Raw genomic sequence first — 141,363 nt, forward strand, 5'->3', positions numbered from 1 at the left:
GTGGTATGACTTGCCAAGCTAGAAAGGCGCTCCTCTTCTTGAAACCTGAATTGAAAGTTTGATGCATTCTTAATGGCCTTCAAGCATTCAAATGACATTGGCTCAATAAGACAAGAGTCAAGTGTTTTCACCCTACTGATTGCAACATATGTCATGCCTGCTGTTCGTTCTCGTGAACCAATATCGATCCAAGCTTTTTCTAGAGTAAGTCCCTGGCTTTTGTGTATTGTGATAGCCCAGGAAAGCTTTAATGGTAGTTGCTGTCTTTCATGACTTGAGGCCTTATGTGCCACGAGGCACAAAGAAGCTAAGTGAAGTGAAGTGTCTTTCATGACTTTCTTTTTTCCATGAGTTTCTTTATTTTCCTTTCTTTTATGTGTAAATTGATACCTGGATCGGTATGCTGCTAGCCTCTCTTTGCAGTGAGCATCTGTTTCAGATAATTTGAATTTGAGATATTTAAGAGCATTTTTATTTGTATAGTGTGGCTCTGTAGAAACGTAATGTAAATCCTCTATGTACCCAACAAACAATACTTTTGTTATTTCCTGGCCACCAGATGGAGTAATTGTTGATCCTTCTGGGCATGAAAGCCGTGATTCAATTATATGAATGACAGAATGAAGTTGATTGGCTACAGCCTGAATAATTATATGATCACACCATGTCCCAGGAGTGCGCATTCTTTGCAAATACACTTTCCATGAATTTTCAGATACACTTTCTACAAACAACTCAGGATGCTGTTCAAGATATTTTACACCTGCTTGCCTTATTTCAATGTGAAATTTGAATGTGAAATGAGAACCATAATACTGATGGGAGACTGATCGGAAAAAGCAATCACCACAGCCTCCAACATCAACTGGCTGTAAACCCTTCTGTAATAGTCTATCAACCAGACGATCATAGGAGCTCGCTGCAGCATCAATCTGATTTGACTGGTTATTTGTAGAATTCATACCACCAGAAAGAAATGGAAGTACACATTGTTTTCTTACGAATATACTTTTATTTCTGAAACCTTTTTTGTTGGAGTTAATTTTTTGAGCATTTTTTCTTTAAATAGTACTGACCAAAACAGCTTTCACCAGAATATATGGCAATCCAAAATGTAACCTCACTTTTTTTGCAGAAGTAATGCAGTTCTGAAGACCTTGGAACCTTTGTTTTAAAAGACGTTTTAATTGTTTTCTCTTCTTTCTATGATTAAACAAACTAACGAGTTTCCGTTTAGGAATTCTAGAAGGTTCTCTGTCTCTCTCCCTGCGATGGGATTGCTTAGAATGAACAAAACACATGCTTCTACAACGGTATTCCTTAGTAGGCTGAGCAACCAACATACTTTCAAACACTCTCTTCTTCTGGGTGGCATAATTAAATGGAAGCACAAATTCACTTTCCAACGGAGCAGAACAAAACTTTCTCGGCAGTACCGGCAATGCTAAGAAAATAACTGGACTCCATTTTGTTAGCCGTGATAGTTCTAGTTTAGGCTCTGCCATTGTTTGAATTATTCTGGCTGATTTGATGAGTGGTGACCAAACTGGGTCAAATACTGGCAAAACTGTGCCGTCTTTTGATTCGACTTGTGGGCTAACACAACCAGGTGACCAAACTGGGTCATCGCTTTTTGACAAAACCGAGGCTTTACTCTTTTGTATGCATACTTGTTGAAAACGCAAAAAAATCGGTATGCATTCAACCCTTTGAGATAAAGACTGGAACATCTGTGGCATAAGACTTGGAAAAATTCGCCATGTTTTCTGTACAGACAGTGTTCTGTAGTAGATTTCCGTAAATCGAAACATGTCAAACTGCTCCTTCAAAAAGTAAAAGTGGTTTACCAGAAAAATTAACCGCCCAGAAAGTTAATAGTATAAAATATAACACGACTCACCTTATCTTCACGGCAATATGAATTCAAATAGATCGTGAAACTTGTCTGACAATGCTGAAAGTCACAGCAAATCCCCAGAAAATCGCCTCAACAAGTTCACCAAAACGTCCTTCGATTTCCAAGTGATAGGTCGAGCCACGTGTGAAGAGCTTCAAAGATCAAAACAACAGAGATGCCCCTTGAAATATTGAATTGATTGGGCTCTACCAGAATAATTAACCACCGAGAAAACTGTAAAATATAACTATAACTTAACTCACCTTATTTTCAGAGCAATAAATCAAAAGATTGTGACAACTTCTGAGACAACGTCAATATCACAGCTCACAGCAAACCTTCTCGAAAGCAAAGCAATGCTTGTACGAATGCGAACGTCAGACAACGCATGAACAACATTGGAAAAGCCTTTTCATGTGACAGAAGCCTCGATCTCAGGTGACAAACTTTAGTGATTGACAAACTGTAGCGATTGACACATTTTTCGCATTCCAATCGTTCTTAGTGGAAGAAGAAAATTTTCAACTTCCGCTTTCTGTTTGCTCTTTATTAACGTGGTGTGCACGCGTAAAACGCAATCCGCTGGTCATTGTCAAGATTAGGGTTGCGGGCCTCTCTTGGGTTCGCAATTATTGTATGTGTAGGTGGTTTTATTTTGCAAATGAAATTAACATTTTTTCTGATGCATCAGAAACATTCTCTCACTTGAAAAAAATTTTGTCTTTTTGACAAATGCTTTTGATTTCTTTGATATTATTTTTGAAAAACAAAGAGATGCATCAGAATACATTAACTCATTGTATTCTTGTATTAAATCATAGAGATTGATTAAGAAATACGCATGTGACTGTTTGTAATTTGTCATCTTCAAGAATGACCTGATCTTCTTTCCAGTGATTTCTTTCAACCTCTTCAGAACTTGGCCTTTTAATGCAGAAAAGTAAACAATTTGCTTTCTTGCATCAGACTCTGGTTTATCAAGGTATCTCAACGTCTCAATGCAATAGTTTTCATTTTCCATTCTCAACTTGAGTGTTTCATGTGTGTAATCTACAAAACATTCTTGACTCAAGCTGTCTCTCAATTTCTTCTCTATTGCTACTAAGTCTTTGGGTTTCTTCTTACGTTTAGGTTCTACGTCTTCTTCTATCCCTTCATCCATGACTTCATCAACATTTGCATCTGCTCTCAAATATAATTCTGGTAGTTTACAGTTTTCATCCAATTCTGGGTAAGACAACACCATATTGTGGTGAAGTTCCTCAATTTTGGATTCACCTGGAATCTTTCTGACTAAAGCCTCAAAGTCCGAATATATCACGTAGGGCATCTTCATCTGTTTTTGATTTTGGAAGGAAAGGGTGTTTTTCCCCTCCTCTGGCATCTCGATCCTTGTCGGCATGCCGTTCACACCATTGCAATATTTTTTGTGACTTTCCAGCAAGTCTGCTCTTGAGAAACCAGTTAAGCACAACATACAATAGTGCTTTGCATTTCTGTTCTTGCTCTGATCAAAGAGCAAAGCGCTCTCTCTTTTTACGTAACAATAGTGCTGAGTTCCCCTGACTCAATTAACATCAGGTTTATCCGCGGCACATTCGCTTCTTTTTTGCTTATCTGGTGCACAGTCACACAATTGTTTTCCCAGGCAAATACGATTATTGCAAGGTATGCGTTTTGTGCCTCGAGCTTGTATATCTGTTTTACCGGTGTCGGGAAGTCAATTCCTTCGTAGTTTATACCGTCGTTAACTGGATAGCTGCTTGGCCTATTTGGGTTCTTGCCTTTCGGTACAGTAAATAGAGCGGCTCTGAGCACCCACTTCAGGCATTCGTTATCCCTGTTTTTCACGTTGATTATTGCCTTCTTTTTTGCCAGATTGGCTGGAAGAGGTAAATAGGTTCCTCCACGCAGTTCCTGATAGCGTGCTACATTCACGTACGCAATCTTTATCCTTTCAACTTCCCATCCTGATCCCTTCTCAGACCAGTGTTCTATTTCTCCTTTTGCTTTTTGAATGAATTCGTCCAATTTTTGTTTTATCTGGTCCTCCTCATTTCTGTTGAAAACGTGCGGTTACTTTTCAAAAAAATAATGCTCCATGTCTTGCTTTCCACCGTTTCTTTCTATTGAAAACTTTACTTGTAACCCAAAACTTACTTTTACGCTTTTTAACTTTAGGATTTCTTGTTCAACCAAATCAGTGATCTTTTCTTTATTTTCTCTTGCAAACATTAAAAGATCTTTATTGTTTGGATTTCTTTCGGATACATCCATTCTCCACACACGAAGCCATTCTTGGAAATTATTTTGCGATATTTGAAACCCGTCATATAGTACGGTTATATCTGGTTCTAACGGTTCAGGTAGGTTTATGTTTTCCTCCCTTGGTATTGGGCCGTAAAACATTTGCAGAACATCTGATGAATATCTTGCGGCAGCCATCTCGGCGTATATACTTGTGCAGATACTTCTTCAATTGGAAAAAAATCTGTGAAACCTCCTTGTATATACCAGTGAAGACAATTCTTTGATAAAAATATTCTGTCACTTCTGTGCATATTGATTACTGACATTACAGCTTTGCTGACCTCAAAGATACTTTTATTCTTTTTATGTTTACATTTCACACCCACAAGGAGGATGAGGGTTCTGTGTACACCTTGTAAACAGAAACTGTTAAAAGCAGATGAAACAACTCCCACCTGAAGCTTGCTTACTGATGGTTTGGTCACAAGACATTTAGCCCAGTCATACAGACACTTCATAATACCACGCTTTACTGACCGAGGGTGGTGTGAATCATACGCTAGGTACTGATCAGTATGTGTTGGTTTCCTGTAGCACTGGTGGTAAGGTGGCCATCAGGTTCTCTATAAACTGACCTGTCAATGAGTAACAGCAAACAACTACTATTATAATTAAACAGAAAAAGTTTGATACCATGCATTCTTGGGAATTTATCAATTCCTGATCAGGCAAAAGGGTAATAATAATAACAATAATAATAATAATAATAACAATGACAATGACAATGACAATAACAATGACAATAACAATAATGATAATAATAACAATAACAGTAATAATAATAGATGTTATTTGACCACACAACTCTATGACAAATATTTTGTTGTTTAACGTGTTGCCACCAGTAGAGTACAAAAGTGGGCCCAGCTGTGTAAGAATTGTTTAACTAAAAAAGTTGTTGCAGAAAGCCATCAGTCTAAACAAGGAAGATGTAAAGACAAATAAAAAATAATGCCATTATTTACTTATTAACATTTTGCAGAAAAAACTATTTAATAATCAAAATGGCCTGTTGTGGCTTGCCATTATGTTAATATCTATTTTCAGTTCTGCCAGTGTTTTATCTATTAATGTAAATTATGTTCAACTGATTTCTTTTGGTGTATTTGTGGTATTTACAGCATCAGGAAAGATTGAGGAGGAGCCACAGGAAGAAACAGCCCTTCAAATGAATCATATAAATGTTGCAAGTCCTGAAGTTTCAGAGGAAGATAGATCAGCTTTGGCTGATATGGAAAAGACGATTAATTTGGCAATTAAAGGTAAGTTCTGTTTAAAAATTTTTAGTTACTAAAAAATTGTGTATAGAATCATGGCTTTCATTCCAGTATGCATTCCATGGGTTGTCTTTTCCAGCAAAAAGCCATTTGAGAGAATTTTTTTTAAAATTTAATGTGCTAACCTGATCGAGACTGATTGTGAGAAAGTACAGGTAGGGCCCAGCAGACCAAATCCACCTGGAGTAGTTGATGTTGATGTATCAAAGGTAAGTGAATGAAACTGATAAAATAATCAAGGGCAGTCTTTTTTTAGAATGACTTTGTATGGAAGTTTCAATCCTGAATTTTGGAAAAAAAAATCAATCAATTAAGAAAGCACAAAAATAGTACAGTACAGTAAGTGAGTGTGTGATTGACGGAAGGAGGTAGCGAGCGAACGATTGAGCGAGTAAGTAAATGAATAAATATTAAGAACTAAAAAATGAAGGAAAAAAAGAATGAACAAATAAATAAATAAATAACTAAATTAGTCAGGGTGACCCTTTTCTGGATGGGGTGCTACTCTACTGCCAACTATTTATGATAATACTAAAGCACATTATTATATGGCTAGCTCGGTGAGCGGGCAAGATGAATCAAATCCTGCACTGTGAGCAGGATCCTACCCAAGCAGCCAAGATGGAGCTATCTTGCCTGCTCGGGACTACCCACCTTGTCCTGCAAGAAAAATTTCCCTGAAAGCCATATAATAAGTCCTTTATTGACCAAGCTTGTTTGGTCAAGATGGCTTGACATTGGCCTCTTTTTTTTGCAAGTTTATGGGCCTCAACTCCATCTTGGTCCATAAACATGTAAAAAAAAAGAACTTGGCCAATATCCAGCCATCTTGACCTCGCACTTGGTCAATAACCCATCTATATTGCCAGCATCATGGTTGGAGAGATACAATGTGCATTTTATAAGTTTCTTGTCTTAAAGCTGGCTCTTACCAGCAACGAGTAATCACAAGTGCAAATTGTTACAATCAGAAGTGCAAAGTGTTATGGTGCAGTTTAAATCAAACTGAAGGAGTTGTAAGTACTTAGTGTTCTGATTCCACTAACGATCTAGGGAAATTAGATTGTCGGAGTCACAAGTGGAAACCTGACTAAAATATTTACAGGTAAAATTGTATGTCAGTGTCACGTTTTTGGGAATTAACCCCTAAAACCAAGAAACGCTACTTGTCCATGACGCCAAAGAAAAGAAAGGCATTTGATATGGTATGAAACCTTAAGTTAACAGTTAACATGTAAGTTCAACTAAATATTACCCAGGCGTTACAATAACAGGGCATGTTGTTTTGAAATTGTATTGAGAATGAACAATATAACAGTGCTGTCAACAAAGTCCATAACATCTGCTCAGGATGAATTAATTAAAAGTATTAAGATGCTTGCCGCAGAACAGTCAAGCAATAATGGCAAAAAAAAAGTTGCTAAAAAAACATAATAGCATGGTAATGTTTTGAGTGAAAGTAAAAAGAAGTTATCGAGATTTAAGCTCTCAAGCTGACCCCGTGAGATAAAATTGAACTTGAAGTTATCCTTTCATGTTAGTTGAAAACACAATAACACACGCATTAAGCATTCTTACGAGGTTTGACATTTACTTTTTCGAGAATGCTTGATAATTTACCTGTGGGGTCACTCAGAGAATTTAATTCAAGTGAGATGTTTTAAATAGTATTCAAAGTTACCACATGCTGTGAGTAGATTTTTAGTCAATAATTTTACACTTGTTGCTTGAACTTTGAGCGGAGCCCATCTTAAGTGCTGGCAGGATGATGCAGAGTGTAAGTGTGTCATTTAGGTAAGTAGCACATGCGGAAAAAGCATTCTGAAATCCTTTTTAAAGCATCAATAGCATCTGAAGAAATAAAAGTACATATAATATGATGTCTGAGATTAATTATTTTAAATTGAAAGTTGATTTGAAACATGAACTCTTGATGGTTTGTCCCTTTTTTTCAAAAAAAGTTTACAAGAAAAAGTTTACAACAAAAAGTTTACAAGAATGAGGGTGCACTGACAGTTTACTTTCTGTTGCCCCAACTAACTGCCCCCTGGGTCTCAGAGGATAGTTTAATGTAAGACTTACTACTCCTCTTTTTCCACAAATAACTATAGGGGCTTGAGTTTGGCAAAAGGAAGCTTACACAAACAGGTATTCAGTGTAAACAGAATGTGTATGTCATTACATTTCACAGCATTTTTTTGTACACCTGTATAACTACCACTTACAATACATTTTTAGCTCATGGAGAGCTATCGGGATGGTTGGGAAACCAGGATATCAGGCATAAACAATAGAAAATTTGTATTCGATTTCCGATCGTCTCAAGTTCGGCAGGCGCATTCATGCATTCGTTAAATGGTCGTTAAGAATGCTCTTATTTGGCTACCAATGAAAGACGTTCAATATGTCATGTGATATTTGGGTGTTCGATACATGTCTTTGGCAAATCAGCACATGTGGTTGATCACATGTATTGTGTAGGAGTAGCCATTTTCTGAGGAGTTCTATTGACCTGGAGTTCGATTGATTTACGGAGTGGAGGTGAGTTCGTCGTCATTTATTGTCTTTTACTGTGTCATTATTTCTCTGAATACTACTTTTTGTCGTTGGATTGAAAGACACAATCCGAAATCACTGGTTTGTAAGACACAGCCAACAACCGTAGGGCCAAAAGACTTGGTCCACAATCCATTAAAGCAAACATGAAAACCAAAGCAGAAATCCAAGTTAATTATTCCTGGTACCTATTTTGTCACTTTAGGTTACCAGGAGAAAGCGGGAGAAAGCCATTTACATCTCTCCTAAGGTGAGAAGCAAAATAAATATAAACTTATCTACTTATGAGGACACATCGCTTTGTTATACGTTACACATCGCTTTGTTATGTACGCTAGTGCTCGGTTGCATCCTTTGTTGTTATGCTGGCGTACTTTGTAGTGCTTTGCAGCATTGTGGCATTTGTTTTGATTACTATATTATTTTTGTACCATTCAGTCAAGATACATGTATATAAGCAGATAGAAACTTTGAGGATTGAAATACATGCGCACGTGTTTGAATTGCCATGTCAAAGCAAACTTGACAAAGCGCCAGTCACAGATAGTCGATCTCGATACGACAAGTTTATCACGGGTAAAGCTAGGCCATGTAGGTATCGAATTCATTGTCACACGTTTGACTGTGAACCAAGCAGATTACCTGTTAAGAGAATTAATCGTTTATTAAACAAGTCAAGAAAAACAAGATGAATTATTTGTAAACATATAGCTAAGGAATTTCCTAAATTGTCCAGAATCCATGAATGGACACGAAAAAGCAAAAAGGGAGACGACTTAAAATATCCCAGGCAAACATTCAAAACCAGAAAATTTTACTTCAAACACACACATTGTTTCGTTTCTCGCAAAAAGAAAAGTACCAATAGTTTTACAAACAGAAAAAAGAAAAAAAGATTATCCAATCTGGCTGATGTTTGTGTAAGAGAAAAAACTATGAAACAACAATTACCCATAGAAAGAACAACTAAATTAAAAGTCTTTGGCAAGTCTTACCTATTTTACCCATTAAGTCCCCTTTCATGCAAAGTAGGACACAATGAGAGGTTTTGTCCATCTAGGGAAATTTTAATCATGTCTGGAGATATTGAGCTTAACCCTGGACCAAAAGAAATAGGAAACACCAGGAATTCTCCACTTGAAACGCTACAAATCAGGTTAGCTGAAAATGGATTGAGATACTTAGATTGTGGAGGCGAAGGAGATTGCTTTTTTCAAGTTATCTCTACAAAGTTATATGGATCACCTGACAATCATATGATCGTGCACCGTAGTGGTGTCAGCTTTTTAATGAACAACCCAGAAAGGTTTATTGAAAGTAATACAGACATTCCGTGGGCATCCTATCTTAGTAACATGTCGTCCCAGGGTACCTGGGCTGATCACTTAATTATACAAGCAGTTGCTGATGCTATGAATCTGATAATACAGATAATTGAATCAAATGAGACCTTTTCTCCAGTGACTATTATCAGACCACTGAATAATCAAGGTAATCCACCACTGGCTCTTACCATTGGTCACCTAGGTGAAACGCATTGTTTCTACTGTTCCAATTTGTGATGACATGAACAATGTAAGAGGTTCATCTTCTGTCAACGTGAAAAGCACTTATGAAACAGATACTATTACAAACAACCAAGTCCAGTGTAAAAATTTACACAAAACTGATGACAAATGTACGAAGAATACAGAAAGAAAAACCTATATTCGAGACTATATGAGAAAAAGAAGATCAAATGAGAAATTAAAAAGTCATGATAATCAAATAAGGTCTCACAGAATGACTAATATTGAAAAGACCAGAGAGAATAACAGAATTTATCAAAGAAAATCCAGAGAACAGAACAGATCAACTAAAATGGGAAATGAATTGAAAAGAAAATCATGCCAGAATGTTCTTCCTGTTGAGCCAAATATGGTACAAAACATCTCTTAAGAAATTCAATGTTCATAATTATAAATCATGTAACCAAAATGTGTTGTCTAAGTGCAATTTAATTGATGATAAGGTCACACTTGACAATCACTGGATTTGCTTCACATGCAATTCATGTCTTAGGTGTGGAAAAATCCCTCCTTGTTCAAAAGCAAAAATGGAATTTCCTAATAAACCTGCCTGCCTGAATCTTACATCTCTTGAAGAAAGATTAATTTCACCCAGAATTCCATTCATGCAAATACGTAAGTTACCAAGGGGTGGACAGTTGTCTATTCGTGGTGGTGTTGTCAATGTACCAGCTGATGTGGGCTCCACTGTTAACACTTTACCTCGATCTCTCAATGATTCACAGACAATTCCAATAAACCTGAAGTGACGCCTTAGCTATAAACATCACTACCAATTTCAACACATTCGGCCTCGCAAAGTGCTAGAAGCAATCAGATACCTTGTGCAAACAAGTGAATTATTTAAAAAAGGGATTAAAGTGCAAGAAAGTTGGATTAACAATATATGTTCTGAAAATACTGATGAATGGCATGAATTTTTGAGAGATCCTAAAGCAAACAGACTGTTCTTCTGATGAGTCTCAAGAAACTCTCAGTGAAACCCAAGAGATTTTGTCTAAAAACAGTCCTAGTGATGTAAATGTTAATGGAGACAGCCTTGAAAGTGCAAATACATGTAGTACTGACTCTGTTGGTGACAATGTTGACTGGTGTGAAGTTGAAGAGCGTTTCTCAGGTTCATTGGACACTTTGCTACAACCCCAAGAAATGATTAATGGTGTTGACAAAATTATAAGCTTTGCACCAGGAAAAGGGAATAGACCTCTTGGAATATTCATGGACACAGAGTGTGAATATTTGTCATTCCCTGCTATTTTTGTGTGGAAAACAAAGAGCTTCTTCCAAAGAGAGAGAAGTGCCTGTCCCCTATAGCACTATATGTAAATGGGAATTGAGAAGCAAAGACAGGAGTTGCAGAGTCTGTGCCAAATATATTTTACAAACTGAAAAAATTGCAAATAAAGCAAATTCAGGATACCGCAAGAATATCATTAAGAAAATGTAAGACAAAGGGAAAAATATACACAGCTGGTGAACTTAAATCTGATGATTATCTTTCTAAACTTATAAATCTCGATGAGGGCTATAGAGTTTTAAGAAATTTAAGAGGTTCACCCCCATACTTTGAAAAGTCCAAAAAAGATTTGTTTGCAATGATAGGTCAACTAGGTAATCCAACTTGGTTCTGCTCATTTTCTGCGGCCAAAACAAGGTGGTCTCACATAATATAAAGGGGAATACATTGCATTCTGCATTCAAAACACCAGTAAACAGAGGTTTTACATGTAGTTACTGCACATTGGACAGAGATCAACTGAATACCATTAGAACACAATTGAGAAAGTTGCAAGTTATATTTATTGATGAAATCTCAATGGTAGGAAGTGGTATGTTTAATTTTCTCAATCTGAGACTCCAACAAATAACAGATACCAACAGACCATTTGGTGGCTTAAGTATAATTGCTGTAGGAGACTTATATCAACTGCAACCAGTTTTTGACAAGTGGATTTTTGAAAGAAGTAATGATGTTTACAGTGCATTTGCTACCAACATATGGAAAGAATATTTTTCCATGTTTGAGCTAACAGGAATAATGCGCCAAAAGGATGATAAAGATTTTGCAGAACTGTTAAATCATTTAAGAGAAGGGAAGCAGACCCAAGATGATATCACAGTACTTAAATTAAGACTTCTGAAATCAAAACCAGGTGAACCAAATTATCCAGCCTCCCTGAGACATGTATTTTCAAGCAATGCATTAGTAAACGCCTACAATGAAGCTGTGTTCAATTTGTCCCAAAGTGCAAAAGCTCAGAGAAATGCTATAGACATTGTTATTGGTGATATATCCGATGAATTGAAAGATGAAGTAAAGAAAAAAATCCCTGATGATCCTTCAAAAACAATGGGCTTATACAAAAAACTTAATATTACAGTAGGATCAAAGTATGACTTGACTATAAATGTTGACATACATTGTAAGTGATAAACTAACCAATGGAGCAGAATGTGTAGTGCAAGATATTGACTATAGAGTTGCAGAATCTCAGAGACCAAGCATTATTTGGGTAACATTCTCAGATGGAAGTATAGGCAATAAGCAACGTAAAGAATATTCTTTTTTATTAAGAGATAAAATGGAAAAGATGACACCAATTTTCGAAATAACGAGACAATTCAAAATATCCAACAGAAATCAACTTCAAGTTCTAAGAAGGCAATTTCCTTTAAGACCAGCTGCAGTAAAGACTATCCATCGTTGCCAGGGTGATACACTTAATGAATTAGTTGCTGACCTCCCCTCAACAAGTAGGGATCACATGCATTATGTTGCGCTTAGTAGAGCTTGTAATATTTAATTTCCGTCCAGTCAGTAATCTTCCATTCATTTCCAAGGTAGTGGAAAAGGCAGCACTTCAACAACTTCTCGCCCACTGTGAGAAAAATGCCCCTCTTCCTAAATTCCAGTCCGGCTTCCGTAAGTATCACTTGACAGAGACTGCTCTATTGAAGGTTCAAAACAACATCTTAATCAGTATGGATAATAAGCAAGTGACACTTCTCGTACTTCTGGACCTAAGTGCTGCTTTTTGATACCATTGAACATTGCATTCTTCTCAATATTTTGCAACAGGATTTTGGAGTCGTTGGAACTGCTTTAAATTGGTTCGACTCATTTCTGTCTGGTCGCAAACAACGTATACTTGTCGGTGATAAGACTTCTGACGACTTCAATCTGAACTGTGGAGTCCCCCAGGGCAGTTGTATGGGCCCTATTTTATTTACTCTCTACGTCTCCCGTCTCTTTAACATTATTTCACAGCACCTCCCTTCTGTCCATGGTTATGCTGACGACACCCAGATTTACCTTTCCTTCCGACCTTGTTCTATCCATTCTGAATTTAACGCTGTCTCTGTCATTGAAAAGTGCATCGCTGATGTCTGCTCTTGGTTTATTGGTAATCGTCTAATGATCAATGACACGAAAACTGAATGTCTAATTATTGGCTCCCGTCAACAACTTGAAAAAACATCTATTGATTCTATTATCATTGGCGACACTGTCATTAAACCGTTAGAAAGCGTCCGGAACCTTGGGGCCTGGTTCGATGCTCATATGCGAATGAATGTTCACATTGGCAAGATTTGTAGCAAGGCTTTTCGCGGACTATACAACATAAGACAGATCAGAAAATTCCTTACCGCGCAATCCACAAAGACACTGATCCACGCCTTTGTATCTTCGCACCTTGATTACTGCAATGCACTTCTATTTGGTCTACCTAAATACCAGATTGATCGTTTACAGAAAGTTCAGAATGCCGCGGCTAGTGATTTTTCGGATTGCAAAATTTGATCATATCACACCCGCTCTTATCGACTTACATTGGCTCCCAGTATCGTTTAGAGTTCAGTTTAAATTGTTTCTTCTTGTTTACAAGGCACTACACAACCAAAGTCCTTCCTACATAAATGATCTTTTATCCCTGAAACCAGCTACTAATTACGCTCTTCGTTCGTCTGCAAAATCTCTTCTGGTTGTTCCAAAAGTCAACTGCTCTACACTTGGGGATCGGGCCTTTGCTCATGCTGCACCTGTTTTATGGAACTCGCTGCCATTAACTATAAGAACAAGTAGCAGCCTCGCCATTTTCAAAAAGCAACTGAAAACATTTCTTTTAAAGAAAGCTTTTGACTTGTGGAAATAGTTTTAAAGTTTAGCATAGTTGTTGTAATAGTTTTAAAGTTTAGTGATTTCCATTTATTCATTTATTTTAACTTAATGTAAAGCGCTTTTGAGTATGTTTGTCTAGTTCTAGCACTATACAAGTCTATTATTATTGTTATTTCAGGATTACATATACTTAAGTTGAATGAAAAGAAAGTCTCTGTCTCCCTTAAAGTCAGTCAAGAAATGCACAGACTAAGAACACAACCATTAGAACCTTGTATTCCATCATTATATAAACAAACCTAGACAAATACCTTTAAAATCATTTTTCACAATGTAAGGTCTCTCCATTTGCATCATGAGGATTTTGCATCTGACTTTAATGTTCAGGAAGCGGATATAAATATTTGTGTTGAGACCTCTCTTTGTTCCTTAGACTCGTCTTTCCATTACCAAATTGATGGTTTCAAGTTCAGGAATGACTACTGCCCAAACAGCAATATTAGAACTTGTTATGGGACTGCAGTTTATGTAAAAGACACATTAACGTGTCTGACCACACCAACTAGGTTTAACATGAATGATGTAGAAATAACTGTTACAGTACTAAAACACCCAATTCCAAATTTACACATAATTGGGATATATCGTTCAAAAAATAAAGTTTCACTGCAAGTCTTAATTAACACACTAAATCTGTTGTTGGATGCATTGCTACCAGAATCTTCCAGCACTACTCCAGTAGTAATACTTGGTGACTTCAATGTCAATCTTCTAGAGGAATCATTAAGCAAGAAGAAGTTGCAGAATACACAAATTACACAAATTATTTCTCAGTGCACAACAGATTACCATTCCCTCCTTGATCATATTTATACTAGTATACCAGCTCAGGTAGAACACTCGGGTACTCTAGAATCCTATGTTAGTGATCACAAGCCAATATTCATTTGTTTGTCCCATGGCAAATAAAACATCATGTGATTACTTTTCCTTTACAGTTGCAGCAATGGCTTCCTCAAGCCCTGCATCTTCACCCTCCAGTGACACAACAAGTAAGAACCTCTGATTAATTTCCATTTTCTTTCCCTTTGAAAAATGCAGTTTCCACTCTTGTAACCCTTTAGCTCATATACCAAGTGTACAAAAGTAATAAACTGAAAAAAACTTTGACAAAAATATTTACACAATATTCAAAAACTAACAGCACCACATGAAAGTAATTCTCACTAGCTTTCTAACAAGTGATAATTTCGCATGGTTTTGTTCAAAGATGATGAAGTTAGAACCACCTCGTTCAATGAAAATTTACTTCACTAGTTAAAGAGATAAAAAGAAGTTGAAATCCAGATAATACTACTACTAATAATAGTAATAACAACAAAAAAAACAATATTCTTGTTAATATTTATACACTCTCTGGTGATCTGTTGTTATAGGGCAGAGCATAGGACTGCCCACTGGCCTTTTGAGCCCAAAACGTATGAAATTTGGAGGATCACCACCTTGCTCAGCCAGCAAGATGACCGGTAAGATTTGATTTTCTATGTATTCAAGCATCTCTATGTATTTGACAAATAGATTCCATTTTGCAGTACTCTTATAATGCAGGGATGACATCAAAACGTGGTAAGAACAAAGAAGTACAGGGTGTGTATGCAATTACCCACATCCAAGTACCGTGACTCACATTCTTTCCACATTTTGATGTCCTCTGTGCATTATAAGAGTACACATGCACTGCCAAATGGAATCAATTTGTCTTATACAATGATTTTAAAAGCAAAATATTTTGAGATGAAAACCTTTCTGAGTGCAATTCATGATTTCAATCCTGCATCCATACTCTGATCAAAAACTCCCATAGGCCAATCAAAATGCACTCTACCATTTGCTACTACATGTATAATCAACACAGGTAAACAAGACTGGTCTAAAAGAGATTAAACAATGTTAATGTTGTAGGACAAGCCCTAACCATATATGATACAAACTATTTTTAACATGTATGTTTTACCTTGCAGATTTGGTAGGGTATGTGCAAGTCTGTACTGAAATACAGAAGAGTAGTCAGTCATCCAACACCTTCTTTGATGTCCATTTGCAAGGAGCACAAGAACAAAAACGGTCTTCAAAGTAATAGTGAAGGCACACGAGTTTTCAAAACGTCAACTGTTTCTTGATGCCATGGTTGCACAAAAACCAATTATGGTAAAGCACTTACAAGTTTCAAGCACTGGAACTCTTTTCTTCAATTACAGCAGTGCAGTATTTGATGCACCTCCACATGATGTGGACTTCAAATTTTCTCCACCAACAAAGGAAGTAACAAAGATTGACTCTTTGCTCACAAGCCTGACATCTGGTATATTTACAGTCAGTGGAATGATTAAATGGAGCGGCCCTGAAACTACTACAGAAAAAAAATGGGGCTGTGGTGAGAAATGTGCTTCTCTATGATAGCACTGGCACAATCGAATTGTCTGTATGGCAAGATCATATCAAGCAACTGGATGAAAATAAATTTTACACCATAACAGACACCAAACTGAGATATTATTATGGCAAGTGTCTCTCTACAACCAAGACAACACAGATTATGAATGCTGAGCCACAAGACTTGTCTCAGGGTGCCATAACCAAAGACAACACCCAATGGCTGTGCTACCCAAGCATAATGAATGTAGCCATAAATGCCTACCCAGTTTGCAACAACAAAGATTGTTCAAAAAAGATCACTCTCAACACAACAGGATCACGGGTAATCCACTGTCGAAGCTGCAACAGGGCAATGCTGTTGAAGCAATGTTACTATGAAATGACCATAAACTTCCACTTAGAGAAAGATGACAATATACAAGGTTACTGCTTTTCCCAAAATAATCAGCGCCTTCCTATCCGAAGATATATACAGTTATAAACAAGACACCGACACCCTGATTGAAAAAATGCTGCTGATCGAAAATGTAGACTTCCAACTTTTGCCTAACCAAAGGCTTGTAACTAACATGAGACAGCACCCTCAGGAGGAAGTAACAGATGAACAGCTACTGAAATCCATACCCAATGTCAGCAGCCAGGAGCAATCACAGGAATCTCAGCAAGGACAAAGAAAAAACAAACTACACCAAGACAAAAGGACAGAAACGCAACAGAGAAACAAAGGACAAACCACTAAAATCCAACAAAGTTAACTAAAAACAAAGATCAACAAGCAGTGGAACATTTAAAGGACAAACAAACTTTAATCTTTTCTGGTACAGTTCCCATTGATAGTGTTTCAGCAGTAAAATTGAAATGTTCACTGTTGTTGTATTTAAAACAACCGCAAAATAGGATCAATTACATTTTAAGGACAAACAAACTTTGATCTTTCCTGTTGCAGTTCCCATCGATAGTGTGTCACCAATATAATTGAAATTTTCACTGCTATTGTGTTTAAAACAACTAGAAAAGAAGACCAATCATGTTTAAAGGACAAGCAGACTTTGATCTTTCCTGTTACAGTTCAATTGATTGAATACCAACATTGAGTTTAACATATACAGTGCATGTAACGTGAAGAAAGAGGATCAAGCATGTTCAAGGGACAAACAAACTTTATTCTGTCCTGTTTCCATCGATACTTCAAAGTACAATAGTATGTATGCACTGGCATTCAGTTGTGCAGTACAGTTGCGTTTACGAATAAATGTACCTTTACAGTTATTGCTAATAAACTGTTACTTGCTATTACAGTATTTCTTGAATAAACTACTCTTCTACTAGAGTGGTTTCAAAACTCCCATTCAAGATACAACAACTACAACAAACGAATGAAATCATGCGACAGAAAAATGTATTACACTGCATTTGCAGCCACTCTATAGGCTTGATAATCCGCTATATCAGCTCCCTGACACAGTATCCTATTTACTCCACGAGCTTACCACAGGATGCCTTTGATTTCATTTGTTACTCATACATGTATTTTGGTGAATTCCTGTGAGGTCAGATAACATTCATATGTGCAGTGTTTGTATTTTGTAGTTATTTGTATATAGTAGGTCCATATCAGCCTATGGCTGCCTTATTGTTAACCTACTCATCAAATAAAGTATGTATGTACCAAACTTTCATGAGAAAGCAGTTGAATCCTTCTAAGATTTAGTCAAAATAGCTTTAATTGTATCAATATGTTGTGTGTGTCTTTTCATTAATTGTGCAGATGTTCTTGAAGCTGGTCCTAGGGAAGAGGGTGAGAATATTATCAGTACTCCTGGGACTGCCACAGGTATATGTACGGTGGCTTAGAAGGGTCATCGAAAGCGTCTCTATTTTTTCTTACAACACTTAATAACTGTCCATCGACACTTATTAACTGACCATCGACACTTATAACTGTTGAAAAGGATAACTGTCAATTGCCACTTATAACTCTCGATCTCCACTTATAACAGGCGATCGCCACTTATAACTGTTGATCGACACTTACAACTGTTGATCAACACTTATAACTGTCAAGTGTTGATCGACAGTTATAAGTGTTGAAGTGGGCAGAACCCAGAGGCATCAAAGTCCTCCCAACATCAGGTCCTGAGTTTTCCTTGTACTTAGTGCATTTGTTGCAGACAACTGAATCATTGGCTTCCATCCAAGCAGCAGCCTTTGGGGTAGCTTGGGCACATCAGAAAGCCTGCTTACCATCCCCCTCTCATCACACTCTGATGAAACAACTGCTTGAGGCATGCACTAGAATACTAGGAACTTGTCCCATAAACAGGAAAATGCCCATCACAGCAGATCAAGTCAAGGAAGTGGTACGCAAGTTTGGTGGCGGCAACCTCAGTGAGCTCCAGATAACATGCCTGATTTCCATTGTTTTTGCGGCCTTTGGTGGGATGATCTTAAAGATTTGAGGGGTTGCGATCTGCTTATAACGGGCAACCACATGTCCATCTCCTTGGCAAAAAGAAAGAACGACCAGTTCGGGGAAGGTTCTTCTATCCTGGTCGCACGCAACTGTTCTTCTTCCTGCCCAGTAGCAGTGATGGAAAGGTTCTTGCTTGCTGGCCTATCTGTCTATTTGTTCAGGAAGGTATGCCATACCAAACATGGTTTTTCCCTCTGCCTGCAACCGCTGACTTATTCAAGAGCCAGTGAGCTCGTTAGGAAGCAGTTGAAAGCCATAGGGCTTAATCCTAAGCAGTATGGGCTACACAGCCTCAGATCCGATGGGGCTTCCGCAGCAGCTGCAGCAGCAATCCCCGACAGACTGCTTATGCGCCATGGTGGCTGGCATTCGGAGTCTGCCAAGAACATGTACATTCAGGAAACAGAAGAAACCCTCCTCAGGGTTTCCCGGGCACTCCGAGTTTAGGATGCATTTGGATCACTTTCTCAGCTTCAGTAATGTGAACTTTGGGAACTTGAACTTTTTATTGTTTTTTAACTGTGTTTTATAGGGGAGACCTTTAAGAGGCCCTGCGCCTAAGAAACGACCGATGATTTCCGGCTAAAAAATAAAATCAGCCGATTTTTATCTCCCAAGCAGAGGTTACCGAATACTATTTAAAAATGAATTTCTTTTGTTTCAGTTTCACCTTAAACCAAAAATATGGAGCTGCAAACTTTTTCCGTCTGATAGCAGCAAAATCAGGCCGAAAATAAGCCCCCGCAAAAAACTGTTCAGAAATTACTATCGCAACGCAAAATAATAAGAAAACTACAGTGTTGAAGAAAAAGGCCTTTTTATGCAATATCATTCAATAAACATCAAAAAACTGCCGAAGCGATTAACAAATAAAGTTTCAAATATTGCATACTAAATTAGATGGAGTGTTGGTGCTGATTTTAAAATAATTATTTCTCAAAAGTTCAACGCTTTTGAAAGCAATCACAGTGATGAATTAGACATTGGAGCGATATACATCACGTTTCTGGAAAAACATTTTTCGGCCAAAGTATATTGACTTTGTACAAAACGTTCAAAGTTACTGTGTTTACCGTTATCCTGCTACTTCGGCGAAACACTTCTTTTTTGCCAATACGGCCGTGGATAGCAATCGATAACAATTAATCGATTGATATCGGAAATCGATGACCAATCGATGGCCAAAAAATTTGTGTTTTTTAATTGCCATCGGTTGTCATCGATTGTCATCGATTACCATATCTTTTGGGGAGGTAAAAAAATGATTTGACAGGAGAAATATGGTAACATGTAATTGTGAAGATCATCGTTACCATCAACAACAGTAACAATAACTTTATTGATCTCTCTAAATGCGGGTATAATGCAAGAAAATTAACATTGTTAACACAAACTAAACTGGGATGAAAATGTTCGTACTCTTTCAAGTTACAACAGAAACGTACGGTTTAAAGTTTTCTGGTTACTGGCCGTCCATGGGAAGAAATTGCTCATTGCCATCGTACAAAAATGAAACAAGATTAATACTTGCGAACATGAAGCTTGCAAATAACAATCTCAAGACGCGAGTCAGAACAAGTAAGAAATAGACTGACCCTACCAGACACATTATGGCCCGTATTGATGTGACTACATAAAGATAGGTTAAAATATCAAGATACAAGCCAAGTATTTCTAGTAAGGACTCGAGCTTGTGATTATCAATTGGTCATCGATTGGCCGATAGCAATCGATAACAATTAACTAATTGTTATCGATTGATATCAATTGATCAATTGGTTTCCGATGATTGATTGTCATCGATTGATCACGCCGGGATACATTTGATGAAAATAAATGGTCTATACGCGGCCTTAATATTTTACGCTTCGTAATAGGTTCAAATAATAGGTACTGACCTGTTGATTTGGGCATATTTCCGGCTTCAATTATTTTTTACAGTTTGCCTACAAGCCTATTGAAACCAAGTTATACCAGTCAAATATTTCAATGAAAACTTATATTCTTGTTTACACAGTATAGGCGTAAACATCATTAAGAGCTGCTTGATAGCGCTGTTAATGCAATTTTTCAGTTTTCGAATATGAAACAAATATTCCACTAGCGCTTGCCAAATATGAGACGTTTAAAGCTAACCTGGAGCTACGAGCCTCATTGTCTATCTACCTCTATCCAACATACACTCATTGAATAATTGTTGATTTTCTTACCTTATCTATACTGTCACTGGGTTTGCTGCTGACACAAGTTGCAGGAACAAATCCATGTCCGGTGTCAGCAGTGCCCTCCAACTGTCTTTTTTGTTTCTGCATATGATGCTGGTGATTGGCTCTTGTCTCATCTTCATTAGATCCATATTGTTGGGGAACTCTTCTATTTCCCATTTAAAAGAGAAAACCCTTTCCACTTTAAGCTCTTTTTTCTCTGCATTGCACTCCTGTAAGTTGGATGCATTAACAGTTTGTTGATGAGTATGCCATTTCTGGATAATCCACAGTCATTTAAAAATGCAAATGTTTGCTTCTGCCCCATAAATAGGGAAGAGGCGGTGACTTTCGATTTAATTATAAATCCAATTCTGAACAGGAAGTTTGCATTTTGGATGTAGAAGCAAAAGTTTTAGATACTGTTATAAAAAATAATATATTTTGAAGCTAACTACCTTTGTGTCCTTTTCACTGACTTGAAATAAACAACCAAGCTTGTATAATGTAGTCATAAATATAGTGTTAAATCTCGATATTTTTTACCTCTTTGTTTATTATCCTATTGAGTCGTTGGATTTCCCCATCTTGTAGGCGGTAATGACTTTGAGCAGCCTCCACTACATGCTGCTGATAGTCCTTCCTTGCCACAAGTCTTTTGCAGCCAGGAACCTTGCACTCGATAGCTTTGTTGCTGCAAAGCTCCAAATGCAGGTTAACGTGATTCCTGAAATTGAGATGGGTTATTATGTCAAGTTTCAATATAACAAAGAATTGTAACAAGGTAGTCGAAGACTGGTAACGGTTTTATCCACAAATACCTTACAGAGACGTTTTTAATTGACATAAATTATTGACTTTTCAAGATTGTTGATAACGTAATTGACTTGCTTTGTAACTGTAAAAATTTCGTGCTTTTAAAATTTTGGACACTTTTTTGTCCAAGAGTAAAGTCGTCTGAATGTTTTTTGCAAGTAATTCAATTAAAATGTTCAACAGTATAAAGACTAGATAGCCTCTCTCTTTGTACGCAGATTCCCTGATGTTCCCCCACCCACCACTAAATGTCCTGGAGATATCGTGACCCACCCCTTAGTTTTGCAAGCCCAGCCTTGGCATAAAAAATGAATGGTCCCTTATCTTCACATAATTGAAACAGACATATCAGAGGACTTGAAATCTGTAAATCGTTTAAGTCATTTTTCTGATTAGCTTCAAATTGAAGGAAACCTCAAAATAATAGTTAGAGAAACACCAACGGAAATTAATCAAGGATGGTTTCAACTGACGAAGATTAAGATGGATTATGAGCAACAAACTTGAAAAAATTTGCCAATTTTTTCAAGTTTAGTTGTCCGTGACGTAGCTCCTTTAATTCTCACCAAAAAATATTTTAAATATCCAACAGTTAGTATATTTTAGAAGCTTCTAAATTTACGTGTTTTCTCAAGTCCCTCGAAAATACGTCATAATCCGCGCACATCCTACTTATGTCATGACCTTATAAAACTGGTTTAATTATTGAGAAATTGATTGTTCAAGAAATTGTGAAAAATCAACATACCGTGGTAAGACTGTTCTGCAATCTAACGGGCATTGCACCAGTGAATTTACGCACGTCGATTGACGGTGGTGTTGTATGCCATCTCGAGGTATCATCAATTTGCAGTCACTGCATGGGAGAAGAAGTTTTGGACAGACGTCCTCATGTGCAGGTATGGTTTCTTGGGTTGCCACGTGCTTGCAGTTTGCGTTTTTGCACGTTTCCTCTAGTTTAGGGCATTCATTGTAGTGGTCCTCCGCTCTGGGATATATACCACTCCACGTGCAGCCTTCACTTAAACATTTCACCTTCAGCTCTCTTGTTATGGTGTCCAAGATGTAGTTGACTGTAAGGCCGTTCCCTGTAAATGGCGTACGGCATCTATGGCACTTTGGGGAAATTCTAGCCAGAGTAACGATGCATTTTTGACAGGCCGAATGTCCACAATTCAGGGTAACCGGCTTCAGGAAAACATTTAAACTGAAAAGCAACATGCAACATGGTATAAATCCCAATATAAATACATTGAACCATTATCATAAGAAACTCACCAGATTCGGCATTGCAAACTCAGGTCCACCTTCTCCAAAAAGGAACAGTTGAAAGCAGCTTCGCTTGACATCTTTGGGACGATACTTTTTTTCAAATACTCTGTGTAGCTTGGTGAAAAGCGATTGTCGACCACGAACGCGCTAGCACAAACAGGCGGGATGTAAAAAGAGTTGCAAGGAATCTGATATCATTCTGTAAATCATCAATGGAAATATTTTGACAACTTCATTGTTTCTGGCACACCATAAAAACTGCTCTTGGCTTCCGGTTTTGACCATTAGCAGTTTTTGGCTCTCTTATTTTTTCTTTCCTTTTTTACCAAAATGTCCTTTTCTAATTGGTATCCAAAAACATATTTTAAAAGATTGATACATATCTGAGTTCTTTTAGCATTTGATGCTTGACGTGACTGATGTGGTGACAAGCTGTATGTTTCTCGTAAGAAATTTTGCAGGTACTTGAGTCAGAGCTTTATAAGGCTATGCGGCTTTTACACAATTATGGCAGCCATTTCAATCACATATTAAAAGGTTTTTTACAGGGACATTTTGTCCCTTTAATTTTTCAGAATTTCTAGGCTTTGTCCGCTTTGTGTGAAGTTGGCACCCTAGGTGTGACGCAATTCACCACCATCAATTGTTCTGATGTCACTTTATATTTCCTTATTTCAAGAAAGTTAAACTGGTTTATTATGGGCACTTAAAAATAAACTTAGTGGGTTTCAGAAAACCGCAAAAATAACTTTGTCCATTTATAAACAAATAACACGAATAAAATAACTAATGGGGAAGTTCACAGTCACTTTCCGCAAGTTTTCCTTGTTCTCTGAACCTTTTTGTGGATTCGGCTTTTGCATCATTTCTTTCTTTAGTAGCTTCCCATTAAGCTTTATTGCACTTGTCAGTTTAACCTTATGATAATTATATCCGGGCGTGGTTTTCTAGCACTTTACAGTGTATGTACACGCAAGAGATTAGACTGTTCACAGCCCTCTAGTTTTTCGTATTTTTGCAATCGAATGAGCGTGGGGAAAGAACAGCGAGAGAACTAGGCGCCAACTGAAAAATAGAGAGGTTGTGGACAGTCTAGCGAGAGATAATCAAATTAGCTTACTTCTAACCCGGGCTTCTAACCTCGTAAATTGTCGCTGTTCCAAGCCTAATTTTGCTTTCGCTTTGAATGTTTTCGAGGTCTGTATGCGAAAGCTCAATATTTGTGAGATAGGTTTTTAGGTACATACACTTAGGAACCAGTCATTATTTATTGTCTGGGGGAGCGAAGGATTTTAGGATAAAAATAGTAAAATATTGGCGATCGCAAAATGTTATTCCATCAAACATGTAGCTCTTTACACATCCCTCAGTGACGACAAGTTTTGTTGAATTTCAGCAAGTTTAATTAACTCACAACTGTGTGAAATATTTTTACAACTTTTGATAGAGATATAGCACATTTGTCGACATCCACCTCAAACCAGCGTGTCCCCCATCCCACCCACCCCCCTCTTATTAACTTGGCATTTAAAGAATATAGGTAACCAAATATTTGTTGAGAGCCATTCCTCTTTTTTAAAAAAAAATAGATCAAACTCTGAATGTAGGTGTGCACAGTGAACAGCAATGTCCAAAATAATTGACTGTTAAAATCTTAAATCAAACAAGATATTCCTCTCCCTCAACTTTCCAAATTAATCAAAAGCTGCATTATAAATAAATCGCACAGCAGAAATGGTACATTCTATTGAAAAATCCTAAATCCTTAATCCTTAATCTGCATTTTGTATCTGCACACTTTGAGTCCACTTTTTCATAATGTAACAAGATAAATTAATTTATTCGTGTTTTGAGGCATTTGAGGCCTTTTGTATGAATAAAATTTAGCATGCGCTAGTTAATTCCTATTAGACTTTTGACTTTTTTCTATGACAACCTTACTGCAATTAGGTGTATGCTCGAAATTAGGTTTCTGTGAAAAAGGTAAGGTATTCACAGATATAGTGCGAAATCTCAATTGATCTGCTTGATCTAGCTTGATCTGTTTCAGCTACAACTAAACTCTGGGATTTTTCAACATTTAATTTCTAGTCAAAACAGTGTTTTATTATACAAACTGCAATGGTTCAGCAAGTGGTAGCAAATCGAGAAAAATGGTATCACACATGTGTGGATAAAAATGATATCCACACATGTGACCAATCATCTCACAGAGTTTGGAATGTTTCGATGCTCAGTGAGCCAAAGTAAATCAATATAATATCGAAACATCTTCAGATCTTCCTTTGAAATCTTCAGAAAACTTCGGAAATTTTTTTTAAAGTTTGGAAAGTGTTTGGAATCATTCGTACAACCTTCGGACAACATTTTGAAAATTTACGGAAATCTTCGGAAAATCGTCAAAAACATCCTAATTAGTAGGTTTATATAGTAAACAGAATAATACATGGTTGCTTGGATATATAAAATTTATCTTCTCGTGTTCAAATCCGATATCTCATTTGTTCGATAAATTTCATATCCCCGCGCAACCATGTATTATCCTCTATATATCCCGGTATATACAGTAACACAGACTATTTCCGCGGTTGAAATTGTAGTCCTAACAAATAAGGATAAAGAAAGAGAATAATTGCATGAAAACAGTTCGCCTAATAAAGGGCTAGTGGTTCCAGCACTTGATGTTTTCAGTTGTTCGGTATATAAGAGTGTGCTCAAATATTTGAAAATTTTTTGTCTACATTCGAGTGATAAGTACGATGTTATCTATGGCGTGGTTTAACCACGAAACATTGTTGCAGGAAAATGTTCCTTGACATCTTTCGTAGTAGGCTACATCGGCGTGAAGCATGAAATAGAGCAGTGGAACAAGACCTTCATGTTAGTGGGGTGGGCCCTCGAATAACAGTGGTGCCCACTCTGGAGAATAAGTTTGGTCCGGGCACCTTTGGCCCCTCCCCTAGATCCACCACTGGGCCAGTTACTTCAAGATTAGTAAGGGAGTATGATTTGGAACAGCAAGGGGTTTACAATTGTGAAAGAAAGTGCCAATGCGGCTACAAATACAAAGTAACAATTTAATTGCTCAAATAACCTTTAATCCATAACAATAAACGGTTCACAAAATTATTTGTTACAACGCACTTCAGCTTTGTAATATAATGTCCTCAACGGTACAAATTTTCCCTCTTATCGCTGATTTCAAGGTCTGAAACCTCAATAACTTTAAAAGTAACCTTCTTCATGCGTTATATTCATCAAGGTAAACTTTCAAGAGTTAAACTGGATTAAGCCAAAAAAGGAATACTAAATTCTGAAAAAAATACTTCAATCTTCTGCATGAGAAAGCTAACTTCCATTCATATAATAGACTTAAGGTCGCTTTTGTATAAGAATCATTTGCATACACAGGGCCGTACCTCGGACTTTTTTGTCAGTGGGGGCAAACTCCGCTAAACTCCACTGCAGGGGCAAACTCCAATATACCTACAAGAAATAGCCCAGCAAAATCAAACACTATGTTAGAAATTTACTTTTCCTGGCGGAGGCAACTGCGAATGTGCTGCTAGTGCTGATCTTTATTGAACTTTGTGCATTATAAGTAAGCGGTAGGGAAGTAATTAACTTTATTTAACGAAGAAACACTTCTTACAGTCGTAGACTGGTAACCCTGTGGACCTCAACTATATAGTTAAAAAATAAATTACAATAATTTAAAAAGATCTAGCTAAGAATAATAACAAGTACAAAATTGGTAAAATTTGTAAAATTTGATAAAAATCAATAAAAAAAGACTACTTTCTCGCTGGTAAATGCAAAAAAGGGTAAAAAACACTGAGAAATTAAAAATGGTCAACATTTGCGTATCTCTTCTTTATATGTTGACTGTATTTCAATGCTTTCACTGAGTGGGTAGAGAGTTGAGAGTGGGGCATCATATGGCGTGATGTGACTATAACGCGTGGATCTAACCTATCTGTCACTCGCTTAACCATTTTTCCACTCAATTATTGTATTGCTTGGTCAAAGTCATGCAATTATTAGGATTTTGCTGGCATACTGATACACTATAGGTGTGGAAAAAGGGTCAAAATATCAAGCTTCAACAGCATAGCAGAGAAATACGAGTAGGAATATTAAACAAGTGCAAGGGTATCTAGGAAGGTTATCTGGAGTAGAAATAGCATATTTTTTTATACCATGCCATACAAAAAACTGCCGATCAGAACAGAGAAAAGCCGTTGTATTTTCGACGGTATTCAACTCAACCTTCCCATTGGGCACTGCGATCTTATGTCCCGGCGAGATTTAGTTAGTGTATTTTCTATGGCATGGTATAAAATAGTTAAAGGCAAGTGTGTATATGAAGAAAATACAAGTGACAGGTGGGGTATTCCATGGTCTACCACGAGAAAGTGTTACATAACTAGTATACATAAAGCTCATTAAAGATCAGTGCTAGACACTCTGTACACACTGCAGACCTAATTTTTTTAAAATTTCAGCCAGGGTTTTAGCTTTAATCAATAATTAGTTTATTCTCAAACGGTCGTTAGCATTTTGAAAGTCATAATTCATTGAGTATTTACAAAAACAACGTATTCGCCGCAGTGTCGATGGCTACTTGATGGATATTTAGCTCGCCGCTTCATGGCTCGGTAAATATCACCGCTAGCCACAGACATTGATGTGAATACAGCTGAATCCCGATAACTCGAACCTTCAAGGGAAATCGAAAAAAGTTTGAGATATCGGGAGTTTGAGTTATCGAGGGTAAAATTAGTAAGAAAATGACCTGAAGGGGAATCGAAAAAGGTTCAAGTTGGCGGGAGTTCCAGTTATTGAGGGTTAGAGTTACCGGGATTCAACTGTAGTTGGTAACTGTTACACAGGAAAGAATATCGCTACTTCGTGTACGCTGTCGGGGATGGGAAAACTCAATGGATCTTTGTTAGTATGATGCAATAGTTTGCTGTATATCAGCATTTAATGAAATTTTTAACATTGTAGCATTGTGTCTGTGCATCTCTACACTGAGCCAACATAACTTTCTTTAAACATACAGAAGGTGCAGGAGTGTAGCCAGGAAAAGAGAATACAGGGATTTTTTATACAACAGGGACCAAATGTCGTATTGCCAGCAACAAATGAGCGCAGTTTGATCAGTAAAAATGATCAGTGGTCAAAACAAATAAAAAATCTCTGAGTGGCTTTGTTTCTACTGAAAAGTGTTACCTTTATTCTCTATTTCAAAACAATTGTTAACACACATATCGTTCAGTCCTAGTTGACAAGTTTAGACTGCTAAACCTGAGTCAACTATAAAAATGCACACTCTATAAGCGACTTGGTAATTACTATGTGAGAAGATTTTAACGATACACTTAAAAAACACATTCTTTGAGTTGGGCTCAACAAAAACGACATATTTTTAGAATGAAAAATAATCCCACTTTGTCTTCTTGTAACAATAGTAATCCTTTATGCGACAATCAGACTGATTAACATGCTTATTTTCTTTGAACTCCATTTTATCTCAACACAATTGTCATTAAAAAAAACATTTTCCATTTCATTGATAATGGAATATCACATGCAAGTTCAAAGTCACAGAGCTGGCTGGTTAGTCGAGAATTGGAGGGGTATAATGGCGATAAAGTTTGCAATGATTTGAGTATGATCTCCTCCTTGCCACTGCCGCCACATTCTTTCATTGAGATAGGATTTCTTTGTTTTTGCCTAAGTTTAAGCTGATTCCAGCAAGACTCCACCTCCTGTGTGTACACTCCAGTGCGTGGATCGACAAAATTGTGGGCGTGTACAACAACTCTATGTCTGCGGACATTTGCCAGTTGTAGAAGTCGTCTGTATGCGCCCCAGTCATCTGTATAGATTTTACTACCAGGCAAGATGCATCTGTTGATGATGGGCAGAAGGGTGGCCGCATTTCTTCTATCGACAACCTTGAAGTAACCCCGCACGGGACTATATTCTGTGGTTACGATGCCAAACACCCACGCATCACGGGTTGCTCTCCTCCCCCTGTTGTACTGGAATAAACAGTGGAGTTAGGCTTAGACTAGTCCCTGAACTCATCCGCGTGTTAACGCATTAAATGTTTTTAAAATTTGAGGTGGCCCTGAACCCACAGTACAGAATTTTTTTTAAACTTTGCCAAAGGTTATAGCAACAGTAGAACATGTTAAAACACCCTTAATTTTCTTTAAGCGAGTTGACTGTATACACAGCACTGAAGACATCACATTTTTTGATGTGAAGTTTATATGAAATAATTCATATATGAACTGCCGTTGTAGATGAAAGTGGAGAATGATCATCGCAGTAAATTTTCCAATTTAAGCAATTGGAAAGAAGAAGCCAGAAAAAAAAATCAGGGCTTCAATGGGATTTGAACCCGTGACCTCCGCAATACCGGTGCGATGCTCTACCAACTGAGCTATGAAACCACACATTGGGGGCGAGGCCACTTAATTGAGTTCATATCTTGATATATGGCCCTGAACCCACAGTACAGAGTTTTTTTTAAACTTTGCCAAAGGTTATAGCAACAGTAGAACATGTTAAAACACCCTTAATTTTCTTTAAGCGAGTTGACTGTATACACAGCACTGAAGACATCACATTTTTTGATGTGAAGTTTATATGAAATAATTCATATATGAACTGCCGTTGTAGATGAAAGTGGAGAATGATCATCGCAGTAAATTTTCCAATTTAAGCAATTGGAAAGAAGAAGCCAGAAAAAAAAATCAGGGCTTCAATGGGATTCGAACCCGTGACCTCTGCGATACCGGTGCGATGCTCTACCAACTGAGCTATGAAGCCACACACTGGGAGTGAGGCCACTTAATTGAGTTGATATCTCATATTAAGATATGAACATATATCAAGATATGAACTCAATTAAGTGGCCTCGCTCCCAATGTGTGGTTTCATAGCTCAGTTGGTAGAGCATCGCACCGGTATTGCGGAGGTCACGGGTTCAAATCCCATTGAAGTCCTGATTTTTTCAGGCTTCTTCTTTCCAATTGCTTAAATTGGAAAATTTACTGCGATGATCATTCTCCACTTTCATCTACAACCGCAGTTCATATAGGAATTATTTCATATAAACTTCACATCATTTCACTCCTCACAGGAAGACATGAACTCAATTAAGTGGCCTTGCTCCCAATGTGTGGCTTCATAGCTCAGTTGGTAGAACATCGCACCGGTATCGCGGAGGTCACAGGTTCGAATCCTGTTGAAGCCCTGATTTTTTTCAGGCTTCTTCTTTCCAATTGCTTAAATTGGAAAATTTACTACGATGATCATTCTCCACTTTCATCTACAACCGCAGTTCATATATGAATTATTTCATATAAACTTCACATCATTTCACTCCTCATGGGAAGATATGAACTCAATTAAGTGGCCTCGCTCCCAATGTGTGGCTTCATAGCTCAGTTGGTAGAGCATCGCACCGGTATCGCGGAGGTCACGGGTTCGAATCCCGTTGAAGCCCTGATTTTTTTCAAGCTTCTTTCCAGTTGCTTAAATTGGAAAATTTACTGCGATGATCATTCTCCACTTACATCACATTTTCTTGGAGCGATTTCATAGCCACCGTAAACGTTCCAACATTTCAAAAGAAAGTATACCTGACAATCCCAAAAGATGCCTTTGGCATTCTGATGGTTTTAGGCATAAAGGGGACAATAGACGCCAGGATCGTATGTTTACAGGTGTTTAATGATCCTCTTTCAAGGCTTGGTCTGAGCTTCCACTAACGATACTACATTTAGAAAATAACACACTAGCTGTGGGTAAAATTTGGGTGGCAGGGAAGGACGACTGGGGAGTAGAGGCCCAGGAAGGGGGCCCTCCTGGGGGAGTACAGATCAGGTGGTACCGGGGGTAGCCACCCTGGAATAAAAGTTCCAGACCTGCCTCCAGGGATGAGGCCCATATCCCACAGTCTCAGGGGACTGAGGGAACCAGGAGGGGGAGCCCCTCCTGGGGGGAGTACAGATCAGGTGGTACCGGGGGTAGCCACCTTGGAATAGGTAATTTCTCCGGACCTCTCTCCAGTGGGCTAGAGCCTTACTGTGGGGTAAAGTATACTTCCCTGCCACCGTCCTTTAATAGCAAACAACAGAAAGTCACCAAAATAGTCTCTGTTCATTGCACCCTGAATGATAAGGTCTAAGGCTTGCTAGGAGACAGATAACCCTAGCCTATAGCCATTAATGGTATAATTATTATTATTATTATTGTTTTATACTAAGCAAATGATATCATAAGTTTATATGGATAAATGTTTTTCTAAAAGTAGCGGAATAGTAATGTTCAGTATCTATACACGACATTCTGAATTGTAGTATCAAAGCTTGCCCCCATTTTTTTTTTTTTGGGAAAGACAGATTATTAGCCTTATTCATGGTGAACATTTCTATAGATCTAAATAATTTGTTTATTTGCTTGAAGATGATCCTAAAGTGTAGTATCAGGGGTTCAGATGTGTAAAGCAAGGGTCCCAGTCATGGGAGGGTGAGAGGGTAAAAGAAAAATCAGTGGCGAAGGATCGGCACAAACGAGAAGACTGAATACAACGAGGAGCGTGTGCTTGACTAGAGGTCAGGGGCATGAGGTGGACATGTGAGAGACATGACTGGAACCATTGATACACTGTCTTTTAAAGGTGTAGATAACAGTGGCTTTACTTAGGAAATGAAAGGTTTGTTGTGATATCCAAAGGGGGTGATTGTTTTCAACTGGGAATCCCTGATGGACTTTGAGATCAGGAATTGGTGTCATGTTACCTATGTTACTGGGATTTATGAGCATGACACGAGGTTCATAGTGTTACATGTCTCTGAAATTAAGTGTTACAATGCAGAATGTGTGTGCCTGACTTTGAGATATTGTCTCTCAGGTCTCATTAACATCAGTTTATGGCTGCCATAAACTTAAACTTAATGATTCTCTTTCGAGGCTTGGTCTGAGCTTCCACTAACGACACTACATTTAGAAAATAACACACTGGCTGTGGGTAAAATTTGGGTGGCAGGGAAGGACGACTGGGGAGTAGGGGCCCAGGAAGGGGGCCCTCCTGGGGGGAGTACAGATCAGGTGGTACCGGGGCTAGCCACCTTGGAATAGGTAATTTCTCCGGACCTGTCTCCAGTGGGCTAGAACCTTACTGTGGGGTAAAGTGCAGGTAATGGGTGCACTTCCCTGCCACGAATTGCGGAACTTGTTTAACTGAGGGACGCAATACCCCCATAAAGTGGGGGCAGGACTCTTGAGCAAAGGTCAGATGCCATGTTCATAAAATATTACTTAAGATTACTTACAAGCTAAAGATAAGGAATGAGAGCTTCTGTGGCTTACTAACAGTTTAGGTACAGTTAAAATAGTAGATTGTGGAGTTTGGATGTATCGTTTGTAGCAGTCTGAGCTCCACCGTCCTAGGACTTTAATTAGCCACGCAGGGATGCCTGCTGCGGCTGCAGATGTGGCGGCCCCGATGCGGAAGCTGTGGGAGTAGAAGTTGTTGGACGGGAAGCCGCATTGCTGTAGAATAAACTGGAGCTCCTTGGTGAGGCTTGAGCGGGTTAGCCATGAGCCAGATTGAGAGAACATAAATAAAGGACGGCTTGCTGGAGGCTGGGCTTGGAGGATGTAGTCTTTCATCGCCATCACAGAACAGATGGGTGAGGTGGACTTTGCTATGGTGAGGGTGCATCCTTGGCGGAAGGGGTCGGTTTTGGATTGTTTTATCCTAACCCACATAAGGGGAGGGGATAGCAAATCGGGGTGGAAGGTTATATCTTGGGAAGTGAGATGAACCTCAGGGTTGAAGGGGCCATTACAGGTGAACTCACTAGCACGTAAAAAGGCGAAGAATGCTAGGGTGAAGGCTACCCAAAGCATAATATGGTCTAAATTAGTGCTCAGTGCAGGGCGGAGATAGGTGTGGATTGCAGTGAGGATTTAGGTAGTGATCGGGAAGCGATTGCGTCTTGTTGAGGGGGCTAGGCGTTTTATACCTGTCAGGACTTTTTGAAGACGATGCATTTTGTTGATATGAAGGGGGAAGTTGCGCTCACGATGGAGGTCTTGAACAGCAACCAAATAGAGTTTGACTGTGTCATATGAAACGGTTTTCGCTACGTGAGAGGCAAAATAAATGAGAGTCATTTCTGATGCTGGCAATAGGGGGTTAGAGGGGCCCACCAATCCATGCATGAGGTTGAAGGTTAAGAAATGTTTTTGACCTGCCTGGTAGGTTCACCTTTGGAGGGGGCGAGAGAGGCATGGAAGTATTGCTGTACAGAGGCTGTCAGATGAGCATCGCTGATGAAGGGATGATGCAGGGAGTGAGAGAGGCTGTGGGAGCCAGGGCCCGGAAACGATCCATCTGAAAACGGGAAAGGGAGTCAGCAATAGCATTATCCAGCCCAGGGATGTGGGTAGCGCTAATAGTGAAGTTATTACTGAGGATAAGGAGGGTGATGCTGCGGACAAGGTCCATTATCCGGGGAGACTTGGAGTGTTTGGAGTTGAGGATGGCTACCACTGACTGATTGTCGCACCACATCAGGATACGCTTCCCCGACCAGGTGGGGCCCCACAGGACACATGCCAGGTAAATGGGGAATAACTCCTGCCATTCGATACTCATGCCCTGGTTTTTGTTAAGGGTGTGTTCTGGTAGCCAGTGACCCTGGAACCATAGCCCGTCTAAGAACCCTCCATAGCCTATGGACCCAGAGGCATCTGTGGAAAGTTGGAGGTCGGGGGGTTTGGAGACATGGGAATCAAGAAAAATGCTTACCCCATTCCAGTGTTCTAGGAAATCAACCCACATCTTGATGTTCTTATGGAAACCAGCATTGAGTTTGATGTGCCAGTGGGGGAGATGGGTACCCTTAGTAAGGTGGATGATACGTTGGAGGAAGGGGCGACCAGGGGCAATCACCCGGCATGCGAATTGGAGAGTGCCTATTAGGGATTGAAGTTCTCGCAGGGTTGCTGATTTTTTAAGGGACCACTGATGGAGGGCCTGTTTGGTACGAGCGAGCTTGTCTTGTGGGAGGCCGGCCTCCATCGTATGGGAGTCTAGGAGGATACCCATGAATTCCAGAAAGGTAGAGGGAGGAAAGGTTTTGCCAGGGGCAATGGGGATGTCTAGCTCAGTGAACAGGTGGAGGACATTGCAGAGAGCTGTTGCACAGTGGGTCCAGGGTGGGGCTGCTGCGATAAAAAAGTCATCGAGAATGTGAATAACCTTGGGAATGTGGAACTTGTTTTGAATGATCCACTCGAGGGCCGAGGAGAACTGGTCGAAGAGAAAGGGGGCACTACGCAGACCGAAGGGAAGGACCATATCAAAGAAATACAGCCCTTGCCACTTCATCCCTAGCAGTTCCCAATCAGAGGGGTGGACTGGGATGTTCTGGAAGGCAGCTTTAATGTCCAGTTTGGACATAAAGCAGTTCTGACCAAGATCTTGGAGAATGGTGATTGTGTTATCTACTTTAATGTACTGGAGAGAATAGTCTTCGGGGGGGATGTGGGCATTGACGCTAGTGAGGCGGTGTTTGGGGTAGGAGAGGTGGAATATTGTCTGCCATTCTGAGGAATGTTTTTTAGGAATAGCCCCAATTGGGTAAACTTGAAGATTAGGAAAGGGGGGAAAGAAAGGGCCCTGCAGTGTGGCCTAGTGAGACTTCTTTTAACACGTTGCTGTCAATAACAGAAGGGTTTTCCTTAGCAGAGGGCAAATTGGGGAATTCTTGTGCAACCTGGGGGCCAGTATGACCGATTTTAAAACCTTCGGAAAGGCCAGAGAGGAGGTGGTGCACAAAGGGTTGATGAGGGTGATCCTGGAGATAGGATGCCAGTCTGGGGATATTAATGGGGGTGGGGGGTGAGAGATGAGCTAGGTATTCAGGAGTGGCTGCGGGAGGAGTTGCTAGAGCCTGTAGATGATTTAAGGTGGTCCTCTTTGCTGCGGGAGAGTTTGGAGTGGTCCTGGCCTGAGTGGGTGGCACTACATCCTGGCTGGTTGCATCTGTGCTTGTAGGGGCATGGGGAGCGGCCACAGGGACGACCATTGTTGAAATTGTAGCAGAGGTCTGACCGGGTCGGGGAGTCCCTGGACCTAGGGGGAGACAGGGGGCAGGAGTCAGCCTGGTGATCAGAGCTACTACAGGCTCGGCAGCCAGAGTTGGGGAGGCCTGTAAATGTGTCTAGATATAATTGGACGTCCCATTCCCCCCAGTTGAGGGAGAGGTTGTGGGAGGCACGACGCCGAAACTCAACGTCGTAGACGTACCATGCCATCCCGGGAAATTTCCTCGCTGCGTCCCTGATTAACTGCTGGTAGGCAATTAACGCGGTGGTGCGGGAGAGATAAATGGAAACCAGGACCGAGGAGAAAATGGCAAAGGCATCCAGCCATTTTTCAATGGAGGTGATTTTGGGACATTTGGAGGTGGCAGGGAGGGGAATAGTCACCCCTTGAGCCCCAACTTGAAGGTGGAGCTGGGAGTTCGAGCCTCTTCAAGGAGGGAAGAGATGGGGAGGAGGGTTGCAAAGTCCACGTAGTCACTGTTCGTGATGGCAGTCGTCGTAGTCTTCGTCAAGTGGCTAGCCAGTGAGGGTTGGCGAAAGTCCAGGTGGAGAGCGGCGACGGTGGCTGGATCCGCTGGGTTGAAGGCAGGGGAGGCGGACAGCGGTGTAGCAACGCTCTGGTGTTGTTGGCCACCATCCGATGGGTTGAAGGCATGAAAGGCTGGCGGCAATGTAGTAACGCTCTGTTGTTGTGGTTGGCCGCCATCTTGGGTGGGACTTGGCATAGGAGGACTGGGGACCGTTAAATGGGATCCCGTGTGGGGAGTGGGAACTAGCCGGTTGTGTTGTTGGCCGCCATCTTTCCGTGCGGCTAGTTTTTCGTCGATTAATGAGGAGATAATCTGCGCTAGCTCTTCTTGTGGTAGCGTGTTGGTAGAAGTGTCAGTGATGGTAACCACACCAGACAGAGAGTTGTTGAGGTGGGTTTCAAGGCGTGTGACGAGTTGTTGACGAGTGCCCGTCTGAACAAGATTATGTTGGGCCAGCAGGAGGCGAAGGGCTTCAGTGGCCACTGATCGGTAGTTGGTCTGTTCGTTGTTTAGGGGATTTGCAGCAAGACCTTGGCAGGTCCGAGAGAGTTTTTGAGGATTACGTCGTCCATGGTTGGGTATGGTCACAGGATTGTGGGAGAATGTTTCACCCGGAGCTTCGTACAGCACGCCGAGCAGAAAATTAGTGGCCGCAAAAGAAAAATCAGTGGTGAAGGATCGGCTAAACGAGAAGACTGAATACAACGAGGAGCGTGTGCTTGACTAGAGGTCAGGGGCATGAGGTGGACATGTGAGAGACATGACTGGAACCATTGATACACTGTCTTTTACAGATGTAGATAACAGTGGCTTTACTTAGGAAATGAAAGGTTTGTTGTGATATCCAAAGGGGGTGATTGTTTTCAACTGGGAATCCCTGATGGACTTTGAGATCAGGAATTGGTGTCATGTTACCTATGTTACTGGGATTTACTTATGAGCATGACACGAGGTTCATAGTGTTACATGTCTCTGAAATAAAGTGTTACAATGCAGAATGTGTGTGCCTGACTTTGAGATATTGTCTCTCAGGTCTCATTAACATCAGTTTATGGCTGCCATAAACTTAAACTTAAAGCGATAAAAAGCGGTTAATTGATCCCTAATTTCCTTTCTTTATTGTGTGTTTTCTTTGAATACGGCAGCTATATCACTCCGGTAAATTTGTTTAGTACCTTGGCTTTATGATTGAACTTGCTTTCATCGCACTTTATAATAGCTCTGGGTCCTCCAAACAGTAGGAATGATCTGTTTTCTAGATCCACTGAGCACAGATCTTGTAGTTGTCTATAAATGCGAGAAACTAAACTTCACCTTAAGTTTAGCATTGCTGCAATTCTACGTCGTGACTCTTCGTGCACGAAGGAAAACATGACGCAAAGTAGAGTTCCTAAAGGGATCTTCAGGAATTCAGTGAAAAAGCTGTTCGTTCGCAAGCTTTGTTTTTTGCGACACCCAGTACATCTCCTGATAAAACAAAAGAAAAACACACTATTAAGAATTGAGCTACAATGCGCCAAAAATATAACATAAGAGAAATACCGACAAGATTTTGTGTGCATAAAAAAAAAACAGGATTTGATTTTTGACCGATTTATTTGCAGCTCGCAAGGTCGACCGTAGTATTTTCATTTTCGGTGAGCATCGTGCGGTAATGGATCAATGGATAATGGTTACAAGTTGCGTGCACGTGTGGCCAAAAACCCTAGCTGTGACCCCGATTTTGTTTTCATTTCTGACATGATAATTTCTTAAACTAGCCAGCACTGGTGAAATTTTAAGAAAAATCACACTGTTAGAAGTTTAACTTGTGAACGACCATTAAGTTAAGATATCGATTGTATTTTTCGTGCAGTTCCCTTTTGGAAAGAAAATAAGCACATTTTAGTCGTTTCTGTGCTCAGTTTTTTACGGCTCCCTTTCCTTTCGCTCCCTCTAGCTGCATCTAAATGTTAGCCCTAGGCTTGAAAGCCTAGGGCTAACGTCTGAAAAATTAGAAAAAATTGGCATTTTTCAAGCCGCTGTCAAATATAATTCATTCGCATCAAACACCAACAGTTTTTATATCGGTTTGTTTATAAACATTTCTAGTTTTTTTAGAAAGTAGCAACTTTCCCCTCGATTTATCTGGAAATGCGAATCAAGGATATACTGATCACTACTGATCAGCATCGAACAAAGGTTGAAAAATGGCCTTGATTTAGAAGTGATAACTCTACTCTACACAGCCGAAAAGTGTAGTCCTTGAAAGCGGCTCGAAAATGCCTTTCAGACCTATCTTGGGTCGAACGCAGTCTCCTAGTCTGTTTATTACTAGTTTTAGAAAACATTAGAAAGCAATTGATTGCTACACACCAACACGACTAAACCTGTAAACTGCACGAACTATGATTGGTAATATTAGCACACGGCTTATGTCATGCGTGTGATTTCCCGCGTTTTATTATATGATTGTTTCTCATAAGGACTAGGAAAAAATTCTCTTATTTGATTGGCTATAACCGCAGACGTCTGGATTCTCCCGCCAAAAAAAATCTTTCGACTAACGATTGGTTCCCTAGAAATCGCGCCTTTCTCGTAGGACAATAAAACGCCCGATCGCATATTTTTGATCAACTGTGCACACAAAGAATTTAAATTCTGCTCTCTCTCAGCATTGAATCTAAAGAGCGTACGGAAACTGTATTCAGCCAGACGAAAAAGCCAAAAATTTCAATGAGAAAAAAAGTAAAAGAACACATGCAGTCAAAATATATAGCTAGAGATCAGAGAGATGAAATTGCAAGGCCATAATTTAATGGCAGTCGAAATCTTGTAAAAATAGTGTTAGTTTAAGAGAAGAGAGAAATAGCAAACATTCTTATACCAGGGGCAAATTTAAATTTTATTTATTTATTTTTTGATTGATTGACCATATAATAAGCATCTTACTAACAAGCTAATTCAGTCTGTTTCTCCCATACAGACCTCCTTCTCTCGTCACGAGTTTGAACGCACGTACCAGTTCAAAATTAATATATTCTTCCTCCTGTATTGCTGAGTTAGATATGAGGATGCGGGAATTTTAGAGAATACTCGAGAAGTGTGAGAAGCACTCGGATGCGCCTCGTGTTTCACTGTTGTTTCTCTATGCACTTCTTTCGTTTTTATAAAAATTCCCGCCAGCTTTTATTACTCAACAATGCACTCGGGTGTGATTTTATTTCTTTAATAGAACATGGAAAACCATCTTCGCTTAGGTAATTACAAAAAGGGTTGGATCAGACAAACACTGATGCAGTAGTCTGTACTCACCAGAGAAATCCATCCACATGGTCATTCCTCTCGGTTAGTTCCATCGTGATATTACATTGTGCACACCAAAGAGGATCTGCTATCAAACGCCGCCTTTGGAGCCATTGAACCAAAGCTGAACGTGGTCCCCTTTCCAAATCGATAAATAAATTTAAATTCATGTTGTATTGGTAAGCATGAATTTCCACCGCTTAACAAAAGCGGATTTTGCGACTTTTAGGTTCATGTGTCCAGTAGGTTTATCGAGCTACAACCGTTATCCGAATCACTGTCTCACCTCAACTCTTTTGTGATGCATATTTCACTCCCATTCAAAGAAGTTGGAAAGTTTTATTTGATATTGCCGAATTGATTACCCTTTTGGGCGTACAAGAATAGACAAAAGTCATTGTTTGCCTTCGATTTTTTTGATTTATTTACACTAACTAATGGTATTGTTATGGCCTTATATTGTCCAGAATTTAAAAAGTAAATAACGCTCCATGCGCCTAGAAATAACTTTTTAAAATACTCGCCCAATACATTCATGCTTCATCTTGTGATTTCCGTTCTGTTTATTTTGGGTACATTAAACAAACTCTCCGTATACCTCCCAATTAACCCATTGTGATAGTAGAAAACTGTCATAGTGCCCGAGAATATACTGCTAGCCTGCAGAACTAATTATTTTCCCCTCGCGCTTCGCGCGACCTCGCAATTACCCCAACAAAAATAAACCGCCTGTTCTGCAGGCTAATATACTGCTATCAAGGACCATCAAGCGGTCTTTTTTTCTTCTTTCCTATTACTACGAAAATAGACAAAAAAGTGCCTTGCTAACACCTTCCTTTCATTAAAAATTAGCCACCTGCCAGTTTTATTCTATTTCGCTCCGTTTGTCAGAAAAATAATGGTTGTATATGATCTCAGGTTGTGCTAGTCTACCCGTAGTAAGATCTAGTAAAATAATCGCTGAAAGTCATGAAAATTATACCATTTTTGCCACCTTTCTTAACACGTAGTATACAATAGAATCTGCAATAGAATCATTGTCAGTGTCTTAAAAGGGTACCGCCCCCAACAAGAGTATCAATTTACTTTGTGTCACCGTGACTTAGCGTCCTTTGTCAGTCTGTTACTACTGTTTAGCGTCGTTGCATTCAAGCAAGACACACAAGCCTTTCATAACGCTTAAATCGGTCCCATTACGAGTTCTTCAAGTTTTTCAAGTTCAAGTGGAAGCGATTCGGACGCCCCGAATGACTTCGATCATCTACATGCCGGTTGAGTGATATTTCGCATGTTTATTCATCTACCCAAAAGGAGGAAGACTGTTCGAAGAAAGTCAGCATATAAAAAACTTGTAGACGCTGGCTGGGTGAAAGAAATCCGGTTTAGAAGGAGCCATTTGGCCGACGTGGTCAAGCAAAGCTTGATCGCGGCCTTTCCAAGCCTGGAGAACTTGGACTTGTCTTGGTGAGTGATCACTTTGAATTGAAAATCCACTGCAACCATAACTGTTACACATCAGGCCTAGATCGTTCAAAGTACGGATGATTATCCACCTAATAAATCTCTTTCTAGTGATCACTATTCAACAGTTCGCTGAATAGCAATATATGCTTGACTAACCAGGACATTTTGCTTATTCACTTTCAACAGTTTGCGATTCATTTCGTCTTACTCTAAAGGGACAGCAATGAAGGTCGTGCACGTCGGGGTGCCCAATGGCGACCAGATAATGGAGCTTTTTGGCGGCAGCCAGAAGAAAAAAGTGTTCATGTACTGGAAACGAAAGAAAGGTGAGTAACTTAGCCTGCAACATGTGCAAGAATGGGAACAAAACGCGCGTGTGGTGCGGCATCCAGAACCGCGTCTCTCCCGGCCTTGCCACATGCGTTTTTTGTACCAGAATAAAGCATGCTCGCGACAGTTTCCTTAATAAAGTCAAATTAAAAAGTTACTCGCTCGTTACCTGCCACCTAAGACCAAATTGTAGTCAATCGGACTCACCAAGATGTTTCATTTATAATTTCTGAACATTCTCCATCATTTTTGCAAAGTCGCATATTTTCTTTTTATGATGCATTCAACAGATTTCTTCAAAAGGGGTCATGTTTGAATGACAGACTTTGTCATTAATTTCAGAAGTAAGGAGGTTGATTTGTTTCATTACCTTGGTTAGCCCAAAATCGAGTTAAGTTCTTGATTTAAATCCTCATAAACACTGCCATTATTTCAATAATATTCCATCCATAACTTTCTTGAAGGAATTATTCCATTTCAACAACATTCCATCTACCATACACTGTACAATACAAATTCGAACTTTATTGACATCTTACTGAAAAAGGCTTTTTAGTGACAAATACGTGTAGACAATACTAAATTTTTCCCCTTTCCTCATACCTGATATTACTTCACAATGCAATATCCAGTTCTACAATCAATCTAAAGGAAGATGGCCACCTCTTGAAGTGACATTACCAGAGGTTTTGAAATACTTTTTGACCTGGCTGGACAGTAAAAACAAATCCTACTGCACTGCAGCTAGCTGACGGACTGACTGACTGTGGAAAATGTAGTACAATGAAATATAGGTTTATGTATGAAACACAAATAAACTTGCACACATAATTTGGAGCTGGTTTGACAATGTCTAATGTAGCCAAAAAATTAAAATGTTTGTTTGAGGTTTGTAGGTCTAGTAGCCTTCCACAAAATTTCATATATGATGTGTTTTCCAGTAATAATATTCAGCTTCCTTCTTGTATCTTAAAAACAAGGCAACAATGTGACGTTGACACAGGGCCAAAGGGCCATCGTCACTGTCACCGCAACTGATGCCCAGGGCACCAATTCCGTCCCTGTCGTCACAACTTCTGTCCAGGCCACCAATCTGAATTTCATCCCTGTTGTTACAACTGCTCCCCAGGCAACCAATGTCACCGTTGTCACCGCAACTTCTACCTAGGGCACCAATTTCGTCCCTGTAGTCACAAGTACTGTCCAGGCTACCAATCTGAATTTCATCCCTGTTGTTACAACTGCTCCCCAGGCAACCAATGTCACCGTTGTCACCGCAACTTCTACCCAGGCAGCCAATGTCCCCTCTGTCGCCACAACATCTGCCCAGGTGACTAATGTCGTAACTGTTGTCACAACTTCTGCCCAGGCCACCAATTCAACGCTTACATCAGCCTCTACATCAACTACTGCAGTATCAGTTCTTGCCCCTTTGGCCAGCACACCTGCCCAGGTTGACTCAACACCTAGAAGAAGTAAGTGTAATGCTTTAAAACAAAATAATACTAAGACACTTGGAACACAAACAACAAAGATTAATAAAAAGAGAATTGAATCACTACTAACTATAGTCCCTGTGTATCCAATCGAACGTTCGGTAATCGAACATAATTGAACTCACAATAAACTTTGGTCAATCAAAAAAAATCGAACGTTCGATTACCAAACAATAGAGAATCGAACAAAAAATGAACGTCGATTACCGAACAGTCGACAATCGAATGTTCAATTACTGAACTCCTGTTTGTTTATATTGCCGACATTTTGTACGGTGCACTGTCCCTAAGGGTTAGTCCTGCATGATTTACTTATCAAAAGACGGATTCCAAACAAAATCGAATCAGATTAAATTGGACTGCGATCGATTGTGTTCGATTGTTTCGATTGGTTCGGAAATCGAACTCAAAGCAAAATAAATGTGCGATTTTGTTCGATTGGATACGCCAGGCTATAGTGGAATCATTAATGTGACACGTAGCAGTTAACAACTATTCACCAAAGTGAAGGTGGCTAGTGGTTGATATTTACTGAGCCAAATATCCACCACTAGTCACCGACATTTCGTTTCCTTTGGATAGTATCTTATAATTTGTAATTTTAACCCCAAATTCTCAATACTTCTTAAGTCACTACAATGCAAACTTTTCAGTGATCATATGTTTAAAATGTGCCATCCTAAAAATTTTGTCTATTTTTTTAGTGTAAAATTTGCTAGAACTCTTTCCACGATTTTGTTTACCATGTCAATAATTTAAGACTTTAGAATGTTAGGAGACCTTATAATATCACTTAGCATTTATTATGCACTGTGCAGACATTTTATAATGCACTATGTAATTAGGCAACAATTGTAATTATAGAACTTTTATGTCTCGATTTGGTGTATTAAATCATTATATAATAGTTTTTTCCTTGTGATATAGTCAGGAATTCTTTTAAGTTTGATTTTTTACCAAATTAATGTACATAACACAAATAATTCAGCTTATAGCTGCTAGTTGTGATTTTGAATAAACAATTCATCTATTTAAGTGCCAATACGAAGACCATTCATCAGACGTGCAAGGCAACCATCATCTACCTGTACTACCTCAGGTAAAATTCTAAAGATCTTAAAATTAATTTTTTAATTAGTTATTGGCTTTGTTTTCACTCATACATTAGATTTAACACAGTAAAGCCTTTGTAATCTCAATAATTAATTTTCTGTTTCACACACAGGGTTAAGTGGTGAACCTTTTCATGGAGATGGTATAAATGGTAAGTATATCTTTAATATTTTCTTCAATCAGTTAAGACCAGGTAATTTTTCTGTGATTTAAATCTGTTTCATTGAGTTCTCTCTAATGTCAGTAATATCTTGGGTCAAGTCATGTTAATATTATGTCTTTCTTCTTTCCTTCTACAGTTGGACATTTACAATGGACATGTCTCCACATGGCTTAGGAGGTACTTAACATAGCAACAACAGCAAACCTTAATAAAATCTTTGCAGACACAAGAGATTTTTTTTCAAAAAACAATTAAAATACATGTAATGTAAGAGTACTTACACTTGTTACCTGGAATAACCACTGGGGTTTGTGGAACCAGGCAGTCAGTTGGCATTAGGGATGTGTTGTAATTCTTTCTGAATGCTCAAAAGGCATACAGTCTGTGAGTATAAAAGAAATAATTATTATAGCAATACAACTGCAGAAAATTTACTTTTGAAGTTTTGAACAGTTGGCTAAGTTCACAATATGTAATACAATGTTAGCTTTTTTAAAATTTGATGTACTTCCATCAATGTTCTTACTTTCTTTGACATAATTAAAATTATCGTATGACCATTTCAAGGCGGCCGCTGTGGCTAATTAGTCAACTCCATTTCATTGTTTCTTTTGGGTTTTAAATATGCGACGCTCAACTCTTATGGCCATTTACGCATGTGGAACACACTCGGCAGCAAAGTCCACGTCGCATGACATCAACTGAATGAGGTTGCAATCTGTAAATCATTCTTGGGAACAAGATTGCACCAGTATATTTAAAATGTAGGGCAATTGATAACCTCAATCATCATAAATGTGACCTTCCAAATAATACAAAATAATAATAATAATTCATAAAAAGTTGTATTTAAAGATGAATCAAATTCATATCATTTAATCATTAATAATTAACAGCAAAAGAAATTGGCTTTCTATACTATAATAATTATTGTTTTGTATCACCTTTTTCAATAATATACATTGTAATGTATAGTTGCAGGGGTATCCAGCAGAGAGTGTCGAGTGACTGAAGTGTGCAGATGCGAATCTGCTGTTCAGGCATCCTGTGTCAATGTGCAGGAACCGATTCTGCCATTTTTAAATCACACTTTTGAAGAGGTCAGGAGCAATGTTAGCACCGATACTGTATTTAACAAATACCATTTTTAACTTGTTCTTGTTCTGGGTTTACAAACAGCTATGCTGGCAGGCTCGCAAGGAGAAAAAACCATTAGTGGTACTTTTACTGTGTCCCAATGCAAGTTTACACGGAAAATTAAACGAAGCTACATTGAGGTTTGCATGTACATTGTATAGTATTATAGTATTTGCTATTTTAATCAGATTTTTTATTGCAAACTAATACACCTTAGTTTAATTTTAAATCAATGTCATGATTTGTCCAAATTTTTCCATGCCACTTTCTAATAAATTTGCAGTTGGGGAGGGGAGGAAAGATGTTTTTGGAGGACTGCTAAAGGAAACAGAAATTCACTTTATTTCACTTTATCCAAGTCACCATACCACTTAACATAAATCCACAAGTTAGCTGTTACAAGTCCATTATCTGGACTATATTCGGACTGTTATTAGACATTAAACTATATCCTGTTTGGATACTTGGATGAAGATGTAAATTTTGGTCTAATAGACTATCATGTGCATCAATATGAATTGAAGAAGATTTTCCTCGAGAAAAAAATATTTGGCTATGACTTCATGAGGAAGATTTAAAGAAAGTTATGTACTGTTTATAATGTACCTTTTAACACTAACTCAGATGTTATTAATTTCTAAAGGGTTTTTCAGAGGGTACTTGAACAATGCAAAGAAGGTTGGCTCTTTTGGACTGCTGAAACAACTTCTAAAGATGGCCAAAAAGGTTGGTTAAACTTAAACATGCATGGTTTTCATGAAATTTCCTAAAACCCTTTTAACAGTTCCATAGTAAGTTCTGTTTGTTACACTACCTTTTACCCTGCCCTACTAATTTCACTTTGTTTTTTTAAATAAACAGCACTCAAATTATATGGAAACCAAGCAAATGATGTGGACCAGTTGATATTTTTAACTCCATCAGCTGGACAAAATCGAAAGGTGACAGCATTTTTGACATTGAAATCACCATCATTTTGTTACCTGATAAATAATTCTCTTCATTTTTTAAAGAATAACAGCTTCATCTGTAACCCTATTGTTTATTTCTTAATCAATTCCAGCATCAGATATCGAGGATGATGAGTGGCCATCCCACTCAACAACCAGCATATGTGAGCGAGCAACCTTTCTCATTGAATTGCTTGCATTAGAAAGGTACACAGATTGTTTTCTCGATTTGATACAACACTTAACAGTATTCAACAAACACTCCATATCTTAACAACACTTATTTCACTTATAATTTAAAAGAAAAATTTGGTGTAAATTTTTCTATGAAGAGTAAAACTTGCAAGATGGCGAGCAGAGAGGCAGGAACAAGAGAGCCAGCTTGCCAAGTGTGTGATAACTAACTGGCCATTGGATAGAGTGAGTATTCAGACGACAGATGATACCAGACAATTAAGACAAACATTAATTTTTATGTAGTGGAGTTAAAACACATTGAAATATATAATATATCAAGTATGCTATACTTTAAAAAATAATATAAACTCAAATACTGACTGCTTGAATCAACACTGTATGTAACAGGTGCGATCACCTGGACTCATTAAAGTATCTTTCAATGGAATGTAAGTGATGCCTTCAAATAAGCAATGTTCTTTTCCGGCAGAACTTGATTCTCTCTGGTTTTATTCACACGTCCAACTTCTTCAAATTACCACAGTGTTAACCTATCCAAACTCCGCCATGACATTTTTATTCTACGAGGGGCTCTGGGAGCAAGAGTACCAGTCTTTCTCGGTTTCTTGGTTGTCGTCCGACTCTGTACCAGTCCTTTAAGTTTTGGGTGATACAAGCTCAATGTATTTTTTTGTTACTTTTAAAGTTTATGTTCGATTAGATTAAACAACTGTTTTCAAGCTCGATGAAAAGCAATCAAGTCGATAAAAAGTAAATGAGTCGACAAAAAGTATTCGAGCTGGATGTAAAAGTAATTGAGCTGGATGTAATTGCATCGTGCACTAATTAGGTTTTCATACTCAACCTGATTTTATCGTGGTCGGTTGCCCAGAAAAGAAAAATTGATCCGCGGAGGCTGGTGGAAAATTGATAGAAGCTTTTCTACTCTTCCTGAAATTGATGAGGATAGGAGTGCATCTATTGGAATCTGCTCTATTTTTGAGGATGACATTATTAGCCTTGATATTATTGTGCAGGAAACCTCTTGAATGGACATGCTTTAATGCAGAGCAAATCTCAACAAAGATATCAAGGCATTCTGAAGATGTGATAACATTTGAGATCGCAGCATGATGAAGGGTGCCACTTATGCCATTTATACCATGGAACTGTGTGACGAGACAAAGTGGCTCTTGTGTAGTGACGACACCTACAATCACAGGTGGTCTTTCATGGTCACCAAGTGCAGTAATCACCTCTGCCTCGTGCATTAAATCAATCCCTTTTTGCCCTCAGCTTGTCCTCTGCAGTACTGCTGTAAATCATCCTCTTTACGACTACGTCAATTCCCCTGTAACGGGCATGATAGCACTGACCGTAGCTTCCACTGCCAATACTTTCTTGATTCAGATAATTAATATGTTCAGGATTTAGTTCTTTTAGTTCTCATTTCATCTCCTTCACAACAAGCCGTTTCTTGACTTTAGGTATTGAGGGCCTTGACAGACCAGGCAATAGTTGTTGTGTTTGAACGTGTGATACACCCTTGTCAGCCTTGTGTGGACTGTGTCGGGTTTCGGGTCGTTTGAACTGAGAGATACTATTCACCGATTTTTTCTGGGACTTTCCTTGAGCCAGGTGCAACATCAACACACTTCTCGAGTGCCAGGATTCCGTTTTTCCTGGAACTTTTTTCGTATTATTCAGTTCCGTGTTGACCATGGGTGAAATAATTCGATTCAGTACAATTCGAGAGGATGAAGCTGCCTTCGACTGAGCAACTACAGGCGTTTCCTCGTTGTCATTTGGAATCACATGATCACCTTGAGTCGAAGGTGATTTAACCTTTGCCTTTCACCTCACGCTTTCTCTTTTTCCACTCCCTTTGGTTTTTTTGTTTCTCTTCTGTTGTATGCTCATGCGATTTAACTATTTGATTTTCCGTTGACCAGTGTCTGTAGTGTCCATTGCTAAACAACTGCTAGCTACCGCTGAGTAATTTCCACGGCATGCTAACTTGAAACCTGTGACACCTTCAGATATGGTATTCATAAGTAATTCGTAAGTCACATTTCTAAACAAATGCATATTTTCACAGGATGTTCATTGTGTCGAATGTCTGCTGTTCTGCGCCATTTACTTGCGGGAGATTACAGATCTAGACATGAGAACAGATGAGTGTTTGTTGTTGCTGCTCCGAGATACGCGCTGAAATATCTAAAGTAACCCTGTCTTTTGCTCAGGCGCCTCAAATGATAAGAGTTGTTCATCGTTGCTGCAAGATACACACCAAAAAACGTTTTGCAATCTCACGCAAATGATAAGAGAGTTGTTAATTGTTGCTGTGAAACTTTTGCGAGCACACGAGAAATGAAAACACAGTTACTTGGTGTTACCGCCAAATACATGCACTGTGTGTTTTGTTGCTTGTCACTTTGTTACTGGGGAGTAGCAGAACGAGTCCCAATGCGAAAGTTAAGCCGACTCAACAAACCACCATTACACAGAATCTAGGTTTAAAAACTCTCAAGGGAAATGAAGAATAGTTCGAAATTGGAGGAATCCGAAATAGCTGATATTAAATGACTGAAGAACAAATCCAATGGATATGGTTTTGAGTTGTGGCTACCTGATAATTGGGGAATTCGAAATGGGGTCTGACAGTAGAAACGTGCGGTGCACTATATTAATACTGGAAATCAACAATGATTGAAAATTTGAAGGTGAATTAATCAATGTGACGCGAGCGTGGGACAAAGAAAAATTCTGAGTCCCCGACAGGAATCGAACCCATGACCTCCCGAACACCAGGTGGGTGCTCTATCCACTGAGCTACGAGAACTCATGGAGAGCAAGGTCATTTAACTGAGTTCATATATGATAGGTGTCCTGCATACTGCTAGGATCAACGCTATCGAATTCATCGTGAGTAGTGATAAGTTAATAAAGATGGTGAATTTTAAGCTCGGTAATGAAATGTGCAGGTGAATTAATCAACATGACGCGAGCATGGGAAAAAGAAAAATTCTGAGTCCCCGACAGGAATCGAACCCATGACCTCCCGAACACCGGGTATAGAGCGCCCGCCCGGTGTTCAGGAGGTCATGGGTTCGATTCCTGTCGGGGACTCAGAATTTTTCTTTCTCCCACGCTCGCGTCATGTTGATTAATTCACCTTCACATTTCATTACCGAGCTTAAAATTCACCATCTTTATTAACTTATCACAATTAAAAATCTGTTTTGACTCTTATTTCTAAAAAGTGTCAATTTTAAAAATCTGATAGCAGGCTGAAACCAGACAGTGTCTTACCAATGGTGAAATAGGCAAGGCAATCAACAAAAATAGGATTATTTTTTTAAATTAAAAGAGAGGACTTTATGCTTTGGACTGCCTTTAGACTCAACACGTATTGCACACTGCGGGAGTCGGAAACGTACATGCATATTTAGTTAATTACCTTTCACACATTTTTAAATTAATGAAAGAATATTAATAAAGCGTCTGTAGCAACCAAGGCTTCCAACAGTGTCCAAAAAACCCTCTATGAGGGCTCCTCATGAGGGGATAATTTGAGCATCACCTGGATTTATGGTCACCGGACCATCAATTGGTTGGTGTGTAAAAGACGGGTTGGCCACAGTTACGTCGAAAGGAAAGAGGACATCCCCAAGTCGGCCATTGTACTGTTCGATTTCCAGTTGACCCCAACTAGAAAACTGCGCGGTGCAAAAGTACAGGAGTTCAAACAAGTTTATGGGCTTGTGGGAAACACAGACGCTGAGGAGAATGAGTAGTCTGCCTGATCTTCCTGGTTTGTTCACTTCAGCTGCAAACTTGATCAGCTAAAATCTTAGTGGAGACATTTTCCCCACCAAAATTCAAGTTTATGTTGGCAGCAGGGCATTGACACTTTAAAATATAATTAGTTTCTACAATGAAATATTCAACTTCAACAATTCAACACTACCCATTCACTAATTGATGTCCATATTTCAAATTCAATCATGTGGTTCGCCTGCATGCAATATTCATATTTCAAAGTACCATGCTTTCAAGCGAACAGGAATTGCTTTTCCACATGCGTACATGGCTAATCATAACGCGATATATCTCAACATTAAGAATCTAGTTGTTGACCATTGCACTTTTATTTAAGTGATGGCTCCTAAAGGAGCTGTTAGTAAGTCTTTTTGTCAAGATTTTTCTTTCGCATCTTCTCTCATCTACAACAAGGCCTGGAAACTTGATTTTCATGGATGGACACATTGCATGGAACTGCTGCTAAATGTAACATAAAATATTAGATATTGAGCTTTGCTACTTTCAGGGAACCCACCTGATGGTGCAAAAGTAAATCAACAAACCTTACCATCAAGCATGTACAAATTGTAGCTCTAATTTTGTTTGGTCTTTTCAGTTTATTTTAGGACCGTTGTGTACAGTTTACTGTTTCCTATTTTTGAATGATTCATTTGTTCATTTTTTAATGCATTTGATCACGCTATTGAGTGAGGCTACTTAAAGTAAACAATGCCATACGTTGTTTAAGTACATCACCTTAATTTTTTAAGTAGCTCTAAGGCTTGGCCTTAGATCTTTAGATAGAAAAGTATTTAATAGGTGTATCTGATTTAAGATTTCTTTGAAGAACTAGTTGTCTTTCATAAAATTTAATTACTTGTTTGTCGATGGAAGGGATTTCATCAATTTAATAGCGACTTGTTTGTGGAGTTAAAGGATTTTATAAATTTAAGAGCCACCCTCCTAATGATCAACTATGATCATCTGGACGAGAAAAAATCAAATTCTTCAAACTTTCTCAGATGAATTGTCCACATAAGTGATTCACAAAAACTTTCAGTTCAATTCGATCGGTGTTTTAGCACTAGGGCGACAATCTTGGTTTTGCCCCTCTGAGAGGGCTTTCAGTGGCCATTTTAGGGCACATTTTTAACAATTTGCCACACAAAGAAAATGTTCTCAATCCGTGCAAAATTCCTTTATTCGAGACAAGCAAATATTTCTTGTTACGTTGAGAGGCTGTTTTGGCAGTTTCATCAACATCTGATTTTTTTACAGAATTTTAAATTTCTTTGCCTTCGAACTACTCATGAAGTGCCATAAAAAAGGCAAAATTTAGACAAAAATATCGCCAAAAGTACATCACTTGAGATCCGAAAACCACCCTCCACTTAAAGAGCACTGTCTCCCCTGTAAAAATATGCAATAAAATTTTGGGGCAGTTGAAACTGTAAAATGTTAGAAGAAGTTTAAACTGTACTTTTGTCAACAAATACCGCCGTCCTAATTAGGATAATGACGTGAAAATAACGATGCACAAAGAAAAAAAAATGATATATTCCACCTTGCGACATGTTGACAACTGGGTGTTCCATGATACCTCATGTTATATTATCAGTAGGTTTCAGCTGCATTTTCGATGATTAACACTGTATGAAATCACTCTGAGACATCACAACGGTAAAGCAGATTTCAACTCTTCGAAGCCCACGTCATAACATCTATCTATATCAATGGGCACTTCTAACAGGACAAGAAATTGAAAAAAATGACCATTAAAAAAGATAAAAAATGGACATTAATAAGACAGTGATTTTTTCTTAAGTGACGAAATAAATGTTTCAAAAGTGAACCTTTCTAAAATACAAACATATTTAATTTAACATTGACTACTGTGTAATCGGTAAATTTTAATTTTTTTCTATGCATATTTGCCTAACTTTGGGGAAATAGGAGTGAACTTCTTATACTGCAAAAATGTATTTTTACATTTATACTTGTTTTGTAATTGTTGTAATTGTTGTAATCGCTTGAGCGAATAAAAAAAGTAACATTTAATATCATAAGATTGTTAGAAGTCCTATTTTTGTTGTGTTCTTGAACATACTAGTGGAAAAGTGAAACAGTCCAAACAGGTGTGAGAATGCCGTTGTGACAGAGTTTATAACTGTCATAAGCCTGTTTTACAATTGGCAAGGAAACCGATCCTGCATATTTGGGTTGTGTTGAAGCGTAATCAGTGATATCATTGTGCTTATCACTGCATCTTTGCGGGTATACAAGATCAAGTCATGTCCACATCAAAATGGCTGTGACTAAAAGGACGGGGACTTGGGGACTGGGACATGGGACTTGGGACTTGGGACTCAGGGATGTGGGGACTGGGGAATGCGGAGATGTGGGGAGGTGGGGACGTGGGGACGTCAGGACTCGGGAACGTGCGGGGATTTGAGGACGTGGGACATAGGGACTGGAGGACGTGATAAACAAACAACACCTGAGTTTTGCGCTGAATTTGTAAAATACAATTCTCAGCAGTAGAGTGAAAGGAAATATATGCTGGAGAGTTTGTCAGCAGACTAGCAGCTAATGATTTCCAGTGTCCATGGTGCAGCCTTGCCCATTTTACTGTGAGAGCTCTGGGTACAGAATAGTTTCAACACAGGGGGTCTTAATCGTGGTGGGCAGCCATGGAGGACTTTCCTGGTAAGTAACTGTGTTTTCTTGTCAATCCTTGGACATCCGTACCATATCCTTCCTAATTTTGATGGTAATGAATACTTCAGGAAAACCCTTCTTCAAAAAATGTATATTTCTTCCATTTTCATTCCTAAAATCTGAAGGTGCAGATACTTCTTGTAATGATGTCGACCTGGAAAGTGAGTGAGAACCGAAGGAAAGTACATGTCAAGAACCTGAAGAAAGGTACAAATATTACTCATTTAGATTTCGATAGGAAGTGAAATGGATCATTGTTACAAGTAATTTAAGCATTATTGAGTATGATGTGCACTATTTGTTTACGAATGTAATTAATCTATGATCTCAACACAGAAGTTATTTGTTTATTCTTGCTTGAATCGAAACCAACATGTATGTTTTTCAGGGTACTAATCTCAAAAGTTTTAAAACAACAACATTTAATCCCTAAGATAAGTTGTGCATGCCAGGTAAAAACATATACCAATTTTCAACTTAAACCTGAATTTTTACTAAGAATGTTGAGTTCTGTCTATTTACCTAAACACTATTTGTAACCTTAATTCGGAGTGAATAGAGCTAGAAATTAAGCATGACGTTATTCATTTTCCGCCAACGGTAAAAATTCCACTTTTGCCGTCTGGCGTTTGTAAACGAAAATCAGTAGCTTGGTCCTTGTCGTGAAAGTTTCATTTTCTCCCTACTTTTCAGAGAGAGTTAATGAAGAATTTAACAACAAAGTAACAAAATCATCGTGAAACATCGTGCTTGATTCCTAATATCGGTCACTGTTGGCAATGCGTGAATCAACAGGAAAAAGTCACATGATGTGATATAGAAATGATAAATGTAACCAAAATGGCATTTATACCACTTTCGTATCAGTAACGATAGTAGTCCTAAATTTTAGGTGGCCGAGCAAGGACCATTTGACTAGGTAGTCCCGTGTCTTTAAAGCTAGCTAGGGTCCAGACCCACTACATAATAAGACTACCTTTCTTATTATATAGAGGGGTGTTGTTCAAGACACAACGAAAATAAAAGGTGTTTCGCCATTAACATATCAAGAGCGCGGCCCAAACCTGTGAGTGCCACACCCAAAGTTAATACCGTTTAAATGCGGCTTAAAACATAACTTACAACTTAACTACAACATATGACATAAACTGAACATGAAGGTTAAATTTCAGAACAAGTGAAAGAAACATTTCACTAGCTTGCCATATTTAGAAATGTCAACAAATATACTATTAGTGACTGGTGTTTGATCTTGAGCTGCGACCAAGGTGATGGCGTTGTTGTATAGGACGCCACGGATGGAGCACGCAGCACCTAAATGATAATAATTCAGCCTATATAGCAATGTAGAGGTAATAGGATGTCTTGAACGTCTAATATTACAGAATCTCTCATTGTTCACCTCAGTGGATAATATAGCAAATAACAAATGCACAATTAGTGTATAGTTATGAAAACGGATTATCAGACCTGGCAGAAGATGGGTAATTTGGTTGTGGGGAGTGGCCTTCATTGCCAGTGGTTTACCTTGACAGGTTCAAAAGATATCAAGAGGACCCCAAGTGAATGCGAACATATAGCTTGTGCTGGAGACCTAACTGCAATTATTCCTTGTGTGTTATTTTCAGGTAATGTCTCTATGTTATCAATGATTTAGCTTATTTCACCATACAGACATGGAATACACTGGATATTAATTTTCTGCCGAAATGTTCAGCTGGTGATACAGAAAATCTTTGTGCACATTGGTGAGGCATTCCCTGACAATGGGATTGATTTGTGATTAGGAACCGTTAAAACTAACGCTATCGGCACTGTTTCCCTTTCTGACACAAGCTAAATTTACATGAAAATAAACACCCTGTTCCTTCCCTATTCTCAGAATTCCTGTTTTGTCTTTCCATGGACGACACTTTCTGTGTGTAATAGCAATATCATCTGGGAAAGGAAAAAGGCCACCATCTGCCATGCGTGGGAACTGTCTGCCACATCCAGTGCAAGTTGTTACGCAGGAATGATCGGAAAGAAAGACGAGAGAATGGATTGACACTTTTGCCACTAACTTCATGTTGTCCATTTCTTCGAACAATTGTCAGTTTCACGGGTTGTTGGACTTCCACGGTACTTTGCAGCCTGTCCACGTGTTCAGTTACAAAGCTTTCTGCCCTCCTTGCCTTTTCCTTTCTTCCGTTGGTGAGGCTTTTTTCCAGCATTGCCAACGTCAAGACTGTAAGTGGACATTTTGATTACATTTGTCTCCATAGCATTTTCTTGTGCCACTGTAGAAGACTGCAAAGCTTACCCTTGTGTTCCGTGGCTGCCAAAATATGAGCACAGAGACTTGAGTGGTTGTAAGCTGGACACATAGCATCACAACTGAATTTACCATTCTTGTATTCCGTCACCACATGTGGTTTTGGCGATGTTTCCGATGCTACCAGTACGGTGTTGTCGTGTTGGAAGCCTTCTGTAACTCTTTTCCTTTGCAGCAGCCTCCATGGTTTGGCAAACTGATTGGACAAAATGCTCTTTGGGATGCCAGTAATGCCAGACTGTTTATATGATATTGACAATGTAGATGGCGTTTGCGACACTGGGCCACTCTCCTTGGACTTGTTGGTGTAAGCCCTCCTCTCGGTGGGGTTCATTTTTCTCCACCTTTCTGGCAATATCTTGAGGTGGCTGTACTCATTTGTCAGTCTGCATTCACCCTGATCTAGAATTGCTCCTTCCAACAGTGCATCCTCTTCCTTCACGAGCTTGTGGCTTTTGCAAATGAAGGTTACCAAACTGACATGCTTGTGCTCAGTCTTCAGCTTTAAAAGGTGGTTTTCTGCTTCGTCAGTAATGAAATACAAATAGTCTCCTAGTCCAGCCTTCTGGCAGAGGGGTTTGAGCATAGAGGTTATGGTTGTGTCAGAGACATTTCCCACAAACCAGTCATAGAATGCTGATTCTCCATTGGTGATTCCCCTTTTGCGGTCATTCCAAACTTTTTCCAGAGAGCATAATTTGGCGTAAAAATCATCTGTGTCATTGGAATCTACAAATCCATGATATGACGTGGCAGCGACACTTTATCCAAATATGTCACACAGGAATTCATTTTGATCCCTTCTAAGAATACCCAGACCAGACATTTTCATTTCGATGTTCTTGCGAAGATGGATGAAGCATCTATGATGGTCAGCCTCGGGAAACTCTTCTCTAAATGTTTTTGACAGGGCACGTTCGCCATCTGTCCCAAATGCTGAGTTGCCCAGTGTGTGGATTGAATTGCTTCATTGCTGAACCTAGATACCTGTAATTCTGCTCAGTTTTGCTTTGATGAACAAACAAGGGTCCAAGGAAAAGAGGAGGCTTACCAGTTTGTCACATTGTAGATCTTGAGTGGTCTATATGTTGTTGGAGTTACACTGACATCTCCCAGATTAAACGTAGCATCCAAGCCAAGAATGGAAAATGAACCCACTTGGGCACAGTACAACTTGATGTCTTTCAATTGCCGGTCAGTGGCAAGAAAAGCCATAGGTTCTGGTGCACCAACAACTTCTCTAACGAAGCCATCTTTGCTCTTGCACTTCTCCATCGCCTCTAGCAAGATATCTCTACTTTGGTTGGTGGAAGGCTTAAAGGAGGTTGTAGACGAAGCTAATGCGTTAGTGACTTGTTTTGCATTTTGCGGCAGCTCACTTTCGGAACGACAGAATTCCAACTCCACTTGTCGACAAACTGGTTTGAAAAAGACCTCCCTGGGTTGCCATTTCCTTGATGATACAGTTTCCTTCAGTTCTTGAATGGCACTTGGTCTTGTTTGCACATAGGGCTCATTGCTGTTTTTAGAGTTTCCATGCTGTTTAAGTTTCAGTTGCACTTCCTCCTCTTCATAAAAGTACTGAAGCAAGACAAGTTGGTGCCTTTGCCACTTGCTGTGGTACAAGAACCTCTTGCCGTATTTAACTTCTTTGTCATGATGAAGACAGTGTTTGACAACCAGTATGAAGTCGGCGTCATTTCTCTTTTGCCTTGTTATCTTCAGATCCAAGATGTCCCCCTCGCATTGCAGTCAACAGAAATGTAGCTTTTTGGAGAACCAGTACGAGTCCACTTGCCAAGATTGTCAGCTTTACAATCATCTGAATGGACAAGGGTGTCTAAGTCAACCAAAAAGGAGGTGTTTTCCATAACCTGAAGTGGCGCTTCGGTACAGACGGGCTCTTTCACTCATTAAAATGTCGACAGCCTCTTAACTTGGATATGCTTCTTCCTTTCTAGTAGTATGGGATACACTTGTCGTCTTCATAATATTTGTTAGATTCCTATGAAGAGAACATCGACATATCACATCTTGCAGAGGAAAGGTTCAAGTGTCGCACATAGTAACAGAAAGCCCACAAATTTATAAAAGCAAAACAAAAAAAGATGTATACCACTGTTTCAGTCAGACAATACGCATGGAAGTTATAAATAGTGCTGAAGAAACTGATGGAAATTGACAGTCCGTTATTCAATTTATTGGATGATAGTGAGTTCTTAACGCACCTTTTTGGTCATTTCCGATGGCTACTATATTCTAAAATTTAGTACAACGTTTTATTATGAAGCATGTGTGGCGAAAAATTGTACAAAAACTATTGAGCCTTCAAAAAGCGCTCAAAATGGAAATATTTAAATTTCCCAAATATCATGAGGGGACCGATCATAAGTAAAGATCCAATTCTTGGAAAAGCAATTAATGAAGTAATCAACCAAAACTTTCTGGACACCAAGAAAAAGCTAAATACACTACTTGGTGTTATGTTGCCTCAATATTCCATCAAGAAAGGAGAGTTCTGCTTTCAATAGAAATACATTTGGACACACCTGCTCAGAATCCTCCTGCCCTTCTTTGATGTCACTTTCATCACCACTGGTTATTTCGCTTTCATTGCTACTGATACTTTCATCATTACTGTCAACTATCTCCACAAAGTCTACTTTACATTCTGTTGCTACGGTGCCCTCGTTGCTTTCAAAACATTTTGCCCTATGCAGAAAGCCAAATTCCCCCACTTTTCTCTGTAACAAGAATAAAAGGTTTGTCTAGTAAAGTGAACCCCTGTTAAAAGATTCCAACAACCAGCCATCAAGTAGCTACTGTAGTGAGGTTTTACAACATTGGGTGAGGCAACTGTAGAACAAGTTGTACACAAACAATACACCTTGTCATGAAAGCCAACTGCAGCTGCCACAGCTTGCGACAATTGTACAAACGCTTTCAAGAGTTGTTACGCTACTTAGAAAACTGATGAACTAAGGCTAGAAACATTGTTTCAGTGTCAGCAGCTCTGGTCTAGCTTCCTCCACGGGTATCTCCGAAGGCTTGGTTTTCCTGTTGTTATGTGTAAAGGTTTTCAGTCATGCATGTTACTCCTAACATCGCATGTTTTGGTGAATAGTCATAACATTTCAGTGTACTATATATTCTAGTTTTCGAGCATACCCCTTACGTCTTTTAGCATCTGGTGACTTAACTGGGCTGCTATCGACCTATTAAAGTAAAGTAAAATAAAATATAAATCCATGAACAAATGTATCAGCAATAAACTGTTGTTACATGCATGCACAAAACAAACTCTTACAACATTTCAATTTCATCTGACTATGACTGCAATATTGTGAGGAAAAAATGTAATGGTTAAGAAATAGCAATAAACATTCGTGATATTTCAATTGTTTATAAAAACACACCTGTTGAAAAATGGATAAAGTTGATTTTGGTGATAAATCACCTTCACTTTCCCTGATAACACTGGAGAAAAAATGAAGAGGACGAAATGAGAATGGGAATACAGTGAAACTCTGATAGGTACTGACAACTTAAAGAAAACTAGAAACAGTCACTAATGAAGGTTTGAGTAAACTAATTATAGTACATCGCTGAGAAAAATGTTTAAGGGGAAGTCCAGCTTGTGAGGTTACACAGCATTCAACATTAGTGGAATTTCAACATTAGTGGAATTTCAACATTAGTGGAATTTCAACATTAGTGGAATAGTTTCAATGTTTGACATCAAAATGGTTTCAATTATGATAATTTTACAAAAACTTGTCCTATATTGTCCTTCTACTTCTCTTGCAGGCCCCAACCATTTCTATTTCAGTAATGGTACTGCCATCCTATAAAGCGAGAATTGGATGTTGTAAGGTTATATAATCAGGGTATAGAACATTTTTACACATTCTCTTGGGGGAAGTGGGAACACATGGGTAGTCACTAAGGCTAGTTATTCATCACTGGTGCTTTCACGTTTTAATGGTTTCTTATACACTTTTCACAGCTACAATATATTACATGCTGCTAATAATTGCTCTGGTGCATTAAATGAAGTGAGAAACAATTGGAGCCACACCTACAAAAGATAACACAACGCACAACACAACACAACAACAACTTTATTATTATTATGACTCGCATATTTACAAATATTTACATGGGTTTATTTTACCATTTTTTGAAAGCTCCATCAGCAGTTTCAATAGACAGTCCTCCTGGACTAATCTGTTACTTGCATCTCTTTCCTTACTTTTTTTACATGCTCCTGATTTTTTCCATGCTCTGATTTTTTGTTTTAATTGACTTCCTGGTAATTTTACAGTCTACATCAATTTTTCATATCATCATGGCATTCACTATGTTACGGTGTATTTTACATGAACTGTATGCTAGCTAGTAAATCTGTAAACTGAAATCATCTGAAAGAAAAATAAATTGCATGAACATCGAAATGCAACCAAATCAATTAGCAGTAGCTTATATATGTCGCTAGAAACTCTCTGCATTTTTTGGAATAAACACCAAGTTTTCATCACATTGAAAAGGTTGTTACCTCATTGAAATGATCTTGGGGCACATTTGACAGTGACCTAAAAAGCATACAAGCATGTAAACAGGAGATATTTACATCAATTTATGAACCTTTTGTGGACTATCTGCACTGTTATAACCCATCAGTTTTTCCTAGAATACAATTAATAATACTGCAAGAGATTTGAATTTAACTTATGTTTGTCATGTTACACAAACAGTAAAGCCTTATGAAGATCTTGATCATCTTTCCAAGGTCCATTGATCTTAATTTGTAAATTTAAAAGCATATTTTTGGATCAATTTTCTCCCTTTTGTTGATTTACAGTCATTACAAATATGTCAATAACCCTTACCCTAACCCTAACTATTAAAACTTATGGGTAAATAATTTTGTTTCATGGAGTGCTGTGAGGTTCATAAGTATTTATAATTCATTGGTCATAATTATTTTACTTCAGATTAAGAATAGCTCTGTTTAATTGGTTTTCAAACTGAATCATAACAAACAATTTCATCACACTAGATGTAATGACATTCCCTCAAAAAAGAACAGATAACATTAAATGACATTAATATTAAAATTAACATATTTTGACACAAGATATTTTGGTCAACTGTTGAATAAATGATGTAAGCAAATTTTTAAAACGGAAAAGTGTTGACAACTTGTTTGGCACGGGTAGGGCTAAAAATTGTTTATCTGCTCTCGCATTAGCCTGATTTGGTCATCGACTGAAAACTTCAAGCCAGTACCACATACATAGCTTGAATAAATTCTGACCTTTGGCACTATGTGTTGTAGCTCTCCTTTATCAAATGTCCGTGTTGTAGTTTAAGACCTAACCACGATGCAGCAAACATTTTGTTTGAAGGTGAAGAATGATCATCGCAGTTAATTTTCCAATTTAAGCAATTGGAAAGAAGAAGCCTGAAAAAATCAGGGCTTCAACGGGATTCAAACCCGTGACCTCCGCAATACCGGTGCGATGCTCTACCAACTGAGCTATGAAGCCACACATTGGGAGCAAGGTCAATTAATTGAGTTCATATCTTCCCGTGAGGAGGAAATGATGTGAAGTTTATATGAAATAATTCATATATGAACTGCGGTTGTGGATGAAAGTGAAGAATGATTTCACTCCTCACGGGAAGATATGAACTCGATTAATTGACCTCGCTCCCAATGTGTGGCTTTGTAGCTCAGTTGGTAGAGCATCGCACCAGTATCGCGGAGGTCACGGGTTCGAATCCCATTGAAGCCCTGATTTTTTTTTCAGGCTTCTTCTTTCCAATTGCTTAAATTGGAAAATTAACTGCGATGATCATTCTTCACTTTCATCCACAACCGCAGTTCATATATGAATTATTTCATATAAACTTCAAAACATTTTGTTTGCTGTACTCGAGAGGCATATCACAATCATGTACCACCTTTCCATTTTTTTCCAGTATTGTCTAGCGTCACTAGCAATGAAATGTGATTTTTGTTCCTTTCTTCAGATTCTTGACATATACTTTCCTTCAGTTCCCACTCACTTTCCAGGTTGAGATCATTACGAGAAGTATCTGCACCTTCAGATTCTAGGAATTAAAATGGAAGAAATATACATTTTTTGGACAACGGTTTTCCTGAAGTAAACATTACCATCGAAATTAGGAAGGATACGGCATGGATGTCCAAGGATTGACAAGAAAACACAGTTACTTACCAGGAAAGTCCTCCATGGCTGCCCACGACAATTAAGACTCCCTGCTTTGAAACCATTCTGTACCCAGAGCTCTCACGGTAAAATGGGCAAGGCCGCACCATGGATGCTGGAAATCATCAGCTACTGCTCTGCTGACAAACTCTCCAGCATATATTACCTTTCACTTGACTGCCAAGAATTGTATTTTACAAATTCAGCACAAAAACCAGGTGTTGTTTGTTTATCATGTCCTCCAGTCCCTACGTCCCACGCCCTCGAGTCCCCGCGTGTCCCCAAATCCCGACGTCCTTGGGTCCCACGACCCCGATTCCCCACTTCCCCACATCCCCGGCTCCCCGCGTCCCCATGTCCCCACGTCCCTGAGTCCCAGTCCCTAAGTCCCCATCCCACTTTTAGTCGCAGCCCATCAAAATGGATGCACTTGAAATGCAATAAGGGTGTAGCATTTCTAAGGATCTCAAATACTTTGCTTCAATTTAGCTTTTATGAAAGAGGAAGGAAACTAAGAAGCAAAAGAAGAAAAGACAAAGATTTGAATGGAAGGGGATGAAGTTTGGCATTTGATATTGCCTACAAGTGTGGACAGTATGTCCAACTGTGGAAACAAAACACTTTCCTCATGTCTAACCAAAACTGCAATGTATGAAATTTACAAAGAGCAGTTGGCTGGGAAACCTTTGCTGGCAGAAACCAAATTCACTCACACTGGACACATGGCACTTCAGTTGCTATCAAAAGTATGGAATTATAAAAAGGTTAACGGTGAGGCGGAGGGTGGCTTCGGCCAAGGACAAGAAGTTGTTATTCACAAACACTATAAAAATAACATTATCCTTTTCCTTTTTCTATATTTTTTACAGCAAAGTTGTTTCAGTAAATGTGCTGTGTGTTCACATTAAAAATATACTGGCAGGGTCAAATCTGGACCAGGAGTCAAGGAAATGGCTTGGGCTTGTGACAAAGATTCACCTCACACAGCAAAGGTAAGTGTAAACATTTAATTCCTAACGTTCTATTCTACAGTGGCTCAGAATTCAAGCAAAGTTCAACATTTAAATCAAGAAAACCAGACAGTTTTTGGACTATATTCCTTCTCTCAGCAATCCGGATTACGGAACAATTTGATTATGAATTACAGGAAGAGGGGAGTCCAAAAGTTAAAGTTATTGATATCAAGGGTGAAAATCCAACCATGTAGTACAATTCGATGTAAAATTCTTTCAAATATAGATTTCCTTTTATTTCTTTACACTTAAGGCACAGCTGTTACCTGGCACTGGCTAATGATTTGTGTTTGTAGTGAATCCACAGGGCTGAATGTAGACAAAGTACTACAAACACAGCCCCAAGGCCAAAAGCAATCCAAAAAAGTACTGGTCTGTGACACTAGATGGAATGGACCAAACTAAGCACAACATTCCCCATCTCAGTATGAGCACAAAGGTAAAATTGAATAGTTTGAAAAAGAATGACTCTTTTTTAATGAGCTTGCAGTCATTGTTACTTTTTTTGTTAAGATTGATAGCAGTGCATGGTGCCTGAAGATGCATGTGACAACCAGCAACAGGTGCATTGATCAAGCCGCCTATGTTGACATATGTGAATGGCCACATGATTGAAATTTAACAATAAACATATTGCTGCATGTCCTCTTGTGAGTGCAGACAATGGTGAGATTCCATGGTCCTTGAACATATTAATAGTTCGGTCATTAGAACTTCAGTGCCATGATGTTTCATCACCGCACAAATAATAACCATGATAACAATTTATTTCAAATTAAATCACTTAAGGTGGTACCATACAAAAAAAATTGCACTTTTTTTCGCAAAAAATTGGGCAAAGTTTTTTGTTTGATTTCACCTCTTTAGACTTTTGTTTTTCTGCCCCTAAAGTCTTTTTGTCAATATTACTGTAGTATATAGTGATAAAAAGCAGTTTTCAAAGAGCTGTTGTTTCGTTGCCATGGTAACGCATTTGTTGACGCGTCATTTTGGACCTCAAAATGGCCATATTTTGTGGGCAAAATAGAGCTTTTGGTGCCAAAAAGTGATCTGCAGGGAGACTGGGGGTGAACATTAACTTTCAGCCTCGTTTTGATGCCATTTGGTAAACACGCATCCATTTTGGAATCGCAAAGCTGTGAATTTCACGAGTGATCACAAGTTTAACTTGCAAAATGTCAAAATTTCTGTCTCAGAGACGTAAGAAGCGAAAATTCTATGGAAATTGGTTTAAAAATAACCAAAGAGTTAACGTCGAAGAGCTAGAAGTCGTGGAAGGCACTTTGAGTGGATCAGTAGATGGTTTGTCACACGATGAAAAGAAAGCAAAGGAATCTTCGGCTTCGTACCGAAAGCTTCAATCAACTGCCCAAGAAGAGAAGCCTAAACCAAAGCTTGATGAAAGTCCAACAAAGAGAACCAGTCCAACTATTACAGGGTTTAGGTTCTGTGATATGGAGGTGCTATCATCTGTTTTTTCTCAGCTACGATGTGGCGAATGTGGCGATTTCAGTCTTCTGTTTACAGAAGATAATTTGAAGCGGAAGGGATGTGCCTTGACTTTGTGTTTGTTCTGCGAGCAGTGTGGGTGGAAACACTCTTTTTGCACATCAAAGAAGCAGGGAAAGAGCTTTGAAATAAATCGGCACCTTGTTTATGGCATGAGAACTCTTGGAAAGGGATATGCTGGTGCAAGGAAATTCTGCACAGTTATGAATATGCCTCCACCTCCTACCGAGAAAGCGTTCCTCTCCAACTCATGTGTAATTGGCCATCACATCAAAGTTATCGCAAAGGAAACTATGAAGAAAGCAGGAGAAGTTTTTTCTCTCAAGAAGCAAAACAACTCGTCTGGAACTGAGCCTGTCAACTGTGGTGTTTCATGTGATGGCACATGGCAAAAGAGAGGCTGCTCATCACGCATTGTGCATCAAGTGAGGCACGCCTTCTTCACGACCACTACCCAACAGGGAGTACAAGCTGGTGCAGGTATCAGCAGGGCAATGCCAATGGTACAAACCTGTGCAAGCATGGAGCTGGCCTTCCATTAGCTGTGATTAAAGAGGTAAAGCCAGAATATGTCAGGCTTAGTGATGATAACTTGCTCAAGAAGTGCCTGCATGGCAAGACTCAGAACCAAAACGAGTCCTTGAATGGGATGGTGTGGCAGAGAATTCCTACGGAAGTCTATGTTGGAAGTGAGACATTACAATTAGGCTGTGTATGATGCAGTTGCCCATTTCAATATTGGGTCAATTACTTTCATTGAGCTTTTCCAAGCCCTAGGCATCCCTCCTGGCAAATATACTGAGGAAGGTTGCAGACTTCAAGACCAGCTAAGAATACACACTGCGCAACATCAAAGCAAACCAAGTACGAAGCAGAGAAGAAAAGTCATCAGAGACCTTAAGAACAGAAAAGATGACAAAACCAAGCAGAAAGAGGGTGTAAACTATGGCCCTGGACAGTTTTGAACAGCTTTTTATATTGCAACTGTATGATAATCTTAAAAATCAGTTTACAAACTTTAAATTATAATTTCTTGAAATTTTAAATTTCACGAGAACACCAAAATGCTAACAAAGATAACTTTTTAAGGTTTTATTCAATTCCTTCCATTTTTGGAGTGAGAGATCTCTGTATGTTTTTGCATTCAATGAACTACAATCATACATTTTAGTGCAATTCTTGTTTTTCAGTGACCAAAATAAGATTGCTTGTTTTCTCGATTTTTGAAACTCGGTATAGTTTTTGTAATAATTTTCAATCTGTTTGACTGAATGGAGTTTCTGTAGTTCATTGAATGAAGAAGCATATCAAGATCATTTCCTGAAAGTTTCAGCTTTTTTACTTAAAAACTTCTAGAGATAGAACTGTTATTGTGTGGACAACCCCAGGGGGCATCAGTTGCTCATAAATGTTTGCCATGGCAACTAAACAAGATAAAAACTGCAAAAATAAACTTGTCTCATCGATTAGTTTTAGGTTGTATGGGTAACTTTTTGTAGAACAACATGTGAAAAAATGAAGATTTTTGAGGGTTGTACCACCCTAATGTTTCACAAGGAGTGGTTCCAATGAAAAAAGACTAGTCTAATACAATATTTGCTTGCCACTCTAAATTAACAACCATGATATATAAGAAATAACAGCAAGCTTTTAGTAGAACAAGTCAGGTTTTAAATACTATTTCTTGACATGATCGCTGTGCATGAGTGTCAAATAAACAACATTAATTGTATTGCCCCTCACTTCTAGGTGCAAATATACGCAATGCACAATGCACCTAGTGGGGATTAAAGAAAAAAGGAAAGCAATGCATGAGCAATAGACTCACTGAAAATAATCTATCACAAATATACAAAACATCAAGGCAGCAAACTTTAACCTTTTTCCTATTCTATTGTGTTGGTAGCTTGCAAGTTTACCACCTATTCTTTACCTCCAGATGGACAACGCTGGAGAGAATGCAAAAATAGGTTTGTGCTCGCCTTTCTTGCATTATTGGTGGAGCTGCGAATTTTTAAGAAGGTGAGCCCTTACATCTTTAATACTGTCTAAGCTTTTCAATAGAAAGATTGCGAGTTTATTATCTAAGCCATGGGAGCTATAATTACTTGGTATAACATTAGAATGTACCCTGAGAGGCCACCTCCATTTGGCCCTTACCTGTCCCCAATGACTAGAATCTGTTGGTCCCAGCTTACGACCGTTACTTTTAAACTAAATCATTACAACAATGGTCCTACAACAGCCAATACCTTCTGTCGCAAGAGTTACTTTTTAACTGTTTGGAACTTACTTATGCCAATGACTAGCTTGAAAACTCCCGACCAATGATCTTTTAAGCTTTTCCTTATTTGAAATCTTTCTGAAGTTAGCAACCTTTTTCTTTTCGTTTCCTTTAGATAAAGTTGTGTTTCCTAATGGTGGGTCACACCCACAAAGACATCAACCAGCTTTTGTCATGTATTTCACGGTATCTGGCAAAGATCAACGTCTTGACCCTCTTGGAGCTGATCACAGAGATTGGCCAAAGTTATTCTTTGTCCATAAAAGTTTCACTTCTTACATTCATGTATGACGTGAAGCAATGGATGGAGGGTTTCACTGACCCTAGTCTCTCTGGCCACGCAAACCAGCACCAATTCAAGGTACTATATGGCATGATTAGGTCAATCTACCACCACCTGAGGTGCCCTAAGCTTATCATGACCAATTGCTTCTCTTCTTTTCATTTCCTAGATACCTTTTCCTAGAATAAACCATCCAGATATACCTGCATCAACGTAAATTACGGTATTGTGTCCAGTCTTGCATCAGTGACTTGTATTGTGAGTCAAAATATGACAATGTGCTGCTGTTAGACACGGACAGATTCCCATTAACCTTTTTTTGTTCCTAACTTTAACTGCATCACAACTTCAGATCGTTAGAGGGTCAGATGGAAAGGCCAAAATGAAATATGAAAAGTGGTCCACATCCCCAACTTGGCTTGCCAAGGACTCAGAGGGCATTGACCCCCTAAAAGGTCTCCCAAGAGGAGCCTCAAAGGTATGAAGATTTAATATCATGAAGCTAGCTAACATCTACCAAAAAACAGCACTATGTCTAAACCTTGGCAAATGGATTCACTTATTTTGTATGGCTGACTTATTGCTCAGTGTGGATATAATTCGGCCCTCAGTCCTATTGAGTCATTGTGGAATAAAGAACAAAGAAAATACCAAAAGCACGGTCATCGTGCCTCTTGAATTATGTTTTCCCCCTTTTTCTTGATGACAGCTTCTTGAAAGAAACAGCGAAATTAAACTTAGAGAATATAAAGAATGATCTCCCGAAGTTTAGGCTCCATTTTAGCCAAAACACAAGAGTATGGTGGGAAAACTTCCTGAAAAACAATGGAAGGACCAGAAAAGTAAATCCAAAATGGATTTTACCACTTTTGGCAAAGCAAACAAAGACCCCAAACAGACCATTGCAAGTCAGCAACACAACTGATGAACTCTTTCGACTAATTGAAAGAGAAGAAAGGGATGTAACGGTAATCTTCTTTACATTAGCTTTGCTCAATTTAGCATGACAGCCCGCCAAGTGCTAGCATGTAAAACCAAATCGTGATTAAAAAACATGATGAATATATGATCATCCCATTAATTTGACTCCATAGGCTCGATTTCCGCCATTCTCTTGCATCCAGTCTTTTGTTCAAGGAAGGAGTGTGCCTTGTTTCCCGAACAGCGGCTGGAAATCGAGCCTACAAAGGTGTCGTTCACACTTGGTGCCTGGGCACTGTGCCCAGGCACCAGTGCAAAACTGTGCGTTGTTCAGACTTGGGTGCTCAGTTTTGAATGCGTCTTCACATTCGGTGCCCAGTACCTTGTCAGGACATTTAAACTTTCACGTATTTCACGCTGTATCGAAGGCACATGTATTTCTTAAATGTACGAATAAGCATGTTATATGCTGTTTGTACCTTTTTGATGATGTTCTTCCACATGAGGAAATTACAAGATGACAGATACGAAGAAGAGAGACTAAAATTTACACGCATTTTTACGACCACCTGCCTTTCAATTGCTTGCAAGTTGAGAGACGTTCTGTCAACAAAGGAACCCACAAGAAGAACATGGGAGATTCGACGATATAAGCATGGTTTGGAAGATGAGTTCCTTCATTTTCCTGAGAGAAAGTGGTTGGAAAGCTATCGCATTTCAAAAGATATGTTCGAACATTTGGTAAGCGAGATGCAGGGCCTTAAATGTACGGTTACTAGATTGCGCAAACCCGTCTCTGTAAGGGTGATCGTGGCAATACTTCTGAAGTGCTTGGGTAAAGGCTTGGACTACCGCAAAATAGGAGACAAGTTTGGAGTCGGCACATCAACAGCATGCCAAAAGGTGAATGAAGCTATGCAACTTTTGGTGCGATCAAAAAAGCATATGATCAGTAGGCTCCAAGGTTGTGCAGATTTACAGAAGATCATAAATGCCTTTCAAAGGAAGTGGAATTTTCCGCAGTGCTTGGGAGCAATAGATGAAACTCACATTCCCATAAAAGCTCCATTAGAACATCACACAGACTACTTCAACAGGAAGTGCTTCCACTCTATAATTCTGCAAGCTGTATGTGACAGCCAATGCTGCTTTACTGACGTTTTTGCTGGTTGGCAAGGAAGAGCGCATGACGCCAGAGTGTTTGGGCGTTCAAAGATTGGGGAAAAAGTTAAGGAGGGGCGCCTAGTACCAGCTACTGAGAATTTAGCTAGAGTTATTGATACCCATGTAATTGAGCCATTTCTTATTGGTGACCCTGCTTATCCCCTCTCTCAACATCTTATGAAGAATTATCCTGGAAGTGATTTACCTCAAGAGAAGGAAAACTTTAACTACAGACTAAGTAGAGCACGTATACAGATTGAGCGAGCCTTTGGAAGACTCAAAGGTAGATGGAGATGTCTGTTGCATCCTTTGGATTGTGACCTTGAGAACGTTGTTCATCATGTCACCACAGCCTGCATCCTTCATAATATGTGCGAAGAACAACAGGCAACTTACCTTGAGGAGTGGGACAGACTGGAGGAAGATGAAGTTTGTGATCTACCCAGGCCTAATCCCCTCCAAGAAGATGATGCTCACCCAGGCGCTATTGCTACCAGGAATATTATCGCTCGTTATTTGTCACAACACTAGCAAACCACTCAAAGCAACCATCTTGTTTATTGCAAATGGTATTAGTACTGTATGGTCTCAGATATTTCAGTGTTAAAACTTACAGGACTGGAAAGATTTTGTTATGACCTAGGTCAAATCTAGGTTAATCATCTCCCAAGGAATATTATTGTTAAATCAGCTAATTTCAACATTCATATGGTTTCACACAAAAGACAAGATAATTTTAGTTATAGTCCCCTTCAATAACAGTTTTTAAGAAAAATTACCTCAATAGCTTCCGTTTGAAAAACAAGGTGTATTAAGGAAAAATTTAATACTCTCATGCCAGATTTACATTTTTTGAAAGTTTTCTTCTTTCGTCAGTCTCATCCCAGGCTGATACTCCTTTTGGAATGAACATGTGAGGTAAAATACTTTAAAGATGTTCAAGCAATTGCCCTATTCTATCCCTTCCTTAGTCTCATATGAGGGGACAACAAAGTTACCATTTGAATTCAACAGTTGAGTTTCAGTAAAAAAACAACAGGACGTAGCTAGTTAAATAAATTTAAATTGAATAAATGGCATAAAACGACAACTCGTTTCTTTCAAAAACATGGTTACAAAAAGCAAATTGCTCTTACTATGTGACAGGAACTATTATTTATTTTAGGAAATTATTGTTTAAAATAGTCCACTCAAACAAGGTCATAATCCAGTATATATGATAAGCCTGTTCCCAGGCCGCAACTCTTTTCAAGGAATTTTAAGTTGCAAAATAGATTCCTCAAAAGCAAAAAAACAAAAAGCAAGATTTTAAGTAACATAATGGAAACTGAACAACATACACCAGTCAAACTGTAATAAAACCAACCAAAGAGCCACCCTATGATATCCCTATTTAGTAATACCAGTCAGGTTTATTTCTTAATAATGGAAGAAAAGTAACATGCATAGATGTTGCTACAGACTAAAAAGGTCTGACACTTCATCACCAGATGTACTTTGATCTGTTGTGAAGGAGCTGGGAGTTGATGGCCTGTGTACAGGTGGTACATATCCTCCACAGGACGTTGGTGGGTACATGGGCTGAAGGCCTGGTGAATGGCCCAGCCCTGGACCAGCTCCTTGTACTAAGAGCTGAGTCATTCACATCATGTTTTGAGACATCATTCCCATGATACTCCTGAAAAATTCTCTGTCTTCCCTTTCACAAGCTCGTGTTTCTTTTGAAACTGAACTACTTGCCAGACTTTCATTGAGACTTTGCATATGGAGATTTGATTGCTCAACAACATCACACAAACGTTTCTTTTTCCTGGGACATCTTTGTACACTATTTCCTTGTTTTCTCTTTTCTGGTTTTCCTTTTTGCTTGCCATTTGTTCCTTCTTCATTTGTTTCACTATTTGCTGCTTCCTGACCATGACCATCAGTTTCACTGTGTGGTTCTCTAGAATCCTCGGCGGCAGGTTCTTCGTTTTGTTCTGAACTTTCAACCAGGCGCTCTGTAGGTGGATCTTCAACAGGATGGGTACCTGGGTTATTAAAATATACCAGTAGGAAGTAAGTTTTGCTGGCAAGGAAACAGAATACTTGAACTGAATCTGGTTTGATTAAAAATAATAACAACAACAACAAGAACTTTATTTAAACACGGTTAAAATATCAGTTTAACATAGCATATAAAAATATCCTACAACCGGTTTACATATTTGCCATGTGGGAGTACTATTCACAAAACAACCTGTGAATTTTTCTCTTGAAGAGACCCAAGGAATTTGCTGTACACAGTTTCTCAGGAAGATTGTTCCATAAAAGAGCGCCACTGTAACTAAAGCTATGCTTCAGGTAGTCAGTTCTAGGTTTCGGAAGGGATAATTTTCCCTTGGCGTCGCGAAGATCATAATTTGAACATATTGCAGAGATAAGTTGGGATGAGTTTATGAGTGCACTTGGACATTAAGCTTGCCTTTTGTTTTGCCCTTCTAACTGATAACTTGTCCCAACATCTATTCTATTCCAACCAAGGGAATTAAGAAGATAATGAATGGTGAAAGAAAAGTTCCTTGGAGATGCGTGACACTTGAAAATGTTTTCGGATAGGATTGATATATGTGGCGATGACGATTATCATATGGATGCTACCAAAGTTGATGGGGTTATGTGCAAGAAACAAGCTCACTTTTGGTCTGGAATTATTACAATTTGACTTACCAAGAATGCGATCCAGCTTGTCCCAGAATTCATAGGCTACTTTCTCTACACTGGTTAAAGCATTTGTCAGATATGGTCGCTTTGATCCCGATGATTTCATTCTATCTTTTAGCTTGCTATATCCACTCCTTAGCTTCTTTAATTTTGTTTCCACTTGCTTCACTGTTTGATCAATGTCGTGATCATCTTTCATCAATTTTTGCACTTGACCATAAACTTCTTTGTTTGTTGCTATCCCTTCCATGTTTTCCTGCACTCTAACGTCACTGTAAGTGTTGATTAAAGCATCAACTTGCTCTCTCGTCCACCTTTGACCTTCTGCCATTTTGAAACTGAAGAGCAGGAATTTGTGGGTAAAATAACTGCTTGGAGCAGGGGTTTGTGGGTAAAGTTCTTGGGCACTCGCTAAAATCGTGCGCAGACTTGTGCCTGTGCCCGATTCAGTGCCCGGGTACAAGGTCTCCACCTTGTACCCGTGCCCGAGCACCGTGTCCAATTATTGGCTCGGGCACTTACAAAACGTTGTGTTCACATTGGTGCCCGTCAGGCACCGTGCCCGGCTACAGTGCCCGAGCACCAAATGTGAACGACGCCAAAGTCCACTGAAATGTTTGAAAATTTATACTGATTTTTTTTTAATACATACGCATCTCTTCACTCGAAACTTTAAATAAGAGGTAAAATGGTTGAAGCAGCTTTACTACTTTAAAGATCAGCACAAGGTCATGCTGAGGGGCTAGACTTTGACTAGAAATAAGATTTAGTGAACTACTACCATGGTCACAAAACACTTTGTATGTCAACAAAGTTTGAAATAAAAGAACCTTTCATCTTATAAACAAGGGTATTTTCACATTCATAACAGCATTGGTGTAGGATATTACATGAAAAAAATCGTAATTATTCATTGATCGTCCATGAATTATAGACGTTATACTAGGCCAGTAAATGAAAAAAAATGACATAAACGTATATTCATACACTAATTAATGCATCTTAATTTCATTTTAGGTGCATGCTGGATGAAAAAGAAAGAAAAGCGGTAATGATCAAGGGAAAACGGGGACCAAAAGGACCAAAAAATAATAATTCATACCTTGGTAGAATCTAGAAACTTTGTTTTAATGTTGTATTAAAACCTGTGCGAAATTTTCATGGTCTAAAACACCTTGAAATGAACTTTGAACACTTTCATTTTTATCATGGTGAAATTTAGAACTTGGTTCTACTTCATGCACGTTACTGCACTGTACCTTTTACACTAGGCCATTCTGCATGCAACCTACACTGCAACAAAATTGCAAGGCAATTTACAAAAACAAAATGCAATATAAAGGATCAGGTGTATTAACGTACACTGAAAAAGTAAGCTTGAATTAGAAGACAGTGCAAGTGATGAGTAGACTTGGACCAAAGCCTTGTCATCTTGCAGATCTTTAGCCACATTAGCTTTTTGTTTTTTTTTTTGTGTTCAGCTGTATTTTTGATCAATAAATTAATCAAGATCATACTTTAGTATGTGACTACTAGTGCAACCTCTGGTTTGGGACACCTTGATTGTCATATTTTTACCAATCTTGCCTTAGGGAGTAGTTCTATGTAACAGTTCCAAGTATAACTGACAGTGACTATTGATAAATTCAGACAAAGTGCATTGTAATTTCATTATTTTTTTCCCTCTAAACAGTGTCAGACATATCAGGAAGGAGTGCAAGTCCTCATTGTTATCAAAAAATTCAAAAACAACCAAAAAATAAAATAAAACTCACAAAAGAAAAACAACAACAAAATGGCTCCTTTAGGAGCCACCATATACCAGAAAAGTCAATGATCAACTGATGATATAAGGAGATACATTATTTCAATTAAAAAGTCACTTGCTAAACTATGACTACTGCATGTAATCCATTTCAACCAGCTGTTCTCCTACCAAAATGTGCAGATGGGAAAAGGCAGAGATCGAAAAGGCAGTAGCTGTTTTGAGAAGAATTATGAGCCAGCCTTTGAAAAATTCCAACAATGTGTTACCCCCTCTGATCACATAATTTTTCCTTTTAATCACCTAGCCCTCTTTAAGTCCATAAACAAAAGTGATCTAAATATATTGCACTTGCACCCTTGACATATCTATTGCTGTAGTGTTCTCTCTAATTTCTATGATGGTTACCAGTGGTCTCAATCAATCACTCCCTAAATTTCCTGTTAATAAAGTGAAATTGAAGAGATTAAACATGCAAACATGCAGTAAAAAGAAGTGGACAACAAAATGGTGGAAGACATATTAAAAATGTAGGGATGTTAATTGTACATTTCTATCAGTTCACTTGTAAATTGGTACTCACTATAAACTAAGTGATCAGTACGATTACTAATAGCACATGTACCTAACGATCTTTGTACTCTGTATAAACTAAGTGATCAACAAAATTAATAATCATACATGCACTTTGCAATCTCTGTACTCAGTATAAACTAAGTGATCAGTATGATTGATAATGGTACATGCACCCAGCAATCTTTGTACTCAGTATAAACTAAGTGATCAGTACGATTAATAATCATACAAGCACCTTGCAATCTTTGTAATCAGTGGACTGGTGGATCATTGCGCTTAATAATCGTACTTGAAACTAAGTGCAATTAATAATCGTACATGCACCCTTCAATTTTTTTACTCAGTACCTTTAGGTTAATTTCTATCAATGATGGCTACCAACGAGTCGTATCTGTAGTGTTAATCTATCACTCCTTGAATGTAGTTGTTAAGAGTGACCTCCTGTAAATACTACGGATAGATGTGCAAAATGTAAAAATTGAATTCCCTCAAACTTTTTCACAAGAAAGCCCTCTGGAAACTATTTAGGAAAATACAACTTTTAGTTCGTTTCGTAAAGCGATTTTTTAATTTTCACCCTTGGAGAAGCCCCCAAATCACTGAAAAATGTGCTTCGTATTTGCGACTCGTGTAAGAAAACTAAAACAATTATCAAATCTATTTCAATATTACACAATTCAATGACCCTTGCTTTACAAAGTACAGTTATTAGAATTGGAAAAGATTCAAACCTGAATTTTTAAAAAATTTTCAAATTTACTCTCCTAAACAGCATTATCAGAAAGCTCGATTTTGGCAAATTTCAACAGCAAAACTCCCTACCTGGTACATGGATTCCACTGTAAAGATGGTATTCTGTAGAAAGAGTAAGGCTTCCTCTATTGTTCTGTGAAATAAAATTTTGGGGCAACTCAAACTACGAATTTAGACGACTGAAAATATTACGGTACTCGCTTGAAGCTTGACCTTTGAACTTACAGTTGTCTTCATGAATACAAGAGATAACCTAAACAACAGTTGGAATTTTAGCCTGAATGCGACCCTTTCTCCCATTTAAATGATTTATAGTTATTTTTATCTTCTGTGGGTAATTTTATTGAAAGTAATATTTTTTACGCTGAAAAGGAGTTCTAACTTGTTTATGAGTACATGTGTATTTGTTTACTGAAGCGGAAATTTGGGGATATTAAATTTATTCCATCTAAGTTCTATTTCGTGTGCTGCAAGGCGTTTCGTCTTCTCATTAAAACAAAATGGTATTGCCAAGTAGAAGGTTTTCTTGTCAGATTTCAAAACAACATATAGTTTTTGACTTACCGTCCACATGAATGGCTTGTTTTACTCAGCAGCGTTACACCGGGTGTGATAGCGGTGAGATGGCGTGATGATAATTGACAAATCTCTTTTCACGAATCGAATTCATCAAAAAATATGTTTATATATCTTTCTTTGAGACTACTTGATAAAGACTTGTGAAATAAGTCTGCAAATTTTGAAACTCTCATTGCTGTGAAATAAAAAACCTGGATCTACTATTGTTATGCCACCGTCGTGTGATCCTTGAGTGTGGTATTACATGACAACAACAACTAAGAAATGGCCACCTGCAGTTATTCTCAAATCGTTGGGGGCACGTGTATGGAACACCAGAACTGTCTTATGATACTTTTTATTATATTGGGTGGTTATGTCATTATATTTAGTACTTATGTTATTATATTCGGTGATTAACTCATATTCAGTGCTTATTCCATTATACTCAGTGCTTATGTCTTTATATGCCGTGCTGTCTTCATTATATTCAGTGCCTATTCCATTATATTTGGTGCTTCCCTCACTATATTCAGTGCTTTCTTCGTTATATTCGGTGCTTTTTTCAAAGAGAGGGAGACCACGGAACACCTGGCGGCAGAGCTTGAAAAGGAAATTAAAAGGACTGGACACACATGGAAACAACTTGAAAGGATAGCTCAGGACAGAGGAGACTGGAGAGTTGTTATTGGTGGCCTATGCTCCGGGAGGAGTGAAGGGCCAAAGTAAGTAACTCTCAACCACACAAGAGAAATTGATGTAAAAAGATCTGTTGCCATCTAGAGTGAAACATTGTGTTTTGGCTATATTTGGAAATAAACACATGTTTAGCCTCTCACCCTTCCATTGAGTTGAGACCAAGGCCAAACCCATACTTTTCTTTCATGTGCTGGGTATGAACAGGGGACAAGGTGACCAATGGTCCACACTGTGGGGTTAACATAAAAGAAATCAGCATTAGTTCTAAAATAGTTTGTACACAGGGGCTTCAGTTCACATACTTCCTCATCTGAAATAGCTAGGCAGCTGAAATAAGAAGACAGTCCCTAAGACAAAGACAAATGTATGCAATAACATGGAGAATTGTGGTGTCTCTATCAGCACTAGCTCTGCTTTCAATGGCAGCAATCAATGACATAAAATGCAATAAAAAAGCCTTGAATCCTTCCCAGTAAAGCGGTAGTCAAATGATTTGCCATTTGCTTTTGTGTCAGCAAACCATTTGATGACTTTTTTTAGCCAACCTGGATAAGTCACATGCACGCATAGCTGCAATGTACCTGTTGAATGGTGAATGTCCAGGCACCTGAGAAAAAGAATTAATTTCATCAGTTAGATTAGACATTGCAATGACTTCACTAAGAAGTTGTTGATGGACATGTGCACAGGCATTGTTCTTCAGGTGCAGTGGATCCACATGTGCACAGTCAATTAGTTTGCCTTCAACTGGCTCAAATTCCTGTTGGCTATGTTTTTGAGCAATAAATGAAATGACCTTTACTTTGAGAAAGCAGGGAGTTCAAATAGTTGATAGCAACTGACCCAAAAAGTGAATCCAAGGCAAATGGATGTGACTTCCAGATTAGCAAGGCATTTGAGATAACAAGTTCAGGTTAGTGAGGTTCAACTGTGCATCACATTCAAGTTTTCAAGGAAAACTCGTATTAATAAATATACAAGGGCTGTATATAATTTACATCAAGTGACCTAATATCTCAATGTATCTGGCTGCATACATGTCACTTCAAGAAAGGGCACAAATGCTTCAGAATCTGAAGCAGACTACAGAGAAAACCTGCCTGTCTACTTACTAACCAGTTCACACTGTTACTTATCTACAAATAAAATGTAAGTGTATGTCTTGACTTGAATGTAAAACTGATTTTTAAGAGGCCCTGCACCTAAGAAACAACCGATGATTTCTGGCTAAAAAATAAAATCGACTGATTTTTATCTCCCAAGTAGAGGTTACCGAACACTATTTAAAAATGAATTTCTTTTGTTTCAGTTTAGCTGAGTTTAGTGAGTTATTTTCTTTTTCTGCGTATTTTTTATCTTCCTGTCTCTTTCAATTCTACGTCCTTCTACTCAGGATGGTCTTTGAATGCCTAGCAAGGTTTAAAGTGAAATTACCATCTGCTAATGAAAGTTGAATCTGGAAAATGTCATCGCATGACAGCGGCCATTGACGTCATTTGTACAAATAGCGGCGGAATGCAAACGAATGCACAAATAGGGAAACAATTTTTCCCGGCCAGAAAACGTTTAGTGGTGAAGGACATTGCAGACTCGTTTTCCCACGCTCTTGCGACTTGACATGACAAATGATGTCAACGGCCGCTGTCACACGACGACATTTTCCAGATTCAACTTTCATTAGCAGATGGTAATTTCGAGTTATTTTCTTTTTCTGCATATTTTTCATCTTCCTTTCTCTCAATTCTACATCCTTCTACTCAGGATGGTCTTTGAATGCCTAGCAAGGTTTAAAGTGGTGTTTAACACGCTATCCACGGCCGTATTGGCAAAAGAGAAGTGTTTCGCCGAAGTAGCAGGATAACGGTAAACACGGTAACTTTGAACGCTTTGTACAAGGTCAATATACTTTGGCCGAAAAATGTTTTTCCAGAGACGTGATGTGTATCCCTCCAATGTCTAATTCATCACTGTGATTGCTTTCAAAAGCGTTGAACTTTTGAGAAATAATTATTTTAAAATCTGCTCCAACACTCCATCTAATTTAGTAGGCAACATTTGAAACTTTATTTTTTAAATCGCTTCGGCAGTTTTTTGATGTTTATCGAATGATATTGCATTAAAAGGCCTTTTTCTTCAACACTATGTAGTTTTCTCATTTTTTTACGTTGCAATAGTAATTTCTGAACAGTATTTTGCGGGGCCTTATTTTCAGCCTGATTTTGCTGCTATCAGACAGAAAAAGTTTGCAGCTCGATATTTTTGGTTTAAAGCTAAACTGAAACAAAAGAAATTCATTTTTAAATAGTATTCGGTAACCTCTACTTGGGAGATAAAAATTGGCCGATTTTATTTTTTAGCCAGAAATCATCGGTCGTTTCTTAGGCGCAGGGCCTCTTAACAATTTATAAGCTCTTACTATTATTCTGCTAATAAACATGCAGGGTGTACAACAGTTCATCTGTTCTTTTGTGATGCTTCTTCTTTGTGGAGGCTACAATTTTTCCCTGAGATTTGTTTCATGAATAATTTTACAGTTCAAAGGAATTCTCAAAAATGTTGACTAAAGATGCCATGATACACTGTATATACACGAATGTTGTTTTCTAGTACATTGTACAGTCTTCATATTTTTGAAATTCAGAGGCTACCATACCAGCTAAAATACAAAGAACATTTTAAGTTCTACCTCGTTACCATGCCAGGAGATCCCATGAGATTGCTTGCACATGCACATGATCAGTGCTTTGTATGCTTCGATCAGAGGAAGACGACATTGACATTTTGACTGCAAAATAGGGGTATTTTTGCCTTCAGGTCACAGTATTACAACCCCTTCTGCAGCGAAAAACACGAAGGGTCGTGGTCTAAGTACCCTGACACCTTTTTATCTTGTATTTACTTGTTGGAGTGGGCAAAAATCGACAACAGAACGACACCGCTCACAGCCAGCACATGGTGAATTCTGTGAGTTCGAAAACTCCACTCTGTCAAATCTTGAAGAGAATCTCTTAAGTATGATGGATGAGAATACTAGTCTCCTAAGTGAGACAGCAAACTGCTGAAGACCAGCTAAATGACGAGATTATTTCTGAAGCGGTCACTGGTGATGGCGCCAAAACCGCCATTGAATGCATCACGGTCAATGTTCATCATTGCATTTCCCCTTCGGTGAAAAAGAAGAGGGGAGAAGTCAAGGCAGCCGTTGCAGGAAAGAGACCAAAACTGGTCTTGACTCAGTCAGGAAAAACGGCAAATAAGCCAACAAATAAGAAAGGCGCCAAAGTCGGCCCCAGTACGAGTCAAGCGCAGAAAACTGTTCGCGCTGAAAAAGGCAGGAAAACCGTGAGAGCATCGACATCATCTACTGCACAAACTGTTAACATGACTCAGTTGTCATATATTTTACAATCGTCGCTTTCCGCTGTTTTCTCTGGCTTAACAGAGTCAATGAAGACAGGCTTTGCTGATATAGGAAAGCTGATACAGGACACAAGAATAACTGAAGACAAGGAGATCGGTTCTGAGTCCGAGCTCTCTGATGATGAAGTCTCTGACAAAAATGAGCCTGACGAGCCATCAGCAAAACGTCAGAAAACAGCCGACTCTAACCTGGCTATAATCGAGAAGCTCACAAAAGATCTTGCTCTCGAGGATGAGAAAGGACCAGACATCAATACACAATTGGCAGGGCTTGTGCACAAACTTCTACGTGAAGCAAAACCAAATGAAACAAAACTAAATGAACTCAAGAAGCAGTATATCCCTCCAAGCAATTGTGAAGGTCTGTCTGAAACAAAAGTGAACTCTAATATGTGGAACAACCTGGGCGAAACTGCAAGATCAAATGATCTGAAACTTCAAAAGGTCCAAAAATATCTTGTGAAAGGTATGACTGCTGTTGCTACAGTCATTGATTCACTCATTAAAGACGAGTCAAACTCGTCCAAAGAGGATAACATTGGCAAATTGATAGATGCTGTTATTACATACATACATACATATATTTTTGATGAGGCAGGTCTGTGTCTGGCAACCCAGAGGGCTGGTGTGGACCTGCCATAAAATATATACCTAAAAACTAAAATCTAAAATTATTAAAAATACATCCTTAGGATTCAAAAGCTACTAAAAGATAATTTAAAATGACTTAAAATATACATTTCTATTAAAATTAAGTATAAAAAAGAGTGTTAAAAATATAAAAATGCACTATTCTTAGATTTAATAAGGCACGCCTCTTTCTCAAACTGTATTTGGTCTAGTGTTTTTGAGGCTAGTTTAAGTTTTTCTTTAAAAAGCTGAAGAGAAGTAACGTTTCTTACGAATTTTGGGATGGAATTCCACACTATAGGGCCTCTATACCTTATGCTATTTCTTCTGAGTTCACTATGATAACGTGCTAGCGAGAAGTTATTCGAGCGCCTTAATTTGTAACTAGTCTCATTTGTGCGAGTTCCAAGTAGGGCCGTAAGCTGCTCCAGTAGAATATCATTATGCACCTGATACATTATCAATGCGAGCCTCCGCTTGTAGATGTAACTCAATGGCTTCCAATTAGCCCTTTTAAGGGCGTCACAATCAGGAGTTCCACTAGGGAGTTTATGGATTAGTTTTGCAGCTTTTATGTGTAAATGCTCTAGGTCATTAAATGAAGACAATGAACAGGATCCCCATACAGCAATGCAGTAGGTTATGCTTGGAACAATGCCTTTGTAATAGATTTCTTCAAGAACACAGGTAGGCAGTCCTTTCATAGACTTTCTGTTAGCTTATGCTAATACTGAAGTGAATTTGCGTCGGAGAGAAAGGCTCAAGCCTGAATTACATCCAAGTTATCGGCATTTGTGCAATCCCTCTAACACCATAACTTCCCAATTATTTGGGGACGACCTCCCAAAAGCTGTCAAGGACATTGCCGAAGCTAATAGGATAAGTTCCAAGATACATGGTGATAGGAGATCAGCAGACAAAAGGGACAAGAGGCAAAGATCAAGGCATTTTGCAGGCTCCGACAGCCGTACTCCTTACAGATTTAATTCTTACTATACATCAGGGTCAAAAAACTACCATTCGCCCCCCTTTCCTGAACAGAAAAGAGTTTACAGTCTAATAGTCGCACCAAAATGTTAACTTTGTAACATCCTGGGTAGAATATACCTGAGGTTTACAGTCTAATAGTCACGCCAACATGGTTACTTTGTAACATCCTGGGTAGAATATACCTGAGGTTTACAGTCTAATAGTCATGCCAACATGTTAACTTTGTAACATCCTGGGTAGAATATACCTGAGGTTTACAGTCTAATAGTCATGCCAACATGTTAACTTTGTAACATCCTGGGTAGAATATACCTGAAGCTTACAGTCTAATAGTCACGCCAACATGTTAACTTTGTAACATCCTGGGTAGAATATACCTGAGGTTTACAGTCTAATAGTCATGCCAACATGTTAACTTTGTAACATCCTGGGTAGAATATACCTGAAGTTTACAATCTTATGTTCGTATCTCTCTCTATAGATCTCTTATCAGCAGTTGGAGGAACTTGTCTAAAGTTTACTAACCAAAGGTAAGGACGTTTCTTTTTCTTGAAAATCTCTGATCACTAAAGCCTAGCATCAACACATCTTGTCAGTTGTTTGTGTAAGTGGTTAGTTTTTTCGTGTCACGGTTATACTTATTAGATGTACAATAACCATTTCCTTAAATTCTTGTATAGGTATGGCTAAGTTGTGCAGCAGTCATTTTTCACAGCCACACGAGAAAAGCCTGGAAAAGCGAAATCGGAAAGATTTCCTAAAGGTAGGATAAGTAATTGAACATTCCTTATTGGAAAACGAATAGAACGAGAGTTCTGTATAAAAATTTTGTCGGAAGATGACACATGATAAACCTTGTCAGCAATGAATTACTCAATAATCGGTTATTACGTTATAATAAAAAGCTTACCTTTTAACTGCATACGTCGCTTGTTGATATGGAATGGAAGGAGCACAACATATTACAGCAGCCTTGGTCTCTGGGCACTTCTTAAACTTTAGTTCTGTCTTGTCAATCATGGAAATCATCGTTTATTGCAAGCATATAACATGCTTCACCTTTGCAACCTTCTCGCATTTAGCCACGTGACAGACTGTCAGCACTCGTCCTGTCTTGTTATCTAAAATCAGCGGCCAATTTATTCACGTGCATAAATTAAACTCATTCTCCCACGGAACTCATCAAAAATTTCCTGTACAAACGCAAGCATGTTGGAAGCCACCAAATGTGAAAAAGTAGGTGGATGCTGATGCCTAGTTTTTTTTTAGGTTATTTTGCACACTCTCATTGACGCCATCAATACGACAACAACGATTCACAATCCAAAAAAAATCCTATGCGAAAACCTAGAGCTTCAATCGAGGAAGGGGAATCGGCGATCAAAGTACGGAATGCTCTCTACGAGCCTTGAGAAAAGGCACAAACGAAAAAAAAAAAGAAAAGACTGAAAGAAGAAAGGAGTCTTTCAACTCCAGGACACAAAAGTGAAAGAAATTGTTAGTAATGCCAGATAAACTTGCGGAACACAATCTGCCAGAAGACAATCAACACAATCAACCAAAATTACAGAAACACTTTTGCAGTTTGAAGTAGAAAGCAACACAAGAACTACGGTATTTTTAGTCTCTTTTGTTACTAGGCCGGTATACGTAGAAATTATTAATGTAGTCGATTATAGTAGCAATAGTAATCAGCAGACAAGGATTTTATTGAGTAGCTAAATACCGCCGTGCTAAGTGAAGTTACTGTGGCATAGCTGTTCCAGCTGTCTTTCCATATTTTAAGACATTACAAAAAGATGGTCTAGTTTTCCATCAAGAATGGTAACCAAAACAAATATAATCCTCCTCCTGATGAAATATACTAAGTAACTTGTACATGAAAAATAAATAAATGGTAACATTATGATCACGATCTCAACTGTTAAAAAAAACTAGGCAATCTTGGAGCACTTTGATCAAAAGCGGTGATACGCACTTTGTTAAAATCCAAAATACTTTTGTGAAACCTTTTGCAATAGGTAGATGAGCTAATTAATTCGTAAGTTCCACATGCTCCACATAGAATCTCAGGCGCAGGTGTCCAAACCTTGACTGGGCGAAGACGTCTGGCCACCATATCACTTGAAACTCTCTAGTACGCGGCCATTCTCCCTCTTCACATTTCAATTGCCGTCGGGATGTGGGTTTTGCTTGGTTTGAAGCATCGCTTGCGGCTCCCCAACGAGTGCCAGCGTGTTGCCGAGCAAGGGCCACTTTCTCCTTGGCTGTAAGTTCGCCACCAGTTACAGGAACACTGACTTCTTCGTTGCGGCAAAAATAGGTCCTTGTTTTTAACGGTACCGTTGAATCAAACAAATCTTTAAGAACGGAGATATCATAGACGTTGTAAATCAGCGCAGTTGACGAATCCTGTTTCAGCGGAGGTGGATGTCGCGCTTCCCTTACAGCAAATGGCTTATTCAGCTTCAAACCCAGAAGAAGTGACGTAAAGTATGCACTAGGCACCATGATCAAGTCTATCTTCACCCACTTGCTTTTGACGTCGGGCTTTAGGTAGGAATTAGTTAATTCAGCCATGCCACTTAAAAACTCTTTGTAGGCTGCTTGTTGTGATACAGCAATTCTTCCCGGGACTGGCAAATTCACAGGCTCGCTTTCACCCTTCTTAAAGAACTGCACATCTGTCTCTTGGTAAATATGTGTGGTCTTTTCCGCATGTTTTGCTAGAGATCGTTGTGTGGCAAACTCGCGTAAGCAGGCTACACATTTAGTTTTAAGAGACGGCATTTTTAACGGCGTGCACTGAATGCGAATGCTGGTCTTTAAAAATGGCAGCTGTGAAAATCACAATTTCCGCTTCTTGTGAAATTTTAGTTAAATATTAAGATGATTATGTAATCGCGCGCGTCGCACAGTCAGCACAGTCATGAAAACCTTCGGGAGACTGAGAAAGATTTATGAAAATTATTTGATGTGGATAGACCTTTTTTGAAAATGCGGAGCCCTCGCTTATTTAGATCTTCACTCAAAATGTCACTTTACAAAGAAGTGTTCTTGATCATTTTTATGTAGTTCCATTCCAATTTACCGCAATAATTAAATGATCATAACTTTTCGGTTAAATTTGCTCTAACCATTGTTTGTCTGACCAATCAAGTGCTTCAATTATTAGTCACCTCAATTTACCACTTCAGTCTCCTTTCCGGTTGTAAAACAATAGCATACTCTCTTGAACAATAGTCACTTTTTCCAACTTTGCCCGTACGGACCTGAGTGTTACCCGTGTATTTCTACTCTACGGAGAAGTTTTAGTAAATGGAGTCAAACAAGAAACGCAAACGTGCTCTCAAAGAAACAAGCAAAGATCGGGATCGTTATTACAAGAAATTGAGAAGGGAGCAGAGGAAAAGATATCGACAGAGAAAGAAGGGCTGTCAACCGCAACAGGCGATAGTGCAAGAAGTATCGGCCATAAATAAAGCTTCGGCCAACGAACACGAGAAACGAGCAACAGAAGCTCCAAGAACTGAGAGACATAAAGATGTCCCAGCTCTAATCAGAGGAAAACGCATGGTTTCAGCTGCGGTTAAAAAAGCCACACAAAAGGTATCAAACGTGCCCAAACCAGAGCACGTTGCCGCTTCCTGCAGTGCAAACTCTTTAAGAGAAATAAAAGCAGGAAACCTCAAACGGGACGGGGCAAAGTCGATTGGTAGTGGAACCTTTGGTGCGTGCTTTCTGGCCAGGTACAGAAATCTCCGTGTGGTGCTTAAGGAGTTTAAGCATAGAGAAGGCGTTACCCTGGAGAAACTCCGAAGAGAAGCGGCTTACGAAGCACGAGTCATTCAACGTTTGGGAGACCATCCTGGGATACCGCTTCTTTTTGGAGTTATGCTACAGCAGCGTAAAGTTGGCATTATCATGCAGTTCCACGGGAATGAAGATGGCCAGAGCCTCACCATCTACAAAGCCGCGAAGCATGGGATTGTAAAAGAAGAAGAGGCATGGAACGCGGTATTTTGCAACGTGGCTGATGCCTTACATCACGTTCACGACTGTGGATTTATCCACAATGACTTAAAAACAAACAATGTGGTTCTGGAAACCAGAGATGGGATCCCAAGTCCAGTTATTGTAGATTTCGGGAAAATTGTGCTCGCCGAAAAAGCGAAGAAACCGGTACCAAAACCTGAGCATCTTCGCAAACAATTTGAAAACGGCTACATAGCACCGGAACTCGTGGACGGGTCAAGCAAACCCTGCGTGGAGACCGACGTGTACTCTCTCGCATATTTGGTCAAGTCGGTCTGTAAACTGGTACCACTCAGCGTGAACTCTACTGTTAAGAGTGCTCTTTCTAAAAGGCCCGAGAATCGACCATCTCTAATTATTTTAAAGGAATCTTTTTAAAAGTTGATGAATTTTTACTGGTAATTTTCTTGGTTTACATGTATTATACGTGCATACCTTGAAAATATATATTTTTTTTAAAGTTAGGGTTAATGTTAATTTGTTTTTAAATGCGTCATTGCTATCACCTGACATTTTTTCATTTGATTATAGCATAGATTTGAGCTAAATCGTCTTAAATATTTTATGCGTATAAAATGCATACTGTGCATTCTATCTTTCTACATTGTTTATCCTTTTTGTAGCCTGAAAATTTTGAAGTTAGTGTTGAAATTTTAAAATGCGTTTTAGATTTTTCTTTGTTTACATGTATACAACGTAGAGGATTGTTTGAGCAAAATCGCGGCTTGCGAGGGTCGAGTCCAAATTACTGTGATTTATTTTTTAATACCTTGAATATTTTTAAGTTAAAACCAACATTGTTTCTAGATGCGTCATTGCTATCATCTAGATTTCAATGTATTTACAACGTAGAAGATCACTGTTTAAGCTAGCCTGTGTATGCTTTTAAAAGTTTGCGAGGGCCGCGTGTAAGATTTTAATACACGCCTATACAGTTTTGAAAATATAAATATTTTATTAGAATAAATTCTTCTTTAGAAGATCATACCCATTATGATCATTGTTGCGAGTTAATTCACCGCTTTGAGAGTGGCAACTGTAAACAACGAAGTTAGACACTACAGGAATGGATTCCCTTCGCTTAAATTGTGTTATTGCTATCAGAAATATAAAATATGCGCAACTTTCTTTTCCTGTGTTCTAAGGCAAAATGATCTTTCACAAATCAACAGAGCAATAAAAATCTCGGTTAAGCATTTAATCACTTAGTGTTATTCAAAAAAGTGCGAGCTGTAAAAATCACGATTTCAGCTTCTTGCAAAATGCTTCGTTAACTATTAAGATGGGGGCTGATACGTGGGGATAGTTACGTAATCGCGCGCGCCGCACGGTCAGCAGTCATGAAAACCTTCGGGAGACTGGGAAAAAATCCGAAAATTATTTGATACGGATAGTTCTGTTTTGAAAATGTGGAGCCCCTCGCATATTTAAATCTTCACTCAAAACCACGATGTAAGACACTTGTTAAACCCTTTATATTGCTGGTGTAGGACAGAGCTAAAAGGCAGTTAGCCAAAAAATCAAAGATTATTCTAAATCTCAAGCATTTGCGTCCATTCTTTGTAGAATCTGTCGTAAATAGCATTTATTTACAAAGCTTTATTCGCAACGTGATCTGTTTTGTCATATAAATCGATTTCGTGAAAGGTCAGTGTGTTATTTTAATTGATACGTGGTTTTGGATCCCGTGGTTCTTTAACACCTTCGGTTCAGCTCACAGGGTAAAAATATTCTAGGAATTTGCCATTCAGTTCCAAATTCTCTGATGTGCCGCTCACAGCCGTGCAAAAATTTTAGCAGTTGCGGCTCCTCGTGGCTCGAGCCACATTGAATTTTCTCTCAAATTTTTCCATAACTTTTCGATGAAAAGTGACAAAGACAAAAAAACAAATTTCCGCATTTCAATTGCATTACTTTTGCGCTGTACCATATGCTTGAATACTTGCCCTTGGACATCATCTGTGCCTCAAAGCTCATGTTTTTCCTTGAGCCATGCTTGGTCCGTCGGACGAAAACTGCCAAAATACGCTTGACTCCGATTACCCATGAATTGTATAAGATTTTTATTTGATCCGGAATAAACACAACAAATGATACACTTAAACAATAGCAACTAACCGAAAATAAAGGGCCTTAATACATCGTATAAACCAAGAAACCTGAACAGATTTTACTGAGTAAACCATGCGGTATTACACAATTGAAGAAACTAGTCATAAAAGGGGATAAGTGACGATTTTGGTTGCTTTTCTTTTTTCTTGCTCCAAATTAGCTGAATTTTTGCATGTGGTCTTCAATGTAATAGAAAAATGTGTTCCTGTATTTTTGCCACTGGTTTTTGCTTCGCTTTATAAAGACGCCGCTAGGAAAACCGAGTGGTTTTTTGCATACGCAATATCCTGAAAACGAAGCAAAGTTTAGCGGAAAAACTATGGGACATTGCTAAACATACCTAAACAAAACTCTATGCGAAATTTGGAGCGTTTTTGACAAAGTTCACTTTTGATTAAAATACCTAACGCCCTTTTCCCGCTGAGGCTGCAAATAAACGAAGCCAGGCCTTTGTTATGATAAACAGAGCCGATCCTTTGTTATAATAACCAAGCCAAGCCTTTGTTATAAGTCGAAGTCTCGCCTCGGTTTATCATAACAAAGGATCAGCCTGCCACAACCGCAGGGACTTTGATCTCACTTAGAAAGCAGCAAAATGTAAATTTCACGCAATGTATAAGCTCAAAAATGTTAATTTTAGGTCAAAAAAGGTTTAAATGTTGATTTCACGTTAACGCGTGACGACAAGGAGGTTGATTTCACTTAGAAACCAGCAGAATGTCAATTTCACACAATGCATAAGTCTTAATGATGTTGATTTAAGGTCTAAATAGGTTAAAATGTTGATTTCACATTAACGCGTGACGACAAGGAGGTTGATTTCACTTAGAAACCAGCAAAATGTCAATTCCACGCAACGTATAAGCTCAAAAATGTTGATTTTAGGTCAAAAAAGGTTTAAATGTTGATTTCACGTTAATGCGTGACGGCAAGGATGTTGGTTTCACTTAGAAACCAGCAAAATGTCAATTTTACACAGCGCATAAGCTCAATGATGTTGATTTCAGGTCTAAATAGGTTAAAATGTTGATTTCGCGTTAACGCGTGACGGCAAGGATGTTGGTTTCGCTTAAAAACCAGCAAAATGTCAATTTCACGCAGCGCATAAACTCAATGATGTTGATTTCAGGTCTAAATAGGTTAAAATGTTGATTTGATGTTAACGCGTGACGGCAAGGAGGTTGATTTCTCTTAGAAACCAGCAAAATGTCAATTCCACGCAACGTATAAGCTCAAAAATGTTGATTTTAGGTCAAAAAAGGTTTAAATGTTGATTTCACGTTAACGCGTGACGGCAAGGATGTTGGTTTCACTTAGAAACCAGCAAAATGTCAATTTTACACAGCGCATAAGCTCAATGATGTTGATTTCAGGTCTAAATAGGTTAAAATGTTGATTTCGCGTTAACGCGTGACGGCAAGGATGTTGGTTTCGCTTAGAAACCAGCAAAATGTCAATTTCACGCAGCGCATAAACTCAATGATGTTGATTTCAGGTCTAAATAGGTTAAAATGTTGATTTGATGTTAACGCGTGACGGCAAGGAGGTTGATTTCACTTAGAAACCAGCAAAATGTCAATTCCACGCAACGTATAAGCTCAAAAATGTTGATTTTAGGTCAAAAAAGGTTTAAATGTTGATTTCACATTAACGCGTGACGACAAGGAGGTTGATTTCAGTTAGAAACCAGCAAAATGTCAATTCCACGCAACGTATAAGCTCAAAAATGTTGATTTTAGGTCAAAAAAGGTTTAAATGTTGATTTCACGTTAATGCGTGACGGCAAGGATGTTGGTTTCACTTAGAAACCAGCAAAATGTCAATTTTACACAGCGCATAAGCTCAATGATGTTGATTTCAGGTCTAAATAGGTTAAAATGTTGATTTCGCGTTAACGCGTGACGGCAAGGATGTTGGTTTCGCTTAGAAACCAGCAAAATGTCAATTTCACGCAGCGCATAAACTCAATGATGTTGATTTCAGGTCTAAATAGGTTAAAATGTTGATTTGATGTTAACGCGTGACGGCAAGGAGGTTGATTTCTCTTAGAAACCAGCAAAATGTCAATTTCACGCAGCGCATAAACTCAATGATGTTGATTTCAGGTCTAAATAGGTTAAAATGTTGATTTCGCATTAACGCGTGACGGCAAGGATGTTGGTTTCGCTTAGAAACCAGCAAAATGTCAATTTCACGCAGCGCATAAACTCAATGATGTTGATTTCAGGTCTAAATAGGTTTAAATGTTGATTTCACATTGACGCGTGACGGCAAGGATGTTGGTTTCACTTAAAAACCAGCAAAATGTCAATTTTACGCAGCGCGTAAGCTCAATGATGTTGATTTCAAGTCTAAATAGGTTAAAATGTTGATTTGACGTTAACACGTAACGGCAAGGATGTTGGTTTCACTTAGAAAACAGCAAAATGGTAGGAGCTCATGATGGCCTCCTGAAAGTGGTAATTTCACGCAACGTATAAGCTCGAAAATGATTTCAGGTCAAAAAAAGGTGTAAATAAAAATAAAATGAAACAAATAAACATTTCAATAAGCACTTTTCCAAATACGGCAACGTCTTCAATGGCTAAAAAATCACGAGATAAAACATAGTTTTCGACAAACGCGATCGTAGCTTTATGTCACACACCACCATAACTTCCAAGTATAACAACTTTGGTGGCTTTTTAGTTTTGGATTTAAGAATTTGATGACTCCACATGAAAACGCTCTATAAATAGGGCTGACAGATTAACCCTTCTGCACAACGTACGGGTCTCCATGCATCTGCATGTCCCCTGATCCCAGAAGCTCAAAACACTACAAATCATGCCGATTTGAAATAAAATCAACGCAAACTGGATCACAGATCTGTTACAATCGATCGCCACTTGCTGGCCATTATTATGTTTAAATCTAGTTACCAGTTCGAGAAACCTCCACAGAACGTAGTTGCAATGCATGCCGGGAAGGGTCTTTACACCTCGTACGCGGGAAAACATGGCGGTCGATACAAGACAAATTTTATAAGTCTAAAACCAGTTCTCACTTTCCAAACTTTGACGCTAGCAACGCTTGGCAAATGGGCCACAACTCACCAAAGGGTATTTTTCTTGGGCAAGAACTGCTCTTGGACTTTGCTACCTGGCTTGATCTGACTTCGAAGGCCAATAACACGATTACGGTATATCAGCTGCCTTCAAAGTTTCAGAACACATTTTGATTCTTTAAAACGTGCTGATGACTTACGGGTTTATCGAGGCCTTATGATGCCTCTCAACCACCAGGTAGGCATACAAGGTACTTTAAAACAATGCTTAAGATATTAGTTGACAGAGCTCTAATGTGGCACATCTCTTTTTTGTTTGATGACATTTCGTTTGACACTTGATCGATTCACGTGTTGTGTTCACGTCACAATAACCGGTGTAAACAATCTGTTCCCAGATTTCCACTCTATATGCTGTGGGATTTGGTTTTGACTTCATACACTATAAACAGTCTGCCTGTTTGCTGTTCAACAAATAAACTCCTAAAGACATGGCTAGGAAAAGCCAAGTTTTTTGCCTACGTTTTAACTCGGAAAAAAGCAAAAACCAGTGACAAAAATACAGAACCACGTTTTTCTATTACATTGAAGACCACATGCACAAATTCAGCTAGTTTGGAGCAAGAAAAAAGAAAAGCAACCAAAATCGTCACTTATCCCCTTTTATGACTAGCTTCTTCAATTGTTAAACACATGCACTCGATTACCGAAACTACACTACCAGAAATCAAAGGAAACAACTTAAAGAAACAAAGCCTTAGAAAACGGAAAAAACCAACTTAAGGTATTCCTGGAGGCTAAAGTGACTCTTTTGGATTGTCATAATTTTTTTTCAGCTGATAGGCAATGTCAACAAAAACTCGCATGCAAAGTTTCGGGTCAATACAACCAAACTCTATCGAGATATAGGCGAGCGAATTTTTGTTTCTAGGGCCGATTTAGCGGGAAAAGTAGGACACCATACTGCGCCCAAAACACTATCATCTTGCTTTGGAATTCCTCAAGGATGTCTCGTTGACAGATCGCTGACATAAAACCTTGTCATCTGATACAAATGACCCTCTTTGACCATGGCGGCGGATCGAACAATACACGTGTTGGAGACAGCTTTCACAGAGAAAGGGTAAATAAATTTACAGTGATGTAGATTTTTCTCTGAATTTCGTAATTTTGGTTTGGTTGACAAAATCTGTTTGCCAAATAATTTTCAGGGAAGTCCTTTGGCCCTTACGCGGCTGGTCTGTGGTTTCTCGAAGAAGGCCCAAGAAAGTGACGAGCTTGCCAGGAAGCGGTTGTTTCGCCGTATTTTTGGTATTTTATGGGTAAGTTCTATTGCAGATTTTAATTTATATTTTGAATTTCCCCTGCTTTTTCTTAACGAGAGAATGTTATTCTCCATTCACCCTCCATCGTTTTAGTATACGGGTTCACGGAGAGGTACTTGCGCTTTCCTCGGCTCTTTCCGTTCACATACCATATCGCGTATATCGTAAAGATTACATAAGCCTATAGTTCGACTATAGTCCAACTCCCGATGTGAATTTCTTGTTATATTTTGGTCACATCTCCGAAACAAATTGCATCAAGCGCATGCTTCTCTTTTGATGAATTTTGATTCTGTTGTGAGCATATCCGGTACGCCACTCTGAGTCCTGACGATGGAGTGTCGTAAAACCAAACCAAAAAAGGTAATCACACGGCCAATTAGGGCAATTTTAAATTTCACTACCGCCAACGAGAACGTAAGGTAAATAATCGCGAGAAAATGCGAATGTCTAAGTTGCGACTGTGTTTGTTCTGCATCAGATTAGTTGAGAGAACGACGCACTTTATCACAGAGCACAGTATCATTTAGAGGACATTAGTTATGAGGATTTTGATACTCCACCTCTTCACATTAGCAACTGTGTTGGGTGCCATTGAATTCTATTTCGTGTTTATCCGTGCTAAAGCGTTTTCAAAGTCCTCTTTTTACATTCAATCATTTTTCTCTTTTACTGACAGTTTGGAAACAAAGTTGGAGAAGGCCAGTTCAGAGGCAAAGCACTCCCCACTTATGTCTACCCTGACTGCCTGAAAGCAGCCATCAGGGAAATACTAAGTGGGGACTTGAGGGATTATCCCAATCCCGAAACCTCTGCGGTAGGAGTTTTGCATTATCATGCCCATTATTGTTATTGTTACTATTGTTATAAATATAGCTGAACCCTACTCTCCCCAATCTTTCCTGCTAATCAGACTCCTTTTTCATTGTAATTCTTCATCTCAAATATGTTGCAAGTAGACACTGCTAAAAGGGAAGCCGCTCACGTTGAATAGTCAGTTCTATGTTTTTATAATACATGTAGTTTCCCAAAATCACTCAACTGATGCATGTTTCATTATATATTATTTTCAAACTGTTGGATATCCTTTATAAGAGCTTTTGGAGGCCCATCCCTGAAAGCTAGCATTACCTAATACATATGCTTTCTAAATCTTTATCTTATTGCATCTATTTTGCATTTCAGGTCTACAAGGTCACCATGTCTGACCTGTATGAGGCCAAATGGCCAGGTGACAAAAACACGGAACAATAAAATATTTGATTAAAATTGTATAATTGTAATAATTAGTAAAAATTGGTAAAAATATTCAAATGTAAACACTATCTGTTTCATCATTTCTATTTTATTGTTTGTAGTTTTCAAAAGATTGTAACAAAGTGAAATTGGTTTATTTGTGGCTTTTATTTATGATATGGAAAGGAGGGAAAATAGGTTGGATATTTAAAATGTAATTATCTAATTCTGAATTTTTGATTATTTGTATGAAAATGTTGAGTATAAAAATGGCACAAATCAAAATGTAAACAATATCTATTCTATTATTTCTAGCTGAACTATTTTTTAACAATGTGCATTGATTGATTTACACACTTTTTGGTTTGATTATGAAACGAGGAAAAATGTCAATAAGATTGCAAATAAATCTATTTTGAACTTCGAATATGTCTATTTTACTATTATTCTAATAATACCATTTTTAAGGGGAAGTGTCATCTCTTTTGTTACCTCTCAAATAATTTGTTGCATGTTCTGATAATAGAGCACTTTTCAATTGAGTGCTGTCAAACAAAACCTAAGGCCAATCAAACAATACCACAAGCAGTCAATGTAAATGGCCTCAATAGCAGGAAAATGTGCATAAAATCATGGCAATTCTAAGTTTCTTTCTGTTGAAAGTTGCTACAGTTTTGAGTATCTCTTAATTATAATATTTACATGGCTATCAAATCAAAACAAAACTTGAAGAATAGTTCTCAACTAGAACTTGAGGCATTTTTTGGGTTATGGGGGCACTCCTTGTGAGTTTTCCTACTAAGCAATGTACCAGTGAAATACACTTATTTCAATAATAAGGTTTTTATCTCTTTAGCCTTATTATTGCAAAGAAATATCCCCCAGTCTGAGAAAAACCTTAAACCCTTGAATTATTGTAAGGGCAGTCTTTGTGGCTCTTACGGGAGTGGGTAGTGCTTGCACACCATTTACACTTTTTCCCTCCAACTTCAACAACTGCTCCATTAGGGGCTGGTGTAATTGTGTTAGGTATAATAAGAGCAGTTGCAGTTCCATCATTTATAGCAGACTCGGTAAGCAGTACTGCTTCTTCTTCCACCAGATCATCCCCAACATCCTCTCCATATGTATGCTGAATCTGGCAATTTTTTACATATCTCTTCCTAGGAAGAAAAGATAGAAATAAAGGTTGAGAGCTATCAATATTTATGATATGACAATATGATATGAATCCCACTTCGAAAGAAATGCTCTAATGACTTTGAAATAATTTCAATAATTCAAGGTACCTTAGCTTCTGCTCCTCAGCACGGTTGACCTTCCTTTGAACCCTTTTTCTCTTCCCTTCCACTGTTTTGTAGCGCTGCAGCCTCTTGTACCTTTTTTCATTGTCGTGTTGACACTGTCATATAAAGTAATAAGACGAATAACATGAGCATTAAAAATTATTTTCCCTATTAGTTTATGACTTGTATCAATCACTGAAAAGCAACAACAATAACAACAAATAATATTAACAATAACAATAATAATTATTATATAGTAATATGATTGATTGTAAAAGCAAATGTATCAGGAATGACAATAATAATGTACTAACACTATTATTTACACTTTTTTACATTTATATTACATTTATATTTCAAAAAGCCATTTTTCAAACCCCATACAAATCTACATACCATTTCCTGAATCCCATCAAGGACAGGTAGACCCATTTTGGAGTACAGTTCTGGGATCCAGTGGTACTCTGGTCCTCTATTTCTGTGGCACCAAGTCATATTGGCCTGAAGCAACCCCAGATTGGTTGCAGCATGGTAGTGCTTCATGTGCAAATTAGTGTCCTTGGCCCTAAATTTTGTGAGAACACTAAATGTGGACTCAGGGAGGTTGGAATGACCTTTTCCCAACTCAGGGTCAATGACCTTCTCAGCATCTTCAGCCCTCTGAGTGCACTCTATCTCATAGGCAAGTGCATGAAATTCGCAAGTCAGGATGTGGGCTGAGTGATAGTCCTCACCAGAACATTTCAGCTCTGAGTAAAACCCATCAACGTCAGCTTCACAATTCTTGCAGCTGCACTTAACCAATGGGTGAAAGGTACAAGAACCCCCTTCCCATTCATGCATATCTTTACTGTGATATCTTCCCAGGGCCAACATAGTTTCCCTATACTTATCAGGGCTATTCCCAGCATGGACAAGGGCACAGTAATGATTACGTTTTGCATTTTGTATAAACCCTGGTCCAATACATCCACAAACAGGTTTGTTTCGGGTTGCCACAAAGGTGTGATTTTTCCCAATACAACAACATTTTGCTGAGATAATGCCTGGAAACTGTTCCTTGTGCAAGGCAATGAATGCAGAAGAAAAAGAAGACTTAGTCTTAAGTTCCTCCAGCTTCTTGCCATGAGCCCTCCCGACATGACCCCCACACAACATAATTTTACTTTCTTGCTCGTTAGAGTAAGAATGGCGAAACCCCTTGGCTGAGGATGAGTCAGCATCCTGCCAATTCACTTCTACACTTAGCCCCTCCTCCTTAGCTTTGGCCCAAAGGACTTGACTTAGGTGGCCCTCTGCTGCCTTAGCTGTCCCTTGCCAGAGCTCCTCATCACAGATAGTTTCTGCTCCTCTCATACACAGATGACCATAGTAGAGAAGGGCACCTGTTATATAATTCTTAATGACAAATGTACAATTTTGGCTGAAGTGCCCTCTAATCAGCCAACAACCATCACAGCAGGTCACTGCTCTTGACCAGCTGCCTATTTGATCATGTGCAATTTCTTTCATTTTCTCTTTTGCTTCATTGCACATCTCATCCAGCATTGATTTTATGTAGGGGAGGGCTAGATCTACAACTTCAAGATAAGGCTTTTCTGAAACTATTCCCAAACCCAAGCCTCTTCCCAAGGTCTTCCTATACCCAGCATACCCATGCCCACTGATAAAAAAGGCCAGGGAAAGGGCCAAGGACACAAGTTCCTGTCTAGATTCTCGGGCAAGATGGCTACTCTTATAATCAATCTCGACAGTCCAGCAACCATGGCACTTGAATGTGAACATCATTGCCCCTCCACAACCCTTCTTGCTATATGCCGCGAGTACAAGTTTGCCTGTAACACAAATTTAGTAAAAAAGCGAGGTTACTCATACTGGCCCGAAAAAGATTTCTGGTCTTGCCAAGGAAGACCAAGACCCGATATTCTCCTAGTACATTCCCCAGTATGCTTGGTCAATAAGATGAATGTATTACACCACTGCACAATAGTTTTAATGATATAAGCAGGATTCTCAGTGAAACCTAACAGGATTTGCAGTGAAATGCATAAATGTTTCAGTGAGAAAGAAATTACACAACATTTTTTTGGCAAACCAGTGAAAAGGATAAGAAGGTTTATACGCAAGTCAAGTTTAATCTTTTTTACTTTAGTAACCCAATCAATGATTGACCAATTCATAATTATTTTCTTACAGACGAACAAAATAAAATGCGAGGTCCCTAACTTTACAGACATGCTCTGAGTCTTTGGTTTATATTTTTCTGGCATCAATTCACAACGATCAGGGTACATTGTAAAGGACTGATTCACTACACAGTGCAGTTTGTCTGTCACTTGATCAAATGGAAAAATAGAATAAAAAGAGCCATTGAAAAAGGCTATGGCTTTGGCTTTATAATAACATTCACTGTGACAATAACAATGAAACAATCAATCTGGACAATGAATTCCAGATTATATCTCACCTCTACATTTTCCATTGTTTGAGGAACACTTGAAATAGTGGTTTATCTCATCGACGCAATTGACGATGCTAGAGGTGGTCGCAACAAATAGCCCTTCTGGCACACTGACACTGCAAAAAAAGTATCAAGGCAAGATATTACCTCAAGAATATTCTCTAGACACTAGCCATAGAGTCAGGAATGCAATGTAAATTCCACACAAAGATATTCAGATTTAGTTTTTTTAATTAATATCAGTTGTAGTATGCAACAAGCGTTACCGATTAATAAAAGCGAAAGAAGACCAAACCAAAGATCGTCAGTGAAACACATAAAATTACAACCTAGTAATATACACTGAATTCCATTGCTCAATGTTTCCACAATGTTTATCGCATGAAGGCACAGATCTTCTCCGTTCAATATTTACTCACACAAATCCCACGAGGAACATATCTAACATGTGAAATCTTTATAAAGGGTTTAGCTTTTCTACCGACCTTGTGTACAGAGAGTTTTATATAATGAATTTTTACATGTAGTATCTTACCATTTAGTGGCCTTTATTTCTTTTGGCGCTTGTTTTTCAGGAGGCTCATAATCAGAGTCCTCAGAGCCGTCAGACAATGACAAGTCATCTGCTTGTTGAGGAGTCTCCATCGATTTTTTTCCCTTACTTTCATCCATAATGAAACTGTGGAGAGTTCCTTCAGCTTCTAACTGACACTCAACTTCTCTAGCACTTTTGATAGTTTTACCATCGGGATTTCGGTATTTGAAGTGAACTGTTGAGCCAGATTTTGTTTGCCGTTCTTCAATTGTCCATCCTGCGTTTCTCAACTTTTCAAAATCTAAACGGATTCTTGCTTTCGAACCATAACCTCGGGCTTTGTGAGCCTTTTCCGATGCTTTTTTCTGCTTATAGACGCTTTCGTTTTAGGCATTGCGGAATCTTCGAAATATGTTTTCCTCCTCTGCACAATACAGTGTACCTTCGTAGCTACATGGGGTTTCGGGCCGTGATTGCTTAATCGATTTCTCTTCAATTTGCGAATGATTTTTTGATGTAAATGGCCTCCAAATTTTGAGGAGAGCTTTGCCAGTTGTAACTTCTTTGTGTGATTTTGACAGAAAGACTTGAAACTTGGAGGATATGAACTAAACTTATCTACGAATAGTTCCTTGGCAGCAGGTCAGTTCTTCTCAGATATATGAATGGTGGTGGCTCCACAAAATTCACGGACTAGAGATATCAGATTTAGCGGCTTAAAATATTCTGGTATCTATTAATTTTGGCGCACTGCCAAAGCAATGTAGAAAATATTGATGGGCATCGTTTGGCCAGAGGTTATGCCCAATGGATAAATTTTACTCAAGATTTTTAGGAAAGTTTGATGTGACATGGCTACGGCCACGCCCACATATACGTCAAATTCCAGAAATACTTTACATTCTTTCTGAGAAAAAACAATTTTGTCAGAAGGTACTTGAAATGATTATTTAATGGTGTTAATATGGCAGACTTTGAGTAAATATATCTTAGAAAATTCCTACAAAAGATATCAAACAAAAATGCTTAAAATAGCCTCCAGGAATACCTTAAACTGACTCACTTCGTGACGGGATTCCAGAGTCTAATTAGACTGTAAAAAACCTTTAAGACGAGAAGCTATCCATTCCGACACGTGTAAAACTAACTTAAAACGATTCCTACATCGAGCTGCTCAAATTGCAATGTCAATCAATGTAATCACATTTGATAGAAAGTGTAATATTAAACTGTTGAAATCAATAACAAAATGTCACGCGAAATGTCACGCAAAACACTGTTCTTCATTGAAACAATACTTTTGAAAAACTGTTTGGTTCTCAGAACAAATCTATACAACATCTGTACACAAGGATCTCAACATATTTTCAGACCAAATGAAGGGTATTGCTTATTCAACTTATCTTTCAGGAAAATGAGTGGAAAATTTATATACCGATACTTCGAAGAATTTAATCCTCATGGATACAGCTGTCAAACTACTGAAAGATGCTACAGCTACAACATGCACTATGGTAAAAAGAGAACTTAATTTCTTGTAATCATGAAATGTAACATTAATCATACCTCTATTATGAAAAAAATTCTAAAACAAACTAAAATGTCTTCTTTCAGACTTCTGCAGAAGTTAAAGCCCTTGCGTGTAGTATGACCACAACCCTAGACTTGCACCAGAATGTAAGTTATTCATGACTCTAACAGTACTTTATCAAAGCATTTACTACCATCAGATAATGAACAACCAAACAATTCAGGCAATATTAGTAGAATTACAGGAAATAGGATAGGTATATACACAAAATACAATTCAATACTCATTATCATCCCAAGAAAGAGAGGAGATTCCATCCCAAAAAAGAGGGGAGATTCACAGCTCAATGTTTCTTGTACAGCAATGTCAACCTACTAACCAACCAAACTAAATTTCTGAAGCAATCGAGTGGTTAGTACAGAACGGCTTTCATAGAAGGCATCAAATTAATTCTCGAATCACCATTAAGGAAAATAATGCTAAGATTTCGTAGTAATTCTATTCAACATTGCTACACAACTGTAATTCTTGGATGTATTTGGAAGACTTAACTTCCTTTTAGTTAATTCCTTGTAGCTGTGTCTAATAGATAAAACTAGCCATTCTATACCATCCAAAAAAATAGCCTAATTTAACTGTGAAAACGATGTGATTACATGTAACCAAAAACTCTTATAGGTATCTCTCAATTATACATCTAGGTCACCACAAATATCAGTTCTTCTTTGAGAGAACACAAGCTGTTGTAGGAACAGGTAAACATACTTCACTTTGTCTCCTTTTAAATTATTCAAGTTCCACTTATTAACTTGTGAACTACAATAATACTAACTAATAAATAGTTAAAAGATAAGGTCTGCATCAGTTATAGTAAATGAAAACATTTTCAACCAAAATGATAATAGAGCTTGGTTAAAATCTTTTACGTTGTAGATTGCTGTCCCAAGGAGAAATCCAGATACAATTCAGGTACTGTAAAATTATGTTGTATGCAGAGTCTTATTAATACCTGAATTCATTAGCTTCAACCACTAGTGGAAACTAAATGACGAACAAATAGCATGACCTGAAAGACAAAATCAATACTGTGTTATCTGAATTGATTTAAAATCTGTATAGATGGTTCCAGAAAATATCCATACCTCCACCATGGAGGGAATTGGAAATTCTGGAGTGAGAAGGGGGGATCAAAGACCCAGGAAATTCCAGAGGGGTAAGAGGTTGGATGGTTAATTTAGTTTTCAGACATCCTTCACTTCAATACGGATTCAAATATCGATCTAACTGTTCAAAAGTCCTTTCTTACCTATTAAATAGATCTTTCACATGGAAAAATAGAAGCTTGAATACTTGTATTTGAATCACATTATATTTGAAATAAATTTTCTTTCTTCAAAAACAATTTAGAAGCTAAGAAATGCAAAGCATGTGCTGTTATGTGGAAATGGCCGCCATTACTTGTTACCAATCACATGAAATAGCTTTGTGTACTGAAAACCACTGGTGACTAACCTAGATTGTTTGTTTTGCATCGGTTTTCAAAGCTGTCAAGTGGCAGTCGATTTCTTTCATGAAAATTGCTTTCTTTTTAAAAGCAGAAATGATGTTATGATTTCACAAAATCGCGAATTTCTCTTTCTTGTTTATCTGTGTCCATCATGTATGTAATTTTGTTGTAAAATTGGCGTTTGTCGCAAGGGTGTTACCGACTGTTTTCACGATAAAAGTATGGTGTCAATTTCATTTACATTCATCTTATCAGTCCGTCAAATGAAATTGAACCACATTTACAAATGGACTTAGTCATATAGAAAGGTAATTTGACAAGTCATTATTTTATCTATTTTCTTTTAACGCATGTTTGAATAAATTGCTGTATGTTTTGTTTGTGTGTACAGTGCTTTCAGTAAGACCCAGCTCCCGCTGGAGCTCCAACAGGTACTCTCTTGGGAATCGCCACCTGTATTCCAGCATTAATGTGCTTATGGACTCAAATAAAAAGGAACTAGCAATTCACCTTAGGCTATTAAATGGTTAGTTGTTATTGGAAAGCTAATAAAAACGTTAAAAAACCAACCATTGCAAATAGTTAATTTATACACTACACTGTGATTTTACAACTTTAAAAGCCACAAGTAGTCGTTTTTCATTTGAGTATTAAACGTAATGTTGTCATAAACATCTTCGTCACTAAAGGTCACACTCCAGAGCACATTACATCATGATGTATCTTGTGTTTTAAAAATCCTTTTTTTCATACATCGTCAGTTCCACAATGAAGCGGCAACAGGCCATGCTGTCGTTTCTGTGCTTCTAGTTCAACTTCAAAAAGCTCACAAACACAATCAGGTAAGTCTTTAATATCGTTTAAGAAGTTAACATCAAGCCAAGTCTTATATATCACAAATGACTGGCTTTTAAAGGGTCTTGACTTAAGTATGTAACTTAACTTTCTGAAAAGTTCATTTTTGTGTTCGAGCCTTGCTATTTAGTATCGGTATCGATGTTTGCACCTTGAACAATACTTTACAAAATTAATACTAAATCTTAAAAATTGGGCTAGTAAGCTGATAAAAATAATGAATGCTTGGGTTTTAAGAGCAAATGTCACCGAAAACCAAGCAAAATCTGAATTTAGCGGCAGAAGTCGAAAAATCGATTTTTCTCTCTTTTCTCCACAAAAAGCCCTTAGGTAGATATGAAACATGATATAGTTTTTGGAGCTCGAAGCACTTTAAATTCAAGAAAATCGAGGAAAACGATTTTTGGCTGACAGTCACCAAAATGACCAATCGCAAAGGCTTAAAATTAGTAATCTAAACTTAATTTGCGTTTGTGTGTAAAGAAGAACCAACACTTATTGATACTTTTTCTTGAAAGCCAAAGTATTCAGCTATCCAAACCAGGTTAGAACTTGACTTGAGTGCCATTTGAGAATAAACACACAATTTTAAAAAAAATCCCTCTCAGTTACTAGGTCGAATTCCTAATTTACGAATAAAATTCAGAGATTTTTTTTGACATGTGCCATAACTCCAAATTCCTTGAAACTTCGCCTTAAGAACCCTTTTATGTTGTTGTAAAACATATATCAAAATCAGCTTGGGTTATTCTTTGGGTGCTTTTTGAAGCCTGGCTGAAAAACCCTGATTTTACCTGAAAGACCACGAGAAGTAAACAATGGACTTCTGTGCATTGGTCTGAGGGCAAGCAGGTATAGGCGTTTAAAGTCCTTGTATTATTGGTTCCTTGTACTCAACACTTTTATGTCGTTGTAAAACATGTATCAAAATCAGCTTGGGTTATTCATCAAGTGGTTTTTAACGCGCCACTGATGTAACCGGATTTTAATGAAAACATCAGCAAGAAGTAAACAATCGAATGCTTTCTGAGGCCAAGAGAGTCTGCTGAAGTAAAGCGGTTTAACTTCTTTCATTACGATATTTTCGTTCTGCAGGTTAGTAAAATAAAAAGTAAAATAAAATGATAACAGGAGTTTATTCATGCATTCAAAAGTACCTTCACTCACAAGGAATATTTCAATCTTTTTTCGCTAATTAGATTACTGACAAATGGACAATGTGAAGATTTCACAATCACAGCACCGTAATTCTAAACAATTCAACCTGTTTAACTGTGTACATGTATAAACAAAGTTACAGAGTTGAATTTACTTCAATTCGATATGGAAAACGGGTTTGCAAAGTAAATGCAAGCAGGTGTCCATTTAAAACTGGTAGAACGGAAGGTATACTAACCTGTGCCGACAAAAACAACATTCATGAATTGATCGCAAGAAAGATTTCCGCTGGCAATCCTGACATAGCAGCATTTATAAGTCTTGGGATTTTCATTCTATATCTTCTTTCCTTCGTGACCTCTTCATGGAATGGATACCATGTTGGATAGCGGCAAATTGGTGTCACCCAACCTGTCTTTTCACATCACTACCAAATAGGATTCGCTGACCTCTGACTTTCCTCGACAACCAGAGTCCACCAGCATTGCTTAGCAATTCATCTGATCCAAAAACAGAACAGTTCGTGGTTTTGAAACATACCAAAGGAGAAACGACAGAAACCTTTAAAAAAGATCCGCAATTGCGAACTTCTGCCGTCCGACCTTCAATCGGCTATATACATGACACGTCACGCGTTCCGAAAGCAAACGAAGTGTTAGCAAAAGTCTCAAAATTAATTTAGGGTAGTGCATTGATCATTATATGGTTGCAGTATGTTTTACATGACGGCAAAAAACAAAAGAACCAGAAAAACAAAAATAGAAAGCAAAAAAAGAACAAGAGAACTGAGGAGACATATCGTTTTTACATGCAGCGTGATGTCTAAAATAAAATTCTCTTGGGAAAATTCAACTTATACTGGATAAAATTAATTAGCGTAAATGGATTTGGCGTGCTTAAATAATCTATCCTGCAGTCCAGCTAACTACTGCAAGTGGGTTTTTTAGTGAGTCATGGATTGCCAATCATAGAAAGGCAAAAAAAAGTGAAAACATTAGTAAAAAACAGTTCGCTTTGGCGGGAAATATTTCTGACCAAACTTTTAATTGGAATTTGTACTCCGATTTGTTTGTAGATACCAATTTTAACTAAACTATATATTGACAAAAGTACAAAAGACTATTGGAAACATGTTTTACTTTGGAAATAAACGGCCACCTTTTTGTAAAACAACGCACTCTGTGGGACATATATAGTAAATTCCACGGCCGGGAATGAAACCGTGACTTGCAATCAAAATAAACAATGAAACTGAAGATTTCTCTACCAAATTTAACCTGTATTGCCAGTCCTGAAATGACTCTGAAATAACTTTTTGCAAACAAACTTGATAGGTTACAGAAAACGCAACTCTTGTCAGCTTTAATGCCGTAAATATCTCCTTTAGCGACTAGTTATCTTAAATTAATTATTGGAAGGCTGCATAGTAAAATGTTTTTAACTTCCTGTTTCGCCTCGGTGTGAAATCGACATCTCGTCACAAATATCTGGCATTTGAAGTGACAAAACATACTCGGATTAGATAAAGTCACTTTGGCGTTGAGATTGAACTGTTTTACCGTTATATTACAGGCGCAAGCAAACAATTTGCTTATTACTACAAAGAACTAGTAATATAAGGACTTGAATGCCTGTACCCGCTTGCCCTCCGACCAACGCGCAGAAGTTCATTGTTTAATTTTTGTGATCTTTTAGGTAAAATCAGGGTTTTTCAGCCAGGCCTCAAAAAGCACTCGAAAAATAACCCAAGCTGATTATAATACAGTAAACACCCGCATATAAGAACACATGGATTAAGAACATCAGGCTGAAATTTGGCAAATAAAGCACCACTTTTATAAGAACAATATCAGCCTGGAAAAAAATAATGTTCTCATAAAATGGGAAGGGTGTCAAAATTACACAAATTACCATAAACACACCTGCTGACCAATGGTATTAGCTAAGTTTTGGGCACCTTTGTTCTCTTCAGAATATCTAATATCATGAATTACATTTTTTGCCTTTACAATACTATAAACTACTGTATTGATAGAGAAAAACATAAGATTTTATAGCTGTATCAAGGTCAATCACAGTTGTAGTTGATCAAAGCTTGCAAATACTTGTCTAGTCTTTTGTTGCCCATGATGTCATTCAAATTTATTGAAAATAACTGAAGTTCAAACTCAACACTTCTGTATCTTGCTCAGCTTCCATTGGTAATCGAACTCAATGTTCTTTTTCTGTAATTTCTTGAGATATCGAGCATTCCCAACTAGTCTAAAGTCTACTGGTAGCTCTAGTCCTTTTCCTCGCCCTTTGTTTATTCTACTTCCAATGCATTCTGCTTCAATTTTGCCATACTCTGATAGAAACTTGAAGAAGAGTTTAGAAAGCTCAATAGGGACATGACCAACAATCCTGTCGTCCTCATTTTTTACCACGACTGCATACTTGCTGTGGCGATTATTGAAGCATGATAACCCCTTGTGCTTGCCTCTAAATATTGTTCATATTCATTCGTCATTATTCTAATGTGTGTGGGTTTATCCTTAAAAATCTGTCAAGGTTTTTCACGAATTCCAAGATGGTTCCTCACTCGCACAACCTGGCAGTGCTCGAAGTGGTTCCCGGGTAATATAACAAAGGAAACCGCTGGCCAATGCAGAGGCGCACAAAGTGTTCTTCCTCGTGTGTTGAACTTCACTGTTTGGAATTTTTATGAGCTGAATATATTAAGCTAAAACAAAGATGAATCGGACTTTATTCGATTGTGGCGTTCGAAAAAAAGTAGAATTGAAGAATGGTTGTATGCTTGACATCACACCAACGATGGAAAAGACAGCTGAGATATCTAAAAGTGCTGAAGTAAAATGCAACGTCTGTGGTAAATCATTCAGAGGTCAACAATACCTTGACAGCCACATGAAATTCAAACACCCGATGACCGAGAACTCACATGAGGGTTCAAAGCAAGAGAATATGTTCGCCAATCGAAAGGAAGCAGATGCCCATTGCTCATTGCCTGAGGCTAGCCAGTCAGGAAGTAATGATCCCATTGTTCTAGACAGTAACGAAGTCGAAAGTCTTGGAAACAAGAGAAGGGGAAGTAAGAAGCGAAAATCGTACACAGTTGAATTCAAAAAGAAAACCCTGGATCTTTTTGATTCTTTGAAATCATCAAAACATAGATACAACATCGTCTCAAAAGAGAAAGGAGTTCATCGATCTTTGATTCAAAAGTGGAACAAAAACAGAAACCAAATTCTGAAGGAACTAGAACTAAATAAAAAGGGAAAAAATTCTGGGAATATAAGAGATGCAAGGCAGAGAAGAAAAATTGTGGCTGGGCGATCGAAGCAGAGTGAGAGGTATCCACTTGCAGCTAATCTATTGATTGCTGAATTCAAAGTTCGTAGAGCAGCTGGATGCAAGATTACAAAACTGTGGTTCAGGAAAAAGATGAGGGCAAAAATTGAGATGACTTATGGGAAAAAGGAGGCTGAAAGTTTCAAAGGAAGCTCTAACTGGTTCCAAAGGTTTAAAAAAAGGCACAATATAGTACTGAGAAGAAGAACAAACAAGAAGAAAAACTCTGCTGATGATGGTAGGTTAACCATCCAGAAGTTCCATCAAAATTTGAGGAAATCCCTGAAAACACAGAGGAGGCGGAACAGATCAACTATGACTGACCCCAAATATGGCAGGTGGACTCCTGAAAACAGGTACAATGTGGACCAGGTTCCTCTTCCATTCGTGGTGGACCAAGGGACTACCTATGACTCACATGGCAATAAACAAGTCTGGGTTGCACAACCATCATCAGGTCTGGATAAAAGGCAAGCCACTTTGCAACTTTGCATAAGAGGTGAAGGAGAACAGAATGTAAAGCCTTCCCTTGTGTTTAGAGGGAAAGGGAATGTTAGTTCTCAAGAGAAAGAACAATATGATAAAAGAGTTGATGTGTATTTCCAGCAAAATGCCTGGATGGATGAGGTGACAAATATGCAATGGTGCAAGAAAACACTCATTCCTGGGGTTGGAAAAACTGACCAGGAAAAGGTGTTATTTGCAGACGTGTCCTTCCAACAAACCAAAGAGTTCCACGAGACATGTAGGAATGAAATCAGTACTTCTGTGTACATGCTACCAGAAAACCATACTGATAAAATTCAGCCAATTGATGCAGGATGTGGAAGGATGATGAAAGTGAAAATTGCTGCTGCAATGGACAGGTGGTTGGAGATAGATGACAATCTTGAAAAATGGCATGATAGACTTTCTGCAAAGGACAGGCGAATACTTATGACTCAATGGACTGGGGAAGCCTGGAGTGAACTAAAAGAAAGCAAAGACTTTCTAAGACGGCTTTTTGAAAAGACCGGCTGCCTAATGACAACTGATGGCTCAGGAGACGAGAAAATCTCTCCCCAGGGCTGGACGAATACAGTTTTTAAGATGCACAGCTGGCTTTTGGGTTACAGATCTACAAACAATAACAAGAGTACAAACCCTTAATGTTATTGTTTTGCTGATGTACATGTCAACACAGTAGTAAATCAGACTTTCAGATTTGCAGATGTACAGTGGACCTCTACTTTAGGCATTTCAAGGGTGGGGCAGCATATGGATCTGCCACAGAACTATACATACACCCTTCTTGTTACTGTTTTGTTACATTACTGATTACAGTAGACCTATTTGAACATTAGGTTTTTAATTATTGTTCCATCAATTTATGTAATTGTCCAAAAACATGATTAAAATTTCTAGCAACATTTTTTATGCTGTACAGCACTGAATTTAAAAAAATTTAAGAACATTTAAGAACATCCTGAGGCTGATTTTTCACTAAGCATCCGATAAATAAGAACACAATCAGTCTGACCTCTGAAATTGTGTGTTCTTATATGCGGGTGTTTACTGTACCGTTTAATGGCATATTCCTGAAAACTTCATACAGTTTTGTTATTCTAGACTAAGCCTACTCGACCCATAGCTTTTTAACGCTGCCTTAGATGTGCAAAAACTGTCATCTAAGCCTGTCCCAAGCCCGGATAAAAGGAGGGTTGTGAGTGGAGAAAATCTCTCCATCGCATAAAAAAGCATAGAGGAAACAGTAATTTCTTCCAAAAAACCGCTGTGTTCATCTATTAATCTAGGTAAAACATGAAAGATTTTGTGCAGTAAGAGGTTAAATTGCTGGTGCTAAGCAGCTCACCTTGCCAAAGTTTTTGCTCCGCCGATATTTTGCAAACGTGTACCACATTGAGTGTTACTTTACAGACAAGAATGTAACCTCGAGTTCACTTGTTGATTTGTTGAAAAAGGACGAAGAATCCCCGCAATCAATAGTCAATACATACATTTCCCTCCTAACATGAAATAAAAACTTTTCCCTTGAAATAAAAACTTTTCCCGTGACTCTCAGCATGCGCAGAGTGAGGGGAAGTTCGCGATTCGCGGACTTTCGGTGTTGGACGTGGCGAGAGGTCGCGATTCCTGGTGCTGACCAAAAGCTGCACAGCCTCTGGGGACGAGAATGGCACCATATAAAACTGGCGTGAAATTTGTAACCAGTCTCTTTCATCTTGTTGCGTTGAACTAAGGTGAGTTACTTTTAAGACTTATCTAAACGCCGTCGTTACTTCAGTAAAATTTAAAGCAAACAAAGCGGACTTAGGTCAAACAACAAACCGAGGAGATTTGCTGATAATTTGCATCTTTAACCCATTGACGCCCGAATGAAACCCACCCCTAAATTCCCGGCGATTTTTTGACTTTTCAGAATGAGCACGAGCACTAAAAATAAATCATGTGCGCAGTAACTACACACACAAGATTAGGCTTCAAGACATGGTTTATTTTAAGCTGAATAAATGAAGGGCCAAGGTATTAAAAATTTCAACAAAAAGAAGAACTCGACTTTGATGTTTAAGTGATAAGAAAAGAAATTATATTATTTCTTTGTCACACGACAAAATGCCCCGCAGAAGCCGAGATAATTGAATACGCAAAGATGAGTTATTATTGACTTCGGAGGACAAAGTGAAACCAAATACTGTTTGGTAAATAATGGGATGGTGAAATGATGAATTATTTGAAATGCCAATACACTGTAAGAGATCTTTCTGTATTAAGTAAATGTTACCATTTTCTCACCCAACAATTTCAATATTACTACGATTAAAATTCGCTCCCTATGAATAGGAAGATTTAGTCTGTAATTTGATAATTCTATCTCAGCACAATCTGTAGAAATCGAGGTCTTCCAAAGCGTAAATTCCTTGGAGACACATGTGCATGCCCCATGCATAACTAATGAGCAAATGAAATGCACTTGTGCTTCATTTAGGATTAATGTTTCTCAATAATTTTCATTGAAGTGGTGTGACCAATATATATAACTGTCTTTAGAAGGAAACACGAAAACAAATTGCATGCGTTGACCTCACAGCTTTGTTTGTTTTACGGTCAATTCGTATTGATGTGATGATGGTATTACCAGGGAAAAAGTCGGATAAGAATGAACAAACGCAACTGAAATAGCAATTATTAAAACGCTATCGAATTCCTTTCTCGTCCCCGAGATCGCATGCGTTCACTTGTCTGCTTAATGCCCACTTCTCTGTGACTCAAGCCATTTCTCTCTGATGGCAAAAAGGGAAATTTAGCACTAACCAGATTCCGTGCCGCACTTGACATTGGACTCAGAGAACAAAAAGCATTTTACAGACTTTTCTCGACATGCCACCATTGTCGGGCGAATTGAGCACGTGTTTTTCGACCACGTCATATGAAAGATAAGATACCACCCATACTTGGATCAACCTCATCCCCAGGGCTTATTTGGATAATCACGATCAAATCGCTGAAATTTAAAGGGAAACTTGTTATTTCAGAGCTGACTTGAATTGTTTTTGCGGTTACTAAAATGGCAAAAGATTTTGTGAACAGTTTCGATCACAGTCTATTTTTGGTCGAGGTAAGACTATACTGAATAATAATGGATTTTTCCAGCGGTAGAGAACTCCTTATCTGCTTATATTAAGTTTACTTTAATTCACAGTTAAATTGTCCTAATCAAAAGAATAAATTTATCCTGTGATTAAATTTTGTTTCTCCAAGCTGGATTAGCACTATCCAAGGATTAAACTAAAGGTTAAATTTCACCCACCAAGAGAGGTGAATTAACGTGCTAATCGGATGAAAATGCGGACAAACAAGTCAAAATGGTGGACATTTTGCTTAAAGTACTGGGCCCGGTACGGAATGCTCCGAGTAGTTACCAAATATGGGCGGACCATTCTTCGGCGATACGCCAACTTTTTAGTTTTTTACACGACTAGTGCAAAGCAAGAAGTCTCAACATTTTTGGTCTCAGAGATAGAAATCGTTGCATGCTGTAATGTAAAAATAAAAGATCAGTGATTCAGTGATGCCTGACTCAGTAAGCTTGCCCAGCGTACAAATCTCATTTTAATTTAATCATTTTTGTTAGTCTTCGTAGAAGACAAGTATAGTTGAGATATAACTATCGGGCTTTCTGTTTCTCTTTATTCAACAACAAGTTTGCATCAATTTTGCAGGAAAACGATCTTCGCAGTGCAGCAACATTTGGACCATTTTAGGATTTGACATTTTAAATTTAAGTTTTTAATCTTATTGTAATTAATATACTCCCTCAAATATAAGAAAATTCTTCACCTTATTTATAGCCCTTTCCACATGTATTCTTAAGCTAGCAATTTCTTGTGTTGCAATCACGTCTTCAGCTGACATCTGATCATTCCCAGAAAAGGAGGGATGTTCAAGGAAACACCAAGGGGTAGAATGTCTTCAATAGTAAAGCCTTTGTCAGCCATTACAGAGTCCCCATTTGAAAAGGGAAGGTTCAAGAAGCCACTTCGCTCTACTATTTCCCTGTTAGATATACTGCCAGTATAGAGTTGGCCAATAAATGTTAAGAACCCTTTAGGTGAAATTCCCACCAATGCCTTTAAAGTGGTATGGTGGTTATACGAGCTAAACAATTCACCATTTAAAAGAAGGCTGCTAGGCATTTCACAGTGGATCTCGTTACAGTCAATAATGACCCTTGTGGTTGGATACTTTGCCTTAAAATTCTCAGGGATTGTCTCATTTAGTAGTTCTCTAGAAGGCCAAATATTTATATGACAAGTTTCAAATACATATAGTTTATGCAAGAAATAAAGATTCTGCTAAAAGTTGGTTGAGAAACGTTAAATAAGTGAGCTAAATGTAACTCGGCAAAACCTTGCCTCAGTCTACACAATGACAAAAAGAACTCATCTACTGGTTTTAGAGACCTTGGCCTTCCTTGTTTCACAGGCTTAGCATTGCCAGCAACTTCCTTTCCAGACAACCAGTAATTTATGTTTTCTCCCCTAGCACCAGGATCCAAAAAGTGGTATAATGCCACAATAGTCTCATAATTTGGAAACCCTGTATAAAATGCTACTAGCGAGTCATTTGATGAGATGTTTTTTAATGAAAACATCTGTTCCTCTAGTTGCTCGTTTTTCTGTTCCAGATCCACAATTTTTTTCTTTTAATTGCAAAACCACTGCTTCCAGTTCTTCAATTTTTAAAAGAGCTGCAGATAGCTTCTCTTGAAGCTTGGTTATTATTATATTATTATGCTACTGTTGCTCCGGTGTTTGTGGTATTTCTGCTGTTTCCGGAAAAGACATCCCGTCGGCTATATCTGTGGAAGATGAATCATTGCATGTTACTTTGCTGAATTCGCTTGCCGAATGCATAACTTCGCTAAATTCTGATGCTACATTGTTTGTCACGGTTGTAGCCGTGAAGTGTGGAGTTGGCCGTTTGCGAGGAGAACTTTGCTTCCATGCAAAGATACTTGGCACAGCTCCTGGTTTGGGACTAATCCTTCCATTAAGACTTTTCTTCATATCTTCAGGCTTAAAATGCCTCAAACAAACCCTCATTCCTTCCAATGCAGAAAAACCCTTGCCTACATCTCTTCTAATGGCATGGATCTACTGCTTTCTGGTACTTGGATCGTCTGGAAAACGAAAAAAGGATATCTTTCCCCCCTATCTTTGTCTCGCCTATCCTTCTTCGTACACAACGGAACGCAACAATGTGTTGGCATCTCTCAGCTAATCTCTGAGTAGAAAATATTCTTGTCAGCCAAAGTTGTCCCCTACAAAGACTAAGGGAACCTTTTACCCAGCTATTTTTCAAAAGATAAAAATTTCAAATATCTTCGCGTAGTTTTTACAGCTACGACACTCCAATATAATACAAATCTAAGTGTGCTCCAAGCTTCATGCTTTCATGTGCTTCAAGCTTTCATGTTTTCGAAACCAGGCCGTTCCACGTGGCCGCCATTTATGAATACGGTATATAAGAAAGTAACTCCTTTCCACCTATTTACACTGATTCCAGCTAAAAAAAGGTTGCAAAATTAATAGGGTAGCAAAGTAACAGCTTTTCCTTGGATCCCTGGTATTTAAGAAAATGAGTTGGAGGGGAGCGAGCACTTTTGGCCAAGGTGGCACTTATTCACAAGAGGGTGCTTACGTGCTACTTTAGCCAAGGTGGTGCTTATTTAGGGGAGGGTGTTTACAAGTTACTTTGGCCAAGGAGGCACTTATTCAGTGGAGGGTGCTTACAGGCTACTTTGGTTTAGGCAGCACTTATTTTATTGAGCCATGAGGCTTCTTTGGTTAAGGTGGCACTTATTCGAGGAGGGTGCTGACATGCTACTCTTGCCAAGATGGCACTTATTAAGGGGAGAGTGCTTACATGCTACGATATCCTTGTGATAAAGATGGCACATTGCGTTACAGCATTTATCTTCTCTTCTGCATCTTAATTATCTATATCTTAGCTCTACGATGCACTTTCTTCAAATTAGCATTTCTCCTGTATTATTTCTAGTTGTCAGATGGCAAAAGTTTTCAAATTGCTTGTCTGACTATGTACACACTGTATATCTATTTTATATGATTTGTGTTCTCTTGCGCATGAGTATAGGCTACTTGGAGCCTCTTGTTTATTCATAACCTGCCAGACAAACGATGATCGTCACTCACTTGGCCACTTAGCGACCCTCAAAAGCCCACTATGGGGCCTAAAACCTCGCAGTTCCTTCGCTCACTTAGCTATTCTACCCTAAAACTCTCAAGGTTGCCTTGTGGCAAGTCTACCTTTTTAGCCTGTGTTATAAGTACTTGTAGTGTTGTGACATCTGTCAATCATACAAGCACGCAGTCAGAAAGGAGTTCATACTCCCCTTGTAGTCGGTGCGAGCATATAGTCAGTAAATCACAGTTGAGTTTAACTTGTGGTGGTTTCACTTAAACGGTACAACACCACAGTACTCTTTTCTTGCGAACGCCTCACTTTCCCTTTACATGATGTAGCTACGGAGGAAACATCTTTACCAAAGGCCAAACCACTGTGGGCTCATACAGTATTGTGCAAAAGTAATGCAAATGAATTTCAATGAAATTCCTCGTTTTTTGAAGAAATTTCAGTTGAAACGATACTTCCACGAAATTTGCCCACATTTTTGACACCTATTGTTTGATCTACGCGAATTTTCGAATGATAATTCACTTTGCACGAGGACTTACCGCAAATTTTTGAGCGATAATTTGCTCCTCCCGATAATTTGATCTATTGTTTATCAATAGGCCAAGAGTGTTTTCAAAACACAGTTTGCTGAGTTAAATAGATAAATAACCTTTCCAATCATTGTGCACAAAAGAAGCCATTAATCTGCCGAGATAGCATCACAGCTTGACGAATTGTTAGCTTTGAAACTCACCTGGATATTTCAGAAGGAATGCTAAATTGTTGACTTGATCCAAAACCCCAAAACACCACAGTTCTGATAAATAAATGCAATTGTAATTAATCACTATGTTATACACTTGCCAAAACACCATTTTCACAGCATGTAGAGCCACACAATTTTTCGTGCACCAGACCCAAGTCTCCGCACCAGTTTGCTGCCATTGCCCAATTTCATATTGAGAGGGACTGTGGTGAATCCGGACATCTGCCAACATGTCAACAACATGGCGGCCTCAGTAACTATCGATTCTGTAAAGAAAAAAAAGCTGGCACTGGAATTGCAGTTCTTGTTTTGGTAAAAATTCCTGGAGGTCGCAGGGAATTACCTATTACACCTTTACCTGGATCAAAAAGGCACCAAAAAACACTAGGGACGTATATCTGGATGTCATTGGGAAGTCAAAGGTCAAATGGAAGAGAGAAGTGATCTGCTGTGCTCATTGGAGCAGTGGCCAGCATCTGTCACTTGATGATCTCCTTGACGTAAAGCACACTTTTAAGGATGACACACTGGCTACCAACTGGCATTGGAATTGGGCTGCAGCACTCTGTACAAATTTCTGGCGTATACCTGGAATTCATTATTATAAACTCTGTGAAATTGCAAGGGATAAAGAGCTAAAGTGCGCATATGAAAAGGTTCTTAAAACAAAAACGTGAACTGGAAGAGAAATGTTATTTGCTCAGAGCACTGGTCTAAAGGAAAATGACTTTCGATTCAAGATATACCTGACAGATCTACCTCAAGCTCTTACATTCAAAAGAACATTTCTTTTATAACACCACCTCGAAAAGTCAAGTCGGCTAAACGTTGCCTTAGATATGAAGGAGACTCAGGAGATTGCAAAGTGCCAAGAAGGGAGCTCAAAAGGTCAGTATATAGTGATTCAAAGGATGAAACTACTAAGTCAATTTCCAATTCAACACTTAAAGCTCTGTTGTTAGAAGTACAGAAAAAGCTACAAGAGAAGGAGAAAGAATTACTTAAGTTAACAAAGGAAGTTGTCACTCTGAAAAGTGAACAAACCGAGTATCCAAGACAACTGTAGTTGTTTCAAGGGGAGTATGAAAGAACAAGATTTACATATGAGCATGTGATCGAGAGAGGACAATGCTTCTATATGACTGGCCTTACTGAAAGTGAATTTGATTGTTTGTTTGAGTGCTTGGAACCATTCCTAAGTGCACTAGTCTATCCAGATTGCAAATTGTCTGAAAGTGTAGAAAGATGGATAAGAGAACTGAACTTGTGTTTCTTGACAATTCTGCACCACACAGTTCATCTTGGTGTATTCGGCTGGTCATCTTATTGAGAACTTCCAGCGTGAAAAGCTAACTGTGGATCAAATAAGTAAGCTATCTTCTGAAGAAATGGAACTTTTAGGTCTGAATGATCGCAACACAGTGATGAATTTAAGGTTAGAGTGTTTAAACTACGGTAGCAATCCACCGTCAAGGAAACCTGGAAAACAAGTTTGTGGCGCTCCTGAAAACTTAATTTCTAAGTCAGTTTTAGAGGGGTACCTGGAGGATGGCTTTAATATTAAGGACATTACGTCGTTACTTTCTGTTTCAGAAAGTAGTGTTTATCGGAGAATGGGTTGTTACAGGGGGAAATTGCTGGATCAACTTCAGGGTATCTCTGGAGCTGTTTGGAGTGGTGATGGAAGATTTGATTCTATGGGCCATTGCGCAAAGTATGGCACTTATACAATGTTCTCTTGTGACCTCATGAAAATTGTTCACTTTGATAATCTTCAGGTGAGTAACATTATAATGATTTGCATACCGCAGTTGAATCCAGCCCCTGCATATACGATTTACTGACACCACCTGATATGGCAAAGTGCTTGAATTGTTTATTTATATATGGTGATTGCTACCGTAAATAATATATATAATTATATTCTCCCTGCCTTTCTTTACATGTGTAGTTAGCTTTCTATCATCATCAGAAGCACTGTTGCTTTATTTCATCTAATTTGTTCCTGAAGAGTTTCCAGGTAAATTATTTTCATACATTAGCTGTTGTGGCAATTAGGATGTTTCAGTTTATTGTGAATTGTTTTGGGGTGATCATTTACTATGTTTTAAGGGCAACTTTACATGACATGCTTGATTCAAAAACTTTACCAAAAACCTGTATTACTGTTTTCTGTTTTTGTTTCATGTTTTTTTTTTGGCTTTTGTTTAGGCCAACCAGACAGGTAGTAGCCAGGGAATGGAATTGCAGGGTGCAAAAAACTGCTTCACTTTCTTGAGTAGTGCTGGTGTTGCTATTGCTGTATTTATATCTGACCGCCACCATGGTATTGCTAAATGGATTCAGGAAAGCCAAACTAATACAACACACCTCTATGACATCTGGCATGTTGCAAGGTCCATTGTCAAAAAATTGCTTAAGGCTAGCAAGGAGAAAGGATATGAGCTCATTAAAGAATGGATAAAGGGAGTTCGGAATCACCTGTACTGGTGTGCGACCTTGTCTACCCAGGGATTCCAGGAGATGGTCTTAGCCAAGTGGCAGTCTTTTATGAGACATGTGTGCAACAAACATAAAGATCATCCTGACAGCTTGTTTAAGGAGTGTGCTCATGATGATGATATTGAACCACGCAAGTGGATGAAGATTGGTAAGTAAATTTTTGTAATGGATTACTATGCTGATACAACAAATCTTTTACAACATTTCTTTGAACAGGCTCATCTGTAGATGGGAGAAATTTTGAAGCACAATTAAGAGTAAAACAAGTAACAATAACCTGTATCTTTGTTGTCTAGGTTCAACGGTATATGAGAAAGTTGCAGGGATCCTCACTAATACCCAGCTCATGAATGACATAAAAAAGCTGTCAAATGATGCCCAGACTAGCTGTCTAGAAGGTTATCATGCAACTCTCAACTTTTGGCATCCAAAGATGATATGCTTTTCTTGGATGGGAACATATTGGAGGTAAAAAATATTATCACGTATAAATAAGGACCATCTGTTTATCTATCTGTGGGAGGTGCGGTAGCCTCATGGTTGGTGTGCTTGACTCTGGTCTGGGTTCGAACCCTGGCCAGGGACATTGTGTTGTGTTCTTGGGCAAGACACTTTACTCTCACAGTGCCTCTCTCCACCCAGGAGTATAAATGAGTACATGCGAATTGTTGGGGAAACCATATCAAATTGCACGGGAAGTGACCTGCGATGGACTAGCATCCCATTAAGGGGGAGTAGAAATACTCCTAGCTGCTCCATGCTTCGAAACCAGGATAACCTCCCAGCAGCTACAGCTGTATGAGCCAGTCATGGCTCCAACGCTTCACTTCTTTTATCTATCTATCTATCTACTTTACGCATAACACTTTCCTTAAAATAATTATAGTTGCAAGCTTTGTCCAAACAACTAGAGGGACTCATTCAATTATGGTACTGTACACATTTTTTTGTTCTCCATATTTTCAGACATATCATAGCCAGTTTACATTTCAACGAAAACTTGAAGCGCAGCCACAGGACAACAATGGATGGAAGAACATACACCCATGTAACATATCCTAAGTTCAAACAAGGTGAAGAAGTTGTTAGGGAAATTGGAGTTCCACCAACATATGGTAAGATCACTTGCTACTTGAACATATAGACAAGTACCTGCAGTGACTCTATTTTACACAATGCATTTTCCTTATCTTGATACAATGAAATTAGTTACATGTTTGTGACATTTCCTGACCGTAGATTGTCGAAACTGGTACCAGTATAGGATCAGGGTTTGTACCCATTTTCAGGAACAAATTTCTAGTACTTTTCCAGGACTCGGATAGATTTTTCCAGGACTGTAAAATTCCCATCAACCCTTTCACTCCCAAGATCTCAATGTTAGATGTTATTCGCCTTACTGTTCGCTTTACATTTCATTTTTTACTTGAGTTTAACAGATTTCCAGCACTTGTTAAAACCAGTAGCCATTTCCCAGGACCCTCCAGTCCTGGAAAATGCCACAATAAAACTCCAGGACTTTCCAAGTTTTTCAGGACCTGTACAAACCCTGTTGTATTCTAATTATTTTAATTTCCCTTCACATTTATTTTGCAGGTTATGTGAGTGAAATCAAAAAGCTGTTATTTAGTCTGCCAGTGCAAACAATGTCAAGTGTTATGGCCCGATACAATGAAAAAGTTCCTGAACCATTAAACAGGCAATTTCCTGAAAGACTGAGCAAGGACAAAGCCATAGAGAGCCAAAAGGGAAGGGAAAGAGCAAGGACAGAGTTACTTCCTTCTGGTAAGTTGCTCTTGTGATTACATGTGAGTCTGTCAGTAACTGCATACATGTGTGTATGTACAATAAGGGTAATCATTTCTAAGGCTAACAGTTATTTCACAATGTTTCTTAGGTGAGGAGCAAGCAGTTTTGCAAAATGAGCAGCAGTCAGTCTTTAGCTCCACCACCAAGCAAGACATCACGAACATGTGGAACATGTGGAAAACCCAGAAGAGGTCATCCGCAAAGTGGATGTCCATATGCCCATACATTAGACGTGGGGGAAGAACAGTCATCTTCCGAAACTGAGTAAAGCTGTTAGCATTCGAAGTCTTTCTTTTGTTGGCCTAGCTTGATCCTCAAGGACTGAATTGTTTCATGTGTAGATTAATGTCTAGGCTCTAGTTTAAATTTATCTTGGGTTCAAAATTTTCAGGCCAATCTGATTTTCATTATTACAGAGTGATTGTCACAAGCTAATGAAAATACAACATACAGAAAACAAGATTGAGTGCCTTTATCATTGTAAACAACCAATTTTAGTTTATTTGAAGGTCAAAACTTGATTTTACAATGATAATGATAGTAACTAGGTCTAATCTTTTTTATGTTACCAAAAACAAAAGGTCAGATGGCAGTCGATATAACTGAAATAAAGCACAAATGCTACCATATTCATAAGGTAACCATCATATAAGCACAACTGAGCCTGTAGGTTAACAAAATACTCTATCTAAAATGGTTTGGGAAAACAATCTGTGCATGGTGAAAGGTTCAGTGTTTACAATTGTGATACAGTTCATCCACCCTTGTGTTGATTTGACTTCAAGATCTGCTAAAAGGGATGCAATAACATTTAGTCATAACTACTAAAATCTGTCCACAATTTTAATAGGTTGATTGCTATCTGTATGCAGTTAACACTTTTTACAGCAGAAATAACACAATACTTGACATGTTAGAAATGGCTGTTGTATTCCTTGTTATTATAAATATTTATATACAACAACTGTTGGTTGAACATAACATCACATTTTATACAAAACTGAGCATTGGGAAAGCAGCATACAACATTTCATTTCTTAAAAATAGATATGCTACATTTAAAAGGTAATGGTCCTTTATACCTTGATTTCCATGGGGATTAAAAAAGAAACAAAACAAGAAGACAACCAATAGACCTTTCCTGCATTCCAACAAACAATGGCACTGTGTTGAGGTCAGGGGGACAAAAATACAGCAAATGTAAGAAAATGTCCACCCCAACCTCGCTCTGGTGCTATTGTTCGTACGCACTGATGTGAAATTCAGGAAAGGTCTATATTATTATTATTATTATTATTATTATTATTATTATTATTATTGTTATTGTTGGAGTAATGGTATTTTTCTGTAATCAGCAACTATACATAGGACAAATCTGTCTCCAGAGTCCTTGTACTGAAAGTCACATATTTCAACAAGGCTCACAATTCAATTACAGCCATACATGGGCATCAACTTCTATCTTGAGCAGAAGCATATCCCTGCAAGTCGGAATAGGGGAATCTTGTCCTTATGTCCTGATAGATACAGGCGGAGAGTGGTCTGCTATTGTCCCAGCCAAGGAAACCACACACCCAGCGCACCAGCCACCTATAGGCTAGAGCTCGAAGTAACCTTAAAAACAGAGCACAAAATAAGTATACATGCAAGCAGGTGGATTTGTATGACGAAGAGGCTTGGAAAACTTACTCGTTCTGTGGTGAAATGTTGTATTTTATCCAATTTATATTGGGTAGCGAGTCTAAGGGCAAAATAATTTATTCCATATTAGATTTGACCAAATTTGTAAAAATTATAGGAAATGACCACACCCTAAATATTTTGAATTTTACAAATTCCTTAAATTGCTAGGGAAGAATTTTTTCAGAAACTAGTTGAAAGAACTAAGAAGTCATGTGGAAACAACTTCACTCTCATTAATATTGTTTCTGATACAGCCCTCAAAAGAATGCCCAGAATCGGCCAAATTAGCCTCCGGTACCATCTTAATGTTCATTGTTTTTCTGCTGAATTTGTAACTTAAGAAATGCGAAAAATGTTTTAACAGCCTGAAACAACGTGCCAAATTTGATTAAGCATATCCAGAGTAGAGAATAAAAAGCTTTGTTTTCATTTTCGCATAGCATGATAAAGGTCTGCTGTGAACGCCAGTTATTGTTTGCACTGGGACTTGAGGACAAATTTACATAATCTTTATTTAAGTATCATTGTCTGAGAAAGTGTTCCAGGGGCCAAAAGGTGTGGTCAACCGATTTGGCTGAAACTTCGCACAGAAGTTGGGAACAATGACATATTTCAAAAGCCAATTTGGCTCACTTCTCTGACTTTTAGTTTTGGAGTTTCAGGGGTGGTCTCATATTTTGCCCTTTGAGCACCAAAAACCCAGCCTTCCAGGGGACATTTTGAAAGTGCCATAAAACCCAATTGGTAAATTGTGCTTCCAAATGAATTTGACCATGAACTCTACTATAATAGAGCTTTCAGTTCATACATGTAACTTTGTCCGTGAGGTATTGGACAGAGAGGAGCCTGGAGCTAGAGTTTAGCAAAAATTGATGTCAAAATTACAACCCAAAATTGCCATTTTTCAAAAAATCAGTGTATCTACCTGCCTTCTTGCATAGCTTCCTTACCTATACCATTATTTACTTTAGTGACCCAGTTATCAAAATCAGTTGAGAAAAATTTGGCTTGTCAAAGTTTGTTGAATTTTTGCCACAAACTCTCCATGCCCCTCCAAAGGCCGTTCAAAATGGAATTTTCAGTATAATTCATGCCATAAACAAACCAAATTGCTGACATGAAGCTCTTTTTCTGTATTTGGTAAGTGAAAATGAATTGTTAAAGCCAAATCAGTTTCATTGTCAAGAAACACTGTGATTCTTACCTTACAATTGCTCTTCAAAGGCCTTTGATTAGTACAACAAACACCCTGATCTAGCAAAACAAGGGTTAATGTTTTCTTTCAAAACTTAGTACCCATCAAACAGCACAAATGATGAAGGCCTTACCTAGATATAACAATCTTTTTAAACGATGCTTGAATTTTTATTGATTTATATTCAGTTTCAAGTCATAATTCTTCTCCGTTGTTCCAAGCATGGAAAATCTCCATATTTTATCACTCCTGATTTTGTATATGATTACGAGATAAAGTTAGCTTAACAAAAACGTTCGTTAGCATATAATCTATGTCTGTTAACAGCCTGCATAGTTCTGGTAAATACCCACTAGTAAAGGAACATGACCACGCATACATAGATATATTACAAACATACAAGCTGCAGTTTATAGCAGTGTCGGTGTGACCTGTTATTTCAGAGTTCTTTAGAGCGGAGTAAATGAAACCATCCGTCAAGAAGGAATGCACAGTTAGGAGAGCTGGATAGTAAAAGAAAAAGCTTTAGTTGCAAATACAATAACCAAACGAGGCCTTTCATTAAGATGATTTATCAACTGGCCCGCCATTTTGAACAAAGGAGAGAGTGGGAACTGGACCGAGTTCCCATTCTTCTTCCATTTCGCGGGTATGTTTTGTCAGGTGTAAGAAATTCAAGGCTAATTTCACGATGGCACTTTGTTCCTTCGGAGAAGTAAGTGATCAGTGCGGTGCCACGTCATTGGCTTCCCACGAAACAGGAATGGTTCCTTTGTTGTCTTGCGAGATAGACATGACTGAATGATTGAAGGAAAAGTACAAGGGGTCAGGTGCGTCCGGGGCAAGAGGAAGACCTGGTCATACCAAAGCTACAGGTGATTCAAAATATCAGTTAGGGATCATACACGCGCACAAATGGCTTTTATCGCGATCCAGTGGACTCTTTTTATTGTACAGAGACCACAATATTTTGCAATTTTGTCGTCTCAAATTGTTTGTTTGTGACGAAGATTTCCTGGGGTAATTTAGTTGGTTCTTGCGAAGAGAGACTAAAATTCAACAAATTGTTCATAGAAAGGGCAAAAGGGTTGACTAAAATCTTAACTTTGAAAGGTAAAAGTACAGTTATTTTATCACAGCAATCTCGTGAACCAAAACCAACGATAAGAATAACTTAAAGGCTGTTTTTCGTCTGCTCACTCTGTTTACATTCAGCTTTACCTGTGCAGACGCTTATCACGAAATTGCAGGAACGAGCATTGCAGAATGCAAGATTGACCAATCAGGAATGTCAGCAGGTGCTGCTAATAGCAAGATTCCGGGGATAACGAAATACAATAATTTCTCTCTGACTTCTAAAAGCATGCGTGTCTGGCAAGGTTACAATGTTGGAGAGGGCATGGATATAGAGGGGTCTTGGAATGAACAAGTCTCTGGGCTCGAAAGTATTTGGGATTGGACGAATAAGATACCGTGTGTTACACAAAAGAAATGCCAGGCAAAGGGAAAACACGATGTCACTGAGTCTGTCAATACTTTTAGCTGCCTTGAACCTGCTTGTATTGCCACCTTCAAGACAATCGAAGAGGCAGATGGGCACATGGACACAGGTCATCATATTATGACTCCAGAGAAGGAAACCATCACAACGTACGTAGGCAGTCGGCAGCTGTTACGACATCAGTAAAAGTTGCTGGCCAGAAAATTGGCGGGACAGATTATGGTCCTTTGGTGAACTTACGACTGAGCACAGGGTGGGCCTTAAAGAAGCAGAAAGCTGCGGTGAGAATATCTTCGGGTGTCAAAGAACTTTTGAGAAATTTATTCAACAAGGGAGTTAAGGATCTTCACCAAAAAGCTATGCCAGCAGACGTGGTGGAGCAAATAAAGAAATCTTTCCCAGTTTCAGAGTGGGTTGAGGTACAGACTGTGAGAAGATACTTTTCTCGGCTGGCTTCGCCGCAAAAGGGACTTCCAGTTAGTGAAGAGGAGGGTGAAGACGAAGTGCTGGAGAAAGAGGATTACATGAAGCAACTAGTCGGGGTGGCTGAACAAGAGATTGGCCTCAGGCACCCTCTTGTATATGATGATTTCAACTGTTGTAATCTTTCTGCCAAGGGTAGATTAACGAAGGTTCTGGAAAAGCAAACTCAGTCAGCTTCAGTCATTCTGCAAGTATTTTGACGTGGAAATTTCTGGTTGTGCTAATCGTAAAGCATCGTATTACGAACCTCTTATACAATTAGGAAATTCCTGTAATTGCTGCAAGTAACTAATTTTTAGATTCTTCGACTTAAACCAATCAGTGAGTCAGTTAAGGTTGCGCGACTCGTTGACTTGGTCCAGTCATTGCACTCTCGCGTCCGAGGTGATACAATACCAATCACATCTCAAGACGTTTCATGACTTTGTATGAGGCGTTTCATATGAACATCAACTCGCAAAAAGTTTATCACCCAGCTCTCCTAACTGTGGATCCCTTCTACATTGTATGGTTTCACTTACTGAGTGATAAAGTATTTGGGAAATCTGATGGATCGCAGGTCACCAAGACACTGATCACTGGAGCTCGTATGTACACTGTATCTACGTTTGGTCATGAATCATTACTGATGCAAGAGCTATTTAGCGTATCAAAACGTCAGACAAAGACTATCTGTTAATGATCGTTTTTGCTAAGCTTACTTTATCTTTTGAAAAATGGCTTGGAAAATTTTGGGACTTTCCATGCTTGCGGTGATACATGGAGATATGACCTGAAAACTATAAATCAGAGAAAATCTCAAATATTTTTTGTATGAAGGTAAGAACATTGTCATTTGTGCTCTGTGATGGGTACAGGGTACATTGGGGGCCAGATCATTTTCAGCAGCAGCCCCGAAACTCTGGAATGGCCTACCTGAAGAGCTCTGTCAAGCAACATCACTTAACAGTTTTACATCTCGACTTAAGACTTATCTTTTAAAGAAGTATTTTTATCATTTATAATTTTATTTTATTTTTATGGTGATTGCAAAGCGCTATTGATCAGAATATGTAAATATGCGCTATGTAAATTGGTAAATTATTATTATTATTATTATTACAGTCAACTCTCTCGTATGCGACCACCCTTGATGCAAGACAAAGTGGTTGCTTATGCTGAGAAGTGGTCATCTACGGGGAAAAATAAGAGAACAAGCTCAAACCGAAGTGATTAATGTGACTACCTAAAGTTATTACCTAGCGAGCAACAACTTAGGCAAGACAACTGCCGATAATGATTCAAATTGAATAATGCTTAAAACTGTTGAGAATTTGTACATAACATCTTACATCAATGTTACAATCCATTTTTGCCTGCAGATCGTATTGCAGCCTTTTTTTGTTAGTTAACTGCTATGATCTATGAGCGCGCTTGGTCAGCACTTTTTAAAACTGAACTTTTGTGACATTTGAGCAATGGTTTTCTTACAGTCATATGTGATCATGCCGCGTGGTTGCTTACGAGAAGCAGTCGCTATGACTGACTATGACTAGGTTTTCAAAGAAAAAATTCATCCTTTTTTGGTTCAAAGACAGGCCTTTTAAGAGCAATTGGATGGTAAGAGTCGGGGTAATTCTAAACAATCACACTGATTTGGCTTTAACAATTCATTTTCACTTACCAAATACAGAATAAGGGCTTCATGTCAACAATTTTTTATGGCATGAATTATGCTGAAAATTCCATTTTGAATGGCCTTAGAGGGGCATGGAGTGTTTGTGGCAAAAATTCAACAAACTTTGACAAGCCAAATTTTTCTCAACTGATTTTGATAACTGGGTCACTAAAGTAAATAATGGTATAGGTACGGAAGTTATGCAAGAAGGCAGGTAGATACACTGATTTTTTGAAAAATGGCAATTTTGGGTTGTAATTTTGACATCAATTTTTGCTAAACTCTAGCCCTGGGCTCCTCTCTGTCCAATACCTCGAGGACAAAGTTACATGTATGAAATGAAAGCTCTGTTATAGTAGAGTTCATGGTCAAATTCATTTGGAAGCACAATTTACCAATTGGGTTTCATGGCACTTTCAAAATGTCCCCTGGAAGGCTGGGTTTTTGGTGCTCAAAGGGCAAAATGTGAGACCCCCTGAAACTCCAAAACTAAAATTCAGAGAAGTGAGCCAAATGGGCTTTTGAAATATGTCATTGTTCCCAACTTCTGTGCAAAGTTTCAGCCAAATCGGTTGACCACACCTTTTGGCCCCTGGAACACTTTCTCAGACAATGACACTTAAAAGCTAACTTTTCGTGCGATTGTATGGAAAACGGAGTGGTGTCAAATAAAAAAGTTAAAGCAAACTTTCGAACAACGCGAAGTTTCTCCCTTTGTTGTTTTCGAGTCAACAAGTTATCATTGGCATTTCTTTTCTTTGAACGTTTTTACTACTCCAAAGCCACTGTCTATTGATGATGATCCAAACAGCGGAGTGCGCGCCAAATTTCAACGTTTGTTAACATTGTGCTATAAAAATAGTATTAAGTATACAACTTGAGTAGGCAAGAGGGACGCACTCAAATTAAACATATTTTCTCAGTTTTGCGGTTCAAGATTAAAAAGATAACATCTTGCTCATTCGTTTTTACCATTTGACCGACCAGAAAGAAACTCTTTTATTATGAGTCTGTTTAATGTCTTATTTGTGGTTAAATTCGGTGGAAATAAAAATTTGGTTCCCTTCTTGCTAAGCTTGCTAGGGTCAAACAACCATGAGGCAAAACAACACAGTTGAAAAACTGAACTCGGGAATTTGCTGGTTTGCTAGTCATAACAGCCATGCTCACCCCATTCCCGGGAAAACTTTAGTCAAAATGATAGTCAATGGGCAAATTAGGAATTTGTATCATGAGGCTGTTGCCTGGTTCTCGAATATAAGTCTAATTTCAAATTGTATTCAGCTTCACTTATCAAAAGGATTTCAAACGGTTAATATCAAATTTAGTTAACATTAAATTAATATTATTTAATTAATATTAAATTTAGTTTTAAGGCCTTCCAGAAAGGACTATGAGTATTGTTTAAGAATACCTCGGCCAAGTGATCCTTCACAAGGGCCGCCTCCTCCAGAGGGGGTTCCGCCATTAACCTAATACGTTTATGTTGTCCAGTGATGAACTTGAGAATAGCCAAGCTTTTTCATGATTATACTTCAGAACAGTTGTCTCATATAACAACGTGTAACTAACTTTATTTTGCTCTGAATCAATAATTACAGCATGTTCAAAGCATACCCGGAACATAGTTGAAAATTAACATAAACCAAGTCCCATGAGTCCCTGCGCACTTCTCCTCTCCTTACCATTTTATTTCGCTCTGCGGAAAGCATGGCTGCAAAAGATAGTGGTGTGGATAATCCGACCCTTAGCCAAACCATCAACGGACAATCTTCAAGCAGTACAGTTCAGCAAGGTGCACCCAAAGGTAAAGATCTTGTTTCTGAACTTTTTAAGGATCCGGATGCATTACATTTGCTCCGCAATGCACTTTTTGCACAAGCCCTGAATGAAACGGATTCTGGAGTGCTCAAGGCTTATCATACGGCTCCAGATTTAGAAACCCCGGCGACTAAAAGGCCAAAAAGGGGAAATGAAGACTCTCACGAGGTCATTCATGTTGATGCAAACCCTGAGCAAGCAATCCAGGGCGATGAAAGTTTGGATGCAAGTAATGATGATGAACAAGACATCAATTCTACGTCTCGTTGCCAAGTCAGTGAACAACTTGCCTCACTCTTAGGAACTTTACACAAACCACTATCCGCATTTGAATGCAAGACGATATGCCGGAAATTTCCACGTCCTGATGTGGATGCTATTTATACGCCTACTCTGGATGCGTATCTATCAAGCCTTGTCCCTGGTGTGAAAGCAGCAGATAAAGGAAACAAATTTTTGCAAGATCGGCTTCTAGATTCTTCAGGCCCATTAAGCAACCTCGTTCCCAGGGTCTCTCATCTTACCGCCCCCTGGAGCGAGCGAAGAGAGACCCTGGTTGGGTCTGGTCACATGCCACTTTGACAATTGAGAACGTCAGGGAGGGGTCCTCTCTAATCAGCAGGTTGTCGCGTTGAGCTTTGTCGCGCGCTGCGACCGCCACATTACCTGCAGCGTTTATCAATACTTAGCTTTCGGGCTGAAATTTCGAATAATATCTGTTCCAACATTTACCTAAAGGTTAAGCAAGTCTGTCTCAAGGCAATTTAGTGGTCGTGATTTTCAGTGTTGCCGTCTTACCCACTGGATTTATGGAAAGTCATTCATATTTCAACTGTGGACGTCGAGCAGCGCAATTTCATCCCGTAGTAATTGTTGTTTCTCCTTTGAATGCACTTGATCAAATTGATGCAAAAAAACATGAGAATGTCTCTAGAAAAACGTATAGCTTTCTCAAAGTAAAGCTACGGCAGTCTCTGAAGAAAAGCTGGACGAAGATAAATATTATATTCGTACAACACACTGTGCTTGCAAACAGTTCTAATCAAATAGCCGGGCCCGGCATCACCTGCAACGTCACAATATAGAATGCAAGTAAGCAATATGTTCACGGAATATTTTAATCTTTGTCCCTGGAGAGCCAATACTTAGAGCCTTAAAACATATCTCGCAATAGAAACGAACCTAAACAAAGTATAAGCACGGCATGGCAAATTACAGAGGTGTCAAACTCTGAGAAGCGACGAGCAGTTAACAGCAGAAACCATGCAGACCTACGACCTCTAAAAATATGCTGTAACATAATCAAACGACTCCACTCTACTTATAATTTCCATTTCTTCTAATAACACGGCAAAAAAAATGCCCCTCAGAAACACGCTTGAAGCAAAGAAAGGTTGAGGGATAGAGAATTAAATGAAAATGTGCACAATTCTCTCAAACCGTTGGTGTCACGTACACTAATTTATTAACGACACAATAAAAATTATATTTTTCTTTTTCTAGCCTCATTTCGTTCGAAGATAAATCCATTTTATCGGCAACGACGGCGAAATGTATACCGCAACGAGTTTGCTGTATTTATATCCTTAGCGCTCGGCAAAGTTTGGGGCCCCAACGGCGCAGTGAAACTTCAATAAATCTTTTCACCCTTTTGCTCCTTTCGAAGTGACTTTGGCTTTCAGTGATCATTTAAAAGGTCCTTAATTCTCTAAAATTATTTAATCGCCAGTAACAAGACCTACACTTCATTCTGAGGTAAAGATGAGCCAAACATCTTCCATACACAGCCTTGGCTGCGGTGTGTAATTCTCCATTCGCCTTCGTGAGGAGATTTTTACAATATGTAATGTCCTTCACTGAACCATGCAACCATCAGTGACATGGATTTCCGCTATCAGATGATGGATAAGTTTTCCTTAGCGTTTGCAGAATATTACTGCCGGACATTGCGGCAGAACATCATATCGTTCTTGGTTTACTTTGGTGACAACACTTCCCGAACTCCCGTAGGCTAAGTATAGACAAAATTCCTACTAGGCCGCCCATCCCTTCAATAATTTAATTGTCATCTCCCAGATTCTGGGAGGCACGTGACCAGACCCAACCAGGTTCTCTCTTCGCTCGCTCCAGGGTGCGGTAAGATGAGAGACCCTGGGAATGAGGTTGCCCATTAAGCGTCATGTTTGGACATATTCAAGGTTTCTTAGCTGAGGAGACACCAAGCTCAAATATTACTCTATCGTATGCCCAGATGTCTGAAATGGGGTCCATGGCGTGCAATGTCATGAGACTGGTTGGCAATTCATCTGATCTACTATCCAAACAGTGCCGGATAGCGGTGCTTAATAAGATAAACACTAAGGGAACACTCGTCTCTTTGGCTTCAGAGGAGTTCTCAGATGCCGGCAAAAATCTTTTCGGGGAAGGTTTTGAATCAAAAATTAATATGAGGTCAGAGACGGCCAAGACTTTGCTACAGGCCTCTTTAGTTGGCCAATGTGCAAAGCCCTTTTTTCATGGGTGCACAACCCCATTCAGAAGCCGTGGGAGCCACTGGAGTGGTGCCAACCGAAACTCCCAGTTTCAGACCTTCCCTTTGCAACACCAACCCGTGTCCTGGCAACTTCAGAGGCCGTGGAAGAGGGTCCAGAGGTTTCCATACAGTCCCCCAAACATCAGTCAACCAGTAGAGAGGCTCACAAATTCAACTCCAGGTATGGATCTCAACTTAGCACTTATGCAGGTGGATCATCTTCCACTGGCAGGTCATTTAAGACATTGTTTAAAAAACTGGGAAAAGATAACCACAGACTCCTGGGTGTTGGAGACCGTTTGGAGCCCTCATTTAAATTTTGTGAGCCCTCCTGTTCAAACAATATTTCCCCAGGAGGCTTCCCTCTCAGAGGACGGTCGCTCCCTTGTCACCTTAGAACTTCAAGAAATGCTTCAAAAGGGGGCAATTCACCTGGTTCCCCCATCACAAGAGACTCCAGGGTTTCTCAGTTCCCTCTTTTTAGTTCCAAGAAAAGGGGGTGGTCAGAGACCTGTAGCAAACTTGAAGCCCCTAAACCAATTCCTTTCTTATGAGCACTTCAAAATGGAAAGAATTCATATGGTGAGAGACCTTCTCAGAAAAGGAGATTTCACGATCAAGATCGATCTCAAAGATGCATATTTCACACTCCCCCTTTGCCAAGAACATCAAAAGTTTGAGATTCAACTGGGAGGGCATTCTCTACGAGTTTGCTTGCCTCCCCTTTAGTCTGTCCATTGCCCCTCGGGTATTCACAAAAATCATGAAAGCAGTTCTAGCTCTATTAAGGCAGCTGGGCATCAGATTAATCATTTATTTGGACGACTTGCTCATCATGGCCCATTTGAAAGAAATTCTGAATTGTCATGCCTCAACGACTTTTCATCTTTTAGAGAATTTAGGTTTTACGATCAATTATCTCAAGTCAGTTCTAATCCCAGCTGCAAAAATGGAATTTTTGGGATTTCTCCTCAACTCCCAGGCAATGATGCTGGCTCTGCCAAGGGACAAAGTCAGAAAGGTAAAGAAAGAATGTCAAAGTGCTCTAAATCACCCTCAGATCATGGTGAGAGAGCTGGCCAAAGTGTTAGGCAACTTGACCTCTACCATTCAAGCTGTCTTTCCAGGTCCCCTCCACTTCCGCCACTTGCAGGGAGACAAAAACAAAGCCCTTGCTCATCTGCGTTCATATGACTCCCTGGTTCAGCCTTTCCCCCAGGCATTAGAGGAGCTAATATGGTGGAGGGACAATTTAGATGCGTGGAATGGGAAGAGCCTCGTATCCGCACCTCCGGATCTCATAATAGAAACAGATGCATCCCGCAGGGGCTGGGGGGCCTTCTGCATGGGGGTTGCTACAGGAGGTCAGTGGTCCCAAGGAGAATCTCGGTTACACATCAATTGTCTCCAGCTCCTAACAGTAGCCTTTCCAATACAGACCTTTGCAAGACCCAAAGCTCAAATAAAAGTTGGCCTACTAATGGACAATGTTTCTGCAGCCCATTACATCAACAGAATGGGGGGAACAAAATCACCAGTCCTAGCCCGTCTAGCCATAGATCTATGGGAATGGTGCTTGCAACACAAAATTCAAGTAGAGGTGCAGTATCTTCCTGGGGTCTTAAACATAAGGGCAGACAGGGAGTCCAGGGTCATGTTAGATCTTCACGATTGGAAATTGGACCCATTAGTGTTTGCGGAGGTAAATCAGTTGTGGGGGCCCCTAGAGGTGGACCTGTTCGCATCACGTCTGTCAACCCAGCTTCTTCACTTCTACAGCTTGAGACAAGACCCTCAGGCAGAAGCAGTGGATGCTTTCTCCGAAGACTGGAGCTTGGTAAAGGGATACACATTCCCCTCTTTTGCACTCAGGCAGGTGCTTCAAAAAGATTCTAGATCAACAGGTTTTCTTTCTAGTTCTAGTGGCACCTGTATGGCAAGCTCAGCCTGGTACCCCTTGTTCCTAGAAATGTGTGTTGCCCCTCCAGTTCTCCTTCCACAGTATCCGGGCCTGGTAACTTGTCTGGGGGAAGTACACCCCTTCTCAAACCTACAGTTAGCCAGGTGGCTACTGCCAAGCAATCCTACTCTGAGAAGGGAATTTCAGAAGGGGCTCAAAACCTCTTGGTTACAGCCTGAAGGGGACCTCATCAGCCTATTCATCAGCTTGGGGAAAGTGGGATAGCTGGTGCCGTAAGTGGGAAATTAATTCAGTTCATGCCCCAGTACAGGCCATTTTAGAATTTCATACCGATGAATATAATGCAGGGAAAGCTTACAGAACGCTGAACGTTTATCGTTCTGCCATCTCAAGCACACATCCCAGTATTGATTCAGTGCAAGTTGGGGAACACCCATAAGTGGTTCAGTTATTGCAAGGTGCCTTTAATCTGAGACCCCTTTGCCCAAATACTCAACTACTTGGGACATTGATCCAGTTTTATCCGTTATTGAGAAGTTGGGCCCCGACCAATCCCTCTCGCTTAAAGACCTTTCCCTGAAGTTGGGTTTTCTATTAGCAGTCACCTCTAAGAATAGAGTCTCGGAAGTAGTGTCTCATGATCTTAGGTTTAGGCATTTCTCTCCAGAGGGTGTTTCCTTTCAGTTGCCTTTTTTGATTAAGAAAACCAAGGTTGGACAGAATTTGAAGACCTCCTTTCATTCCAGTTTCCGTAGTAATCCCAACCTTTGTGTCGAGCAATGTTTGAAAGAGTATGAAAATCGCACATTGCCATTCCATGTAGTGGACCCAGCTAAGCCTAACAGATTATTATTTTCCCATATACGACCTCACAAGCCTATCACTTCTGAGACACTCGGTAGATGAGTTAAAGAGGTTTTAGCCAGGGCAGGTGTTGACACCAATATTTTCAAAGCCCATTCAGTACGGGGGGCATCAGCTACAGCTGCTCATAACAAGGGCGTTTCCTTAGAGGATATCCTTCATTTGGCCGAATGGTCAGCACACAGTATGTTTAGACGGTTTTATTACCAGCCAACTCACAATCCTGGTCCCGCTCGTTCCCTGGTTAGCACCCCTTATGAAAAAGACACAAGCCCACTTTAAAGTCACATTGTTATACGAGACGACTGTTCTGAAGTATAATCACAGATTATGCCAGGGCTGCTAGCAGCCTGCAGTATAAGATGGATTATACGAAGATAAAGGAGGTGAATATAACAATGTCCCTCCCACCTCACCCTTCTGTTATTGGTTGGGCTTGTGTCAATCTCTTCATTGCTAACCCTTTTCTATTGCTTCTTCTTTTTTCTCTCTACAGGTTTCCCTATGGTTAAGCCTTTATGTTATGTTTGATGCTCTTCTTACTTGCCCCTTTTGGACGATGCTCAATAAAATGGCAAGGAGAGGAGAAGTGCGCAGGGACTTATGGGACTTGGTTTATGTTAATTTTCAACTATGTTCCGGTTATGCTTTGAACATGCTGTAAGTACTATTGATTCAGAGCGAACTAAAGTTGGTTACAAATTGTTATATTCGCCTCTTTTATCTTCATATCATCCATCTTATACTGCGGGCTGCAAGTGGCCCTGGCATAATCTGTGATTTTATTTCCTTGATAACCTACATTTTACAGTTGGACTGGTCTGTGCAGAGCTATGCTAGTCTAGGCGGGTCAGTCGCCCGATCAGTCTTGAGAATAACCAAGCTTTTTTTGAAAGCCAGGTATCTGTCTCTGAGGACAGCATTTGCAACCAATAATTCATCCACCATTCTTTTAGCGCGCACTTTAGTGTTGCCTCAGAGCATCAGGGAAAAATCTTATGGATACATGTTCCAATCGATTATGCTCGGTTGTGTACAAGCCGTGATTTAGCTGAATTTTTCACACTTTAGCTTCACGACTGTAAAGTTCATTATTCAATCAAATGTTCGGGAATCAAACTAAATCGAACACCAAAGTTTGTGTGACTTTGATTTCCGAAGCAATCGAACTCAATAGAACAAATTGATGCTAATCAAACCCAATCCATTAGATTGTGTCCGATTGAGTTCGGCAACTGAAAACAATCAAACTGTAGTTCATTGTGTTCGGTGAATTAATGCGCTCTAACAAAGTATATGTGATCTGACTGCCGGTATTTGGTTACTGTGAGTAAGCGAAACGAGCAAAAAAGGCAACATTGTGGAAATTATGAAAACATGTTTATTTCTTGTTCTTAAATCCAATGAACACAGAACTTAGAGCGTAGGCTAACCGTCTTGGAGTCCGGGCAAACTGGCATCCAGCGAACTGGCTTTCACATTAAAAGCAAAATGACTTCAATTCGCCGAACTCAGTTCAGAAAGTGAAAGTCAGTTTGATTGGCTTTGATTGACTATGCTTGGATTATGTGCTTGGGGAGGTTGAAGCCGATAACTTGACAAGCCTGGCGTTCTTGGTCGTTTTTCTTGACCAGGCAACAATCTTCATGAGTCAGGGAAGGGCATTTTAAATTATCCTCTCTCGTCTTTCCTGGGTGGCATCGTTTCAAATGTTTGTCAAGCCATATAAAATAAAGGCCAGTTTGTTTACAGCCAGGAAATTGGCAAACTGTCCATAGGCATGATTGAGTTGAACAATAATTGACAGAACTAAAATCAAACTTTATAGTAGCATTGTTTACGGGTTGCCTAGCAACAGAAGTGTGGGACTCGCAGCCACTGAGTTGATTTACATAATGCCAAATTTAATATATCATGACCTACGGCAACACTGGTGAACACTCGTTAGTGTCCTTCACACTTGTATACATAATAAAATCTGGAACGCAGTTATGCCATAAACACTTTATATCTTTGTTTTCCTTAGACGCATCATGACTGAAGATCACCGCATTGATTAAGTCACACTCACTAAAGTGACATTCAGAAATAAAGGAAGGTGGGTAAAGCAAGGTGGCATCGTCTTAAAATACATGGAGGCGGCAAACACCTAATTAAGGTCATTTGTTTTGAAGTTCAACAATTGTATAAAAGGCCTCGCAAACATAAAACTGGATTTATAAATCGCTTATAACAGTCTGTGATTGAGCATTATGCTAAGAAACATGAGTAACTTTTATGAAGTGTCTAAAGTGCTCGACAAGGGAAGCGTACCAATGCCCACAGTTCCTTGTTCACTTGTTCCTTGTTCGATTATGAGAGGAAGTACGATTGTGAAGCACCCATTGCTTGCAAAGATGTGATGCGGAAAATTGTTTATGGGAGAACTATTCCGAAGGTCTTATTATACTGAGAGCAGAACAAAAAAGCCCAGAGAAACCATCCCAAGGAGCACGCAAGGCTAACGAAAGTTGATTGTATAAATACACACAGCGCGACTCATTATAAGCATGATTTACTGTATCAATTTGTCAAACTGACCGTGAAAGAAACTAAAGAGTCCGTGTGTTATCATGTGTGTTCTGTAACGACAACAAAATAAACTGAGAAATTTTGTTATTGTTTTGTCGTTTTGTGTCATCGTGCTTTCACTACTAAGATCTGGATCAAACGCCGCACTTCACATTACCTGAACCCAATTCAACCAATTAGGCTCATGTGAAGCCGGCACTTGACCCGGGCCTAACTGGCACTTGAATTGTAAGGGTCTGTTTAATGTCCATATTTCATTTATCAACGGCATAGCTTACATCCCAGGAGCTGGTTGCATAATAAATAAGATTTTCATGGTCTTGGCAACTGGCACTCTCACTGTTGAAAAGTTCCATTTCATAACAAGAGTTGCTCAGTTTTTTTTCAGATAAACATGTGCTCCTGACATCAAGAGATCTAAAAACACTGTGAAATAAATTCTTGGACATCCGCAAAGCTATGAAGTTATTTACCGAGGTTATTGTGAACAGGAAAAAAAGCGCGCGAAGACTTCACCCAAATATACGAAAAATACAATCTATCTCGCGAGTGGTCTCTTGATTAATGTGATTATAATCATACGTATAATACCATGTAATACCCACGTGTATTTGTATGTATCCAGGTTAGCTTAGTATTTTTAGTAAGGAATGGCTTGCCATACAATTCAGCTTTATTGCTTTTTGTGTAACACTCGCGTCTTTTGCTGTGCACCTTAAAATAGTCCACAACAGAATATGGAAACGCCTGCAGAAAAATGAGGGTGTTTACTACTCAAGCACAAATGGAAGTACGATCATATTACCAAAGACTTCAAGTCACTCAAATGGCTTACTATCGGCAATAAACAACTTTTAAGATTCCTTTATGGTCCACAAGTGCCTGAATGAGTGACAATTATCTCAATCAAATATCTACATGTAGATTAGATCTCCACGACAGAAACACACAACATAAAAGAGACTTAAACCTGCTGAGATGCAGATTAAAATCTTTAGCCTAAAGAGGTGCTGCATGTTGGAAGAGACTTCCCAAGGACCTTTAAAGAGGTAGCAGACTAGAATTTGTACAAAGAGACTTCTCAATACGCTTATAGCTCACTGACTTAATTGACTTACTTTAATTTAATGTTAGTTTTTACTTTGTTTAATTGTCATGTTTTGTGGCTGAAAAGCTTCAATAAAAAAATGTGTGTTTGTAAATGGAATTATGAAAGGTTTCTTGTTTGTGTACCTTTAAATTTTTCCCAAATGTTGGCAGCATTCGGTTCTCAAACTCGTGAAGCAGCCATTTCTTTCTGACAAACAATAAAGATCGCGCACAGTCCTTACGGTTAGTGACATAGAGCTCTGGGTCGAGAGAAAACCCTGATTTCTGATTTCCAGTCATCTGCTGATTTCCCTTGCGAGGAACACATCAATTTCACCGGTGAAGTCACTGAAGAGAAGCTCGAGAAAGAAAAATGGAAAATCAAATACAAACAGTAAGACAGTTTATGTTGGCGACAAATTTGTCATTTAACTGAGGTTCAAAATTGTAACATTTATTAAAGCCCGCAAAAATTGTTCTTTATGCAGCTTTCTTTCACGGATGACCAAGTCGCATCCTTCATGGAAGAATTGGTGGCCCTCATAGAGGGCCACCTAGCAATTTTGGATGCTGCAAGTAGAAGCCACTTGTATAAAGTATATCAGATTAAAAATCATAGCCTGTCTCTGGGACCTCTTATTCATACATAAAAAGAAATATATCACTGTACGGCCCCATTTATATGGTCTCGGGTAACCTAGACAACCCTTCCCCCGAATTACCCTGGCAGAGGTAACTTTTAACTCATTTCTTTTAGCTTATTTCTTTGTAGTGTTACTTCTGGAATACAGCCAAAGAGTTTCCATACCACAAACCTCAAGAAAATCGGCTGCAAAATAATTGCTGGTTTTCAGTGTCATGCCATTCAAAATAGATCAAAATAAAAATCAAAACCGTTCGATAGAAACTGGGAAATAAAACTCTCGCCAAGATTCTGGTCACAGTGATTTTTCTTATGCAAGATATGCGGAGAAATTTTTTACCCAAATTTTAGAGATTTGTTTGGAGACGCCATGCTGGTGTCCATCCGTATGGGCACCAACATGGCGGCCGGAAATCAACAGAAACATCTCTCACTGAGTTTTGCTACAAAAGCGTGAATTTATCCCTCAAGGAACTCTAAAACATTAAAATAATACTTTTTGTAAGACATGAACTGTTGAGATAGCCAAAATCCCCAAAATAAGTCACTCTTTTAACCATCATGACGGCTTTCTAGGCCGTCGTGGAAATGCCTTGTCACGAAAAAGCTTAGAAATTCAAGCAGTGTATCACAAAAACAAAAACCAATTGAGTGAAAATTTGTGTGAATATTAGTTTCCAGCTGCTCTTATACATCATTAAAGAAACATCTCAGTAAGATCAAGTTTTGTAGATTGAATTTTAGTGACGTCATGTGAAAACTGGCTACATGTATTCCCTTTTCTGTGGTCAAGAGGTACTTTTTTCTAACAAGATAACTCAAAAATGGAACATTCTTGGGCTAAAGTTTGAAATTTTCATTGATTTTCAGGTCAGTCCTAACATTAATGATTGGCATTGATGGTAAGTACCAAGATGAAATTATAAACATGTTATTGTATGGCGTTGCGTGCAGGAGTGGTGTTAAGTTGGCACTCACTGTATGCTGTATTTCGTAGGGACCCAATGGTCATCATTGCACTGGCTTTTCTTGGGGATCAGCCGGCAGTAGTGGAATTAATAAACAGGTTCAATGGTGAGTATTCCATCATTTTTTGTAGGTTTTAATAAAGTTACTTCAAAACTTTGCAGATTAATGTTACAACCTTTTGTTTCAGTTCATAGTTAAACTACCCAAAATCTTTTACAACGTTTTGCTTCAGTTCATAGTGCAACTACCTGAAATCTTTTAAACATTGAGCAAACCGGTTTAAGAAATTAATCCCTATTGGTTTTTCTTTTATCCTTAGGGTCACAGGGGCAGAACACCTGAGATGTGTGTAATGGAGAGCAAAATGATGAATTTGTAATAAGTGTAAAAAGTGTAATAAGTGAGAGAAGTAATGTCATACGTGTACAATGATATTTGTGGAACTGTACTGGTCGCATTAAAAACTGCTTTTTCAGAGGTCTTCAAGGCATGGGGGTTACGGGGATCGCACGTGTGCGACATAATCGATATATGATACCGGTTTAATGTGTTAATTTTCTGCAACTCTTGTTTTTCATTTAGGGCTTTTGGTATATTTTGCTATGTTTTTCGGCTGTCTTTGCTCTCAACTTTTTCCAGGTTATCAGCCCATAGCTGCAAAAGCACCCACTCGTCATCAAAATTCCACTGCTCTCCCTTCTGGTCTTTATCTAGCTTGGCTGAAGAGAACAAAGAACATCTGCACGGGAAGCGAGTGTCCAGAGTACCACAATTTCTTATCCTTTTACAAACTAGGGTCAAAAGAAACTGTTACAACACATGAAACCTTCTGTACTGAAAAACTGTAATATTTTAGCGGAAGTGATAAGCACGTATAAATGTTTTGCAGGGATCTTTATGTGGGGCTAGAAAATTTGGATCACGTCTGCTGAAGGCACCCGTTCACCGATTTTTTCTTTGTGAGACTTTGATTGTGTTCGAAAAACAATTGCGTGATTAGGTTTGATTTTAGTTTGATTGAGATCAATTTGGTTTGATTAGTAACTTAGGGCATTAAAAAGACAACTGAAAGTATATATTCAACCTGATGTTTGCAAGGTCATCAAAAAAAATCCCTAAAATTTGATTGCGCAAGTTCGCCTTGCGAAAAAGGTGTGCACATTTGACTTGTTTTCACAAAACGTTAATAAAAGAAGTCTGATGTAAAATGAAATGCAGAGAAAAAAATTGGGAAAAAAAATCATTATCAATGAAACTTAGAATTGTTTTTCTTTTCTTTAGCCTTCTTGATGTTAATATTATCACAAGGAATTAGGGTATAACTCCTGACAAGAACAGCTCCAGCTATGGCATGATTGGAGGTATGATCTAGTGGAGAGGGGGAAGGGCCATGATATTTTAGGCCAAGTCCACTGGGACAGTTAGGAGATTTCAGTCCCATCGCTAGGGAGGGCCAAATCATTTTCATCACTCAATTTAAAATCTCCACTCCCCCTCCCCCTTCCTCCTGCTAATTTCTGACAAGTCCTTTATTTCCTAGACTACGAGAGCATTGACTGAGACCAAAACAAGATGAAAACCATCCCTGTCAAGGCCATTAAAATAAACAACTAGTTCATGTTGGCATTAATACTGGCTAAAACCTGAAGAACCAAATATTGAAAACATGTATTCTAAGTAGAAGTTTGAATTTTGCATTCACTACACAATGGAAAGTACTAAACAGGCTATTCATTTTATGAGAAATAAAAGCCAATACCAATGTAAGAACATTGACAATATTCATACAAAATATAGGTAAAAATATTCTCTCTAAGGATTGAATAAAACTACAGTCAAGTAAGTACTGAGCGGACTAGAAATTAGATGTAAAATAGTAATAGTAATAATAACATTTATAATGCGCAAATTTCATAAAATGTTCAAATGCGCATGAGAAGATTAAAAACAGAATAAAAAGGCTAAAAAGCTAAAATTACAATTAAAAGTAAACTTACAATGTATAATATTACAAACGTAGGTAATAAACGTCTGTCAAAGCTTTAAAAGGCTTGGTGAAGCATGCGAACGGTTAGAAAAATTTTCGAACAAACGACTTACAACGTTAAGAAGGTAAACAAGATTTCTGTGGAAAAACGGGCAACAAGTTGTGTGCAACAATGTCATGTCTTACGTGCGTTTAGCCGGGTCTTTACTGAAAAAAGAAATGTAGGACAGAGTGTAGAACAATATAATTAAAATATAAATCTTCAATAACTAAAGCTGTGTTCATGGCAGAAATGCATCAAAATGAAAGTAACATGAATGTTAACAAATTTCAGCAACAGCGTAGAGTGTCATGTTCTTTGTGTTCTCGTAAATAAGTGAGTAGTTTTTCTTTGGTGGCAGTGGTGGAGGAGGTGGAGGTTGACTGACATCAGGTGATTGCGACTGTGATTGTGGCTGTTCAAGTGGTGGTGAGGATAGTTCTTCTGGCGGCGATAAAAACGGCACAGAATTTGTGGTAAATCTTACAGTGTGATCAGCAGAAGGTTGGCAACAAAAAAGTGTTATAAAACGAGTCCAAATATGAGAAAAAGGAGCGGAGCCAATATAATAAAACAATAAAAGTTAGCAGACGATTGAAACAGAGATGAGGAGGCAGACGAGGGTGAAGAAGCAAACGGAAGCGAAGATGATGGTGACAGGCTTGAAAGATGTCACTTGGCAATGGATATGAAAAGGTAGACAAGGGTAAAGAAGCAAACGGAGGCCAAGACGACGGTGACAGGCTTGAAAGATGTGACTTTGTCGACGGTGGAAATAAACATACTTGTGGACGTGGAGGCAAATCAGTGCAGTTAAAAAAGGTGGGCCATTCTTGACGGTGCAGTAAATAAACATGGTGGCAGGATGTGTAAACAGAAAAAGACATCACAACAGGGCAGGACAACTTCAGTCAGCAAACATAATGGAAACAAAGTGTAGCAAACAAAAATCCTTGAAAGTGAAGAACATTCAGTCATGAATGCCTTGAAATGATGAATGATAGCATTCCTGTCAATTTCTGGCAGATGCCCCTCTACTGTGTTGTTGTAGAAAGGGCATATATCCTTGACTTCTCCAGTCAGCTGAACACACTTTGCTGCTCCAGCAGCAAAGGAACAACACAAGGCAAAACAAGCGATAACAAAAACAAGTGAAGAAATCTTACCAATTTGGTTCGATCAGAATAAACTTGATTGTGCGAAATCACAATAAAGATGCATTTACACAATAAACTTTCGTTGCAAATTGGCTAGCAAATCAGCTGAAGAGAAATTTTATCAAGTCTCGGAAATGGACACCCTTGCATCGCGAAAGAGGTAAAATTCACACACTGCATTGCTCCAGGAGCAAAATGGCAACACAAACGTTGCCATCATCTTGCTGGTTCAGTCTCTAGCTCAGAATGAACTCAGCTGTCCGAAATCAAGGCAAATTAAGACACACATACAATTAACTTCAGTTGCAAATCGGCTCCGCAATGTGAAGAGAAATTTTTCAACTATGTGACTAAATTTTTTTTTAACCAAATTTGGTTCGTCATGTACAGCTTGATCACAAAATACTTGCAAAATATTAGTCATACATGACCAGTTATAATCTTTAATCAACAAGAAAATAATATTATCCATTAAATTACTTCAACAAGGCAAATTTTAGAGACACATTTATCAGGGGCTGATTTCCAACTAAGTCACAAGTAACCGCAAATAGTCGTAGAGATATCAGGAAAACAATAGAAACTTAGTTTGCTATTTTGATAGTGACAGTGACAGGAGGCAGATATTCTCAGTGAATACAAAGCACAGTGAACAGAGCACAAAGGACAATGCACAAAGCCTCCCAGTACGTTTCTACAATTACATTAGTGCTTGTGTCACTGAAAAGACGGGAAGGGAAAGAGAAAGGAAAACTAATGGCATTAAATTAAAAGACCATTTTAAAGCAATTTAATATGATAATTAGTATGATCTAAAAGAGTTAGACTTGTAGCCGGATAAAGGAAAGCAGAGAAAATAGAAACTGGAACGCATGGCTGATTGGTTTACTAGGTCCTGGGCAAATCCGCTTTTTCTAACAGTAAGACAACACCTTTTCTGGGCCTCCATGTAGGTCGTCACGAAGCACCTCTCCACACAGATGGACCATTGCAAAAGTTACCAATAATTTACAAAGCAGGCCAAGTTACCGCAAAATCGTACCATTACAAATGTTATGACAATCATGATCAAGTTAAGTTAGCGACATTTTAGTGCTAGAGTGATTTTATCTAACCCATGAAACAATACAACTGGCAATATCTAGTCAAAAACAATTGAATCAGTCCCTAACAGAAGATTCAAGAGATCATGATCTGAGAAAACGTATCCCCCATACATGGGCCTCTTAAAAATTCAATTGATAAACCAATAATCGATATAAATATCTTCAACTGATATTGATAACCGACCATTACTGATAGCAATCGAAAATAGATGAAAAAAAAAACGCGAGTTACACTAGTTATCGATTGCCAAAAGTAATTGATAACGATTCATTCAGCGATTGGAATCGATTTTGGCAATTATTTTTGTCCTTTTACAAGTTACACCAGCTGATAAAATGTTTGACAAAGTTTGTTTGTAATGGCCTTAATGACTCAATTTATCATAGCCTGCATATGTTTTATAATAATCCATGAAATAAGAAGAACAGAAACAACTAACAGAAACATTTTGGACGTTCTACACACATGTAAAGTGAGGGTTCTGGCACAGCGGGTAGCAAGGGGACAACAACCGTCTGAAAAAAAGCCCCCAGCACCTTCTCCTCAGACTAAAGCTTCGGAGAAGGTGCTGGGGGCTTTTTTTCAGACGGTTGTTGTCCCCTTGCTACCCGCTGTGTCCAGAACCCACACTTTACATGTGTGTGTGTGTGACGCAACAGTACAGCAGTAAAATTGGGCGAAATAGCGGGTCCAGCGAAGCTGCAACGTCTGTAACGTCTGTAATCAATATGCACGGATATGCCACCTTGACTAGTTTATACAAAAATGTGCCAGATTTTTTTTCCTATTGGAGAAATGTGTGCACAGTGTATACGCTGACATGGCTGCCGCAAGATATTCATCCGATGTTCTGCAAATGTTCTACGGCCCAATACCGAGGGAGGAAAAAATAAACCTTCCCGAACTGTTAAAACCAGATTTTACCGCATTTGACGGGTTCCTAATATCCCAAAACAATTTCCAAGAATGGCTCCGTATGTGGAGAATGGATATATCCGAAAGGAACCCAAACAAGAAAGATCTTTTGAACTTTGCAAGAGAAAACAAAGAAAAGATCACCGATTTGGTTGAACAAGAAGCCCAAAGGTTAAATAGCGTTAAAGTTAGTTTTGGGTTAAAAGTAAAGTTTTCAATAGAAAGAAACGGCAAAACGCAATACATGGAGCACTATTTTAAAGACGACAAACCGCACGTTTTCGAAAGGAATGATGAAGAACAGATAAAACAAAAATTTGATGAATTCATTGAAACCGCAAAAGGAGAAATAGAGAACTGGTCTGAGAAAGGATCAGGATGGGAAGTTGAAAAGATACAGATCGCGTACGTGAATGTTGCACGCTATCAGCCGCTTCGCGGAGGGACCTATTTGCCTCTTCCAGCCAAACTGGCAAAAAAGAAAGCAATAATCAACTTGAAAAACAAGGGTAACGAATGTTTAAAGTTGGCACTCAGAGCCGCTTTATTCCCTCCAAAAGATGGAAAGAACCCGCAAAGACCAAGCAAATATCCAGTTAACGACGGTATCAACTATGTAGGCATTGATTTCCCAACACCAGTAAAACAGATAGAAAAGCTCAAGGCACAAAACCCAAAACTCGCAATAAACGTATTTGGCTGGGAAAACGATTGTTTGATTGTGCACCATATAAGCCAAAAACAAGCGAATGTGCCGCGGATAAACGTGATGTTAATCGAGTCAGGGGAAATCCAGCACTATTGTTACGTAAAAAGAGAAAACGCTTTGCTTTTCGATCAGACCAAGAACAGAAACGCAAAGCACTTTTGTATGCTGTGCTTAACTGGTTTCTCAAGAGCAGACTTGCTCGTGAATCACAAAAAATATTGCAATGGTGTGAATGGCAAGCCGACAAGG

General features: G+C 38.7%; 8 protein-coding genes, 1 long non-coding RNA gene and 10 pseudogenes across 9 annotated transcripts; 8 read left to right on the forward strand and 11 right to left on the reverse strand.

Moving 5' to 3' along the window:
* The first annotated feature begins 15,722 nt into the window (after positions 1–15,722).
* On the forward strand, positions 15,723–17,463 carry LOC149099298 (uncharacterized; annotated as a pseudogene).
* Positions 17,464–20,852: 3,389 nt separating this feature from the next.
* On the reverse strand, positions 20,853–23,006 carry LOC149099299 (TNF receptor-associated factor 5-like). Its single transcript, XM_089276798.1, has 4 exons — positions 22,936–23,006; positions 22,385–22,864; positions 21,388–21,568; positions 20,853–21,074 (listed from the first exon to the last, which is right to left on the reverse strand). The coding sequence occupies exons 1-4, from the start codon at positions 23,004–23,006 to the stop codon at positions 20,853–20,855; spliced, it is 954 nt and encodes a 317-aa protein (XP_089132924.1).
* A 5,104-nt stretch (positions 23,007–28,110) lies between these two features.
* On the reverse strand, positions 28,111–39,694 carry LOC110051346 (uncharacterized; annotated as a pseudogene).
* LOC110045991 (uncharacterized) lies at positions 32,278–33,243 on the reverse strand (annotated as a pseudogene).
* Positions 33,265–34,094, reverse strand: LOC110045990 (uncharacterized). The gene has a single exon (XM_020751654.2). It carries the CDS (start codon positions 34,067–34,069, stop codon positions 33,275–33,277), a length of 795 nt encoding a protein of 264 aa, XP_020607313.2. The 5' UTR covers positions 34,070–34,094; the 3' UTR covers positions 33,265–33,274.
* Positions 34,794–36,664, reverse strand: LOC149099300 (uncharacterized; annotated as a pseudogene).
* A 479-nt stretch (positions 39,695–40,173) lies between the features above and the next one.
* On the forward strand, positions 40,174–46,018 carry LOC110051351 (uncharacterized). The gene is made up of 11 exons (XM_089276799.1): positions 40,174–40,349; positions 40,536–40,675; positions 41,870–42,154; positions 43,212–43,274; positions 43,401–43,443; positions 43,588–43,628; positions 44,433–44,551; positions 44,631–44,728; positions 45,232–45,314; positions 45,652–45,745; positions 45,871–46,018. The coding sequence occupies exons 1-11, from the start codon at positions 40,174–40,176 to the stop codon at positions 46,016–46,018; spliced, it is 1,290 nt and encodes a 429-aa protein (XP_089132925.1).
* A 378-nt stretch (positions 46,019–46,396) lies between these two features.
* Positions 46,397–48,191, reverse strand: LOC110051352 (uncharacterized; annotated as a pseudogene).
* Positions 48,192–53,713: 5,522 nt separating this feature from the next.
* Positions 53,714–60,735, reverse strand: LOC149099301 (uncharacterized; annotated as a pseudogene).
* Positions 60,736–62,079: 1,344 nt separating this feature from the next.
* LOC149099302 (uncharacterized) lies at positions 62,080–66,478 on the forward strand (annotated as a pseudogene).
* An 8,574-nt stretch (positions 66,479–75,052) lies between these two features.
* On the reverse strand, positions 75,053–78,165 carry LOC110053128 (uncharacterized; annotated as a pseudogene).
* Positions 78,166–78,396: 231 nt separating this feature from the next.
* Positions 78,397–80,145, forward strand: LOC149099303 (uncharacterized). The gene is made up of 2 exons (XM_089276800.1): positions 78,397–78,996; positions 79,774–80,145. The coding sequence occupies exons 1-2, from the start codon at positions 78,397–78,399 to the stop codon at positions 80,143–80,145; spliced, it is 972 nt and encodes a 323-aa protein (XP_089132926.1).
* Positions 80,146–80,216: 71 nt separating this feature from the next.
* On the forward strand, positions 80,217–81,498 carry LOC149099304 (uncharacterized). The gene is made up of 3 exons (XR_016203979.1): positions 80,217–80,585; positions 80,736–80,818; positions 81,325–81,498. It is a non-coding gene; the product is annotated as an uncharacterized LOC149099304 (long non-coding RNA).
* An 8,820-nt stretch (positions 81,499–90,318) lies between these two features.
* On the forward strand, positions 90,319–91,908 carry LOC149099305 (uncharacterized). The gene is made up of 3 exons (XM_089277945.1): positions 90,319–90,344; positions 90,396–90,570; positions 91,253–91,908. Exons 1-3 carry the CDS (start codon positions 90,319–90,321, stop codon positions 91,451–91,453), a joined length of 402 nt encoding a protein of 133 aa, XP_089134071.1. The 3' UTR covers positions 91,454–91,908.
* A 234-nt stretch (positions 91,909–92,142) lies between these two features.
* LOC110057375 (uncharacterized) lies at positions 92,143–96,529 on the reverse strand. Its single transcript, XM_089278675.1, has 5 exons — positions 96,092–96,529; positions 95,563–95,672; positions 93,492–94,930; positions 93,099–93,211; positions 92,143–92,972 (listed from the first exon to the last, which is right to left on the reverse strand). The coding sequence occupies exons 1-5, from the start codon at positions 96,226–96,228 to the stop codon at positions 92,708–92,710; spliced, it is 2,064 nt and encodes a 687-aa protein (XP_089134801.1). The 5' UTR covers positions 96,229–96,529; the 3' UTR covers positions 92,143–92,707.
* Positions 96,530–103,085: 6,556 nt separating this feature from the next.
* Positions 103,086–104,069, reverse strand: LOC149099306 (uncharacterized; annotated as a pseudogene).
* On the forward strand, positions 103,876–105,642 carry LOC149099307 (uncharacterized). Its single transcript, XM_089276801.1, has one exon. It carries the CDS (start codon positions 103,876–103,878, stop codon positions 105,640–105,642), a length of 1,767 nt encoding a protein of 588 aa, XP_089132927.1.
* A 3,064-nt stretch (positions 105,643–108,706) lies between these two features.
* LOC149099308 (uncharacterized) lies at positions 108,707–110,060 on the reverse strand (annotated as a pseudogene).
* An 18,031-nt stretch (positions 110,061–128,091) lies between these two features.
* On the forward strand, positions 128,092–129,327 carry LOC110057435 (uncharacterized). The gene has a single exon (XM_020764018.2). It carries the CDS (start codon positions 128,092–128,094, stop codon positions 129,325–129,327), a length of 1,236 nt encoding a protein of 411 aa, XP_020619677.2.
* The last annotated feature ends 12,036 nt before the right edge of the window (positions 129,328–141,363 follow it).

The sequence above is a fragment of the Orbicella faveolata genome, unplaced genomic scaffold (assembly GCF_042242905.1).
Source record: "Orbicella faveolata isolate gen_17 unplaced genomic scaffold, um_ofav_v1 contig_46, whole genome shotgun sequence".
Classification (NCBI taxonomy): domain Eukaryota; kingdom Metazoa; phylum Cnidaria; class Anthozoa; order Scleractinia; family Merulinidae; genus Orbicella; species Orbicella faveolata.

Bases quoted from the DNA above. Each gene is read 5' to 3' on its own strand.
- LOC149099307 (XM_089276801.1), top strand. From the start codon at position 103,876: ATGAATCGGACTTTATTCGATTGTGGCGTTCGAAAAAAAGTAGAATTG.
- LOC110057435 (XM_020764018.2), top strand. From the start codon at position 128,092: ATGGAATTTTTGGGATTTCTCCTCAACTCCCAGGCAATGATGCTGGCT.
- LOC149099299 (XM_089276798.1), bottom strand. From the start codon at position 23,006: ATGTCAAGCGAAGCTGCTTTCAACTGTTCCTTTTTGGAGAAGGTGGAC. The intron at 22,865-22,935 runs GTGAGTTTCTTA...GTTGCTTTTCAG, and splicing joins AGTTTGCAATGCCGAATCTG to TTTAAATGTTTTCCTGAAGC. The intron at 21,075-21,387 runs GTAAAAAATATC...TCCAACTTACAG, and splicing joins ATAGGATAATAAACAAAGAG to GAGTGCAATGCAGAGAAAAA.
- LOC110051351 (XM_089276799.1), top strand. From the start codon at position 40,174: ATGTTTATTCATCTACCCAAAAGGAGGAAGACTGTTCGAAGAAAGTCA. The intron at 43,275-43,400 runs GTAAAATTCTAA...TTTCACACACAG, and splicing joins ATCTACCTGTACTACCTCAG to GGTTAAGTGGTGAACCTTTT. The intron at 45,315-45,651 runs GTTGGTTAAACT...AATCAATTCCAG, and splicing joins TTCTAAAGATGGCCAAAAAG to CATCAGATATCGAGGATGAT.
- LOC149099305 (XM_089277945.1), top strand. From the start codon at position 90,319: ATGGCGGCGGATCGAACAATACACGT. The intron at 90,345-90,395 runs GTTGGAGACAGC...ACAGTGATGTAG, and splicing joins GCGGATCGAACAATACACGT to ATTTTTCTCTGAATTTCGTA. The intron at 90,571-91,252 runs GTAAGTTCTATT...TTTTACTGACAG, and splicing joins GTATTTTTGGTATTTTATGG to TTTGGAAACAAAGTTGGAGA.
- LOC110057375 (XM_089278675.1), bottom strand. From the start codon at position 96,228: ATGGATGAAAGTAAGGGAAAAAAATCGATGGAGACTCCTCAACAAGCA. The intron at 95,673-96,091 runs GTAAGATACTAC...CTTTTTTTGCAG, and splicing joins GAAATAAAGGCCACTAAATG to TGTCAGTGTGCCAGAAGGGC. The intron at 93,212-93,491 runs GTATGTAGATTT...TTTATATGACAG, and splicing joins TTGATGGGATTCAGGAAATG to TGTCAACACGACAATGAAAA.
- LOC149099303 (XM_089276800.1), top strand. From the start codon at position 78,397: ATGACTCAGTTGTCATATATTTTACAATCGTCGCTTTCCGCTGTTTTC. The intron at 78,997-79,773 runs ATTACATACATA...CCTTTCATAGAC, and splicing joins GCAAATTGATAGATGCTGTT to TTTCTGTTAGCTTATGCTAA.
- LOC110045990 (XM_020751654.2), bottom strand. From the start codon at position 34,069: ATGGGTATCCTCCTAGACTCCCATACGATGGAGGCCGGCCTCCCACAA.